This window comes from Panthera leo, chromosome B3 (assembly GCF_018350215.1).
Source record: "Panthera leo isolate Ple1 chromosome B3, P.leo_Ple1_pat1.1, whole genome shotgun sequence".
Taxonomy (NCBI): Eukaryota; Metazoa; Chordata; class Mammalia; order Carnivora; family Felidae; genus Panthera; species Panthera leo.
Window position 1 is genome coordinate 58505431 of NC_056684.1, and position 121896 is coordinate 58627326.

At 38.8% G+C, this 121896-nt stretch overlaps 4 protein-coding genes and 3 pseudogenes across 10 annotated transcripts; 2 read left to right on the top strand and 5 right to left on the bottom strand.

The window, feature by feature from the left end:
- Window positions 1–8738: 8738 nt before the first annotated feature.
- On the bottom strand, window positions 8739–33049 carry TERB2 (telomere repeat binding bouquet formation protein 2). The gene is made up of 7 exons (XM_042942161.1): window positions 32788–33049; window positions 32592–32673; window positions 31694–31833; window positions 29265–29326; window positions 25392–25477; window positions 17511–17599; window positions 8739–8896 (listed from the first exon to the last, which is right to left on the bottom strand). The coding sequence occupies exons 1-7, from the start codon at window positions 32849–32851 to the stop codon at window positions 8757–8759; spliced, it is 663 nt and encodes a 220-aa protein (XP_042798095.1). The 5' UTR covers window positions 32852–33049; the 3' UTR covers window positions 8739–8756.
- Window positions 33050–47010: 13961 nt separating this feature from the next.
- TRIM69 (tripartite motif containing 69) lies at window positions 47011–84658 on the bottom strand. 7 transcript variants are annotated; one of them, XM_042942154.1, is made up of 7 exons: window positions 84397–84658; window positions 59243–59719; window positions 58305–58466; window positions 55006–55182; window positions 54226–54248; window positions 54019–54143; window positions 47011–47607 (listed from the first exon to the last, which is right to left on the bottom strand). In XM_042942154.1, exons 1-7 carry the CDS (start codon window positions 84400–84402, stop codon window positions 47066–47068), a joined length of 1512 nt encoding a protein of 503 aa, XP_042798088.1. In that variant the 5' UTR covers window positions 84403–84658; the 3' UTR covers window positions 47011–47065. The 7 variants fall into 7 exon arrangements, with proteins under 7 accessions (XP_042798088.1, XP_042798087.1, XP_042798091.1 ...); XM_042942153.1 differs by having other exon boundaries at window positions 55006–55239; window positions 84397–84656; XM_042942157.1 differs by having other exon boundaries at window positions 55006–55247; window positions 58305–58400; window positions 59350–59719; window positions 84397–84653.
- LOC122222093 lies at window positions 69615–70186 on the bottom strand (annotated as a pseudogene).
- Window positions 76094–77147, top strand: LOC122221332 (annotated as a pseudogene).
- A 7497-nt stretch (window positions 84659–92155) lies between the features above and the next one.
- LOC122221201 (E3 ubiquitin-protein ligase RNF4-like) lies at window positions 92156–95825 on the bottom strand. The gene is made up of 2 exons (XM_042940515.1): window positions 95571–95825; window positions 92156–93167 (listed from the first exon to the last, which is right to left on the bottom strand). Exon 2 carries the CDS (start codon window positions 92907–92909, stop codon window positions 92340–92342), a length of 570 nt encoding a protein of 189 aa, XP_042796449.1. The 5' UTR covers window positions 92910–93167; window positions 95571–95825; the 3' UTR covers window positions 92156–92339.
- Window positions 95826–99992: 4167 nt separating this feature from the next.
- LOC122221202 lies at window positions 99993–100702 on the top strand (annotated as a pseudogene).
- A 7894-nt stretch (window positions 100703–108596) lies between these two features.
- Window positions 108597–113584, bottom strand: B2M (beta-2-microglobulin). The gene is made up of 4 exons (XM_042942162.1): window positions 113469–113584; window positions 110916–111191; window positions 110351–110378; window positions 108597–109116 (listed from the first exon to the last, which is right to left on the bottom strand). Exons 1-3 carry the CDS (start codon window positions 113533–113535, stop codon window positions 110365–110367), a joined length of 357 nt encoding a protein of 118 aa, XP_042798096.1. The 5' UTR covers window positions 113536–113584; the 3' UTR covers window positions 108597–109116; window positions 110351–110364.
- Between the last annotated feature and the right edge of the window lie 8312 nt (window positions 113585–121896).

Here is a 121896-nt window from a genome sequence, read left to right on the forward strand (position 1 = left end):
TTCTACAGTTGTTGGCTATAGTGTTCTATAAATGTCAACTGAGTTTTTAATCATGTTACACAAACCATCTCTATATATATATCCTTACTAATTTTAATCTGCATGCTCAATTTGATATGAGAATGGTTATGGAGACGTTAACATGATATGATCATGTACTTGTCTATTTTTTCTTTTGGTTCTAGAAAATTTTGCCTTATATATTTTGGGGCTATATAATTACATGAGTATAATTTTTATTTTCCTGCTGAACCTGAATCCTTTTATAATTATGAAGTGTTACTCTTTTTATCTAATAATACTTCTTGTGTTAAATTCTACTTTATCTGGTATTAGGTAAAGCTACACCAACTTTGATTAGTGTTTTGATGGTGTATTTTTTCCATACCTTTATTTTCAACCTTTCTGTGTCCTTATCTTATAATTGAAGTATTTAATCCATTTACATTTAATGTTATTACTGAGTTATTTGAATTTGAATTTAAATCTGCTATTTTAATATTTGTTTCCTGGGGCACCTGGGTGGCTCAGTGAGTTGAGCGTCTGACTTTTTTTTTTTTTAATTTACATCCAAGTTAGTTAACATATAGTGTAATAATGATTTCAAGAATAGAATATAGTGATTCATCACTTATATATAACACCCAGTGCTCGTCCCAAGTGTCCTCCTTAATGCCCCTCACTTGTTTAGCCCATCCCCCATCCAAAACCCTTCCAGCAACCCTTGGTCGTTCTCTGTGTTTAAGAGTCTGTTATAGTTTTTATATTATTTTTTTATATTTTATATTTCTCTGATTTTATATTATTATTGCTTCCCTTCCTTTATGTTCATCTGTTTTGTATCTTAAATTTAACATATGAGTGAAGTCATATGATATTTGTCTTTCTCTGACTTATTTTGCTTAGCATAATATACTCTAGTTCCATCCACATTGTTGCAAATTACAAGATTTCATTCTTTTTCATCATCAAGTAATATTCCAGTGTGTGTGTGTGTGTGTGTGTGTGTGTGTGTGTGTGTATTATAAATACACACACACATATTCCGTTGTGTATATTTTTATATACATATATATACATACCACATCTTCTTTATCCATTCATCAGTCAGTGGACATTTGGGTTCCTTTTGGCTATTGTTGCTAGCACTATTATAAACATGGGGGTGCATGTGCCCCTTTGAAGCAACACTCCTGTATCCTTTGCATAAATACCTAGTAGTGAAATTCTATTTTTAATTTTTTAGTTCTATTTTTAATTTTTTGAGGAACCTCCATACTGTTTTCTAGAGTGGCTGCACTAGTTTGCATTCCCACCAGCAGTGCAAAAGGGTTCCCCTTTCTCCGCATCTTTTCCAACATCTATTGTTGCCTGAGTTGTTAATTTTAGCCATTTTGACAGGTGTGAGGTGGTATCTCATTGTGGTTTTGAGTTGTATTTCCCTGATGATGAGTGATGTTGAGCATTTCTGTTAGCCATTTAGATGTCTTCTTTGGAAAAGTGTCTATTCCTGTCCTTTGCCCATTTCTTCACTAAATTATTTGTTTTTTAGGTGTTGAGTTTGATAAGTTCTTTATAGATTTTGGACACTAACCCTTTATCTGGCATTTGCAAATATCTTCTCCCATTCTGTTGGTTGACCTTTAGTTTTGCTGATTGTTTCCTTCACTGTGCAGACATTTTTTTATCTTGATGAGGTCCCAATCATTTATTTTTGCTTTTGTTTCCCTTGTCTCTGGAGACATGTCAAGTAAGAAGTTGCTGTGGCCGAGGTCAAAGAGGTTTTTGCCTGCTTTCTCCTTGAGGATTTTGATGGCTTCCTGTCTTACATTGAGGTCTTTCATCCATTTTGAGTTTTTGTGTATGGTGTAATAAAGTGGTCCAGGTTCATTCTTCTGCATGTTGTTGTCCAGTTTTCCCAGCACCCCTTGCTGAAGAGACTGTCTTTTTTTCCATTAGATATTCTTTCCTGCTTTGTCAAAGACTAGTTGGCTGTATGTTTCTGGGTTCTCTATTCTGTTCTATTGATCTATGCGTCTGTTTTTGTGCCAGTGCCATACTGTATTGATGATTACAGCTTTGTAATACATCTTGTAGTCTGGGATTGTGAGGCTTCTAGCTTTGGTTTTCTTTTTCAGGATTGCTTTGGCTACTCAGGGTCGTTTCTAGTTCCACACAAATTTTAGGCTTGTTTGTTCTAGCTCTGTGAAGAATGCTGGTGTTATTTTCATAGGGAGCCCTATATCTAATTTTAACTTGTCAAATAGTCATGTGACAAAAGTAAAAGGACATGGGTGAAACTTGTTTTTATAATGTGTTTTATTTAACCCATTATATCCCTAATTATTTGGTTTGCTTTCTATGAATTTCTGAGAGAGATATATTAACAATCTCTCGGGGCACCTGGGTGGCTCAGTCAGTTAAGCGTCTGACTCTTGATTTCAGCTCAGGTCATGATCCCAGAGCCATGGGATCAAGCCCCATGGTGGGTTCTGCACTGAGCATGGAGCCTGCTTGGGATTCTCTCTCTCTCTTTCCCACTTTGTCCCTCCCTCCCCCCCCCGCCCCCCGCTCACTCTCTCTCTCTCTAAAAAAAATTAAAAATTAAAAAAATAATCTCTTGCTATAATTTCTGTATTTGCCTATTTCTCCTCTTATTTGAGGCTAAGTTACTGGGTCGTTGTGTCTTACAGAGCTCCCTAAGTCTACTTAATTCCTCCATATCCACTAAGTTGAGTTTAGAAAGTACTAATTTGGTGGGGTGCCTGGGTGGCTCAGTTGGTTGAGCATCCAACTTCAGCTCAGGTCATGATCTCACAGCTCATGAGTTTGAGCCCAGTGTCAGACTCTGTGCTGATAGCTTGGAGCCTGGAGCCTGCTTCAGATTCTGTGTCTCTCTCTCTCTCAAAAATAAATAAAGACTTTTTTATAAAGTACTAATTTAGTGATCTTTCCTCATCTGTTTTATTACAGGAACTAGAATATGCTAGTAATAATAGTAATGCAATTATATAACTTTTTCACTGAGCACCTACTAAGTACCTGGTGTTGTACTAGGTACTTTACATGTATTACTTCCTTGATCCTCACAATTTCCCTATAATTTTGGCATTATGATCCCCATTTACCACAGACAGATTAAATAACTGGTCTAAGATCACTCAACTAGATATGCACTATATTGGAATTTAAACCAAGACGGTTTGACTCTGTGCTCTTAGCTACTCCTTTCTACTGCTACTGAGATGTGCCGCCCTTTCTAAGGCAGAAGATGTGAGTCCAGGTGTCATTTATGAGCATGTTTGCTTTGACATACTGCAGAATGCAAAGTGAATAGAAAAACACCAGATAAGGTACTCCAGGAAAGGTCTGTATATATTAATAAATTATTAATAGCTTCAAGTGGGTTCTTCTGGTATATAGTAGTAACAGGATGATAGATATGTCACTGGGTCACTAGGCCTTTTATTTGAGTATTTCAGGGAATCATTCATACTAAATAGGAATTTGTGCTAAATAGTATTTCTGGGAATAATTTGTACCTGGTAAAATATTATAGACTCATAGGTCTGGAAGGTCCCTCAGGGATCAATTATTCCAGAACACTTATTTACAGTACTAACAGCCATTATCTCTGAAGGTGGCATTTTAAGGGACTTTTACCTTTTATATTATTTATTTCTATGCTGTTTATTTTTTATAAGAACACACGACACATAATCAGAAAAATAAAATGGTTATTCCTGCTAAGACAATTTAATAGGGAAAAGAATAGTCTTTTCAACAAAAGGTGTTGGATCAACTGGATATCCACATGAAAAAGAATGAAATTGTACCCTTACCTCATACCATACACAAAAATTAACTCAAAATGAATCGCAGAACTAAATGTAGGAATTAAAACTATAAAAGTCTTAGAAGAAAACATAGCTTAAATGTTCATGATCTTGGGTTAGGCAAAGATTTCTTAGATACAAAACCAAAAGAAAAATATAAATATTGGACTTCATCAAAATTAAAAACTTCTGTGCTGTAAACAATGCCATCAAGACAGTGAAAGACAACCCATAGAATGGGAGAAAATACTTATAAATCATATATATGATAAGGAACTTATATCCAAAATATATTTTAAAAACTATTATAGCTCAATAATAAAAAGACAACCCAAATTAAAAACGGGCAAAGAACTTGAATAGATGTTGATTTGCGAACTCAGGAGCTTTGCAAGTGAAATCTTTAAATGGCCTCAATTACAGAGGGCAAGGAAAAGAGTAAGGAAAAGGCAAAGAAAGAGTAAGACCACTCCAGATTGGTAGGGGGCAGATTTAATAAGCAAGGGAACTTACATACAAGGCTTGTCTTAGGCAGCTGAAAGATGAGTAGATCCCTGCACCTGCCTGCCAGAATCTTAAACATTTATATAGAGGCTTTAACTGATTTCAGTATATATATTGACCAGGTGATCTTAACACCACATTACTCTCTCAAGTCTGCATCCTTGAAAATGGCTCTCACTGTGGGAACAGTGGGCAGAAAACACATTTCAGGGATGTGGGAAACGATGAGGAGGCTCCAATTGCCCGGGTGAGGTTGTGGGTCAATCAGTGGTCACATCCTTTCCATAACTTCCTCTGACAATTAGACATTCCTCCAAAGAAGATATAAAAATAGCCAATAAGTGTGTGAAAAAAATGTTCGTCATTAGCCACAGGGAAATGCAAATCAAAATCACAAGATACAATTTCACACCAAGATGGCCATATTAAAAAAAAAAAACAGATAATAACAAGTGTTGGTGAGGATGTGGAGAAATTGGAACCCACATACATTGCTGGTGAATATGTAAATGATGCAGTCACTTTGGAAAGCAGTCTGGCAGTCCTCAAAATGTTAAACATAGCTACCATGCGATCCAGCAATTCCACTCTTCTATACGAAAGAGAAACAGAAGCATACATTCACAGAAAAACTTGTACCTGAAATGTTCATAGCAGCATTATTCATAATAGCCAAAGAGTAGAAACAACCCAAGTGTCTATCAATTGATGAATAAAGTGCAGTATTTTCCATACAATGGAATACTACTTGGCAATAAGAAGGAATGATATAACATGGATGAACTCGGAATACATTATGCTAAGTGAAAGAAGCTTGTCACAAAAGGGCATTTTATATGATTTCATAGATACATTCATTCCATCCATACATTCCAGAATGGGCAAATCTATGGAGACAGAAAGATTAATGGCTACCTAAGGCTGGAAGTGGGGATGGGGAGGTGGGACATGGGCAATGACTACAATGGGTAAAGGATTTCTTTTTGGGGTGGTGACCATGTTCTAAATCAGAGTGTGGTGGTAGTTGCCCATCTCTGTCATGATACTGAAAGCCATTGACTTGTACCCATTAAATGTGTGAACTTTACAGCATGTGATTATATCTTAATAAAGCTGTTAGGAATGAAAAATGGCTATTCCATTAAATTGATGCAATATGATTTAAGGGGACATTCTATTCATTCATTATTAAGCAGTGAGATTATTTTCAGTTTTTCACATTGCTAACTAATGGTGTAACCAAATACTCCATTTGAAAGAAATATTTTTTACCAAAACTGCTATAAATCTAAACAATATGTGGGGCACCTGGGTGGCTCAGTCGGTTGAGCGTCCGACTTCAGCTCAGGTCATTATCTCACAGTTCATGAGTTCGAGCCCCGCGTCAGGCTCTGTGCTGACCCCTCAGAGCCTGGAGCCTGCTTGGGATTCTGGGTCTCCCTTTCTCTCTGCCCCTTCCCCGCTCATGCTCTGTCTCTCTCTGTCTCTCAAAGATGAATAGACGTTTAAAAAAAAATCTTTAAAAAAAAAAAAAATCTTTTTAAGTAAAAATTTTTAAAAACTGAAAGATATGTGATATGCCTAAGGTCACCCATATATTTTCAACATCACAAATCTGTCAAGAGTTTACAGGTGTAAAGAATTAGTATCTTCCACACAGTTCTCTCCCATAGGATGAGGTCAGTGGCCTGTCCTTAAGCCTAACTTATGAATAGCTTAGCAGTAAGAGACACAAAATATAGTGCCTTAAACAAAACAGAAGTTTATTTGTCTGTCACATAAAAGCCTAGAGATAGGCAACCCAGAGCTAAGATGGCAGATGTCTCCACAATGCCCTCAGGATCCCAGGATCCCGCTCTAGGCCCCAGGCTCAGTCTCTTGCTCTGTCAACAATGGGGTATAGTTCTTGCTATTATGGTTTAAATGATAGCTATCACATCCCCATTCCAAGCAACAAGATGAAAGAAACCAAATGAGTGGGGGAGGAAGGAAAGGGGACAAAGTGTATATGTCAGAGGACTTTAAGAAAAGCTCCCAGATGCCCTTTCTGCCGTGCATCCATCCATTGACCAAAACACTGTGACATAGCCATACTTTACTTCAAGTGAGACTGACAATATGGTCTTTATTCTAGGTAGCATGTGTCCAGATAGAAATTAGGGGTTCTATCATCATGAAAGAAAAGGACACATACATTCAGAAATAACAAGCAGACTCTGCCAATAACTCATAATTTATCTAATGTCATAAGACCCTACAAAAGCTAGAGAGAAAAATGGTCTGGTTACAAAGGATAAAAGAAATAAGATGAACTAAGAACTACACACTAAATTAAGCAGTATGAGGAAAGACTATGCCTAATAGTGAAAAGCATTAGAGGAGACATGTTTGCAAAAGCATAGAGAAATAACCAAAAGTACTAAAGTGGGGAGAGCATTCTTATAAGATGTGAGCCAAGGCAATATCCATCAGATACACTAGGCACATAAAAAGAAACAGCTTAAATGAGCAATAAGTAAAATCATACTGCCTTTCACTTCCCATTAAGACAGTAGACTTAACAAAACAGTTTATTGTTGCCTACTTTACTTGTTCATATGTTTCTAATTCCTGAAAGGCTTATGTTATCAACTGATTTTATTGCTTCTGGTAGTATGTCAAGCATATACATTGCATCTGGCCTTTTCCATATACTCCTAAAGATATAATTACTTTTGTTTGGAAATCATTTTGGTTGTAGTTTTTTCTCTACTATGTTAACACATGCATACTACATATATCAGAAAAAATACTTGAACACTCCCAAGAAATCCCAATGTACACAACTTAGTGTAAATTTACTTAATCCTTGTAATAAGTAATTTAAGATGCATAGACAGGCTTGGTTTCTATGCAAGAAATATTCAACTGAATGTGACTGAGATAAAATGTTCAAGAGCAATAATATTTAATATACTTCAGGAAAAGGTCATTAACATTTAGTTTAGATTTTTTTTTTTAATTTACAAGTTCAGAAGAGTTTAACCACAAATACAAATATAAATATAAATAAGGAGAAGTTACCATATGGGAAAAACAGAACTTTCAAATGCTAATGCTGAGATTAATGTTAAAATTTTGTATTATAAAATTTGAGTCATGAAGAAAGACCAGGGCCCACATATACCCAAATGATCCAAACACTTTAAAAAAGCGCATTTTCTTTAGTTAATTGTACGGTTGATATGCACTTCCTAGGTGAAAGTATAGTTTTATTTTATTTTATTTTTTTCAAGTTTGGACTGCTTTATAGAGAGAATCCCAAGCAGGATCTGTGCTGTCAGTACAGAGCCCAATGTGGGGCTCAATCTCATGAACTATGAGATCATGACCTGAGTTGAGATCAAGAGTCAGATACTCAACTGACTGAGCCACCCAGGTACCCTGGAGAAAGTACAGTTTTAAAAAGATGATAGCTTCACAAAAAATATATATCATTTACAAATCTTCAAAAAGTACTAAACCCAACAGATTCAACACAGTATGACCATATGAATAAAGATAAGAAGTTGCTATCTTGAAATCATTATATCTCATTACTATTTTAACTTTTTTAGAAAACGAGCCAAGCATGTTGGCTTGTTTCTGGGTTCTCTTTGCAGATCTACTGTCACTTATATCTGTCATAGACTACAGCATATACATTGTGAAACAGTGGGAAAGCCCTGGCTTGGAAAATCAAGACAGTTGTGTTCTAGTCCTGTTTTGGCAACCAACTAGTCACCCTAGACAAGACATCCTCTCAAGGCCTTCACTTCCTCATTGTTCTCCAAGGTCCTTTCCAGCACTGTGATTCTAAGGTGACTTGAGGATTCATTTCAGAGGATACAACACTCATTTACATTAAATTCCTACTGGTACATGTTATCAGGAACTGTTCACACATGAAGTCTGAATCATTAAAGTGCTTTACTCTGTATTTTTCAAGCCAGAAACAGTAATTCAGAACTAAACAGTAACATTCTAATTTTGTAATTAAAATAAGATGATCAGAATCATAAAACTTAACATTGAATCTAGAAAAACATATATAATTAATTGAATGTTAAAGCCAAAAGAGTATCTGGCAGAGAGGGAGAGAGAGAAAGACTGAGACTTCTTATAAAGTGTTTTTATGACATTTACTCTATAACAACTGTGTACTTAGGATTTGTGGACATAACATTACAAACTGGGGAGAAAATCCAGCCCAAATGTCAAAACACAGAGCCAAAATGATTCTGAATTTCCTTAAAAACACATTTTGAGAAAGAAAGAGAAAAATTCTTCCCCATTTCCCCAATCCCCTTGTCCCAAGGGGAGAGTGTAAAATCATGTACATCTTTGCTAATATTTTATAAAAAAACAAATAACTAGATATAAGTACAATTTAACTTATTATTTTCTCTTCAATTTGCTTTTTATAGCTGACATGTTAATTTCATTTTGAACATGGTATGCCAAATATCCTGAGCTTCCAGGAATAAAGTCACGTAGCTCCCCAAGGAATTTCTTCATGGAATCAATTGATATATAACCTACAAAATTAAAAATATATATACATTTGAAATCCTATCATACTATTACACTATTTGTTTTTCAATGTCTTTGATTTATTAGAATTAAGATTTTTAAATAATGTTTTTAGAAAGAAGTAAAAAGAAGAAATAATACCAGTGAGAAGATTCTCCATGAAACTTGATAATTATTAGGGAACACCTTTCTTCCCGACTCCCCACTCCGTCCAACCTTCTACCTCCTTTTATTTTATTTTAAATGTTTATGTATTATTGAGAGACAGAGAGACACAGAGCGTGAGCAGGGGAGGGATGGAGAGAGGGGGAGACACAGAATCTGAAGTAGGCTCCAGGCTCCGAGCTGTCAGCACAAGACACGGGGCTCAAACTCACAAACTGCGAGATCATGACCTGAGTCCAAGTCGGTCGCCCAAACAACTGAGCCACTCAGGCGCCTCTACCTCCTTTTAAAACACAAATATTTCGGGGTGCCTGGGTGGTTCAGTAGGTTAAATGTACAACTTTGACTCATGTCATGATCTTGCAGTTCGTGGGCTCAAGCCCTGCATTGGGCTCTGTGCCAACAGCTGAGAGCCTGGAGCCTGCTTTGGATTCTGCATCTCCCTCTCTCTCTGCCCCTCCCCTGCTCACACTCTGTCTCTCTCTGTCTCTCAAAAATGAATAAATGTAAAAATATTTTTTTTAATAATAAATAAAACACAAATTTTGATTACCCACTTTGACTACTGAGAGTGTAATGTCCAGGTTGGGGATAAAACATAAAGTACTTAGACTAAAATAACTGGGAAATGTGTCTGGCTTAGAGTGTAATCACTCAGAACTATCTATCCAACTAGCTACTAACAGCATCAACAGCTCATCTTCACCAGCAGAGCTGGGAACACTTTCCTGCATGGCTAACACTGGGATAACATTGTTTAATAAGAAATGAAGGAAAGCCAATATTACTGCTTAGTCAACAAGGGTTTTGGGTGTGAGTAATTTTGATGTCATTAATAATCTGAAATTGATAAGAGTATCAAAAAACACCCACCTAGAATGCAGAGAGCTTAAGGACTCAATAACATTAAGCAATATTACCTTGATAGCAACTGCTTATCTGAGTGATTATATTTTAAGTGTATTGTGTTTGTAGTTTATATTAAAACTGAAACCTAGTTTAAAAGTAAATACTGTATGAGAAAAACTCTGATAGAGCTCAAAGATGATTGAGTTTAAAACACCACCATCAACATGTGGTACATATGCATATAATTTGATTGCTTCTAATAATAGATAATAAACTCACAGCTAATAAATTAACTATGAATTAAATAATATAAAACTGAGTAGTGCCTTTAAAGATATTTTAATCATAATCATTTACTTCAGAAAATCTCTTGAAATACTATTACTACACTCTACGTGGTTCATGATTTTTGCCTAATGACTAGGTTCTGTATAAAATAAACTAGTGCAGAAAAATATTAACATTTAGTTAACTGCACATATACACAGTATGTGAAGTTTCTAAAGATATGTATGAGGATAGGAGTTTTAAAAATAATTATTATATTGATAAAAATATTCCTATAATTATAAGAAGGACATTTATGCATCAGAAATAGATTATTGTAGCAGTTTTGAAGTAATTATGACTTTTGGCTGAAGTCAACTGACGCCCAATTTATACTAGCTTAAACAAAAAGGGAGTGTACTAGAAAGACACTGCCATATCAACCAAGCTTGTGAAGAAGGCAGGCATGTTGCTGGGCCTCAGAAGTAACTAGCTCTCATTGTTGTCTCTTACTGGTATCCAGTTTTTCTCTACATGTTAATTTCATTTTCCTTTCTTGAGGCAAGTTGGCTTTAGTAGAAAACATGGGCCCCCAATGCTCCCAAGTTTTGTATCTTAGAGCTATGGTTACCTGAATGAGAATGATTTGACTGGCTGCATTCCATGTCAAAAAATCTAGAGAAAAGCTGTGACTGGCCCAACTTATATCAGGTAATCGTTCCCAAAGCAACTGTTAGAGGTGAAGAGCAAGCTCATGTTTTAGAAAATGACTGTTTCTGTGTAACCCAGATGAACTGGGGGGCGGGGCGGGGGGGCGAGAAAAAAGAGTTCCTAGGAAAGGTATTCTTGGTGGAGGATTCCATAAGTGTCTGTGGTAACCAGCCTCCCAAATGGCCCTAAATGATCCCTATCTCTTAGTGTTCACCAGTTTCTGTAGTCTCTGGAAGGAGATTCTGTATTTGGGTGTGTCTTTGTGACCAATAGCACATGGTCGAAGTGATGGTTTGTCACTTCTAAGAGTAGGATAAAAAAAGCATAGTGGCTTCTGTCTTGGGTAGGCTCTTTTCCCTCTTGCAGTTCTCTCTCTGAGGAAAGCAAGCTACCATGATGTGAACAGCCCTTATGGATAGGCCCACATGATGAGGAGTAGGGCCTTGAGCTGAAAATCAGCAAAGACCCAAGCCTGTCAACAACCACATGAGTGAGCTTTGAAATGTATTTCCCAGTTCTAGTTGTGCCTTGGAGTAACTGTAGCCTGGCTAACAACTTGACTGTAACCTTGTGAAAGACTCTAAGACGGAAATATCTAAGATGCTCCTGGATTCTTGGCCCTCAGAAACTATCAAGTAATAAATGTTCATTGTTTTAAACTGCTAACTTTTAGAGCAATTTGTTACACAGTAATAGATAACTAATAAAGTACCTATGATAAGTTCCCAAACTTTTAATTATCAGAACTTTTTGGTTTGAAAATTTTGCCTGCAAGATATTTACTCTTTTTTTTATTAATAATACATGTAGCTATCAATCAGAACTTCTTCTGATAACCAGTGATATCAGACTGAAAGAATTTAATTCCAGTCAAAAGCAAAAACCAAACAAAAAACAGACCAAAAAAAAAAAAATCCCTTGATATTTTATAGGACATTTGGCACTATCTGAAGACATTTTTCGTTGTCACAATTTGGGGCCACTGGGTTCTATGGCATAGCTCCAATTTGTATTTTCTGCAACCTAACATCTAATTAGTTCTATTTTAAGAGATTTAACATTCATTGAGCTAAATCTAACCCGTTTTGAGGAAGAGACAATTAAGTTATAGTCACAGAAATTACTACCACTGCCTAAATTAGAACTGTCATTCACTACATTCCAACAAGTTATTCCTTCCTGTACAAGCAGATGGGCATGATTTTAAAAAAGGAAGTACTTGTCATTTTATATCAAAATTAAAGACAAATGAATTATCTCTAAAAATTGAAACTTTCTTCCAAGAAAGTGCTATAAAATTTTAACGTAGGGGTGCCTAGATGGCTCTATTGGAAAAGCATGTGACTCTTGATCTTGGGGTCATGAATTTGAGCCCCACGATGGGTATAAAGATTACTCAAGATAAATAAATAAAATTTTTTGTAATTTTTATTTAATTTATTTTTTTAATTTACATCCAATTTAGTTAGCATATAGTGCAACAATGATTTCAGGAGTAGATTCCTTAATGCCCCTTACCCCTTTAGCCCATCCCCCTCCCACAACCCCTCCAGCAACCCTCTGTTTGTTCTCCATATTTATGAGTCTCTTATGTTTTCATTCCCTTCCTTGTTTTTATATTATTTTTGCTTCACTTCCCTTATGTTCATCTGTTTTGTATCTTAAAGTCCTCATATGAGTGAAGTCATATGATATTTGTCTTTTTCTGACTGACTACCCTCTAGTTCCATCCACATAGTTGCAAATGGCAACATTTCATTCTTTTTGATTGCCGAGTAATACTCCATTGTATATGTATATACCACATCTTCTTTATCCATTCATCCATCGATGGACATTTGGGCTCTTCCCATACTTTGGTTATTGTTGGTAGTGCTACTATAAACACTGGGGTGTATGAGCCCCTTTCGAAACAGCACACCTGTATCCCTTGGATAAATACGTAGTAGTGCAATTGCTGGGTCACAGGGTACTTCTATTTCTAATTTTTTGAGGAACCTCCATACTGTTTTCCAGAGTGGCTGCACCAGTTTGCATTCCCACCAGCAGTGCAAAAGAAATCCTCTTTCTCTGCATCCTCGCCAAAATCTGTTGTTGCCTGACTTGTTAGCCATTCTGACAGGTGTGAGGTGGTATCTCATTGTGGTTTTGAGTTGTATGTCCCTGATGATGAGTGATGTTGAGCATTTTTTCCTGTGTCGGTTGGCCATCTGGATGTGTTCTTTGGAGAAGTGTCTACTCATGTATTTTGCCCATTTCATAACTGGATTATTTGTTTTCTGGGTGTTGAGTTTGATAAGTTCTTTATAGATTTTGGATACTAACCCTTTATCTGATATGTCATTTGCAAATATCTTCTCCCATTCCACAGGTTACCTTTTAGTTTCGCTGATTGTTTCCTTTGCTGTTTAGAAGCCTTTTATTTTCATGAGGTCCCAATAGTTTATTTTGCTTTTGTGTCCCTTGCCTCCAGAGACGTGTTGAGTAAGAAGTTGGTATGGCCAAGGTCAAAGAGGTTTTTGTCTGCTTTCTCCTTGAGGATTTTGATGGCTTCCTGTCTTACATTGAGGTCTTTCATCCATTTTGAGTTTATTTTTGTGTATGGTGTAAGAAAGTGGTCCAGGTTCATTCTTCTGCATGTCACCATCCAGTTTTCCCAGCACCACTTGCTGAAGAGACTGTCTTTATTCCATTGGATATTCTTTCCTACTTTGTCAAAGATAGTTGGCCATACATTTGTGGGTCCATTTCTGGGTTCTCTATTCTGTTCCATTGATCTGAGTGTCTGTTCTTGTGCCAGTACCATACTGTCTTGATGATTACAGCTTTGTGATACAGCTTGAAGTCTGGGATTGTGAAACCAGCTTTGGTTTTCTTTTTCAAGATTGCTTTGACTATTCTGGGTCTTTTCTGATTCCATACAAATTTTAGAATTATTTGTTCTGGCTCTGTGAAGAATGCTGGTATTATTTTGATAGGGATTGCATTGAATATGTAGATTGCTTTGGGTAGTATTGACATTTTAACAATATTTGTTCTTCCTATCCAGGAGCATGGAATCTTTTTCCATTTTTTTGTGTGTGTCTTCTTCAATTTCTTTCATAAGCTTTCTATAGTTTTTGGTGTATAGATTTTTCACCTCTTTGGTTAGATTTATTCCTAGGTATTTTATGGGTTTTGGTGCAATTGTAAATGGGATCGATTCCTTGATTTCTCTTTCTGTTTCTTCATTGTTGGTGTATAGGAATGCAACCAATTTCTGTGCATTGATTTTATATTCTGCCTTTTGCTGAATTCATGGATCAGTTCTAGCAGTTTTTTGGTGGAATCTTTTGGGTTCTCCATATAGAGTACCATGTCATCTGTGAAGAGTGAAAGTTTCACGTCCTCCTGGCCGATTTGGATGCCTTTTATTTCTTTTTATTTCTCAATCATGTCTGATTGCTGAGGCTAAGACTTCCAATACTATGTTGAATAACAGTGGTGAAAGTGGACGTCCCTGTCTTGTCCTTGACCTTGGGGGGAAAGCTCTCAGTTTTTCCCCATTGGGGATGATATTAGGGGTGGGTCTTTCATATATGGCTGTTATGATCTTGAGGTATAATTCTTCTATCCCTACTTTCTTACAAGTTTTTATCAAGACGGGATGCTGTATTTGGTCAAATGCTTTCTCTGCATCTATTGAGAGGGTCATGTGGTTCTTGTCCTTTCTTTTATTAATCTGATGAACCACATTGATTGTTTTGTGGATATTGAACCAGCCCTGCATCCCAGGTATAAATCCCACTTGGTCGTGGTGAATAATTTTTTAAATATATTATTGGATCTGGTTGGCTAATATCTTGAGTATTTTTGCATCCATGTTCATCAAGGTAATTGGTCTATAGTTCTCCTTTTTACTGGGGGCTTTGGTTTTGGAATCAAGGTAATGCTGGCTTCATAGAAAGAGTTTGGAAGTTTTTCTTCCATTTCTATTTTTTGGAACAGCTTCAAGAGAATAGGTGTTAACTCCTCCTTAAATGTTTGGTAGAATGCCCCTGGACAGCCATCTGGCTCTGGACTCTTGTTTTTTGGGAGATTTTTGATTACTAATTTGATTTCTTTACTGGTTATGGGTCTGTTCAAATTTTCTATTTCTTCCTGTTTCAGTTTTGATAGTGTATATGTTTCTAGGAATTTGTCCATTTCTTCCAGATTGCCCATTTTATTGGCATATAATTGCTTATAATATTCTCTTATAATTGTTTTTATTTCTGCTGTGTTGGTTGTGATCTCTCCCTTTCATTCTTGATTTTATTTATTTGGGTTCTTTCCTTTTTCTTTTTGATCAAACTGGCTAGTGGTTTATCAATTTTGTTAATTCTGTCAAAGAACCAGCTTCTGGTTTCATTGATCTGTTCTCCTGGGTTTTTTTGTTTCGATAGCATTGATTTCTGCTGTAATCTTTATTTCCTGTCTTCTGCTGGTTTGGGTTTTTGTTTTTTTTTTTCTGTTCTTTTTCTAGCTCTTTAAGGTGCAAGGTTAGGTTGTGTATCTGTGACCTTTCTTCCTTCTTTAGGAAGGCCTGGATTGCTATATACTTCCCTCTTATGACCGCCGTTGCTGCGTCCCAGAGGTTTTGGGCTGTAGTGTTATCATTTTCATTGGCTCCCATGTACTTTTTAATTTCCTCTTTAACTTCTTGGTTAGCCAATTCGTTCTTTAGTAGGATGTTCTTTAGTCTCCAAGTATTTGCTATCTTTCCAAATGTTTAGTGTTTCATAGTGTTGTGGTCTGAAAATACGCATGGCATGATCTTGATCTTTTTGTACTTGTTGAGGGCAATAAATAAATAAATTTTTAAAAATAAAATTTTAATGTGGAAACTTAAAGAAAGAAAATAATTAGTAAGAAAATTTTTAAAAATCAGAAAATTTTACTATTGTTCTACCTATAAAATGAAAAAAAGACTATCACAAGTTAAAATTTTACTTTAAAAATTCTGGCTAATGATTATTTTTTATATTTTTTTATTATTTTATTTTTATTTTTTATTTTAGAGAGAGAGGTATGGGGTGGGGAGAGGGACAGAGGGAGGAGAGAGACAGAGAAAGAAAGAGAATCCCGAGCAGGCACTGCACTCAGTGCATAGTCTGACACAGGAGTCAATCCCATGACCCTGGGACCACAGCCTGAGCTGAAGTCAGGAGTCAGATGCTCAACTGACTGAGCCACCCAGGCACCCTGACTAATGATTATTTCTACAGTTCTTTTTCAGTTTGTTTTTAATATAACACTATCATGTCTTTTGAATAGTCAGACAGCAATGAAACATAGAGCAGCATTGTTACGTGTCCAAATCTAAGCATTTGTCTTTATTGTGCTGATTTTAACATTTATCATTGATTTTTTAAAAATGTTATCAAATGTTTGATATGTCCAAATGAACATGAGACATTTAGTAACTGGTGATAGAGTTGCCTGAAAAAAAAATCAATACCAGTAACATGCCACAACCATGGTTTAAGGGGTACTTGCATTTTATCTGAATGTTTAGGTCTAGGGATAAGTCAGGGTAGCAGTCACTATTCCCAATATTAGAACTTAAGTACTTCTACATAGTTCATTGTCCTTTGCAGTCCACATTTACTCCTCAAAGGCCCAGAACTGACTTCTCCGCTATCAAAGCTGGGTAGCAGTTTTCTTTGATGTCCCTAAGATTCAGTCTCAACCTACACATTAAAAGTTCTTTTTCAAAGTGCTTTTCTAAAGGCCAATTTATTACTCAGATGAACAGGAGGAAAAAAAAATGAAACAAATGGCTAGACTAAATGGTAAGAAGGAATAATACTATGAGAGAAGACATCTAGGAATCTGTGGACTACTTGCAAGAGGTAGTTTTGACACTCGTAAAGAAAGTGTGAGAAAAATACAAATGATTTTTAAAATGAAATTTCAAAAACCTGTATTTTTTAAGTTGCTGTATTTTAAAGACAATTTTTTTTTAATCTCTATTTTAAAAAAAAGATCAATGACATTACTGAATACCACCCAGATCAAAGTATCTAACTATCCACCTCATTTAGCACTAAGTCCCAGAGGCCACTTTTCAACTGGTTCCCTAAGTTCCATCCTCTCACATCAGCCTTAGTAAGCCATTTTTTCTTTACATCGGGCACTAGAAAAGCCAAATATGGAGTCCACGGACACCTGAGAACCTCTCTAAATTATATGTGAAGTTTGTGTATTATGTTTGTGTGTGTGTGTATGCTAGGGAAAGGGGTCTATGTTTCATCAGATTCTCAAAGGAAACTATGATTACAGTGGTCCATATAATTTATCTTCCAAATTGGTATGCCTGAGAGTAAAAAACTGATGCCAGGACAACAGGCATAAACTGGGACTGTCTTATGTAAAAACATGGATGTATATTCACACTACCAATAGACCAGTGTTTTAACAGAAAATATGGGGCCTATCTTTGGGTCAATTCTACAGATTTATTTAATGTAAATGATATCTCTTCTATTAGTATATGTAACAGAAGGGACTCTACTTGCCAGGCTAGTACAACAGCAGCTTTATTGTACAAAATATTCTTTTGTTTCTTCCCTACTTGGGTTTTCTCTAAATTTTATTTTAAATTACCTGTTACCATGTTGTTCACTGGATAATTCTGAAGAGGGAAGTACATCTGCTTTTCCGTAACTGGAGTCCTTATAAAATGCTTTTCTGTGCTACAAAACGAAACATACAGAAAGTCATATTTATATTTGGGTTTTTTTCCTGAAAAATTATTCCAGGCAATATGTAATCTATTTGCTCTTTTTTTTTTTTTAATTTTTTAAAGTTTATGCAAGGGAGGGGCAAGGGAGGGACAGAGAGAGAGGGAGAGAAAGAGAATCCTAAGCAGGCTCTGCAATGTCAGTGAGGAGCCTGATGCGGGGCTTGAACCCACAAACCATGAGATCATGACCTGAGCCGAAATCAAGAGTCAGCTGATCAACTGACTGAACTGCCCTGGCACCCCAATAATCTACTTGCTCTTGATCAGATTTCAGTTTTATTGGGTGAAATGTTAAATGTGAACTTTTGTGCTTCTAAGTAATACAAGGGCCCATTCAGTTTTCCTGGCCACTTGACAAAGCAAATTTTTAATGTAGAAATCTAAGTCTTTTTTTTCAATATTCTGAAAAGCATAATAATTCAATAATACTTTATAATTAGATAAAATACATATATACATATGTAATCTTAAATATGCTAAAAAAAGCAGAGTGGGTTCTATTTTAAGTAATCACAGCATTTTTGTTATTCAGTGTTTAAATAACTGAAACTCTGTCAACTAGTACTTCAATACTGTAATAAATAAAAAATGATATCTGGGAAAATCATGAGGTATACTGATTCTGAAGTAACTTCTGAGTTAAAAAGAAAAAAAGTTAAATTATTCCGAGTGTGGTTGTATAGTATAATTAATTACATTCTAACTTTTAAGAGCTAAGTAGTTTTCAACTAAAAGATCCTATTTTTTAACTATGCCAAATAACAATGTTTGCTATATTTAGCCTGTATATAATTAATAGCTAATATAATTATGAAAACAAAAACCTCAATAATTAAAAATTGGGGTCATCCTTTATTATTTTCCTTTAAAAATCTAAAATTAGGGGCGCCTGGGTGGCTCAGTCGGTTGAGTGGCCGACTTCAGCTCAGGTCATGATCTCGCGGTCCATGAGTTCAAGTCCCGCGTCAGGCTCTGTGCTGACAGCTCAGAGCCTGGAGCCTGTTTCAGATTTTGTGTCTCCCTCTCTCTGACCCTCCCCTGTTCATGCTCTGTCTCTCTCTGTCTCAAAAATAAATAAACGTTAAAAAAAATTTTCTAAAAAATAAAAAAATTTAAAAAAAAATAAAAATCTAAAATTACAGTTAGTATAGTAAAAACTTTATTTTCAATTTGTTTAAAAATTAGATTTCATCTGAAGTCTTCTTCTTCTTCTTCTTCCTTTTTTTTCATCTGAACTCTTCTAAAAGAAACTATGGCTCACTTAGGATAAGATCCTTCAAATAAAGCAAAATAATATTCCCAAAAGAATCAGAAACTGAAAGGGATAACCTTTATTATTATTATTTATCAAGGCTCTAAAATTTTTGGCTAAGCAATGAGATGGAGGAGGAGAGGGAAAGAAATGGAAGACATATCTAGTTAAAAGGAAGAAGCAATCTTTCATATTAACAAATTACCCTGAAAAGCCAAGAGAATCAACTGAAATATTTCTAGAATCTTAAAGATTCCAAGTGGGTAGTTATAAGACAAATACTGCCAAATCAATCACTTTACTTTATAATAGTAATAACTAATAAAAAATAAAATGAAAAAAAACCTGATCCAATCCACAGCAGCAGCAAAATTCATAAAAATCTATAATAACCAACACAAGAAATATATGATTCTATATGTAGGAAAGTAGGAAACTTTACTCAGATATAGAAAAGAAAAGTAGGGGTGCCTGGGTGGCTCAGTTGGTTAAGCGTCCCACTTCGGCTGAGGTCATGACCTCGCCGCTGGTGAGTTCGAGCCCTGTATTGGACTCTCTGCTGACAGCTGGCAGCATGGAGCCTGCTTCAGATTCTGTGTCTCCTGCTCTGTCTGCCCCTCCCCCGCTCATGCTCTGTTGCTTTCTGTCAAAAGTAAATAAACATTAAAAAAAATTTTCTTAAATAAAAGAAAAATAAAGAAAAACAGAAAACATTCTCCTGGATAGGAATACTGAAAATTATAAAGGCCTAGGGATTCTCAAATTTAAGTTTAACACAATTCTCAATAAAATCCCAAAGGGATTTTAGAGGTTAAGAAAAAATAATTCTAAAATTTACCTGAACAACAACATATTAGAAAATCAAATAGGAGGCAGACCGAATGTATAATAGAATGAAAAAAAAAAACCAAAAAAAACCTAGCAACAATCTTAAAAGACATACAAGATTTGTATGAAAAAAAATATGAAAATGTTCCTTAAGGGCCAAAAAGAAAATTTAAAAAAGTGGGGGGAAAAATACCATTTTCTTAGATAGGAAGATTTGGTATCAAAAATAGTCTCCTTAAGTTAATCTATAATTTTTTTTTGTAATGTCACTAAAAATAATAATTTTTGAAAATATTAACAAGGTGGTTCTAAAATTCAAATAGAAAAATAAACCAGAAAGAATAGCTAAGCATTAGGTAAAAACTAAGTAAGTACAAATAAACTATGGATTTAATTAATTGTAAAAAATAAAATAAAAATAAAAGTCTTCTGTAAAAACAAAAAGAATAGCTAAGAAAATCTGAAAAAGAGTAAAGAAGAGAAACTAGCACTAGATATTAAATCATATTATAACTAACTAAAACAGAGTGGTGCTGTTGTATGACAAATGAATGGAATATAAAAATATAAAATCCAGAAATAGACCCAAATACTTACAGGGAACTAACCTATAATAAAGGTGGCATTTTAAGACAGTGAGGGAAAAGATGAATTATTGAATCAATAGCCACAAGTAGGGTAGCTATCTGCAGGAAAAAAAGAAAAAGAAAGTACATCCCCACCTCATATCTTATGTCAAGATATACTCCAAATGTGTCACAGATTTAAATTGGAAGATAAAGTCATCATTAAGAAGAAACCATAGCAAAAAATATTGATGATAATAATCTTTTTTAAAATTTTTTTAATGATTATTTTTTTTTTTAATTTTTATTTTTAACGTTTATTTATTTTTGAGACAGAGAGAGATAGAGCATGAATGGGGGAGGGTCAGAGAGAGAGGGAGGCACAGAATCTGAAACAGGCTCCAGGCTCTGAGCTGTCAGCACAGAGCCCGACGCGGGGCTCGAACCCACGAACTGCGAGATCGTGACCTGAGCTGAAGTCGGACGCTTAGCCGACTGAGCCACCCAGGCGCCCCAATGATTATTTATTTTTGAGACAGAGACAGAGCGTGAGCAGGGGAGGGGCAGAGAGAGAAGGAGACGCAGATTCTGAAGCAGGCTCCAGGCTCTGAGCTGTCAGCACAGAACCCAATGCAGGGCTTGAACTCACAAGCTGTGAGATCATGACCTGAGCCGAAGTTGGACACTTAACGGACTGAGCCACCCAGGCACTCCACTGAGGAAGACTTTCCTAAGTACAATACAAAACCCAGAAAGCCATTAAAGAAAATGTTAATAAGTAGGAATGTATACAGTAAAACATTTCTGCATGATAAAACCTAACTTTTTTTTAATGTTTATATTTGAGAGAGAGAGAGGGAGCAGGGGAGAGGCAGAGAGATAGAGAGGAAGACAGAAGACAGGAAGTGGGCTCTGTGCTGACAGCAGAGATCCCAGTGCAGGGCCTGAACCCACAAACCATGAGACCATGTCCTGAGCCGAAGCTGGACGCTTAACCAATTGAGCCACCCAGGCACCCTCAAAACTTAACATTTTTGAAGTCGAAGACGGAGATGCCTGAGTGGCTCAGTCGTTTAAGTGTCCAGCTCTTGGTTTTAGCTCAGGTCATGATCTCACAGCTTTGTGTGTTGACCTCACAGCTTTGTGGATTCTAGCCCCAAGTTGGGCTCTGTGCTATGTGGAGCCTGCTTGGGATTCTTGCTCTCCCTCTCTCTCTGCCCCTCCCCAACTTGCACTGTCTCTGTCTCTCTCAAATAAATAAATACATAAAAAATAAAGTCAAAAGACAATAGGCTAGGAATTATTAATTGTAATTTATTTCACAAAGAAGTAATTCTCCTAAAAGGTAAAGAGTTCTTATCAAAAAATAAAAATAAAAATAAAAATAAAACTCAATCGATAGGAAAATGTGCAAAGGATATGAACAAACAGTTCACAGAAAAGGAGATACAAGTGATTCTCAAACATCTGAAGACACTCAGCCTCATTCATAATAATAGCAATTCAAACAAAACTAGAGTGAGATACCATTTTATACCTATTAGATTGGCAAAGACCAAAATATATGATAGCACACTGTATTGGAGAAGGTGCAGGTGAAAGAAGGGTGACTAACTATCCCAGTTTACCCTGGATTTAGGGGTTGCTCAGGAGACAGAGCTTTTCAGTGTTAAAACCAAGACAATCCTTAGCAAACCTGGATGTTTGTTGGTAAACAAACCTGAGAAAGGCACTTTTAAATATAACCAGTAGGAGCATAAATTGGTTTTACCTATATGGAAAGTAATTTGATAAGACCTATCAAGGATACAAATCTGCATACCTTTTGACCTAGCAATTCACCTCCTAAGAATTACCCTACAGATACTTGCACACATACAAAATGACATTACATGATCATCCACTGAAGCACCACTTTTAATAGCAAACTAGAAATGACCTAACAGTCCACTGAAATAAGGGACTAGGTAAATAAATTATGACAAATTCATACCGTGGAATACTATACAGTACAAAAATGAAAAAGCTCTTTATGTAATAATATGGAATGATCTCTAAGGTAAAATGATTGAGTGAAAGAAGGCAAGGGACTGAACAGGGCTTATAGTCTATCACTATTTGTGAGAAAAAGAAGAAATGAAAATATTTATATTAATTTGCTAGTATATGCACATATAAGAAACTAGTAATAATGGTTGCTTCTGAGAGAGCAATTGGCTTGTTAGGGACCAGTATTTTCACAGTGTCCCCTTTTGTATATATTAGATTTTGATAATTAAAATTTGAAAATAGAATAATATGTAGGCATGAAGAACTGAGGAAAAGATTTTTAAAAGGAAAATAATCAGTTTGGGACTTGCCTTGTCAGGTATTAAGATACATAAATAAAGTTATATAATTTAAAAGAATATTATATTGAGAGAGAAATAGATCCACAGATTAATGGAATAAAACCGTCTAAAAATAGATCTCCATATACGTAAAAACAACCTATGACAAAGGGAAATTACCCATCAATTAGATTTATTATTCAAAAAACCCCATGGAAATTTCTTATTTGTAAAACAAAATCAATTTTGATCTCCTACTACCATAAACCAAAATAAATATCTGCAGAATTTAAAACTGATTTTACATTTGAATGGGCAAGAACTTTTCCAAGTATAAAAGCAATAGAAGAAATTATAAAGGAAAAGTGATCAGTTTAATGGTACAAAAATTTAAACTTGTATCTCTAAAATAGTATAAGCCAGACAACAAACTGAGGATAAAATGTGACAAACTGGCAAAAGGATAATATAGCTATTATATAAAGTTGTCAGACAAGTTGATAAGAAAAACAATGTGACCCCACACACACACAAAAAGGGAGAAAGAATAAAAACTAACCACAGAAAAGGAAATATAAAATGCTAATAAACAAATTCAAAAAGGCTCAAAGCCATTAGTAATCAAAGAAAAATAAAAATTAAAACAAAATGTATTTGTATAAAATAGCAAGAAATGTACTAATGTTAGTGGTTATCTCCAAGTGGTGCGGTTGTTTATAATTTAAATTTTCTTTATTTTATTTTCTATTTTGACAAATCACACGCATTAAGTTTCCAAAAGAATAATTAAATTCATGCAATTTTCAGAAGATTTTGGGAACATATTGAGAAGTGAAAATAGCATAGTGATTAAGAGTTTGGATTCTGGATCAGCTAGACTTAGCTTCAAATTCAGTTTCACTATGTAAGTAATGTTGGGTGACAGCTCTCTGAACCTGTTTCCTCAATTGTAAAATGAGGCTAATAGTATTTATCTATCTTATAAGGTTATGAGAATCAAATGAATTGATTAGCTCACAGGTGTCTTGTATTCAGCAAGTGTTTAATAACAGGTTCATCACTTAGTATTCAGTATCACTAGTAGTATGCCAACAAAATATATGCTGAGTAGGTTCAAAGTATTTTATCTATGTTCACACTGCACCCTCTGGTGGTTCCACAAAGAAAAGGCTCTAGGTTAGATACCTACCTAAGGTATCTATTCATATCCTTTGTCTATTGTTATTGTTTTTAGATTGGACATATTTTCCCCAGATTTGTAAGCCTCCTTTGTATTTTTTAAAGAAACTAGTTTTTGTCAGATGTTTTTCCCCAGTGTATATTTTTCTTTTGACTTGATGTATGGTATTTTTATTGCCACATACAAGTTTAAAATATCTGTGGTAGTCAAACTTAATCTTTTCCTCTATGGCTTCTGCGTTTTGCAGGACAACCATTTCTTGAAGAATTTATGTATCTGATATCTTTTCTAGTCAAATGAATCACTGGGAGTTACCTTTTATTTTCGATTTCTCAGCCTTCTCTTACAAGGCCCTTAAGAATATCTTCATGGTCTTACCTCCTCTATTTTTATTTTTCTGCCTCTCTTTACCAGTTTCTTGTCTCAAAAAGCATAACAAGTAAATTCAAAGGAGTGCTATACATAGATATCCCAAGCCTTAAAATATTGATTCTCAGACTTAAGTGATAGAATATCTAGAAGTCGACCATGAAACAATGTTTTACTAAACTTAATTAAATACAAAACTTTGGGTAAATTAGATAACAACTAACTTTAAATTATAACAAATCAAATAGTAGGTACAAAAGGTATAAGAAAAAATTATGGAAGAAAAACTTAAAATTGAAAAAACTATATAAAGTAAACCCGTTTTTATATTGAAGAGAGACAGCTACTATTGGATCATTTTTATTTCAGCAATCAAATACCAGACCTTTGAAAAGCCAGTACTCTCTGTGAGTATTTGAAAGCCATGGAACTGGAAAATACAGAATTAGGACTAGATTACGAATAAGACTGAAACAAAAGGGGCCTCTCATAGATTGGCTCTAACACAATGGCAAGTCCATGATTGTCTTTTTAATTTCTTGAACCAAAGTGACTACATCACAAACAATTTAGAAAGGAAGGGGGAAAATCACTTAGAACTTCCAATCCTAATAAAATTACTGCTAATATATAGTATATTTCCCTATTTAGAAAATATTTAAAAAGTAATATAACAGCACTACTTATACATAAATTCTTGTTTCTTTTCTGCAAGAATAGTCTAGCATAGTGGTTGGCTCTGGAATTAGAATGACCCAGTTTAAATCCAACTTTTCCCCACTTAATAATAAAAGTTTATATGGCTTTGGGCAAATTAATCTATCTAACCATAGATTTATTTTTCTGTAAAATGGCAATGGTAATAATTATAGTATCAATCTTGTAAGAAGATGGTAAAAATTAGAGGCGCTTGGGTGGCTCAGTCAGTTAAGTGTTCCATTTTGTCTCAGGTCATGATCTCCCAGATCGTGGATTCAAGCCCTGAATCGGGCTCTGTGCTGACAGCTCTGAGCCTGGAGCCTGCTGCAGATTCTGTGTCTCCCTCTCTCTCTGCCCCTACCCGACCCATGCTCTGTCTCTCTGTCTTTCAAAAATAAACGTTAAAAAAAATTTTTTAAAAGAAAAGAAGACAGTGAAAATTAAATGAGATAAACACAGTTAGTGCTCCAAGATGCCTACATTGAATTGAATATCAATGAAGTAGATGAATTCAATACCTTTTGGATAGTTCTTTTTTGTGATATATTGCTAGTTCACTGCTTTCCTTAAGGTCCTCAGTTTCCTTTGGTGTTACTTCATCATGCTGTGGATAGCAAAAGAAATCACATTTTTAAAAATCACATCAATGATCCAATCAAATGTTTTTTCAGAAAGCAAAAAAGTAAATTAGCAATATATACCGAGAGTCTTAAAATTTTTATACACTTAGGTACATTCAATCTAGTTTGGTGTCAAAAACTTACAAAATTTTGTACACACACACAATTATACTATTTGTTTTTAGGTATATGTGATGAGGACCAGAATTGTTAAAATATCAGCTGTGGTTGTAGTAGATAGTAAAATTTGAACTAATTTTATTCTCCTATCAACTTTGGAAATTTTCCCTAATGTGGCCATATTACTTTTTAGTTTAGTGCCTGGGTGGCTCATTCAGTTAAGTGTCGGACTCTTGATTTCAGCTCAGATCATGATATGGTTCATGAGTTTAAGCCTTGCTTTTGCACTGTTAGTACAGAACATGCATGGGATTCTGTTTTCCTCTCTCTCTGCCCACCCACCCCCACACATGTTCTCTCTCTCTCTCAAAAATAAATAAATATTTAAAAGATAAGGAAAAAAAATTATTAATTTAAACTTAAAATTCTTGACTTGAAGATTCCTAGGCTTCCTATAAATTATAGATCAAAACTATGAAGTAAGCTGAACAAATTGTATTTCCCCTTCAAAATTAAAATGGAGTATTTAGCATGGAGTTATGAAAGAATCAAACATGCATTAAGCTTTTCAAAAAGATTATGTGAAAGTGACTCAGATACTGGTACCTATCACATAATATATTTACTTAATATGCCTTTGGGAAATATCTGTTTATGTCACAAATGTCCAAACAATAACATAACACTCCTCAAATTACTTACCAGATTTATGCATGTTGTTGCCATTCGATGAAATACCTTCTACTTATATATTCTATGGTTACATTATTATAATTGCCTAATATTCAATATCAATCAATATCTTGAAAGAACAAGTCACTTATCATAAAATCATATAATTTCCAGAGCCAGTCATCAATACAGGCATGTTCTACTAATTTTTTCATAGAAAAAATATTGGATTGGGTTGGAGCAGAGAAAATTTTGTTCCATTTTGCTAATATCTAGTATGTGAACTAAAACAGGTTTTTACCTTCTCTTTATCTCAGGTCTCTCATTTCTAAAACTGAATGATTAAATTAATGAGCTTTAAGGAGCTTTTAGCTCTAAAGTTCTGGCTTACTCAATAATAACTGTCAAACAACAATCATTCTATCACCACTCGTGTCCCTGAAAACAATATGACAAGCCAAGGATTGGATATTTTGATCCTTAGTACAACATAGCCAAAGACACTAAAATAACGGTTATTTTCAGATGATGACAACTTGGGGGAAAAAAAACAATTTAATAAAAGGAATACAAAACATATAAGTTAATTGCTTGGCTCCAGAAATATAAAGATTTCTGAAAAATTCCAAACACTGAAAAGTTAAATAATACAGTAAGTAGTATATACCTTTCACCTAGATTCACAAAGCATTAACATTTTTATCACTCTGCTGGTCCATTTGAAAATACTTGCAGATAATATGACATTTCACTCCTTAATCTTTAACTTGTGTTGTTGGTTTTTTTTAATGTTTATTTATTTTTGAGAGAGAGAGAGAGAGAGAGAGAGAGAGTGGAAGCGTGGGAGGGGCAGAGAGAAGGGGACAGGATCCGAAGTGGGCTCTGTGCTGACAGAAGTAAGCCCAATGCATGGCTTGAACTTATGAACTGTGAGATCATGACCTGAGCCAAAGTCTGACAACTGACCCAAAGTCTGACAACTGAACCACTAGGTGCCCCTAGCTTGCCTTGGCTTTAAAAAGCATTCTTTTATTTTTATAATGCCACCATCACAATTAAGACAATTAACATTAATTAAATATTACCTACTAGTCCATCTTTAAATTTTTCTGATTGTTCTCAAAATGTCTTTTTTACTTTTTATTTTAAAAATATCCAGAATCGGGGTGCCTGGGTGGCTCAGTTGGTTAAGCTTACAACTCTTGATTTCAACTCAGGTCATGATCCTGAGGTTCATCAGTTCGAGCCCTGCATCAGGGTCTGTGCTGATAGTGCAAAGCCTGCTTGGGATTCTCTCTCTCCATCTCTCTCTGCTCCTCCCCTGCTCGTGTTCACTCTCTCTCAAAATAAATAGATATTTATTTTTTAAAATATCCAGAATTCAATCAAGGTTTATACATCACACTTGGCTATATATCTCTTGATCTAGAACAGTGTCCCTGCTTTTTTACTTTTTATGGCATTGTTTTAAAGAGTCTAAGCCAGTTAGTTATTTTGTGATGTGTCTCACATTCTGGAATTCTCTGAGTGTTTACTCATAATTGGATTAAGGTTAATTAGGTTAAACATTTTGAATAAGAACACTTTATAGAAAATATTGTATACTTTTATTATATCACCTCAAGCTGAACATAATGAGAGGTTATTCCAATATTGGTGATGCTAAATTTGACCAGTTGTTTAAGGTGGTATCTGCCAGATCTCTCCATTGTGAAGGCGTATCGCTTACCTTTGTAACTACTAAGTAATCTGTGGGGTGATAATTTGAGATCATGATTTTAACATCCATTAATGACCCTGCCTAAATCAATTATTTTACTGGGGGTGGTAAAATGGGGATTTTATATTCTACCAATGTTTCTATATTTAAATTTTTTTAAGTTTTATTTGTTTTTTTGTTTTTTGGGGTTTTTGTTTTGTTTTGTTTTGTTTTGTTTTGTTTTGAGACAGACAGAGACAGTACAAGCAAGGGAAGGGCAAAGAGAGAGGGAGAGAGAGAATCCCAAACAGGCTCTGTGCTGCCAGCGAGGAGCCAGACATTAGGCTCAAAGCCATGAACCATGAGATCATGATCTGAACCAAAACCAATAGTCAGTCACTCAACCAACTGAGTCGCTCAGGCGTCCGTGTATCTATTAGTTGCTATTTTATAAAGAAGTTTCTCTTATTCCATGTTTTCTTTCCTTCCTTCCATCACTCCTTCCTTCCTTCCTTTATTCCTCTTCCCACCTCATTTCCTCTCTTCCTTCTGTTCTTATTTTCCTTTCTTTATTCCTTTGGAGCATCACTACTGAATCATGGATTCTTTTAAATTTAATTCATTCCTGTCATTCTTTTTGATGCTCAAATTACCCCAAATTTGGCTATTGCATAAAAATTTTGAAGTAAGTCAAAAGCATAGGCAAATTTGAAGCAGAATAGCAAAAGCTATAAAACAGTCAATTTTCAGTTTTGTACACATTTATTGACAGGTGTTATTGAAGATATTTAAGAAATGACACAACAGAGGGATTAGTAAATCAGAATCTATGCTGGCAGTAAGGGTGCCTAGATGGTTCAGTCAGTGGAGTGTACCACTCTTGATCTTGGGGTTGTGAGTTCAAGCCGTGTGTTGGGTGTAGAGATTACTTAATAAAATAAAATAAAATCTTAAAAAAAAATTAAAAGGAAGAATTATCTATTCTGGCCATAAAAAAACTGGGTAAATACTGTGTACCTATTACTCCCTTAATATTAGTGATAAAAGCAAATTTTCAAATTTTTTACGTGAATAATACAATAAAAATATCTCAATTTCATCAATGTGCTAGTGTAAAAACAATGTCAGACTAGATTATATTCAATAAAAGCATGTCCTTTAAATTCTATAATCTGGATCATTGGTTTTAATATGTCACAAGTAAACATTTTTAAGATTACATTGCTTTCAAAAATTTTTGAAACTGTAGATTCTAACCAAATACCTTTATTTACTCTTACCTTTTCTATCTGAAAATGTTGATCTTGTTCCCAAATAAAATTACCAAGTTTTCTTCTTATTTCTGTGGTAAGAAAAACAAATCCAATACTATTTTTTAAAGTAACTTTGTAGAGTTTTCTGAAATTTACCTGAAGTCTGAAATTTCTAAGCCAGCATTATTCCACTTGCATCAAACTCACCTAAGATAGTTGTTTAAAATGCAGATTCCTATTGAATCAGATGAATGAGGAGGAGCTCAGGAATTTGCATTTCTAACAAATTCCCCAGCTGGTTCCAAAGCACTATAAGAATCATTATTGTAAACTTTTTCTGCTGGAGTATAGGTCTTCATTAGATGTTTGTATCTTTAGGCCAACCATTAATAAAGAAGACAATCTACAGTCAAAATAAAAGGTATAAAATTCCCAAATTTGTAGAGTAGAGGTCCTCAAGAATTCAATAATTTGGTAAAAGAGGAGTGGAAGAGAAACATGTCTAGTGGGCATAGTAGTGTGTGTGTGTGTGTGTGTGTGTGTGTGTGTGTTTTAAAAGTTTATTTATTTTGAGGCGGGAGGGGCAGAGAGAGAGGAAGAGAGAGAGAAGCTCAAGCAGGCTCTGCACTGTCAATGCAGAGCCCAACACGGGGCTCAAACCCACAAACCATGAGATCATGACATGAGTCAAAGCCAAGAGTTGGATGCTTAACTGACTGAGCCACTCAAGTGCCCCTAGGTCACATTCTTAATGATCTCAAAAGTTTCCATAGTAGCCCACTTGCAGACAAAAAGGTAACATCCCTCTAGACCTATGTCATCCAATATAGTTGCCACTGTACTAGCTATTTATCGCTACCATATTGAAATGTATGGCTAGTCCAGATTGAGATGTACTAAAAGTGTAAAATAAAGTCTGGATTTCAAAGATTTAGCATCAAAAAAAGAATGTAAATATCCCAATGATTTTTTTATTTGTTATATATTGAAATCATATTTTAGATACATTAGGTTAAATAAATATATTAAAATTAATTTCACCTAGTAATTTCATCTATTTTTATTCACTGACTTCTTATTTATACTAGAGAATTTAAAATCAATATGTGGCTCACATTTGCATCTCACACTTCTACTAGACAATACTGGGCTAGGTAGATAATAATGTATACTTTTCAATCTTAAAAAGGAGCATGTTTTCACTGAAAACAGATTTCTTTAATTTAAATACATTTTAATGTAAGATGCTAAACTCAAAGACAGGAGTAATAATTTAAAATCAGGTCAGATAGTCATTCTATAATATAAGCCCCGTGAAGGTGGATATTCACTGATTTGCACAGTTTTTGAGTAAATTAGTTCGCCTATCCAGTCATTAATTTATTTGTATAACATTTTGGAACAATTTATTGTTATAACCAGCTCTCACAAGGACATCAACTGTGGAAGGAATCCAATCTTTGGGGTTTCTAAAGCTCTTCTATAGAAATCTTTTTCAAGTTGTTTTGTTTCGTTTTGTGCTTTGTTTTAAATAGTCTGCTTACTGGGACTTTGTTTTAGCTTCAGTCTGTCTTTCTAAGGACAGACACACATATATCAAGAATTGGGTAATATGCAAGACCTAAAATGGAGTATTTAAGGTTATCCCACAAAAGATAGGGAAATGATGTTCCAAGCAGGGAGTACTAAAAGAACCAATCTCAGAAGCAGTTTATTAACTTGCCCTTTATAGGATTGCTGAAATAATTAACATGAAAGTACTTTTATTTTTTTTATTTTTTTTTAAATGTTTATTTATTTTTGAGACAGAGAAAGACAGAGCATGAATGTGGGAGGGTCAGAGAGAGAGGGAGACACAGAATCTGAAACAGGCTCTGGACTCTGAGCTGTCAGCACAGAGCCCGACGTGGGGCTGGAACTCACGGACCGCGAGATCATGACCTGAGCCAAAGTTGGACGCTTAACCGACTGAGCCACCCAGGTGCTCCAGTACTTTTAAAAGTGTAAAGAACAAGCCACCCAGGTGCTCCAGTACTTTTAAAAGTGTAAAGAACGGGGGCACCTAGGTGGCTCAGTCGCTTAAGCATCCGATTCTTGGCTTTAGTGCAGGTCATGATCTCATGGTTCGTGAATTGGAACTTGCTGAAGTTCACAAAACTAGTAAGTATTGGATCCTAGCCAGTAGGCACTGTGAGGGCAAGATCTGCTTTTTGTCATATTCTGCACTGAATCCCCAGTATCTGGGTTGAAACCTGACACACGGTAGGAGTTTAGTGAATGTGTGAATGAACAATAAACAAAGCTAGAATATACACCCAAGGATATGTGATCCCAAGTCCCTTTCCACTTATATTCAATGATACAAAACACAAAAATCTCTGAGAACAAAGCTCAGTAAAGTTGGGTGACCTGGCTGGATTTGGCTAACAGAGATTGGATGACTCATCTTTGCTAACCTTTTTGCAGGCATGCAGGAGGAAGAATGAAGTGACCTAAAGCCACCGAATTTTTTACTTCAGCATTAGCCACTGCGGAGAGATAGTAGGCATGAAAAACTGTAGCGTTATCTTCTATGTAATCAAGGCTCTGATATATCCTAGGAGAAAGAAAGGGAGATATTTTAGGTTACAAAATAAAGAAGAATGTATTCAACCTTTCAAAAGAAAGAATAAACGAGTGAAAGTAGGGATAATTAGGTGTAGGCAATTAGGACACTGGGGAATAAGAGAGTGGGGTGGGCAGCCAGGGTGGTGACCAGACTTCTGCTTTGTAAACATAATGGAACAGCGATGTGAAGGGGGGTCGTAGGTGGGCGGATTGGAGGCAGAGCAACCTGTCTGAAAGCTACTGTTACATTCCGTGCCAGAGGTAATGCGGACGTGTGCGAAGGTGGTTGCAGTACCAAGAACTTTTACAGGGTACGTGACCACAGGGTACGTGTTTGGCCACTGACCGATTAACGGGGTGGCGTTGTTATTTCCAAAAAACTCCTATGGTTTTCAGTTTGAGAGCACAGGACTTGGTGCAGGTGTGAGGGGACCATCAGGAGATTTGGTTTAAACATATTGAATGTGATGGGCCTTCAAGGCACCACGTAAACTTGTGGGAGAGACAGCTGGAAACGTAACCCTGGAACTTGGGCGGACTCGTGAACCAAGTAGGAGGCCATGTCGCTGTGTCGGAAAGGAGAAGAGAAAGGTCATTTATATCCCTCCCCGCTTCCCATCTAGGGCTGAAAACTTGCTCATTTCCAGTCTATTCCTGTGATCGATACTTATTAGGGGCCTGCAACTTCCAACGCCAGCTGCTGACTCATCGTGACCCAACAGGCACTGCCAGGTGGCCTTCAGGTACCTCAGCGTGTCTGGGTGGGAGGCATCACAGCTGAACAGGAAGTCGGCGGCCCTTGGGTCACTGATGGAGCCCCCTTCGGCCACTGTGGAGGTAAGAGCACAAGGTGAGCCTAGCAACTACCCTGGGACCAAAGCACCAGAGCGAGAAGGGATGCTCAGTTCACCACCTCACCCACCCCTTCCGCCCAGCTGCCTACCCCAGAACTGCCTCAGTTCTCCGCCGACGCTGCGGCAGAACCAACCCCGCTGCCCTTGAAACATGGCGTCCGGCTGCTTTCGGGGATGTGGGGGCGGGGCCTACCGGGGATCGCTGATTGGTCCGAGGTGCAAAGCCACGCTCAATGATTGGTTCTCAGAGTAATGGGCGGGAAAAGCCTGCGGCAAGAAGGTGAGGAGTCTGGCTGGCACTGCTGGAGCGCTGACCGGCTCTGGGGCTGTGGAGAGACCGTTCAGCTTTCCCCTGACATTGCGGAGAGCGCCTAGTCACGTTGGTGAGTTTTAAACCCTCAGTATTCAAGTTATTGTGCTATTGTTACAGGCATGGGCACAGGTTCTGTGGCATCAAGCGTTATTTTGCAGCAAAACTCATTGTATCATTTCATTTATAAGTGTTTCAGTTACAATCTCTAAAGATAAGGAGTTTCAAAAAAGCAAAACCACAATACCATTATCACACTTAAAACTAGTAATACTTTAATATTGTCAAATTTCACCGGTGCCGAAATTTCCGGTTTTTTCAAAATTATGTTTTTCTTTTACAGTTTCCACCACCACCACACTTCGCTTCCTTGCATCACTTTTGATAAACTCTATTTTCCTGGTGTTGGGTCCATTAAATCTAAACTCTCAAAAATACTGATATAAAGCCTATAAAACATTTTACTATCTTTTTTAATGCCTGCAGGTTCTGTAACAATGGTTCCTTATTCATTTCTGTTATTAGCTATTTGTGCCTTTTTATTTCTTAGTCTCACCAGAAGTTTGTCAATATTATTAGCCTTTTCAAAGAACAAACTTGTGGCTCTTTGTTGATACTCTTTTATGTGTTTCTTCTCTATGCCATTAATTTCTGTTTTTATAATTTCTTTGGTTTTAAATTGCTGTTCTATTAATTTCTTGAAAGAGGAGTGATTTTCATTCTTTTATTTCCTAATATGTGCAGATAAGGCTATAAATTTCCTTAAAACTGTGTGCCATGCCACAGTTTTCAAGATGTCATTTTTATTGTTCAATTCAACATATTTTCAGCCTTCTAATATGTTATCTGATCCATGGGTTATTTAAAATACTTTAAATTTTCCAAACACGTGATTATTTATTTAGTTAGCTATTGTTAATGATTCCTGGTTTAAATGCATTAAGATAAAAGAACATGGCCTATATGCTTATAATCCTTTGAAATTTGTTGAAATTTCCCTTATGATTGAAGTGTATGGTCAGTGTTATGTTTGTGTTTGCAAAGAATATTCTATCTGAGTGTTGGGTACAGCATTCTGCATATGTTCATTGGGTCAAGTTTATTCATCATATTGTCACATTTTTCTGCCAATGACTAAATGGAGCATATTAAAATCTCCTTTGTGGATTTATGGATTTCTTGTTAATTTTTTCTTTATATATATTGAAATCATTGTGTTAGGCGCATGGTAATGTTTATTTCGTACTTTCTAGTTGACTGAACTATTAAGCATTTAAATAGGAAAGGCAAAACTTTTTAAAACATATGAATAAAACGGGAGAATACCTCTTGGTCCTCTGAGTAGAGAATAATTTTTTTTTTTTTTTTTTTGAGAATAATTTTTTAACAGACACAAGTATTAACCATTAGAAGATATTTGCAGTATAATTGGGGTGGCTGGGTGGCCTAGTCGGTTAAGCATCTGGCTTCAGCTCAGGTCACGATCTCGTGGTTTGTGAGTTCGGGCCCCGCGTCAGGCTCTGCTGACAGCTCAGAGCCTGGAGCCTGCTTCGGATTCTGTGTCTCCCTCTCTCTCTGCCCCTCCTCCACTCGTGCTCTCTCTCTCTCAAATAAACATTTCAAAAATTACAACAAATAAAAAGAAGATATTTGCAGTATGAATAACCAACAAAGGATGGGTATCTAGAACACAAACGTAACCCTATGAATCAATAAGAGACAAACAGCACAATGGAAAATATGGGCAAACACCTGAATAGACATTTCATAGAAGAAAATTAAGTGGCCAGTAAACTTAGAAAAATATTCTCAACCACGGGGATAATTAGGGAAATGCAAACTAAAACTACAAGATACCATTATGTACCCACTTTACTGATAAAAATTGAGTTAGCAAAGACATATAGTAATGGGAACTCCCACTTGGAGTGGGAATGTAAATTGGCAGTCACTTTGACCAACAATTTAGCACTCCTTACTTGAAGATGTGCATACCCTATGTTAGCATTTATTAGATATATACCTTGAGAAACTCTTGTTGCTGTTTACCCTTATACTTTGTATAATAATGTTTATGGCGACATTGTTACTAAAGTAACAGCAACAACCAAAAACAAAACTAGAAACAACCACTTATTTATCAACAGTAGCTAGGGTATTTAAACTGTTGTATTTTCATAAAATGGAATACAACATAATTTTGGATTTTGAAAAAGATAAGGAATACATACAACATGATTCCATTCATTTAAAGTACAAAAAACAGGCATAATGAAACTTCCTTTTTAGGGATACATATATATGTAGTATATAGAAAGAACTAAATAGAACATTTGTTGAAAATATACCTATGAATTATTTTCAAAAAGTAAAAAACCAGATACAAAATGTAGGATAATGATTACCCCAGAGCCAAGAGAGGCACACAGGGGGCCTTAAAAGGTTTTCATGTTATTCTGTTTCCAAAACTAGATGGTCAATTAGTGGGAGTTTTTTTTTTTATTATTATTCTCTAAATTACGCATATGTTATATATGCTCTCTTGTGTGTATTTTATAATTTAATTTTTAAAAATAATCAAGAAAGTCAACTTAGGAGGATTTTATCTAAAGTAGTTAAACAGATACTTGGCCTTAAGTAAATCACATTTATTCATCTGAAAAATAAGTTTGTCCAGAGCATCTTTTCCTTGGAAATACTTGGTAATCCAGTATTACTAACTTTTTCTTCTCCTGTATCATAGCTACATTATATAACTGTGCAATGATATCGCCACTGCTATTTTAAAAGTCAATTAGTCACAGAAAAGTGCAAGGTGTTCTCCTTTTAAGGTTCTCACCTCAGTGAATCCTAACATACTGACTTTACCTTCTACTTATTTTTGTTACTAGCAGTCTCATTTGTAGCCTGGGATAAAACAATATAGCCCTAATCACACTTCTCAGTGAATAACATTCAGAATCTCTTTCTAGCAGGGAAGTCTCATATTGGTGTTTTATGATTCATACTCATAGAAGGTTTTAATTATAATCTGAGTTCTACATAGAAGGATTGTTCAAACTATTCAGTACAGAATAACCAATTATCTGGGGAAACTGGGAAAATAAATTTGTGTCATCTATGTTAAGATAAATGCTAGAGAGGTGACGTAGTATGTTAGAAAAAGTATTAAAGTGAATACTTATAGATAGTGGAAAATATGTATACACCTGTGGTCTATCCTTTGAAAAAAAATATTCATTTTTTTCTTTCTCTTTTTTAAAAAACAGCTTTACATTATTGTGGTATAATATACATCCCATAAAATCTGCCCATTATTAGTGTACTGTTCACTAATTTCTAGTATATTTATATAACTATGCCACCATCACCACAAAAAAAACATTTTTAAGAAATATATTTTCCAAATTCAGATTAGAATTTTAATTCATTCCTAGTCATCTTTTATTATCTCCAACATAAGTGTAACTTTTCTTTAGAATTTTCTCCTTCTATTTTGGTAAATATTGACCTTCCCTTTCTCCGAATTCTATAGTACTTGTCTATCCCCAAGGACAGACTTCAGATACCAGTGATCTAGAACTCTATATATGACTTAATGGATAGGAGCTAGGCCCCATTTTATCCCTCAAACTCTTTGTCATACTAATTGAAATTCTCTACCACTGTGTCTAAAACCCTATCATTAGAAAACTTTGCTTCTTGGGCACCTGGGTGGCCCAGTCAGTTAAGCATCAGACTCTTGATTTCAGCTCATGTCATGATCTCATGGTTTGTGAGTTGGAACCCTAAGTCAGGCTCTGTTCCGACAGCATGGAGCCTGTTTGGGATTCTCCCTCCCTCCCTTCCTCTCTAAATAAATAAATAAATAAATAAATAAATAAATAAATAAATTTATAAAAAGAATTACTTTTTTATTTTTTTTTATTTTTTTTTTATTTTTTAATATATGAAATTTACTGTCAAATTGGTTTCCATACAACACCCAGTGCTCATCCCAAAAGGTGCCCTCCTCAATACCCATCACCCACCCTGCCCTCCCTCCCACCCCCCATCAACCCTCAGTTTGTTCTCAGTTTTTAACAGTCTCTTATGCTTTGGCTCTCTCCCACTCTAACCTCTTTTTTTTTTTTTTTTTTTTTTTTCCTTCCCCTCCCCCATGGGTTTCTGTTACGTTTCTCAGGATCCACATAAGAGTGAAACCATATGGTATCTGTCTTTCTCTGTATGGCTTATTTCACTTAGCATCACACTCTCCAGTTCCATCCATGTTGCTACAAAAGGCCATATTTCATTTTTTCTCATTGCCACGTAGTATTCCATTGTGTATATAAACCACAATTTCTTTATCCATTCATCAGTTGATGGACATTTAGGCTCTTTCCATAATTTGGCTATTGTTGAGAGTGCCGCTATAAACATTGGGGTACAGGTGCCCCTATGCATCAGTACTCCTGTATCCCTTGGATAAATTCCTAGCTGTGCTATTGCTGGGTCATAGGGTAGGTCTATTTTTAATTTTCTGAGGAACCTCCACACTGCTTTCCAGAGCGGCTGCACCAATTTGCATTCCCACCAACAGTGCAAGAGGGTTCCTGTTTCTCCACATCCTCTCCAGCATCTATGGTCTCCTGATTTCTTCATTTTGGCCACTCTGACTGGCGTGAGGTGGTATCTGAGTGTGGTTTTGATTTGTATTTCCCTGATAAGGAGCGACGTTGAACATCTTTTCATGTGCCTGTTGGCCATCCGGATGTCTTCTTTAGAGAAGTGTCTATTCATGTTTTCTGCCCATTTCTTCACTGGGTTATTTGTTTTTCGGGTGTGGAGTTTGATGAGCTCTTTATAGATTTTGGATACTAGCCCTTTGTCCGATGTGTCATTTGCAAATATCTTTTCCCATTCCGTTGGTTGCCTTTTAGTTTTGTTGGTTGTTTCCTTTGCTGTGCAGAAGCTTTTTATCTTCATAAGGTCCCAGTAATTCACTTTTGCTTTTAATTCCCTTGCCTTTGGGGATGTGTCGAGTAAGAGATTGCTACGGCTGAGGTCAGAGAGGTCTTTTCCTGCTTTCTCCTCTAAGGTTTTGATGGTTTCCTGTCTCACATTCAGGTCCTTTATCCATTTTGAGTTTATTTTTGTGAATGGTGTGAGAAAGTGGTCTAGTTTCAACCTTCTGCATGTTGCTGTCCAGTTCTCCCAGCACCATTTGTTAAAGAGACTGTCTTTTTTCCATTGGATGTTCTTTCCTGCTTTGTCAAAGATGAGTTGGCCATATGTTTGTGGGTCTAGTTCTGGGGTTTCTATTCTATTCCATTGGTCTATGTGTCTGTTTTTATGCCAATACCATGCTGTCTTGATGATGACAGCTTTGTAGTAGAGGCTAAAGTCTGGGATTGTGATGCCTCCTGCTTTGGTCTTCTTCAAAATTACTTTGGCTATTCGGGGCCTTTTGTGGTTCCATATGAATTTTAGGATTGCTTGTTCTAGTTTCGAGAAGAATGCTGGTGCAATTTTGATTGGGATTGCATTGAATGTGTAGATAGCTTTGGGTAGTATTGACATTTTGACAATATTTATTCTTCCAATCCATGAGCACGGAATGTCTTTCCATTTCTTTATATCTTCTTCAATTACCTGCATAAGCTTTCTATAGTTTTCAGCATACAGATCTTTTACATCTTTGGTTAGATTTATTCCTAGGTATTTTATGCTTCTTGGTGCAATTGTGAATGGGATCAGTTTCTTCATTTGTCTTTCTGTTGCTTCATTGTTAGTGTATAAGAATGCAACTGATTTCTGCACATTGATTTTGTATCCTGCAACTTTGCTGAATTCATGTATCAGTTCTAGCAGACTTTTGGTGGAGTCTATCGGATTTTCCATGTATAATATCATGTCATCTGCAAAAAGCGAAAGCTTGACTTCATCTTTGCCAATTTTGATGCCTTTGATTTCCTTTTGTTGTCTGATTGCTGATGCTAGAACTTCCAGCACTATATTAAACAACAGCGGTGACAGTGGGCATCCCTGTCGTGTTCCTGATCTCAGGGAAAAAGCTCTCAGTTTTTCCCCGTTGAGGATGATGTTAGCTGTGGGCTTTTCATAAATGGCCTTTATGATCTTTAAGTATGTTCCTTCTATCCCGACTTTCTCAAGGGTTTTTATTAAGAAAGGGTGCTGGATTTTGTCAAAGGCCTTTTCTGCATCGATTGACAGGATCATATGGTTCTTCTCTTTTTTTTTGTTAATGTGATGTATCACGTTGATCGATTTGCGAATGTTGAACCAGCCCTGCATCCCAGGAATGAATCCCACTTGATCATGGTGAATAATTCTTTTTATATGCTGTTGAATTCGATTTGCTAGTATCTTATTAAGAATTTTTGCATCCATATTCATCAGGGATATTGGCCTGTAGTTCTCTTTTTTTACTGGGTCTCTGTCTGGTTTAGGAATCAAAGTAATACTGGCTTCATAGAATGAGTCTGGAAGTTTTCCTTCCCTTTCTATTTCTTGGAATAGCTTGAGAAGGATAGGTATTATCTCTGCTTTAAATGTCTGGTAGAACTCCCCTGGGAAGCCATCTGGTCCTGGACTCTTACTTGTTGGGAGATTTTTGATAACCGATTCAATTTCTTCGCTGGTTATGGGTCTGTTCAAGCTTTCTATTTCCTCCTGATTGAGTTTTGGAAGAGTGTGGGTGTTTAGAAATTTGTCCATTTCTTCCAGGTTGTCCAATTTGCTGGCATATAATTTTTCATAGTATTCCCTGATAATTGTTTGTATCTCTGAGGGATTGGTTGTAATCATTCCATTTTCATTCATGATTTTATCTATTTGGGTCATCTCCCTTTTCTTTTTGAGAAGCCTGGCTAGAGGTTTGTCAATTTTGTTTATTTTTTCAAAAAACCAACTCTTGGTTTCGTTGATCTGCTCTACAGTTTTTTTAGATTCTATATTGTTTATTTCTGCTCTGATCTTTATTATTTCTCTTCTTCTGCTGGGTTTAGGCTGCCTTTGCTGTTCTGCTTCTATTTCCTTTAGGTGTGCTGTTAGATTTTGTATTTGGGATTTTTCTTGTTTCTTGAGATAGGCCTGGATTGCAATGTATTTTCCTCTCAGGACTGCCTTCGCTGTATCCCAAAGCGTTTGGATTGTTGTATTTTCATTTTCATTTGTTTCCATATATATTTTAATTTCTCTAATTGCCTGGTTGACCCACTCATTCGTTAGTAGGGTGTTCTTTAACCTCCATGCTTTTGGAGGTTTTCCAGACTTTTTCCTGTGGTTGATTTCAAGCTTCATAGCATTGTGGTCTGAAAGTATGCATGGTATAATTTCAATTCTTGTAAACGTATGAAGGGCTGTTTTGTGACCCAGTATATGATCTATCTTGGAGAATGTTCCATGTGCACTCGAGAAGAAAGTATATTCTGTTGCTTTGGGATGCAGAGTTCTAAATATATCTGTCAAGTCCATCTGATCCAATGTATCATTCAGGGCCCTTGTTTCTTTATTGACTGTGTGTCTAGATGATCTATCCATTTCTGTAAGTGGGGTGTTAAAGTCCCCTGCAATGACCACATTCTTATCAATAAGGTTGCTTATGTTTATGAGTAATTGTTTTATATATCTGGGGGCTCGGGTATTTGGCGCATAGACATTTATAATAGTTAGCTCTTCCTGGTGGATAGACCCTGTGAGTATTATATAATGCCCTTCTTCATCTCTTGTTACAGCCTTTAATTTAAAGTCTAGTTTGTCTGATATAAGTATGGCTACTCCAGCTTTCTTTTGGCTTCCAGGAGCATGATAAATAGTTCTCCATCCCCTCACTCTCAATCTAAAGGTGTCCTCAGATCTAAAATGAGTCTCTTGTAGACAGCAAATAGATGGGTCTTGTTTTTTTATCCATTCTGATACCCTATGTCTTTTAGTTGGCGCATTTAATCCATTTACATTCAGTGTTATTATAGAAAGATATGGGTTTAGAGTCATTGTGATGTCTGTATGTTTTATGCTTGTAGTGATGTCTCTGGTACTTTGTCTCACAGGATCCCCCTTAGGATCTCTTGTAGGGCTGGTTTCGTGGTGACAAATTCCTTCAGTTTTTGTTTGTTTGGGAAGACCTTTATCTCTCCTTCTATTCTAAATGACAGACTTGCTGGATAAAGGATTCTCGGCTGCATATTTTTTCTGTTTAGCACACTGTAGATATCGTGCCAAGCCTTTCTGGCCTGCCAAGTTTCAAAGGAGAGATCAGTCACGAGTCTTATAGGTCTCCCTTTATATGTGAGGGCACGTTTATCCCTTGCTGCTTTCAGAATTTTCTCTTTATCCTTGTATTTTGCCAGTTTCACTATGATATGTCGTGCAGAAGATCGATTCAAGTTACGTCTGAAGGGAGTTCTCTGTGCCTCTTGGATTTCAATGCCTTTTTCCTTCCCCAGTTCAGGGAAGTTCTCAGCTATAATTTGTTCAAGTACCCCTTCAGCACCTTTCCCTCTCTCTTCCTCCTCTGGGATACCAATTATGCGTATATTATTTTTTTTTAGTGTATCACTTAGTTCTCTAATTTTCCCCTCATACTCCTGGATTTTTTTATCTCTTTCTTTCAGCTTCCTCTTTCTCCATAACTTTATCTTCTAGTTCACCTATTCTCTCCTCTGCCTCTTCAAGCCGAGCCATCGTGGTTTCCATTTTGTTTTGCATTTCGTTTAAAGCGTTTTTCAGCTCCTCGTGACTGTTCCTTAGTCCCTCGATCTTTGTGGCAAGAGATTCTCTGCTGTCCTGTATACTGTTTTCAAGCCCAGCGATTAATTTTATGACTATTATTCTAAATTCACTTTCTGTTATATTATTTAAATCCTTTTTGATCAGTTCATTAGCTGTTGTTATTTCCTGGAGATTCTTCTGAGGGGAATTCTTCCGTTTGGTCATTTTGGAGAGTCCCTGGCGTGGTGAGGACCTGCAGGGCACTTCCCCTGTGCTGTGGTGTATAACTGGAGTTAGTGGGCGGGGCCGCAGTCCGACCCGATGTCTGCCCCCAGCCCACCGCTGGGGTCACAGTCAGACTGGTGTGTGCCTTCTCTTCCCCTCTCCTAGGGGCGGGATTCACTGTGGGGTGGCGTGTCCCGTCTGGGCTACTTGCACACTGCCAGGCTTGTGTTGCTGGGGATCTGGCGTATTAGCTGGGGTGGGTAGGCAAGGTGCACGGGGGCTGGAGGGGCAGGCTTAGCTCGCTTCTCCTTAGGTGATCCACTTCAGGAGGGGCCCTGTGGCAGCGGGAGGGAGTCAGATCCGCTGCCGGAGGTTTGGCTCCGCAGAAGCACAGAGTTGGGTGTTTGCGCGGAGCGAGCAAGTTCCCTGGCAGGAACTGGTTCCCTTTGGGATTTTGGCTGGGGGATGGGCGGGGGAGATGGCGCTGGCGCCTTTGTTCCCCGCCAAGCTGAGCTCTGCCGTCCGGGGGCTCAGCAGCTCTCCCTCCCTTTGTCCTCCAGCCTTCCCGCTTTCCGAGCAGAGCTGTTAACTTATGACCTCCCAGACGCTAAGTCGCGCTTGCTTTTGGAACACAGTCCGTCCGGCCCCTCGGCTTTTGCCAGCCAGACTCGGGGGCTCTGCTTGGCCGGCGAGCCGCCCCTCCGCCCCGGCTCCCTCCCGCCAGTCCGTGGAGCGCGCACCGCCTCGCCGCCCTTCCTACCCTCTTCCGTGGGCCTCTAGTCTGCGCTTGACTCCGGAGACTCCCTTCTGCTAATCCTCTGGCGGTTTTCTGGGTTCTTTAGGCAGGTGTAGGTGGAATCTAAGTGATCGGCAGGACGCGCTGTGAGTTCCGCGTCCTCCTACGCCGCCATCTTCCGGAACCTCCTAAAACGAACTGAGCTTTGGAACATTTCAGGCCTGGCATGGAATGCCGTTTTTACACAAGCAATATTAGGTGGGCCGAATGCGCTGTAGCTTGAGCTTGAGCAGGCTGTGTTGGTCCCGACTGATGGCCCATCGCGTGACTACGTCCTTCCGGATGGAGGAGGGGTCCGCTGGCCGAGCGTGGGTGTGATGGACCCAGGTCGCGATGCCGTCTACCTTGAGAGTGGTGGGGGTTGTCAACACCACGATGTAGGGTCCCTTCCAGCGCGGCTCGAGAGTCTCTTGGTGGTGCCTCTTGACGTAGACCCAGTCTCCCGGCCTATACTGATGAGGTGTCCGGATCGGGCCAGCCTCTTGGATGGCCAAAGAATTACTTTTTAAAAAAGGAAATATTGGGGCGCCTGGGTGGCTCAGTCGGTTAAGCATCCGACTTCGGCTCAGGTCACGATCTCGCGGTCCGCGGGTTCGAGCCCCGCGTCGGGCTCTGGGCTGATGGCTCAGAGCCTGGAGCCTGCTTCCGATTCTGTGTTTCCCTTTCTCTCTGCCCCTCCCCCGTTCATGCTGTGTCTCTCTCTCTGTCTGGAAAATAAATAAACGTTAAAAAAATTTTTTTTTTTAAATAAAAAAGGAAATATTTACTTCTTGAATATGGACTATATATTAGCTAGTAAGTAGTACCAAGTCAATGTTAAATTTTCTGAATATGATAATTTAGTACTGTGTTTATGTAAAAGAGTACCTTGGGGGCACCTGGCTGTCTTAGTTAGAGTATGTGACTCTTGGTCTCGGGATTGTGAGTTCAAGCCCCACATTGGGCAAAGAGCTTACTTTTAAAAAAAAAAGAGAGTGTCTTGGTTTGTAGGAGATACTTACTGAAATATTTAGGAATAAGAGTCCTAAATGGACTGTTAATGTTAATTAACAGTTAATTAAGTTAATGCCTGTAACTTAATCTGAAGTTGCTCAGCAATAATAACATTAGCCATACTATACACTATACACCCAAAATCATATGGGATGGATGTGAGGGAGAGTGAATAAGAAAATGTGGCAAAATACTAATAATTGATAAATCTGGGTGGAGAATATAGGAGAGTTTATCATACAAATGTGCAGTTTTTCTATAAGTTTGAATTTTTCTTTTTTTAAATTTTTTTAATGTTTATTTTTGAGAGAGAGAGAGAGAGAGAGAGAGTGTGTGTGTGTGTGTGTGTGTGTGTGTGTGCAAGTGGGGGGGGGGGCAGAAAGAGAGGGGGAAAGAGGATCCAGGATCCAAAGTAGATTCCATACTGACAGCAGGAGCCTAATGTGGGGCTCGAACTCACAAACTGTGAGATCATGATCTGAGCCAAAGTCAGACATTCAACCAACTGAACCACCCAGGTGCCCCCCATGAATTTTTCTTTTAAAATTTTTTTTTAATGTTTATTTATTTTTGACAGACAGAGAGATTGAGAGACAGAGCATGAACGGGGGAAGGGCAGAGAGAGAGGGAGACACAGAATCCAAAGCAGGCCTCCAGGCTCTGAGCTGTCAGCACGGAGCCTGACGCGGGGCTGGAACCCACAGACCACAAGATCATGACCTGAGCCGAAGTCGGACGCTCAACCGACTGAGCCACCCAGGCACCCCCCACCACTTGCCATGAATTTTTCTAAATAAAGATGAAAAAAAGTTTTGGTAGTTCAACAGTTCTCTGTCCTAGCTGACATTAAAATCACCTGAGAGCTTTTATTTTTATTTACTTTTTTTTAAACTTTTTTTTTTAACATTTATTTATTTTTGAGACAGAGAGAGACAGAGCATGAGCAGGGGAGGGTCAGAGAGAGAGGGAGACACAGAATCCGAAACGGGCTCCAGGCTCTGAGCTGTCAGCCCAGAGCCCAATGTGGGGCCTGAACTCACCGACCGCGAGATCATGACCTGACCCGAAGTCAGACGCCCAACCGACTGAGCCATCCAGGCGCCCCTTTATTTACATTTTTAAAAGATTTTATCTTTAAGTAATCTCTACAGCCAATGTGGGTCTTGAACTTACAACCCTGAAATCAAGAGTCATACACTCCATCAACTGAGCCAGCCAGGTGCTCTTTATCTGAGATCTTTTAGACCTATAAATGCCCAGACTCCACCTGCTAGAGATTTTTATTTAATTGGTCTTGGGTGGGGTCCAAGCTTATGAATTTAAGTCTCCTTAAATGAACCTTTTTTTTTTAATGCTTCCTTTTTTTTTTTAAATTTAAATTCAAGTTAGTTAACATACAGTATAGTTTTAGCTTCAGGGATAGAACCCAGCGATGTATCTCTTACATATGACACCCAGTGCTCATCCCCAAAAGTGCCCTCCTTAATGCCCATCACACATTCAACCCATCCCTCCATCCACCTCCCCTCTATCAACCCTCAGTTTGTTCTCTGTATTTGAGAGTCTCTTATGGTTTGCCTCCCTGTTTTTATCTTATTTTTCCTTCCCTTCCCCTATGTTCATCTGTTGATTTTTCAAATTCCACATATGAGTGAAATATATGATATCTGTCTTTCTCTGACTATTTTGCTTAGCATAATACCCTCTGGTCCCATCCATGTTGTTGCAAATGGCAAGATTTCATTCTTTTTCATCACTGAGTACTATTCCATTGTGTGTGTCTGTGTGTGTATTTATCACATCTGCTTTATCCATTCATCAGTTAAGGGACATTTGGGCTCTTTCCATACTTTGGCTATTGTTGATAGCACTGCTATAAACATTGGGGTTCATGCTTCAAAAAATCTAGTGAGGTTTCAGGCACAAAACAAGTCCTTATTACATTCTGATTGAAATGGACTTATTTTTTTAAGTAATTTCTTAAAAATAACCATCATAATGTCATGACTGTTTACCCAAATCAGCAGCTATAATATGATTATATTGTATATGTATTGCCAACACTGCAGGAATATTACCTATGGCATGTGTGTGTCCTTCCCAATGTGATTGATAAGACAGGGGGCTTTTACCCTGCCAAAGAGTTGTGCTAATTGTAATTTTAAAGGGCCAGTACTGCAGGTCCTAAATAACCTCCCCCCCCCCCAAAAAAAAAGCCTTTTAGATATAGAGGATGAAGCCCATTTAGATGGGACTTCAAAGGAAAAGAAGGGATGGTTCATCAAGAGTACTGCTGAGATAAGTGATGCTAAGAGCTTTAGACTTAGAAGGAACACACTGGAGGATGAATATACTAGAGAGAATAAGATAAAAAGTATTAATATTTAAATTATAGGCAGGAATGATGAGGGGAGTCTGGCGGGCTCAGTCATTTGAGCGTCCAACTCTTGATTTTGGCTCTGGTCATGATCTCATGGTTTGTGGGATCAGACCCCGCATCGGGATCCATGCTGTTAATGCAGAGCCTGATTAGGATTCATCCTTAGATGAACCTCTTTTTTTTCTCTCTCCTCTCTTTCTGCTCCTTCTCCCACTTGCTCGCTCTCTCTCAAAATAAGTAAATAAACATTAAAAAATAATAATAAATAAATAAACTATAGGCAGGAATGATGAAAAGGACATAGTCAAAAGTACTCTGAAATACTTAAATGTATTTGAGTATGGAACAAGTACTCCCGAAGATAGATTAAAGCAAGAAAAAGAGACCAAGAGAGTCAGGCTCATTGGACCAAAAACTATCTTGAGAGAATTCGAGACAAGATTATAAACTAGCCCAGACCGTTTCCTATTTTTTCTATAAATTTCTGGAGCAGTTTTTTAAAAACTACGGTAACAAGTTCTAGAAAAGAACTGTATTGCAAATTGTATATTAAAAGATAATTAAATAGGAAGAAGAGGACATTTCTGAAAATTTATCTACTAAGAGTCTTGTGCTGAGAGTAATGACAGCATAATAGAATTTCTGGGCATGTTTGAAAAGGGTTCCCAAGCATCAAAACTCAAGTTGCAATTTGCCCCAGTAACAATAGTGTGATGATCATTCTCGTGAAGAGTGGCTCCTGTCATAGAAGACCCCAGAGAATTAGAATAACGTCTTGAAAAGCTCCAGTGAAATCCACTTAAGACACTGAGAATGGAATTTAGTTTGTGAATCTTTCCTTCATTATTCCAGAGTTCCCCATAAATTGGGAAGAGAAACCAGTGAGACTGGTAAACTATTTCAATACCTCTTTAATAACGCTCTGAATTTACACAATAGTATGAGTAATTACTGTGGATGTAAGATATGCAATGGTTCTTTATTCTCTCCACCATCATTAAGGCAAGGACAGAAGTAGGGATAAAGTTTCTCCATGAAAGTGCTACTGAAGGTGTAAATGTGGGTCATGGTTTTAGCATTGTAGAAGGACACCTGTCCTCCTTCATAATCCAGGTATATTCCCACCTTATTGAGGTTGTTAGTCAGTTTTAGACTGCATGACGGCAAATCTAGAGCCTTTAGATCAGTTTGGTTCCTTAGTCTTAAAAGCCAGAATCCTTGCTCAGGAGTTAGAGGACAGCTGCCCTTCCGAATGATGGATTCTCTGACGACTCCAACTGTCCATTTTGTCTTCTTTGACACATCCACTTCCCAGTACCACTTCCCAGATGTGAAGCCTTTTGAGCCCAGCACAGCCACACTTGAGTCAAACCTCTCTGGATCATCAGGCATTACCTGCTTAATGTCACCATGCCACACACTGGTTCGGTTTTTGGAGAGCATCAGATTTGGGTGAGCTGTTTTAGGGTCCAGAGTTAATGGAGATAGGCCTAGTAAGAAAATAAAGCAGGGATAGGGAGAAAATGGATGACTATAAATTCCCCAAGTAAAAGACAGTATTTACACAGACACCAGTAATTTATCTTCCCATGTACATATACTCGTAGGCAGGTAATCACTTAAATACTTTTTATTGTTTTATACCCATGTGGCTGTATTCTAGATATCTTTTAATTTGTGGTAAAAATCTGACTTTACTCTGAACCAATTTATGCTGTAACAAAGAAAACAATACAAATAATATTAATATGTTCTACCAAATGTAAGAAAATACAAATGCTGATGGGATAAAAATTAGGTAAGTTTGTCCTGGGAGAACTTTCTAAGGACAAAAAGCATTTCAGTTATGATATAACATCTGTGAGATGTATTCTGGATGTATTGAGTAAACAAAGGCAAGAAAGGAATAACAACAGTAGCTTATGTGGGAGGGAAGGTAAGGGCTTGCCTGTTACAGGCAGGTAAGTCTGAGCTAACTGGTAAGGGTTTAGAGGACAGTGGTGAGAAGTTTACATTTGGCTTAATAGATAGTGGGACTTTTGAGATGTAGAGTGGTTTATGCCACTGCTATTCAGAGTGTTTGGTTACCAGTCTGGGACAAAATAGTACAGAAATTAAGAGTTAAGCTCTTAGAAATTTTCATAGCAATCTGACAGTAATTTTACGTCAGTTGAATCTAATAATTAAACAACCAGTCTTGTACTTCGTAATTTTCTTAAATTCCACTTTTTCAGGTAATTAATTTATACTCGGTTCCACAAACACATCAGTCTATGACAGGTTGAGATTTTAAAACCTGGTCCTTGGGGCACCTGGGGCACCTGGCTCAATCGATTGGGTTTCCAACTTCGGCTAAGGTTGTGATCTGGCATTTTATGATTTTGAGCCCTGGACTCGTTGCTGTCAGTGCTGAAGCTGTCAGCGCAGAGCCCACTTCAGATCCTCTGTTCCCCATCCTCGTGGTCCCTCCTCCACTTGCTCTCTCTCTCTCTCTCTCTCTCTCAAAAATAAATAAACATTAAAAAAACTGGTCCTCATCACAGGCCATTTGATAAGCATTGGTTTAGACAAGTAAGTGGACAGCAGTATAAAAAGGAATTTCTAAATGAAAAGATGTTGGAAGCATGTCAGCAAGAAAACATAAATTTTAGTTGTAAGATAATCAAACCTTGGCGCAAAATTTGATAAAGGAAACATAAAGACAATATGTTCACATAAGGGACACAGATACATACATGCATACATTTGTTGTTAATGGATTTATTTATCCTTGGAAGTGAGATCAATCCAGTCCAGCTCTCTCTTCCCAGAAAAGCCAGAGTCTTATTTTTTATCATCCCAAGGATTTCTCTTCCAACAAGAGACTTTGTAGAATCCTGACTTTTTTCATATAGGCTGAATCTTCCCTCCCTCCCATATCCCCATTTACCTTAAGTTGTTGCTCTTTCCAATGCAAGGACTGGATTTCTTTGGAAGTACCATCCAGACTTCTTACCAACCTTTTTAGAACCTAGTCTGCTTTTGTCATCAAGCCTCTGACACCTCCAGCTAACTCAACCTGCCATAGCTCTGAAGATTCCTAGGAGTCAGCTTTGCCTTCACTCTTTTCTTCTCATACCATATTCAACCCAACAGTAAATTCTGTGTCAGCTCCACCTTTAAAATGTAATCTGAGCCTACTCAGAATATAGAGACAGATGATTTCTTAAATACTGCTGGCCTGGAACTATTTGCAATAGCTTTTTAACTGTCCTGTCTCCACTCTTGCCCATCCGCAACCTATTCTGCCAAAATATGAATGAGATCATCCAGTTCTCCTACTCAACTCTTACACTTTCCATCACTCCCAAGATAAAATCCAGAGTCCTTACAGAGCAAACAGGACCTACGTGATTTACCTACCTCTGTGACCTCATCTCCTAATACACATCTCCCTTATTTACTTTGATCCAATCACTTTTGCTTTTGGCTGTTCCTTGAATGTATCAAACTCATTCAGATTTTAGGGCCTTTACACTTTCTTTCCTTGTCCGAAAACACTCTTTCCCCATGTGGTTCACTCCTTCACCTTATTCCAGCCTTTGTTAATGCAAGTTCAGTAAGATGTTAGTGATAGAATCTAGGTAGGTATAGTGATGTTCACTATAAAATTCTTTAAGCTTTTCTGTATGTTTGGAAATATCCACAGTGAAACATAGGGAGGGGGAGTTACCTCTTCAAAGAGGTTTTTTTCTGGCCCTTCTGTCTAAAATAGCATGTTCATCTATTCATCACTGTCTGTACCCTATCCTACTTTTTGCTCATAAATACTTACTGAATGTACCTTACTTGACTTTCTTGACAATGGTTATCACTGTGTGACATTACTTACTGTTATCATTGTCCATTTCCTCCATTAGACTGTAATCTCTGACAGGGTGGGACTTCATCTGTTTTATTTCCTTACATACCTTCAAAATTGGGAACTGTTCCTGGGTATTCAAGTAACTATTTGTTAAATAAATAAACTTCAGAGTTCCATTTGAATCCTTGACATTAACTAATTCCACCATGTTTCATATTCCTGTTATCCTTGGCCAAAACCCATAATGTAGACTCATCCAATGATTTACCCTCCATGTACTCTTATCCCCATTATTCTGTTCTTTGCTTCCTGTACCTTCACCCATCTTCCCATTGCTCCAACCAAACCCTTTCCACTCTGCCCTTCAGAACTCCCTCCCTAAGTAACTCTCCAGTATCCCCACTCTACAGAATTCTCTTATCACCTCCTTACTTTAACAGAAACCTGACTATTTCTTCTCCAAAAAATACAACTTGAAAAGTCCATGAAACTATTAGTTTTCTAAATTCAGAGCCAGAGATCCAGGAGCCACCACCCCCACTTCTAGATCCTTACTCTAATCCTTATCCTCATGTAAAAATCACTCTTCTTTTGAGGCTCTTGTCATTACATCTCATGTTACTCTCTATCTCTATTTGATGTTGTTATGTACAGACTTCCTGATTATATTCTCTGCGCTTTGGATTAACTGTACACCACTATCCCAACTCCAGCTCATCATCTCAAGGGATTTCACTATCCTTTGGATATAGCCATTTTTCCATTCTTGTACATCCGTGGCTTTACTGCTAGTGATTTTTGACTCCATTCTCTAAAATCTTAAACTCAGATATCCCATTCTCTTATATTTTATTTTCTCACTCTCATCTCCCCCTACAACCATTACTTGACTTCATTAACAACTCTAGTGCCTCATTTCTCCTTACTATCCTGATCTGTCTGCCTTCTGGCTTAAAATCCTTCCCTAAACTGCTTAGTATTGGCAGCTTTATTGCCAATAACCTTATCATTTTTAACCTTGTATCTGCAGCATTTGTCATGTAACTCTCCAACTCTGGATCTATCCAGCTGTCAAAATTCAAATGCCAATTCCTGACCACTGCTGGAGGAAAATCACAAAATTGTACATGTGTAGATATTATTACAGATTCATTATTTCCACTTTGTGCTCAACCATCACCATTACTGTATTTCCTAAATCAAACTCTCTCCAGTTTCTCACAGCAATTTCAGACTTTTGGCTCTCTCCTCAAACATCTGTTCCTTCCTCACTGCCAGCAGATGACTTCTTCTCCTGCTTCATAGAGAAATTGTAGTACATCTTATAGGAATCCCTCATTTCGTCCCATGTCTACTGCAAGTTCCATCTGATGAAAATTGTTTGCCTTTACTATTTTATCTCCTCTCCATTTTCAGAGGAAACTGAGGAAAGTCAGTACTTCTCTTTCTAGATCTCACTCACTCTTCCCTACTACCACCAGTTATCCACTGTCTTATACCATTTGTTTCTGCCTTTCTTTAGGCTGTTTTCCCTCAGTCTGTTTTAGAAAGCCCTCTTTTGGGGCACCTGGGTGGCTCAGTCGGTTAAGCGTCCAGCTTTGGCTCAGGTCATGATCTCACAGTTGGTGGGTTCAAGCCCCATGTTGGGCTCTGTGCTGATAGCCCAGTGCCTGGAGCCTGCTTTGGATTCTGTGTCTCCCTCTCTCTCTGCCCCTCCCCTGCTCTCACTCTGTTACTGTGTCTCTCAAAAATAAATAAACATTAAAAAATTTTTTTTATAAATGTCCTCTTTTGGGGTGCCTGGCTGATTCAGTCAGAAGAGCATGCAACTCTTGATCTCAGGGTCATGGGTTCAAGCCTCACGTTGGGTGTAGAGATTACTTAAAATAAATAATTTTTTTAAGTCCTCTTTTAACTCTGCTGCCATGTTCACATCCTCCCTTCTTAGTGAACCTTCGCAAGTGAGTGATCTATTCCCTTCACTACTGCCTCATTCCAAATCCCTCCTGAACCCTTCACAGTATGACTTCTACCCATTCCACCCTTTTATTTACTTATTTTTTTAAGTTTCAGGTTATTTCTTTTTCTTTCTTCCCTTTTTTTTTGTTTTGTTTTGTTTATTTATTTTTGAGAGAGAGAGAGAGCACGTGCATAAGTTGGGGAGGGGCAGAGAAAGAGGAGACAGAGAATCCCAAGCAGGCTCCCCGCTGTCAGTGCAGAGCCCAATGCAGGGCTCGAATTCATGAACCATGAGATCATGACCTAAGCCAAAGTCAAGAGTCAGAGGCTTAACTGACTGAGCCACCCAGGCACCCCCGCTCCAAATTCCACTCATTTAAAATTGCCCTTATTGGAAGATAACAACACACACCAGTAAACTTACAGTCCCAGCAGCCAAACCTTGTAACTGGCAGTGCAGAGAATGCCCTGTCAATCAGTGTGTCTATAGCCCCAGAAGACATCTAGCCTGACTGCAGGTCCCACCCACCAACAAAAGCCTCTCAGAGGACAAGGCAGGGAGAGCACCCTAAAATTCAGTGCAACCACAGCCTTGGCAAACAGGCTGAAGGCAGGCATCTGATCTGACTGCTGACACTGCCCAACTACAAGCCCATGATGGCCCCAGACTGGCCTCTTAACATCACAGGGGCCAAACCCAGCCCACAATGGGCAAAGTAGGCCTATGAAGACAACTGAACTGAAAGCAAATGAGGCTCAGCCACAATAATGGGGTGCACCCCCATAGAGACACCCCTAAAGCTCCTGCTTCTGGTAAACAGGGGATATTGTGCTACAGGCCACCACAGGACTTCTAAGAAAAAGACCTCTACTTTCAAGATCAGGAGACATAACTAACTTTACTAATACATAGAAACAAATACAGAAAGTTAGACAAAATGAGGAGACAGAGGAATGTGTCCCAAATGAAAGAATAGGACAGGGGTGCCTGGCTGGCTCATTCAGAAGAATGTACAATTCTTCATCTTGGAGTCATGAGCTCAAGCTCTGTGTTGGGTGTGGAGATTACTTAAATAAATAAAACTTAAAAAGAAAAAAAGAAGAAGAAAGAACAGGACAAAATCACCACAAAGGAGCTAAATTAAATGGAGGTAAACAATATGCCTGGCAAAGAATTCAAAGTAATGGTCATAAGATACTCATTGGACTTAAGAGTGGAGAATCTCAGTGAGACTTTCAACAAAGACATAGAAAATATAAAAAATCAGAGATGAAGAACTCAATAACTGAAATTTAAAAATACACCAGTGGGGAGACGCCTGGGTGGCTCAGTCAGTTAAGCATCTGACTTCAGCTCAGGTCATCATCTCATGGTTTGTGGGTTGGGGCCCCACATTGGGCTCTGTGCTGACAGGGAGGAGCCTGCTTGGAATTTTCTCTCTCTCTCTCCCTTTGGGCTCTGTTTTGCAGTGCAGAGCCTGCTTGGGATTCTTTCTCCCCCCTCTCTCTATCCCTCCCCCACTCACACTGTCTCTGTCTCTCTGAAAAATAAATAAACTTAAAAAATACAAAACATAAAGACAAATAAACAAATTAACCCGCATTTACCTTTGAAAACCTTCATGGCTGGTGTGAGGGAAACAAGGGGAGGGTTATTGTGTAGGACGACTTTCACTATCACTAACAGAATCACTGCTATCTATTGGCTCAATGGAGTCTTTCTTTTTGTGCAACTTTAACAAGGAACCTATCCAATAACACTTGCTTTTGCCTCCTTTTGAGGATTTCATGGAAATGTGGCATTGCACTGACAATTGCTCACAATCCCACAGAGAGAGAGACACAGGAGAGAGAGAGAAACCATTGGTTTAGTTATGATCATGTGACATTTGGTGTCACGTACTACTCATATTGCAAGACATCACTTGTTTATCAAGTTAAAATTTATTAGAAATGTTTGCTTGTCTTGAAGAATACTCACTGAACAAGTTACTTGCAATCCAAGGTTTTACTGTACTAATTAGGGCCACAGAAGAGTTCCCACAGAAGAAACAGAGATTAGGAGACCCAGGAACCAATAGCTACGACCCTCTGATACCTGGAGAGAGAGAGGATTGCATTTCCCTCCACATCATGTACTGGATGGGACCTTTGTACAGGCCCGGGTTCAACTTTCTGGAGATAAGCTCTCTGGGCATCAGCACCTTTGTTCCTTGTTCCAAGCTGCAGGGGACATAAATCACTTATTCTTAGACACCCTCCAGGAACTGAAGGAAGGATATTAATACCATATAGAAACACTTACCTATCCAAGAGAGATGTGATATCCTAGAAGAGAAAAGGAGTAATAAAGAAATTAGATGCCTGCTCATCAACTCCAGAAATTTCTTTGGTGATACTGGCCACCACCAGAATTTTATCATCAATACTGAGATTCTGTGTGGATGTTGCCATTCCAATTCATCCCAACCTCCATATATCTTTTCTGATCGGTATCCTTCATCTAACCCAGGATAAACTGGCCTTATCTTATTCTGATTTTCTAGTGTTGCCTTTTACATGAAACAAGGGGAGAAATTAATAGCTAGGCTATTTCTACCTATACTGCCAAATGGTCTCAGGAGAAAAATAGTGTAGGTTTTCCAGACCCAAAGCCACTTTCTCTTACTCTGGCAAAGTAAACTTCTGAGTGCTAAGGTGATAATCAATGACACTTCGGAGGTGAAGCTTCAGATAGTAAATATTGGCAAACACCTTTCAAACAGGTCAATTGAAAGCCAATCTAAGTTTCAACATTCTTATTTTTGAGAAACAAATCTTCAAAATTCTTTATGAAGAAACATTAAAATATTAATAGATACCATTACTAATGGCATTTATTATCTTTTTTTTAGGAGGGTGAAGGCAAAGCTTTCTACTATGTGTAAGGCAAAAGTAGCCTTCTGCATTTCTCCCAGAAAATCTTAAAGGCACTACAGCAGTTCTTTTTTTTCCCCTCCTGGTGGGGAAAAGCTGCTTCTATGTCTTTTCCAACCCTCTTTCCCCTAACTGGTGTACCCATAATTATGTTAATATGGAGTCTTACTTTGAGAAAGTCGAAGGGATCCTGCTGTTCCATCCGTGCCTGGATGCTCACCAACATCTCCTTGGCTAGGAGACACTGTTCCTGAAGCTGGTTCAGATTCAGCTCCATATCCTCGTTCAAGGCTTTCCCCTCTTCTCGGAGCTCATTTAAAATGTTCTTTTCTTTGCTGTGCAGGAACTGATGTAGCTTTAGAAACTCCAAGGAGATGTGTTGCTGCAGATGTAGCTTGTTTTCCTGGAAACCTCCATGATCATCACCATGGTAATTACCGAGACTAGCTCTTGGGGATGGGGGCCCACACCATCAATACTCACACAATGCGGGAAATACCATAACAGGAAAATGCATAAAAATGACTCTTGAGTATCATCACTTAACCATACTAATAGGAATCCTTTGGGAGATTTACTTTGTTTTTCTGTCAGTTTAATAGTTTAGGAAGGAAATCATCAAAAGTGGTCTTTAGGTTCCTATTACAGTACTGAGGTGGTAACCAATGCCATATAAGGCTGTGGGATTAATTAATTAGTTAAACATCCTGCAATGAATGATAGTACTTTCCTACCCAGAAGTACAAACCAGTGTCTACCAAGTGATGCTGTCAGACTGGGGCCATAACGAGACTGAAAGAACTATTCTTATCTAGAAATCAGAGCTGGGGGGAGGGTGGATGCCACTTCTGCTACCAAGACAACATAGAAGAAGCAGGAGATGGACAATGTCTGAAGCCCTGAAATTGATAACTGCTACACTTAACACCCTTTTTCTCAGGTAACTGCAACATCTTGAGCGGTGAACCATCTGACATCCAGGCTTCTCAGATCCTTATCCTCATCATTTCTAGTGATCTCCCCTGTATCTACTCATTCTTTTAATCACACAGAACTTTATCATCCCCAGCCATTTCACTACCTCCAAAATTAACTTCTTTTAAAAAAATTTTTTTTTAAGTTTATTTATTTATTTTGAGAGAGAAAGCGTGTGCACGATCACGAGCAGGGGAAGGGACAGAGAGAGAGGAGAGAGAGAATTCCAAGCAGGCTCCACATGTTGGCAGCACAAAGCCTAATGTGGGGCTTCAGCTGACAGACCATGAGGTCATGGCCTGAGCCAAAATCAAGAGTCGACGCTTAACCAACTGAAATACCCAGGAACCCCAAAATTAACTTATTATGCTCACTTAGTCAGATACCTCTATAGAAACAATTATTGGGTAGCATTGAAACCTCTTATTCATTGACCCCCTCCATTTCTGTTCATCATCTTCTCTGTCTCCATGTCCCCTTTTGTCCAGGTTGGATTCTATGGTCCATCATTATAATGGCACACTTAAAATTCACTCTATCCTCTAGCTCACACATCTCCAGTCTTCCTTTTGCCTATTTCACTACAATTCTCAGTCTTATTTGTTGGTTTTGTATCCTCTAACCAAGCTCTGAATATTAGAGTTATTTGATTTTTTTTTCCTGGGCTCTTTCCCCTTCTCATTCTACATTCTCTTTCTAGGTAATCTCCTCTTCTCACACAGATTTAAATCAGTCTGTATGCTGACTTCTTATTTCCATCCTAGACCAACTTCCAAGGTCTAGATTCCTGTATCCAACTACCTATTTGACATTTCCACTCACCCCTCACATCTAATCAGTCACCACATCCAGGTTTTTGTTTTTTTTTCAATCTCCAAAGTATATGCCAAAGCTGTTTATTTCTATCTCCACTGCTTCTCTTGTCCAAGCCACTCTCACTATTCTCTGGGATTACTGCAGTAGCCTTCTAACCATTATCCTGTCATTGTCTCTCTTCTCACAGCCACTGGACTGATATTTTCAAAATAAGATGAAATCATGTCCTATCTAAACCCTTTAATGCCTTCTCATAGGATGAAGTTCAAAATTCCTAATTTATCTCCAAGGGCCCACATAATTGGGCCCATATCCACCTCTTCAATCTCATTTTGCTTACCATGATCTAATTTTATTAGCTTCTCTCTATTTAACATAGCAACTAGTTTCCTATCAGGACTTTTCCATATGTTCTTTGCTCTTCATAGAACATTCTTCTCCAGGTCACTTCCTTCATATTCCTCTCAATCAGTTCCCTTGGCTAAGTTACTTATCCTTCAGTTCTCAATTAAAAAAATTTTTTTAATGTTTATTTATTATTGAGAGACAGAGAAAGACAGAGCATGAGCATGGGAGGGGCAGAGAGAGGGGGAGACACAGAATCTGAAGGAGGCTCCAGGCTCTGAACTGTCAGCACAGAGCCCAATGTGGGGCTCAAACTCACAAATAGTGAGCTCATGACCTGAGCTGAAGTCGGACACTTAACTGACTGAGCCACCCAGGTGCCCCTGGTTCTCAGTTTTTAATAGGTGATTTCTTCAGAGAATACCCTTTCCCTAGCCTAAATTAGTTCTTCATGTATATGCTCTTGTAGCACGCTTTACCTTCATTCATAGTAATTATCACAGTTGTCATTTTATTGCTATTGATGGGATCACTCAATCCCATTAATCTGTTTCCCACCCTAGTGTAATATAGTATCTAGTATAATGCCTTACCCACTCAATAATTTTTTTTTTTAATGAATGAATGTTGACTGTAATAGCTGAACTAGAAACTCTTACAACAGAAACAACATTCTCTGGAGACATTATTTCCATCTATCCTTCTTCTTTCTCTCATTGTGCATATTTCTGTACAATGCCAAATGCCAGAGAATACCCTCCTCCATAGAATAATTAATGAAGAAACAGAACTCCCAGTTTAGCCCCATAACCCAGGGACTGCTTTGCCAAGTTTCTAACTATTAATTGTCCTAGATCCCCTGTATATATAAAACAGCAATAGTTTATTTATTTAGTTTGAGGGGAGCTAGGAAAGATCAAATCAGATGATAAAAACCAGCAATCCAAGAGACCTTCAATCAGAGGTAGCCTGATTGTAAACTCAAAAGAAAGGTATTTCTTTGGACATAGCAATCCTTAGTGCATTTTTCTGATAAATTCCTTATTTTGCCATATATAAAGGGAAAGACCAGACACATCACAAACCCAGAACAGTCACCTAGCGATGGGGACATAAGAAGGATCAGCATATAATGGGAAAGTTCAGTGTGCTCTCTCTGTTGAAGAACCATTGAGAACTTACTTCACTGCTGTATTTCCTTCCATCCTACAGTGTCCATTTTCTAATGCTATAGCCCAGGTGCCATTTAGTGTATCCTTTACACTCACATGGCTGAAGTTACAAGGAAAGTGTTCCAGGTCTATCTCATAGCCCCTCTGCCCTGCTTCTCACCTTGTAAGCAGCAATAGCATCTTTCTGCATATTCTTCAGAGACTGAAGTTCCTTCAGTGTTGTCTCCAGTTGACCCTGGTGGATGGTGAGCTCCTCCTGGGAATACCACACAGACTTAATCCACACTAACTTGGGAGATGAAGGACCATAGGGACATCTCTCCTAAAGCCCCGGAGTGTGAGAAGAAAAAAAAAAAAAAAAAAAAAAAAGCAAGCTCTTGCTGCAAAAATCTTTCCTTTACCCTGAACTACAATTCCTGTCTCTTCTAAGAATTGTGAAGAATATAACAAGCAGCAGAAAAATTTAGTTTTATGCTCTTATTAGCTTACTGTAGGGGGTTGAAGAAGGTAATAGAACTCCACATTTTCTACTCTAGTTATACTGTTCTCACTGTCTCTACTTTTACTTACATTATTATCACTTAGAGCACTCATTTCCCATTTCTGCCCATTAAAATGCAAATGATTTCCCAATTCAAGCTTTCCTTCACCACACATCCCCTATTTCAGTTTTCTCTAATCTTCTCTGAAATTCTAAATATTTATGAATATTACAAATGTGATGAAATTTAGCTCTCAATAGTAGAATATCTTGCTTCTGTTGTTTTATTCATTTTGAACTTGCCTAAATTTCAAGAGTTTTATAACAAGAGCAATATCTTGTACATCCACATTCTACCCAGTGTCTAGTAGAGTGCTGTCATTGCAGAGTGTAAGTAAATATTTGATTGGGGGAGGGGGGAGTAGGCTTAGAGCTATTCCACTGTTGTTTCCTATCATCAGCAACTCTAGAGAAAGAACGTTGCAAGATATGTTGTATTTTCTAAGCTTACTAATAATCATCTGAATAGAGGGGTGGGGCTGAAAGAAAGAAGAAACCCTACAAAAGATTTTTCCCAGCTTTCCTAAGGCATTATTCAAGGCCCAGGGCTCACCCACCATGAAGAAAGTGACAGCATCAGAGATCTGCAGGAAATCTTTAGACTGCCCCACAGACAACCGAGCATCTTTGCATTGAAAGCAGATCAGTTTCCCATCTGGCTTACTGAATAGTTTCAGGTTCTCTCCATGCTCTGGGCACTGTGGATGGCCCTTGAGTAAGGGTAGCTTCTTAATCTTCTCTACCAGCTTCTCTAGCACAAGGTTGAATGTACAGTTGCTATATTGACATAGCATCTTACACTCAGGACAGAATGTTTCCTTTGCTTGCTGCTTCCAAAAGTTTTGGATACAAGCCTGGCAGAAGTTGTGGCCACAGCTTAGCATCAATGGATCACGGAACCAATCATTACACAGTGGGCAGTGTAGCTCCTTAGTAATATCTTGTATCTGCACTTGAGAGGGTATCTGGGTGATCAGATCATGCACTTCACCATAGTTGCCTGGGTCGATGTTGGAGGAGGGGCTGGAAGATACCTTTGGAAAAAAAAAAAACAGCTAAAATGAATTTATCTTTCTTGCTGCCCATTTCAGCACTCCAGGACAGTGGGCTCCATTCCTTTTTTTTTTTTTTTTTTTTTTAATATTTATTTTTGAGAGATAGAGTGTGAGTGGGGGAGGGGCAGAGAGAGAGAGGGAGACACAGAATCTGAAACAGGCTCCAGGCTTTGAGCTGTCTGCAGAGCGCAATGCAGGGATGGAACCCACTTGCTGAGCTGTGAGATCATGACCTGAGCCTAAGTCAAACGCTTAACGAACTGAGCCACCCACGTACCCCTAGTGGGCTGTATTCCTAAAGGAGCTGAGAATTGGTGCAGCCAGAATAAAAGCACCAGCCTCCTCTTTGAAAGTGATCTGATAAATTCATTGTTTTCAAACATTATCATTTATTCCTACTCCCAGCTCTATTTAAAATATAATAGAGAACTAAGACAGAAAAATCAAGAGTATTCAACCAAAGAATGTTTCTACTTGTATACCCCTCCACCCACTTTCCCCATGTGTTGTTTAAAAGTTTTACTTTCAATTTCCATTCTACTAGTTACTTCCTTTTTGTTTTGTTTTGTTTTGTTTTGTTTTTTACAAGTCATGTACAAAGAATTGGAAGGTCAATCAGATTCCTCAGTGACATAATATCATCAACCATAATATCATCCAGGCCTTTCCCCTCCTTTTTAAAGAACACATTATAGAAATAACATATATAAAGAAAAATGCAGAACCATGCATAAAACTCAGTGACTTCTCACAAAATGAGCACATCTGTGTAATCATGGCCCTGATCAGGAAACAGAAAACTACCACCATTTCAGAAGTCCCCAAGAGGCCTGCTTCAAGTACTATCCCTCATCAAGGTTGACCCCTGTCTTGACTTCCAACACTATTCATTAGTTTTTCCTGTTTTTGAATTTTATACAAATTCAACCATGTACTATGTACTCTTTTGTTGTTGACTTCTTTTGTCAACCTTACATTTGTGAGATTTATACGTATTGTTCTATGTAATTGTAGTCCATCCATCCTCATGGCTGTATAGTACTACATTGCATGAATATACCATAATTTATTCCTCCATTCTACTATTGATAGACCTTTGGGTAGTTACCAGTTTGAGGCTATTATAAACAGTGTTGCTGAGAACATTCCTGCTCATATGTAAATACACATACATATATATATATATATATATATATATATATATATATATGTATATTTTTTCTTGTTATATACCTAAGAGTGGGAGTGGGTCATAGGATTGGCATACATTCACCTTAGTAGATACTGCCACACTGTTTTCTAAGTGGCAGTATCGATTTACACGGCCACCAGTGCTGTGAAGACTTAGCATATTCACTTTAGCCATTCTGGTGGGTATGTACCTGTATTACACTGTGGCTTTAATCTATATTTGCCTTATGACTATGGATATTGGGCCCATTTTCAAATGTTAATTGTCCATTTTCATCTCCCCTTTTGGTGAAGTGTGTATTTAGTGTCTTTTTTATTTATTCATAAGAGTTCTTCACATATTATAAATATGAGTTCCTCATTAGATACATATATCACACATATCTGTTTCCACTCTGTGGCTTGCCTTTTCACTTTCTTTCTTTCTTCTTAAAGGATTTTTTTTATTGTTTATTTATTTTGAGAGAGAGAGTACAAGTTAGGGAGGGGCAGAGAGAGAGAGAGAGGGAGACAGAGAATCCCATGCAGGCTCCACACTGTCAGTGCAGTGCAAAGCCCAATGTGTGGCTTGATCCCACAAACCATGAGATCATGACCTGAGCCAAAACCAAGAGTTGGATGTTTAATCTACTGAGCCACCCAAGCACCCCACCTTTTCACTTTCTTAATGATATCTTTTAATGAGCAAAATTTCTTAATTTTTTAAAACTTAAGAAGTTTTTAAGCATAACATACAGAAAGCAGCATGAAATAAATGTATAGCATATTGATTTAATAGATGAAGAGCCATGAAAGGAGAACCTTGCCAGCTACCCCAGAAATCATCTATATACATAGACTCTACCACCTATATGCCCCTCCCGATATTCCTGAGATGATTACTATCCTGAATTTTGTGTTAATCATTTCCTTTGTGGCCTATTTTGATGTTTATATGAACAAAATTATATTTTGTGTATTTATGACTTGCTTTCTTTGGTCAGCATAATTTTTGAGATTCATCTGTGTTGATACACAGAACTAAAGATCATTTGTTTTAACTTCTGTATAATATTCTATTGATGAAAATTTATTTACCCATTTTACTATTGATAGCCAATTGGACTGTTTTGGTGTTTTGCCATACAACCAATGCTACTATGAACATTCTTTCACATGTTTCCTAGTACACACGTGCAAGGATTTTTCTAGGTTATTTAATGTTAAACCAACCTTCTTTTCCTGCAACTAATCCATCTTGATCATGATATATTAATTATGTACTGCTAGATTTGGTTTGGTAATATTTTATTTAGGATTCAACCTCTATGTTCATGACTGAGATTGCTTTTCTTTTTTTTTTTCCCTTAAGCTATCCTTGTCTGGTTTTCTTATTTAAGTAATACTAACTGCATAAAATTAATTGGGGAGTGTGCCTTCTTTATCTCTTCTCTGAGACTGTGAAAAAATAATAGAATTATCTGTTCCTTGAGTAATTTGGTCAAACTCACCAGTATACCTTCTAGAATTGATGCTTTATTTTCTGATTTTGTATTATCTGGAAGTACTGATTTACTTCTTGAATAGTTATATGATCATTTAGATTTCCTAAAAGAAATGAGAATCAAACTGGCATTGGATTTCTCTTCTGCAACATTAAATGCAAATAATAGAAAATGTCCATAAAGTACTGAGAGGAAAATGTTTGGAACCTAAAATTTGAAGTCTACACAAACTTTTATTCAAATGTCAGGACAAAATAGGGCCATTATTCCTGGAAGTGAAATTATTCCAATGGAATATACTCCCTATTCAGCCTTTCTTTTAAAAAAAAATGCTTAAAGATATACTCTTAAGTTCCATTTCTGGCAATACTGTGAACCATTTATTCTGGAAAACCCACCACTATAAAACACACAGAAATGCCAATTAAGATGTAACAGACATCCTTTGAAATGCATACCTGAGTGTACAAGAAAGTAAAGAGAAATTCCTAAGTCAAAAAAAAAGAATATAGAACAGAAAAGCATTGAGGTAGGTTAGAGTTACTAAGACTCAGGAAAACTCAGATTTAACAATCCTTAGACCTGCACCAACATAAGGAGTTGGACCTGAGACTTTTCAATAAAGTTTGGGGTATTTGAAGAACTACAGTTTTGGTGAAGGAGTGGCAAAGAAAGACAATAAAGAATGCTAACTACCTTGATCTGGGGTCTGAGTGAAAAATAAGCCTGAATTGGTCCATCTTTGCCAATCTCTCAATTGATACTCAACTGACCTTTCTTTAGCCTCATTCTTCTGTGAGTATAAGTGACTTTAAATTTAGAGTCATTACAGAATTTTGTCAAGACTGAACACTTCAGCAATCTTCTGTTTTTCTACTGTTGCACTATAGATTTTTCAGCTGTTTGGTTTCTATACCACTAAATCCCATTTTCTTTATTATCATGCAAAAGTCCCTAATGTTTTTGGTCCACTGCTAGCTATTCCCTATGTTATAGCACAGTTATGGATTTATTCTTTGGTATATATACTTTATGAAAATTGTTTTAATGTTTATATATTTCTGAGAGAGAGAAACAGAGAGTGCGAGTGGGGGAGGGGCAGAGAGAGAGGAGGACAGAGGATCCTGAGCCAAGGTCAGACACTTAACTGACTGAGCCACCCAGGCACCCCATTTTATAAAATTAGGATTTTGACAAGGTGGACAAGTAGGTGCAGCCTGCCATTTTGAGCTGGTAGCCCAAAGTAATACATTAAAACATGTTTTTTAATTGGAATATAGTTGACATACATATTAGATTAGGTTCAGGTATACAACATAGTGATTGAATATTTGTATACATTGTAAAGTGATCACGGTAAATCTGGCTACCATCTGTCACCATACAAAGTTGTTATATACTATTAACTGTATTTCCTGTGCTGTACATTGCATCCCCATATCTTATTTATTTTATAACTGGAAGTTTGTACCTTTTAATCCCTTTCCTCTATTTTACCCATCCCTTCATCTTTCTCCCCTCTGGCAACCACCAGATGATTTTCTGTATCTGTAAGTCTGTTTCTATTTTGTTTTGTTTGTTCGGGGTTTTTTTTTTTTTTTTTTTTTTTTTCTCTTTTAAATTTTTTAGAGAGAAAGAGTGCACACAAATAGGGGAGAGCAGGGTAGAAGGAGACAGAGAGAACCTTAAGCAGGCTCCACACTTAGTGTGGCCGGAGACAGGGCTCAGTCCCAGAACCCTGGGATCATGACCTGAGGTGAAATCAAGAGTTGGACTTTCAACCAACTGAGCCACCCAGGCACCCCTGTTTGTTCATTTAATTTTTTAGATTCCACATATAAGTGAAATCATACAGTATTTGTCTTTCTCTGTCTGATTTTTTCATTTAGCATAATATCCTCTAAGTTCATTCATGTTGTCACAATATCTATAGATATAGATATAGATATAGATATAGATATAGATATAGATATAGATATAGATAGATATCACATCTTCTTTATCCATTAATCTATTAATGGACTCTTAAGTTGCTTCAATATCTTGGCTTTTGTAAGTAATGCTCCAATGAACATAAGAGTGAACATATCTTTTTAATAAAATTAATGTTTTTATGGGGTGGTCAGTTAAGCATCTGACTCTTGGTTTCAGCTCAGGTCATGATATCTGAGTTCATGGGTTTGGCCCCGCAGCAGGCTCCATGCTAACAGCACAAGGCCTGCTTAAGATTCTCTCTCTCCCTCTCTCTTTGCCCCTCCCCTGCTTGTGCATGCTCTCTCTCTCTCAAAAACAATAATAAATGTTTAATGTTTTTGTTTTGTTTGGGTAAATGCTCAAAAGTGGAATTGCTGGATCATGTGGTGTTTCTGTTTTCAATATTTTGAAGAATCTCCATACTGGTGTTGCTGCACCAATTCACATTATCACCAGTAGCACATGAGGGTTTCCTTTTATCCACTTCTTCACCAACACTTGTTATTTCTTGTCTTTTTTGTACTAGTCATTCTGACAGGTGTGGAGTGATATCTCACTGAGGTTTTGATTTGGATTCCTCTGGTGATTAATGATATTGAGCATCTTTTTTTAAAATTTAATGTTTATTTATTTTTAAAGAGAGAGAGACAGAGCATGAGCAGGGAAGGGGCAGAGAGAGAGGGAGACACAGAATCCTAAGCAGGCTCCAGGCTCCAAGCTGTCAGCACAGAGCCTGATGCAGGGCTTAAACTCATGAACCGTGAGATCATGACCTGAGCCGAAGTCAGATGCCCAACCGACTGAGCCACCCAGGTGCCCCAGTGATATTGAGCATCTCTTCATGTGTCTGTAGTCCACCTGTATGTCTTCTTTGGAAGAACGTCTATTCACCTTCTATGCCCATTTTTTAATTCGATTACTTGTTTTTTCTTTTTTTTCTTTTTGGTGTTGAGTTATATGAGTTCTTCATATATTTTGGATAGTAACCTCGTATCATTTGCAAATATCTTCTCCCATTTAACAGGTTTTTGTTTCATTTTGGTGATGGTTTCCTTCACTGTGAAGCTTTTTAGTTGGATATAGTCCCAATTGTTTATTTTTGCTTTTATTGCCCTTGCCTGAGAAGACAGATAAAAAAAATATATTGCTAAGACTGATGTTCAAGAGTTTACTGCCTATGTTTTGTTTGAGGAGTTTTATGGTTTCAGGTATTACATTTAGGTCTTTAATACATTTTGACTTTATATGGTATAGCCCAGTTTCAGTCTTTTGCATGTTAGCTGTCTAGTTTTCCCAGCACCATTTATTGAAGAGACTATCTTTTCTCCATTGTATATGCTTGCCTTCAATTAATCATCATAGATTAATTGACCATATATGCCAGGATTTATCTCTGGACTCTCTATTCTGTTCCATTGATCTATATGTCTATTTTCTGTGCCAGTATCATACTGTTTTGATTAATGTAGCTTTGTAGTATAGTTTGAAAACTGGGATTGTGATACCTCCAGCTTTGTTCTTTCTCAAGATTTCTTTGGCTATTCAGGATCTTTTGTAGTTCCATACAAATTTTAGGATTATTTGTTCTAGTTCTATAAAAAATGCTATTGGTATTTTGATAGATATTGCATTGAATCTATAGATTGCTTTGGGTAGTATGGATCTTCTAACAATATTAATTCTTTGAATTATGAGCACAATATATCTTTCCATTTGTGTCATCTTCAATTTCTTTCATCAGTGTCTTATAATTTTCAGAGGATAGGTATTTCACCTCCTTGGTTAAACTTATTCCTAGGTATTTTATATTTTATTCTTTTTGGTGCAGTTGTAAATGGGATTGTTTTCTAAATTTATCTTTCTGCTACTTCATTATTAGTATATAGAAACACAATAGATTTCTGTATATAATTTTGTATCCTGTAACTTTACTGAATTCATTTATTAGTTCTCATAGTTTTTGGAGGGGTCTTTCGGGTTTTCTATGCATAGTATTATGTCATCTGCAAATAGACAGTTTTAGTTCTTCCTTATCAATTTGGATGCTTTTTCTTTCTTTTTCTTCTCTGATTGCTCTGGCTAGGACTTCTAGTACTATGTTGAATAAAAGTGGTCAGAGTGGGCATCCTTGTCTTTTTCCTGATCTTAGAGGAAAGCTTTCAGCTTTTCACCATTAAGTATGATGTTACCAGTGGGGTTGTCATATATGGCTTTATTATGTTGAGTTATGTTCCCTCAATACTTGTTTTGTTGAGAGTTTTTATGGGGAATGGATGTTGAATTTTGTCAAATGCTTTTTCTGCACTTGTTGAGATGATCAACAACTATCAGACAATAAAAGGAAATCAAAGGCATCAAAATTGGCAAAGAGAAGTCAAGCTTTCACTTTTTGTAGATGACATGATATTATACATGGAAAACCCGATAGACTCCACCAAAAGTCTGCTAGAACAGATACATGAATTCAGCAAAGTCGCAGGATACAAAATCAATGTACAGAAATCAGTTGCATTCTTATACACTAATAATGAAGCAACAGAAAGGAAGCAACAGAAAGACAAATATAGAAACTGATCCCATTCACAATTGCACCGAGAATCATAAAATACCTAGGAATAAACCTAACCAAAGATGTAAAAGATCTGTATGCTGAAAACTATAGAAAGCTTATGAAGGAAATTGAAGAAGATACAAAGAAATGGAAAAACATTCCGTGTTCATGGATTGGTAGAATAAATACTGTTAAAATGTCGATACTACCCAAAGCAATCTACACATTCAATGCAATCCCAGCCAAAACTGCACCAGCATTCTTCTCGAAGCTAGAACAAGCAATCCTAAAATTTGTATGGAACCACAAAAGACCCCAAATGGCCAAAGTAATATTGAAGAAGAAGACCAAAGTGGGAGGCATCACAATCCCAGACTTTAGCCTCTACTACAAAGCTGTAATCATCAAGACAGCATGGTATTGGCACAAAAACAGACACATAGACCAATGGAATAGAATAGAGACTCCAGAATTGGTCCCACAAAAGTATGGCCAACTAATCTTTGACAAAGCAGGAAAGAATATCCAATGGAAAAGAGACAGTCTCTTTAACAAATGGTGCTGGGAGAACTGAACAGCAACATGTAGAAGAATGAAACTAGACCACTTTCTTACACAAAATAGACCACTTTCTTACACCACTTTTATATACAAAAATAAACTCAAAATGGATGAAGGACCTGAATGTGAGACAGGAAACCATCAAAACCCTAGAGGAGAAGCAGGAAAAAACCTCTCTGACCTCAGCCGCAGCAATTTCTTACTTGACACATCTCCAAAGGCAAGGGAATTAAAAGCAAGAATGAACTATTGGGACATCATCAAGATAAAAAGCTTCTGCACTGCAAAGGAAACAATCAACAAAACTAAAAGGCAACCGACGGAATGGGAAAAGATATTTGCAAATGACATATGGGACAAAGGGCTAGTATCCAAAATCTATAAAGAACTCACCAAACTCCACACCCGAAAAACAAAGAATCCAGTGAAGAAATGGGCAGAAGATATGAATAGACACTTCTCTAAAGAAGACATCCATATGGCCAACAGGCACATGAAAAGATGCTCAATGTCACTCCTCATCAGGGAAATACAAATCAAAACCACACTGAGCTATCACCTCACACCAGTCAGAGTGGCCAAAATGAACAAATCAGGAGACTATAGATGCTGGAGAGGATGTGGAGAAACGGGAACCCTCTTTCACTATTGGTAGGAATGCAAACTGGTGCAGCCTCTCTGGAAAATAGTGTGGAGGTTCCTCAAAAAATTAAAAATAGATCTACCCTATGACCCAGCAATAGCACTGCTAGGAATTTACCCAAGGGATACAGGAGTGCTGATGCATAGGGGCACTTGTACCCCAATGTTTATACCAGCACTTTCAACAATAGCCAAATTATGGAAAGAGCCTAAATGTCCATCAACTGATGAATGGATAAAGAAATTGTGGTTTATATACACAATGGAATACTACTTGGCAATGAGAAAGAGTGAAATATGGCCTTTTGTAGCAACGTGGATGGAACTGGAGAGTGTTATACTAAGTGAAATAAGTCATACAGAGAAAGACAGATACCATGTATTTTCACTCTTGTGTGGATCCTGAGAAACTTAACATAAGACCATGGGGGAGGGGAAGGGAAAAAAAAAAAAAGTTAGAGAAGGAGAGAGCCAAACCATAAGAGACTCTTAAAAACTGAGAATAAACTGAGGGTTGATGGGGGGTGGGAGAGAGGGGAGGGTGGGTGATGGGTATTGAGGAGGGCACCTGTTGGGATGAGCACAGGGTGTTGTATCGAAACCAATTTGACAATAAATTTCATATTAAAAAAAAGAAGATAAGGGAAAAGAGTAATGAAAAATGTTATAACAAATTCAAGTACTGATAAACAGTATTATAGTCTCCACTTCAATGTTACTAACACATCACAAATTATACTGATACATAGAATAAGAATTTCATCATAAGTTAGTGTCAAATAAGAATCAATGTACAAGTATGTGTCCATATAACATTTAATAAACTAGCTTACCTGCCCTTAAAAAAAAAAAAGGGTATAGAGAAAAGGCAACTTTCAAAAAGGAGTATGTTATTAAATGAGTTATTTACTATACTCCTTCCTAAGAGCACCAGGTGGGGGACAAGTGTTCTAAACTAGATCTAGGAAGTGGAATGTGGAGTTATTCTGTCCTCTTCCCCTTAAGGGCTGTAAAATGGTTACTGAATTTAAAAAACATGACTAAATGAAAACAAACGCCACACATACCCCCCCAAAACAAAAACAAAAAAACCCTAAATGTTCCAGATTATTCTGCAGAGTGAATGGAGCCCTGGAAGCAGCTCCCAACAACCAAATTAGTCTTTTACAGAGTCATCACAAGCATGCCTTGCTTTTAAACAAAAAAAAAAAAAAAATTTTTTTTGAAACAACAAAACAAAAACTAGTACTAACCACTTTTCTAACAATACACAATTACTCAAATTAACTAGTACTGAGAGGGGGGAAGGGCCATACCTATGGGCCTTGTCTCACATGAGTGCATGTGGGTAGGTGCAGGGCATTTGTCATTATTGCAAAAATAAATTTTAATTTTTAATCTTTAGTTTGATTTAACATGGCTTTTAGTACGATGCTTGACACCAGCTGCATGGAAAGGGCTCTGGAGATGTTCATAGCAGCACACACGTGTGGGTCTTCTTCGGTTCCGGAGGGTCCAGTGTAGCCAATATTGCTTCATCAAATACATTCTTTAGGCCTTTCTGTGTGAGTGCAGAACACTGCACATACTTGACTGCCTTCAGGTCACGGGCCAGCTTTTCAGCAGTCTCTGGAGTGGTAGGCTTCTGTTTGCTTTTGACAAGTTTCTCAATCGAAGAGGGGTCATCTCGGAGATCGATTTGGGTCCCAACAAGCAAGAAAGGAGCCTTCGGACAGTGGTAAGTTATCTTAGGCACCCAATTCTCCTTCACATTTTCAAATGAGGATGGAGAGACCCCTGAAAAACTGACTAGAAATACATCTGTTTGTGGATAACTCAGCGGTCGTAATCTGTCATAATCCTCTTGCCCTATAGTATCAAAAAGTCCGAGAGTATATGGCTCTCCACCAGTCATAACTGTGATTGCATAGTTGTCAAAAACAGTCGGTACATACTCTGATGGTAATTTGCTGTGTAGGATATCAGGAGACATGTTTTAGCAAAGGCACCATTGCCCACAACAACACAGTTAATTGTCTGCATTGCTGAAACAGTTTTGTATCCACTTTAAATATTTCAAATTCAATTTTGTATCCACTTTAAATATTTCAAATTCAGTAATGACCTCTGCTTCTCCTCCAGGGTGTTGGCAACACTCTCATTTATTGTATTCTTTAGCTCTGATTGGTTCTATCTATCTTTTATTTTCCATCTCTTTGTTGAAGTTCTTACAGAGTTCTTCCATTCTTCTTCTAAGTTCATTGAACATCTTTATGACCATTACTTTGAACTCTTTATCACGTAGATTGCTTATCTCCTTTTTGTTTAGTTCTCTTTCTGAGGTTTTATCTTGTTCTTTCATTGGAACATATTTCTTTGTCTTCTCATTTTGTCTGTCTGTTATCAGCTATACTTCCTATTCTTGAAGGTAGTAGTCTTATATAGAAGTCATCTTGTGGGGCCCAGAAATGCAGTCCCTCCTGGTCATCAGAATCAGGCACTGTAGGGGTATTTCCTGTGTAGGCTGCATGTGCCCTCCTGTTGCTTGGGCTGCAACTGCTTTGAGCATGCTGGTGAGTGTGGCTGGTCCTGGGTGTAGCTGGCTGCAAGGCCTGGCTGTGACCATTGCAGGTGTGTTGGTGGGCAGGTCTGGCCCCCCTGCCTCCCAGGACAGGAGTCACTTTTCAAGGCACCAGTCCCAGCTGAGGCTGCCTGCTTGGTGTGATGATTGAGGGTGCAGCCACTTGGGGGGAACACCTGGTGAGGCAGATTGGGCATTGTGGGTCTGCGGGGGAACACAGGGACAGGCAATTTGTACTAGCAAGGTAGATGGAGAGTGTCAGAACTGGCACCTGCCAGCATCAAGTCAACTAGGCTGAAGGAGGGCAAGAAAAATGGTGCCTTCTGTGCTTCTTTTCCTGGACAAGGTTCCTACAGATCCTTGCCCTGTGAGCACACACCTAAAATTAATCAATAAATATCCTTCACTTATACGCTACATGATTTTCAAACAGCTATCTCTGTGCTGGGTCTTGGAGCAAGAGAGATTGTTTGTGGGCCCTTTAAGAGTGGAGTTTCAGTTTCCTATAACCCTCCAATTCTCCCAGAGTTAAGCCCCACTTACTTTCAAAACCAGATGTTATGGGGACTTCTCTCCCCAGTGCAGATTCACAGGGTGCCCGATATGGGACTTGAACCCCTCACTTCTCTGGAAGGACTTCAGTGCCCGTGTTATCCTTCTTCCTTGCAGGTCACCACACCAACGTTTGGTTTCCAACCAGACTGCATAACTTTCCCTCCTGCCCTTCTCAGTGTGGCTCTTTAATTATATCTTTGGCTGCTAGGCTCCAGGTCATTCTCTGAGAGAGTTGCTCTATATGTGCTTGCAGCCTTGATATGTCCATGGAAGTTGGTGGGCTCAGGATTTTCCTACTCTGTGATCTTCCCCTCCAATCCCAAAGTAATACATTAAATTTTTTTTAACATTCATTCATTTTTGAGAGACAGGGAGAGACAGAGTACAAGCTGAGGAGGGGCAGAGAGAAAGGGAGACACAGAATCCAAAGCAGGCTCCAGGCTCTGAGCTGTCAGCACAGAGCCTGATGCAGGGCTCAAACCCACAAACCACAAGGTCATGACCTGAGCCAAAGTTGGATGCCTAACCAACTGAGCCACCCAGGCAGCCCCAAAGTAATACATCTTAAATCACAGAATTTCAGACTTGTGTATGCAAAATTTCTTTTACATGTTGCTTTCCTGGCTCTGCTCTAATCATATCACCTACGTGACCACCTCTGTCTATGTATGACTATGTACCCAAAAGGAAGTTGTAAAAAACAAACAGAAAAAAAAAAAAAGAAGTGAGAAGGTTAGGAAAGATTATTTTCCAAAAGAGAAGCAATTGTAGAGAAGCAACACATCATTTCTGAATGATTTCCATAATCCATTCTTTTTATAATCAAGCAGACATCTCAAGCCAGCAAATCTACTCTTATTTATTCTAGATAGACTTGGATGTCCAAGTTGGAACTCAATGAACTGAGCAGGTGCTATAATTACCTAGTATTTCCCACCTTTCATTTTGAGAAGAGTACTCAGGAAAAAAATTCTTTTTTTCTCTGTAGTTCTAAACACTTTTGGGATTTTGGTTTTGGGACTCAGTAGAGGCTCTAGATAAGACTTTAAGAACATCAATCAGTATGGGGTACCTGAGTGGCTCAATTGGTTAAGTGTCCAGCTTTAGCTGGGTCATGATCTCACAGTTCATGAGTTCAAGCCCTGCATCGGGCTCTCTGAGGTCAGCGTGGAGCCTGCTTTGGATCCTCTGTCTCCCTCTCTCTCTGCCCCTCCCCTGCACGCTCTCTCTCTCTCTCTCAAAAAATAAGTAAACATTTAAAAAAAATCAGTGAAACAGGAGTAGTCAGGGAAAGGATTAAACTGGAAAAGGAGCCCAACCCTTTCTATTGATTGAAATGGTAACCATCACACACTTTTCTACAGAGTAACGTTGCAATGAGCCCTTAGCAGCTGCTAGATTCATTTTATTTTCTCACCTACACCAAATACGCTTAATCCCCAAATTTTAATTTTAAGTACTAAACTGAGTTTAGTACTTAAAATTGAAAAAATTGAATTCAGGACTGACGTCACTAAGTTCTCCAGGGAGAACTCCACAAACAACTATTGAACTTGCAAAACTGTTCAAGCCCCACATCCGGCTCTGTGCTGACAGCTTGCTCAGAGCCTGGAGCCTGTTTCAGATTCTGTGTCTCCTTCTTTCTCTGCCCCTCCCACACTCATGCTCTGTCTCTGTGTCTCAAAAATAAATAAATGTTAAAAACAATTTTTAAAAATATTTTGGAACTAGATGGAGGCAATAGTTACAGAATATTGTGAATATGCTAAATGTCACTCACTGAATTGTACACTTTCAAATGGTTAATTTTGTCATGTAAATTTTTCCTCAATTTAAAAAAATTGAAGCCATAACTGATTCCAGAGCCAAAATTTTTATACTGAACAGTATCCTATCTTGTTGAATGCTATATTATAACTACTATTTCATGTGTAACCACCAGAAATGCCTTCGATCTCAATTCCTAAGAGTCTGATGAGGTAAGTATTCAATAATGCTAGCTCTGTCCTGATGCCCATACTTGCTAGGGCATTAAAATGCGTAAACTAGAGAGAGGCTCTGCCCATAAGCTGCTCACGTCTGGGTCTCCACTAACATTTATAGGTGAGGATAAAGTACAACTAGAAGCCCCTGGCCCATTCTTCTTTTCACTTCTCAGGGAACCCTTTACCCTGTCCCGTATACCTCATAATCACATGTGTGGAAAGCCCAGTCCACACAACCAAGCTTCATACACACACACACACACACACACACACACACACACCAACACACAGGTGCCCTTTGGGCACACAGCTGCCTTTGGGAGCTATGGAGGCCCTAGAGGTGGGCTCAGAATCTTTTGGGCAGAGAATTTTGGAGTCCTGGATACACAGTATGTGATTCAAAGTAGGAGAGGGCATAAGCTCCTTAGTCTCATGGGCTCCTTGTCTTGTGAAGAGGAACATTACTGGAGAAGGCTCAGACTAGGAGCCTCAAAGTAAGGCCCAGGAAAGGACCAGTATTGCCCAGGTCTAGGTGGGTACTGTTTTTCTGTTCCATTCCACTCATCTGTATCCTATCTCACCAGCCATGGGTTGGGCCTGTCTGTGCAAGGAGGGGCTATAGTTTCATCTCACAGGCCACATCTTTACCAGAATTGAATTCCTGGGGTCTCAGGTGCCCAGTGGGGCTTGTCTGACTAACTGTGGGAGGACATAGTTATAACTATTGACCGCTCAGATTTCAGAATTCTGGGCTCTGCTTCCTATGAAGTTTTCTACCAGAAGTCCTAAAATGACCTTGCCGACCCCAGACTTTCAAATACAAGCACCCATTGCTCCCAGCATGTACCATGGCCAGCTCTGTGTATTCTTACTCTTTCCTAAGTAAATGCTAAAGCTGAAATTCTATGATTCAGGACAATTAAAATGGGGACTGAGATGAGACCTCCTCAACGTAGGATGATAATGTGCATGATGAAGATAAGAATGTTTTAGGGGAACATAATGGATGGGTCCCTGGCACTTGACTAGGGGGTTGGTCAAGGGAAACATCTAGGATCTCTAAGATGGGACTTGAAAGATTATACCTTAGACAGACAAAAGTGAGGAAGATTATTATGGGAGAAAAAAATGTTAAATGTGTATAAACTATTTTTCAACTTGTATATTATGTCCTCTGAAGGATAAAAAACTTAAATATAGACAGAAGATTTTATCTGAGGCAGAATCCCTGAGGATTGGCCCATGGGTTACATCTCATGCTCTTGAAAGGGAAACTAGAATTCAGAACTTGCTGTGATACTCAAGTTAGTGGTAGAATCAAGGGAATCCAAAGAATTCTAGAACCAGAGTTCTCTCCATCTGCTGTACACCCCCTCGAAAATATGAGTATCCAGAACTGCTTTCTCATTTTTAGCCCCCCCCCCCCATTTCCCAGTTAGAAGTTTGTATTTACTTTTATCTGTGGATTTAGTTTCACTCATATTCATATCTATTCTTGTCAGGGGAACATGGGTAAAAATTATTTAACTCATCATCAAATTCCATTCATTGATGACTCTTTCTGTTGCTCTCTTCCCATACCTATATTTTCACCTCTTTCGGTCTAAGTGCTTTGGCTTATGTTCCTAGGCCTTTGTTCCCTAGTTTCACACTCCACCTGTGTTCCCTATCCCTGACACTTGATCTCTCCAAACTTGGATCTTGCCTGCTTGGATCTAATATAACCATTTTCTCTTTGAATATTAGCTCTCCACCATTCTCTCCAGTCTCTTTTTCTGAAACTTCTATCAGACAAACATTGGAGCTTCTTACTCAGCCTCCATTCCTCTTAATTTCCTTTTCTTACTTTCCAACGACATTTTCTAGCTCTCTGTGCTTTGCTCTGGACATTTTCTCCCATTCTTTTTTATAGGCGCTGTTTATTTTTTGTTTCTTTAAACATCTTTGAATAAGGTGAGTTTTTCCAAAATCAGCTATTATATGAAATTTGCAAGAGGATGGGGACAGGACCATATTTGAGGCTATTTTCTTTATGAAACAATGTGTGTATGAGTTTGTATAGCCCTCACTTTCCCCCACGATCAGCACTGCAGAGTTGCTTACAATGCAGTCTGTCCCCTCCACTCTTCCTCACCAACAGACTGCTTTCCATAAATATGGCTTATTTGTCCTTGTTCAATTTCACCTTCCTATATTTCCAGTTTTGGTGACAAAAGGGTATTTAAAAGCTCCTGCTTTAGCCTGCTTGCCTGTTCTCATTGTTCCCTACAAGAGCTTGTGGATCTTGGCACTTCCTTTGGAGAGCTGTATCACTCTTGTTTTGTACAAAATCTACATTCCTAAGCATCCATTATCACATGCTTGGTAACAAAGTCAGTGAACAGCCACAAGCCAAATTGCCTCTGAAAAAGGAAGCAAAAACTTTGGCTCCTGGAAAAGTTATTGCTAAAAAAATACCAAAACTTCAAAGCACCTGAGGCTGTGTCTGTACCTGTGCCACAACCAGAGCCAGAACATGAGCCTGTTAAAGAAGAAAAACAGGGGCGCCTGGGTGGCTCAGTCGGTTTAGCGTCCGACTTCAGCTCAGGTCACGATCTCGCGGTCCGCGGGTTCGAGCCCCGCGTCGGGCTCTGGGCTGATGGCTCGGAGCCTGGAGCTTGCTTCCGATTCTGTGTCTCCCTCTCTCTCTGCCCCTCCCCTGTTCATACTGTGTCTCTCTCTGTCTCAAAAATAAATAAACGTTAAAATAAAATTTAAAAAAAAAAAAAAGAAGAAGAAGAAAAACTTTCTCCGGAGCCTATTTTGGCTGCTACTCCATCTCCAAGCCCAATGGAAACGTCTGGATGTGCTCCTGCAGAAGAATATCTGTGTCAGGCTCTCACTGATGTAATTCTTACAGTGAATGATGTGGATGCAGAAGATGGAGCTGATCCAAACCTTTGTAGTGAATATGTGAAAGATATTTATGCTTATCTGAGACAACTTGAGGAAGAGCAAGCAGTAAGACCAAAATACCTACTGGGTCGTGAAGTCACTGGAAACATGAGAACCATCCTAATTGACTGGCTAGTGCAGGTTCAAATAAATTCAGGTTACTGCAGGAGACCATGTACATGACTGTTTCCCTTGTTGATCGGCTCATGCAGAATAATTGTGTACCCAAGAAGATGATGTAGCTGGTTGCTGTCACTGCCAGGTTTATTGCAAGTAAATAGGAAGAAATGTATTCTCCAGAAATTGGTAACTTTGCTTTTGTGACTGACAACTCTTACACCAAGCACCAAATCAGACAGATGGAAATGAAGATTCTAACATCTTTACATTTTGGTCTGGGCTGCCCTCTACCCCTGCATTTCCTTCAGAGAGCATCTAAGATTGGAGAGGTTGGTATTGAGCAACATACTTTGGCCAAATACCTGATGGAACTAACTATGCTGGATTACGATATGGTGCACTTTCCTCCTTCTCAGATTGCAGCAGGAACTTTTTGCCTGGCACTAAAAATTCTCGACAATGGTGAATGGACACCAACTTGACAGCATTACCTGTCATACACTGAAGAATCCCTTCTAAATATTATGCAACACCTGGCTAAGAATATAGTCATGGTGAATCGTGGGCTTACAAAGCACATGACTATCAAGAACAAGTATGCCACATCTAAGCATGCTAAGATCAGCACTCTAGCACAACTAAATTCTGCACTAGTTCAAGATTTAGCCAAGGCTGTGACAAAGGTTTAACTTGTAAACATGAGTTGGAGTACTATAATAACTACAAATAAAATTGGCACCATGTGCCATCTGTACATATTGTATGTTACGTTTATTTACTTTTAATAAAGTTTGTGGTCCTTTTTATTTCTTATACCTTAACTCATTTGAATGTGGCTACTTCCTTCTCAAAGGTAACCAAAAAAGGTGTGTTAAAGATATGATGGGGAATATAAAAAGTGCTTTCAGTTTATTGGGACCCAGCACATATATATAATTGTTACTTGTGTGGTTCTTGTTTTATGTACCTGGCTTTGCATTCTTGTATTTACTGTGGTCATAAAGGCATTTAAAGCTGTTCTCTAAGCATACTGCATGTAAGCCCAATTATTTTGGAGAATATGCTGCCTTATTCTGTCAAAGGTCTGCCACCTTACCCCTAGTCCTCCTGCTTTCTGTTTCTTCTGGAAAAAAAAAAAGGAAGCATCCTTCCTCAAAGGGTTGTGGTCTAGGCTTACAGATGTCTCTAGTTGTATTGCAAATAGAGTTGGTCTAGTTTTCATTCTCCTTGTAGTTTTGAGTTAAAGAAGGATGAGTTTCTGAGCAAAAAAGAAATAAAATCACTATTTTTATTCTACCATTTGAAAACCTAAGCTTAAATTGTTTTTGGCACTTTAACCAACATTTCTATGTATTTGGTTGGGGGAGGGGGGATAGAGATATTTCAGTATGTCCTTCATACACCACCTTGACCAGTGGTAATCAGTGCACATGTCTGTCCCCAAAGATTACAAGTTGAATTTCTCTCCAGCCCACAGGAATGGAGACTCAAAGTCAATATTAAGCAGTGTTATGGAAAGGGTTATGCACTATTCTTTGCATACTTGGATTTTTAAACCAAGATGCATCCCCAATACCTACTAGATGTGTTAATTGTAGTTGCTGACATTCCTATAGTCCATGCTAAAGGTCAAGACTACATTCATCATGTGGCCTTTACTCTCTCTCCCAAGCCACAGATAAATAAAATACAGGTAGGATTCTGACCCATTTCATAGACTGTTCAACAACCCAAGGTGTGACCTAATGGAAAAGATGATCTGGGCAAAATAGAACCTCTTGCGAATTTAACTTTGAAAATAAAATCAGGAAATTGGCAGTTGAAGCAAATCCTAAAAATTTGAAACATGAAAGGTCATGGCATGAATACTCATAAAGAAAACAGAATCTAGGAGCTAAATTTTATTTATTTATTTTAAGTTTACTTATTTTGAGAGAGACAGCGTGAGCAGGGGAGGGGCAGAGAGAAAGAATCCAAGTAGCTGTTGTCAGCATGGGGCCTGACATGGGGCTCAATCTCCCAAACTGTGAGATCATGACCTGAGCCAAAATCAAGAGCCAGACCCTCAACCATCTGAGCCACCCAGGTGCCCCAGGAGCTAAATTTTAAACAGAAGACATGGAGAAATGTAGGGTGGAGTCAGTAAGCTGTTAGAGACAAGAATTATAGAGAGAAACAAATGTGGAGAGTAGCTGTATTACATTAACCACAGCACTGTTATAGGACTCTTCTTGGATTCGTATGCCTACACAATGCCTTGCCATAGTAGGGGCTCAGCAAAAGAGTTGGAGTCATGGATGTTTATCCTCATGGTCAGTGTGGTTACCTCTTGGTTACCTCTTACTTAAAATAATTTGTCTGAATCTCTGCTCTTGTAACAAACTCTCTACCCCAGCATGCTATAAAAACTGTTTTCTGAAAGCTTGCCATGGAGTTTGCTAAATACTCATTTGATGACCTACTCTCAATCTTCATCCTTCTTAACTTACTGGGTCTTCCCTTTGGCTCTTGTGACATGATTCTGTTCTAATTCTCCTTTCTCTGACCACTCCTCTGCCTTGGTTGGTTTCTCTTCCTCTTTCCACTTTCTTAAGTGTAAACAATCACTATGGTCTATCTTCAGCTCTCTTCTAGCTCTGTACTCTCTTATTCCCAAGGAAGCCATTCATTCCAAACTTTGTGTACAACTGCTATAAAGGTGAGCTCCCCAAATCTGTATCTCTGAGCCCATATCTTTGAGCTCGCAACAGGGTCCCTGAAACTCAATAAGCCTGAAACATAACTCCTCTTTCTCCCTAATCAGTTCCTGCTCTTGGCTTCCCTATTTCTGTTGCACCACCAATATCCCAGTTTTGAAATATGAGTCATCTTTGGGTGTTCTCTTTTTTCCCCCATCATCTAATCAATTATAAAGTCTAGTTAATAATAATAGAACTAATAATAATTGCTAACCCTTCCCTGCCTCAAATATCTTCTTTTGCTTTCCATAGCATACCAAAATAAGTTATGTGGTGTTTTTAGTTTTATTAAAAAGGCAGATTTCAGAATTCTCTACATGTTGCAAACTCATATTTCTAGTCTTATCTCCCATGGTCTTATTGTACAGTAAAATTTTTTAATTTACCATCCTTTCATATATTAATGATTCATTTAAGTTCCATTAACCATTAGATAACAAAAAAAGTTTTTATGTTTATTCCCTTTTTTCGTTCTAGGCTGAGTGGGCAATTCTATGGAAATAAAGAGGAAAAAATCTGTTATTCTCCACCCTCTCAGTATGTGCTTAGAAGACAAAACTCATAAAAATATGCCCCTCAGGGAATATGCAAGCAAAAACAACATTGCGTTTTAAGCTAATCAGTCTGTCTGGAAAACTTAAAATTAGATGCATTCTGAATATGATAGAACTTGTGGGAGAACCTGGCCAGTTGGCAATTTAAGAGAAAGATTGTCTCTACCAGAGCTAGTTTTTAATCCTAGTGAATGCAGTATGTTTTGGAAATGGATGCCATTTAGGAATTTTTATTCCATGTGTTTTAAAAATACATTTAAAGTAGACTAGTGGTTTCCAGGGCTAGGACAAGGCAGGGGATGAGGAGTGATTGGTAATGGGTATGGAATTTCTTTATGTGGTGACAAAAATATTCTAGAATTAGATAGTGGTGATGGTTGTACAACTTTGTGACTGTGAGAAAACACTGAATCGTAAACTTTAGAAGGGTGAATTTTATGATATGAAAATATATATTTAATGTTATTGTTGACATTATATGATTTTTTGTTATTTTATTATTATTATTTTAATTATTTTAATGTCTTATTTTACTTTTGAGAGACAGAGCATGAGCAGGGGAGGGGTAGAGAGAGAGGGAGACACAGAATCCAAAGCAGGCTCCAGGCTCTGAGCTGTCAACACAGAGCCCTACGTGGGGCTCAGACTCACAGACCATGAGATCATGACCTGAACCGAAATTAGATGCTCAACCAACTGAGCTATCTACACGACCCTGTTATTTTATTATTAGTATCTTTCCAATTGATGTTTTGCCAATTACTCTGACTTTCAAGAATATAGCCTCTGCTATAAAATAAGGTTATTTTAATCATATTAACTAATATTTACTGACCGTTTGCTGTGCGAAATGCTTTATGCACATTATTTCATTTAATCCTCATAACAACCATATGAGATCAGTATTATTCTTCCATTTTTAAGGAAATTGAAACTTAGAGAGGTTAAATAACTTGCCAGGATCACACAGTAATTAAGTGGTGGAGCCTGGATTTGAACTGATTATCTGACCCCAAAGCCCATTTTCCTAATCATTGAGTCAGCAGAGGGCAAATCAATGTTTTGTGCAATTTAATTCATAAGTGGATCAAACTTGTGAGGCAAAACAGCTGGAACAATTTCCCACTGCTCTAGAGGGAAAAATAGAATTGAAAAACAAAGGAGATTCTGAAATTTCTCTACCTGGAAACCTTAGGAAATCACACCTACTGCCAGCTCCTTAGAGAAAGCCTAACCTTAAGGCAGAAGAAAAGAAATTCAAGTCCAGGATAAGAATTCATCCTTAGAAAGCTCCTGGATGGCAGCAATCACTTTTAAGAAAGCATATCCACCTCCTTCTACTCACCTTGCATATTCTTATAAGGAGAGAAAAGGCAAGGACGAAGTAGAGCAGTGAAATTACTGGAAACTTGCAGAAAAAAATGCTTAATTTTTCCCAGGGTTTTTTTTTTTTTTCTTCCTGAAAAGTTTTGGATTGTGAACTTTTGAAATCAGGATCAGCAAAATATTTAAAGGGATTTGTTGCCTTTTTTAAAGGGCATTAGTTGCTTTTCAGCTTTCATTTCTTCAAAGTAATTTTTAAAAACTCTGATGGGGGCGCCTGGGTGGCTCAGTCGGTTAAGTGTCCGACTTCAGCTCAGGTCATGATCTCATGGTTTGTGAGTTCGAGCCCCGCGTCAGGCTCTGTGCTGACAGCTCAGAGCCTGTAGCCTGCTTCAGATTCTGTGTCTCCCTCTCTCTCTGACCCTCCCCTGTTCATGCTCTGTCTCTCTCTGTCTCAAAAATAAATAAACATTTTTAAAAAATAAAAAAAATAAAATAAAATAAAATAAAATAAAATAAAAAAAAATAAAAACTCTGATGGGAAGATTGCTGAAAAATTAGCAGAGCAGAGAATTAAGAGCAGAGAAATATAATTCATCTAAAACAAACTATGTGGCACAAACAGCTCAAGCACCAGAGCAAAATATATGCATGCTTCGTGTGCCCTGTCACTTTCACATAAGAAAGAAAGATTATGAACTTGTTCATTTAACCAGAGTTTGTCAGGGTTGAAAGAGATCATAAGTCATTTAATTAACTCCTTTCTAGCTACTCCCTGAACATTTGAAATCATGGGAAGCTCACTATTACACAAATTTTTAACTGTTATGAAAAAGTGTCTACTTTTACTAACTTCCCCTTAATAAGAATGTTGTGGGAAGAGACAATAGTAATAAGAGTATAGTAGGAGTAGACAGTATTGTTTACTTTTCCCTCTAGAAATTATAAACAAAATAGGTATAACTCTGTTTCAACAGCTAAGAACAGATAAGACTAAGAGCAAACCTAAAGGTTCCATAACTGAGGAATCTTATCTTAATGCTTAATATATGTTTAATTAAACTTTATAAGAAGTAGAAGCTGATAGATATGATATATCAGAACATGATTCAGGTGTCAAAATTTCTTGTTGATGAATTTTAGTGAGTTTTTTTCAGCTTTCTTTCTGTAAATACACATTTTCTTTTGTCTGTCAGGAAAACATGGTTCAAATGAATATAACGTCCTTAATTTTAGCTCTGAAGAGATCTTAAAGGAATTCAATTAAAAATGTTTAACTCAACAAAATTAAAACACAACCTACTGAATAGGAGAGGATATTTGCAAATGATATATCCAATAAAGGGTTAATATCCAAAAAATATAAAGAACTTACACAACTCCACACCAAAACACCAAATAATCCAATTTAAAGTGAGAAGTCATGAATAGACATTTCCCCAAAGAAGATACGCAGATGGCCAATAGACACATGAAAGATGCTCAACATCATTCATCAATAGGGAAATACAAATCAAAACTACAATGAGATATCACCTCACACCTGTCAGAATGACTAAAATAAAAAACACAAGTGTTGGCGAGGATATAGAGAAAAAGGAACCCTGTGCACTGTTGGTGGGAATGCAAACTGGTGCAGCCACTGTGGAAAACAGTATGGAGGCTCCTCAAAAAATTAAAAATAGAACTACCATATATGATCCAGTAATTCTACTGGATATTTACTTAAAGAAAATAAAAACACTGATTGGAAAAGATACATGCACCGTTATGTTTATTGCAGTGTTATTTACAATAGCCAAATTATGGAAACAGCCCAAGTGTTCATCGACAGATGAATGGATAAAGAAGATGTAGTATGTATAATATATGCAGTGGGTTATTACTTAGCCATAAAACAGAATGAAATCTTGCCATTTGCAACAACATGGATGGGATCTAGAGGGTACAATGCTGAACGAAATAAGTCAGTCAGAGAAAGACAAATACCATATGATTTCACTCATATGTGGAATTTAAGAAACTAAATAAATTAACAAAGAAAAAGGAGACAAACTAAAAACCAGACTGTTAACTACAGAGAATAAACTGGTGGTTACCAGAGAGGAGGTGGATTGGGGAATGGGGGGGAAAAAGACAAAGGGGGTTGAGAGTACACTTTTTAAAAAAAATTTTTTTTAACGTTTATTTATTTTTGAGATAGAGAGAGACAGAGCATGAATGGGGGAGGGTCAGAGAGAGAAGGAGACACAGAATCTGAAACAGGCTCCAGGCTCTGAGCTGTCAGCACAGAGCCTGATGCAGGGCTCGAACTCACGGACCGCGAGATCATAACCTGAGCCGAAGGCTGACGCTCAACCGACTGAGCCACCTAGGTGCCCTAGAGAGAGTACACTTATTGTGACGAGCACCAAGTAATGTACAGAATTGGCATATCACCATATTGTACACCTGAAACCAATATAACACTGTATGTTAACTATACTGGAATTAAAATTTTTAAAAATGATATTGTAGCTAATGCTAATTCCGTTTATAACTTTTCAGAATTCTAATAGGCATCAATAACTCCAGACCTCGCTGTAGTGAAAAAAAAAAAAAGATTTAATTCATCAATTTTGGAAGATGCAGCTAGAGCTAAAATGAAATAACTGGAAGACAAAAAAGAAAATGTTTAACCCCTGTGAGAATCAGTTTGGTTCTAAATATAAAATACCACATGTAATAGTATAACTAGCAAACCAAGTTATACATAATAAATTTTTTCAATCTAAAATAAAGTGATTAGGGGTGCCTGAGTGGCTCAGTTGGTTAAGCGTCTGACTGTTGATTTCGGCTCGGTTCATTTCAGCTCAGGTCGTGATATCATGGTTTGTGAGTTCGAGACCCACATTGTAGTACAGAGCCTGATTGGGATTCTTGCTCCCCTATCTCTCTGCCCCCCCTCAATAAATAAATAAACATAAAATAAAACAAAATAAAATAAAAGTGATTAGTATGAGTGAAATAGGTAAAGGGAATTAACAGTACACATATCTTGATAAGCACTGAGTAACATAGAATTATTGAATCACTATTTTGCACACCTGAAGCTAATATAACACTGTATGTTGACTATACCAGAATTAAAACTTAAAAGGAAAAGGATGGAACAGATCCATGCATACTGAAATAAAACAATCTTTAGACTATAAAAAAATTAATGAATTAAATTAAGGGATTAGTTAATAGAGAAAGTAAATTTTTGTATAGCATTTATTTTAATTTCTCAAAAGTTTATGTAGGTATCATTACTTGCCTACCAAGTAGAGTAAACCTGAAGAGAGTATAGCAGCTATAAGCTGTCATAAATTAAATAGTTCCCTGAATTTCCTTTCATGCTGTAAGATCCATACCCCCTTCTGTGATCTTGTTTTCCACACTATGCCTAGAAAATTAAATGAGTTAAGGTAGGGTCACTCACCTCCATTAAGCTCTATCATTGGGCCACCAGGGAACAGAGGCAGGCACTTGAATCAAACCACAACAGGACGAGGGTAGCTGCAGACCAGGAATCAGGTGCCTGGTAGTTTGCTAAGAATGGGCTCAGAGCATGACAGAAGGAAGAAAAGTTCAGCAGCTGGGGATAGGGCAAGGCCAGAGTGAGTTCTAGCAGATTCCGTGGCAGTTTGTCAGTTGCTTTGATCATTAGCTTAAGAGAGAGAGAAAGCCTGATTGGAATGGCTTACCCACTCACCCCCATTTTTTTGTGGGGGGGGGGGGGAGAGGGAAGGCAACCCAATTAGATTCAAGGTGGCAGTCTAATCTTAAGGTTCACATATTCCCATTTCTGGACTGGGATTCTCTATGAAAGAGGAAATAAATAAACATCATCATCTGCCTATAAGCATAATGCATGAGAAATAACCACATCATCTCTTCTCGTGATCCCAGTATTGAGACCCCACCTGAGTGGCTTTAATAGAGACCTATCCCACCTCTCAGAGTTCACATTCCATTGAAACAGCCCCAACTCTATTTCTGAGAAAGTAACAAATGCCTGGAAAACCCTAGGACCTAAGGAACAAGATGAGAAAAGCCTTATTTCAAACAGCTTTCTTGGGCAGTTTTAGTTCACAGAGATCTGTACCTAGATTGTGCTCTTGAGTGACCAACATATAAAGAGCCATCACGGAACCAGATTTTCTCTAACTCAATAGATTTCATTGAATGTCTAGCTCCTATGGAATGCCTGCTGTCCAGTCCTAATGCCCACAACAATTCCTCTGGTGTTTGGGATTGCCCAAATATGCCAATATGTGGCTTTGCACATGTCCCTTCTGCTGGGGATCCTCTCTCCCAACCCCAATCATTATCTCTTTAGTAAACTCTTCCATAACCAACCCCCTAAGCTTTACTCTCCTCCCCCATCCCTTGTAGAATATATTTTGCTGGCTCTATACTGGAGTTTCTCAACGTAAGGCCTGTGGACATTTTGAGCTGGCTAAGTTTTTCTTATGGGAGGCTGTTCTGTGAATTTTAGGACAGTGAGCAGCATTTCTGGCCTCAGCTCACCAAATGCTGGTAGCACCCTCTCCCCTAGTTGTGACAGTCAAAATTGTCTCCAGACATTGCCAAATGTCTGCTAGGTGTATGGGGGTGGAACTAACTCCCAGTTGAGAATCAGTGCTTTACAACTTTCTATAACTCTCTAGATCTTTGTACATACCTGTTCATAGTTATTTTGTTTGATTTCATGTCTGCCCCTTGTTTACTAAATTGTAAACAACTACTGGGTAGTGCTATCTTGTTCACCATGACAGTACATGGCATTTGTTGGATAAAGCACCTTATCAACGAATCAGCTATGAAATTCTGATGTTGAGCTAGGAACTGTGTTCCTAACTTTAAAAAATTAATTTTGTTTCATCTTGAATATTTTTTTAACATTTTTTATTTGTTTTTGAGAGACAGAGAGAGACAGAGCACGAGCAGGGAAGGGGCAGAGAGAGAGAGAGGGAGACACAGAATCTGAAGCAGGCTCCAGGCTCTGAGCTGTCAGCACGGAGCCCTATACAGGGCTCAAATTCACAAGCTGTGAGATCATGTCCTGAGCTGATGTCAGATGCTTAACCGACTGAGCCACCCAGGTGCCTCCATCTTGAATATTTTTGTTGTTGGCTGAAATGTTTAACAGCATTTAGTAAAGATGATTGTACTAAATCCTAGAGTTTGCACATCCTTGAGCCTGTAGCTTTGGGGCAGTAATACTTACTGGCCTAGAAGACAAAAGCCTTTTCTCCCAGTAGAGAACCCAGAGAACTGAATAACGGCTGAAATGTTGAACTCCTCTGGGTATCAGTTCCTCCTATAAAATGTGACTTCCTAAGACTCCCCTTCTGCCTCTAAAGTTTGTGATGCCAAAACCTATATTGCATGAGGTCCCAAATCTCACAAAGGGGCACTTCAAAGAAACTACACATACCAGATTTTACCATGTAGGGGAAAGAGTAAAACAAAAACAAAGTTATAAAGCAAAGTTACTTGTCTTTTTCCAAGCCTCAAATCTTAACATATATAAAAGAGACGATAATACTTACCTCATAGGATTGTTGTGAGGATTAAATGAGATGACGTATGTAATGGGCTTAACAGCACCTGGCACATGGGAAGCACCCAATAAATGGCACTAGCTATTATTATTGTCATTGTACTGACACTGGTATAGTAAATTGTTTACAAATGCTCTCCCTCAAATTAACTTTCTGTCTTGAAATGTAACAAGAGATATAAGTAGATATTAATCTTGAGGGACTCCAACAGAGCTGAATACAAATCAAAAATTCAATTTTCTATCTTCTAGAATCCAAGGAAGTTACTGATAAGTCAGAGTTATATCTGTTTTTATGCTTCAGCTAGGACCTGGCAGATATTTCTATCATAGCTTTTATTACACTGTATTATTTCTTTCATTGTATTATAAATATTTTTCATATCTATTCTCCACTAGCTGTGAGCTACTTGGAGGAAAGGACTCTTAAAAAGATGAATATCTTTTTAACCACATAGGCCTACCACGCTATCAAAATTTAATAAATACCAGGTAAATGAGCAGATGAATGAATGAATTAATGAATGGCCCATGCCCAGCAATGCAGTGAACCTTCTCTCTTCTGGTTGGACAATAGAACAACTGTCATCTCTGTAGGTTGGGCTTGTTCAGCGGAAAGGCAGGGAAAAGTTCAATATCTCTGAAGGCACTTTCATCAACAGGGGAGCCAAGTGGTATGAGTAACTACCACCTCTATCCTGTCACACCACACTAGCAGCCCCTCTGTCCTCCCTTTAGAGTGTGGGTGCTCCTGGCGGAGCCACATCTGAGACCATATGCCTTTTCATGCCACACCACAGGAAAAGGGAATATGCCCTGTAGGATCTTTTTGCCTGCTGACCGCTAAGGGGGTAAGGGAACGGCCCATATCAAATGTTACCCTCATTAATGTCTCCCATACAGTGAGAGTGATCATGCTAGAACTGTCAGTGAATAGTCACTGGATAGTGAAACAGAAAAAGATTTTCTCAAAGTCAGAAACCTACCTGCATAATACCGTGAAATTGAACTATGGAATTGGAGATAGAAGAAAACCGTGTGTTTTACTTCTAATACTATGTATTAAAAATGTCCAAAACTATTTTTAAAATATTTTTAAATATATTTTCTTAGTGTTTATTTATTTTTGAGAGAGAGAGCGAGAGAGAGAGAGAGAGCACGCTCAGGGTAAGGGCAGAGAGAGAGGTAGACAAAGGATCTGAAGCAGGCTCTGTGCGGTCAGCACAGAGCCCAGTGTGGGGCTCGAACTCACGAACTGTGAAATCATGACCTGAGCTGAAGTCAGACGCTCAACGAACTGAGCCACCCAGGTGCCCCTAAAACTATTTATATATAAGGCTGGCAGAATAGCCTGCTGTCCCTAACCATGAATTACCCAGTAGGGCCCAACTTTTTCTGTTAGCCTCAGATCTCAACACAGCCAGGGAATACTGGATAGGGCACTAGGATAGCAGGGCCCGCAGACAAAGGCCCGTACCTCCCTGAGACTTTTGTCAGTTCTAAGTACCCATGAGGCTGTCAGGAAAGCCCAAGGAGGCCAGTAGGTAAGAAACCTTAGGAGTTTGTGTGCATTTGTTCAAGTGTTGGCTGTTGTTGCTCCCTGGCTCTTGCTACAGGGAGACTACTATTTTAGAGATAGACACTGAGCTAATGATGTCATTGAAACCTATTTTACTTTATTAATACTCCCTGGGATAGTCATCCCAGTACACAGATTTTAATAGCTTATCAGTGGGATCTAGTTGATGTAACTAAGGAAAGAACCTAAAAGTTTATCCTTTGTAACAATTTTAGGTTCTTGGAGAGTAACTTGTTTCTCTTGGCAGGTGTATTTAATATTTACAATAGGGATGAATTCAGTGTGGACTAGAGAATTGGAAAACACCGGACCTTGCTGAAACTTGAGTCTGACTTCTCTCCTCTGTCTCTCTTAACCCCTTTCTTGAATAAGTTCAATTTCAATCTGTGGTTGATGAAATCCAGCTGTATTACAGCTCAAGAAATGTGGTTTTCATTCTCTGCTATAACTTCAGTGAACATCGGGAAATGATAGATGTACATTGCCAGATTATCTCACTGTGGGGCTAACTTGGTCTAAAGCTAGATCAAGCTTCAAGTGAGTAAATTTGAATGTCCATCTCTCCTAATTCCATTTCCACTCTGGCCAAATGAGCTTCTACTTTTCCAAAAAGGTACCTGAAAACTAAATCCAAACTTCCACACCTACCCCCCTGGAGTCCTATCATTGCCACCTTTGAACAAACACCATCTCCTAGGAGTTGCCACAGCTCAAAAGGTTTGCATAGCTCTGCTGGCTGTTCTAAAATAGAACTGCTCGACATCCGAGGGCAGGAGAGTACAGTGGACTACCAAATTCCTCAGACCGAGATTACTTCATCCTTTTCTTATACACTTCATGAAATTCACTTCTATTTTGAGAGGAAAGTCAACAGCAGGATCTTCCCTTCTTAATTCCACTACCATATTTTCCCCTCAACTTTTTTTTTTTTTAAATTTTTTTTAACGTTTATTTATTTTTGAGACAGAGACAAAGCATGAATGGGGGAGGGTCAGAGAGAGAGGGAGACACAGAATCCGAAACAGGCTCCAGGCTTTGAGCAGTCAGCACAGAGCCCGACGTGGGGCTCGAACTCACGGACCGCGAGATCATGACCTGAACCGAAGTCGGAGGCTTAACCGACTGAGCCACCCAGGCGCCCCTCCCCTCAACTTTCAAACAGCATCTTCGGCCTTCACTGAAGATCATGCTGAATCCTTAAGAATCTTTCTCTGGAGGCTTTTTTCCAGGCCTTTTAAGGGCTCCTTAGCACCTGTAAAATAAACTCTAAACTCCATAATACAGCAAACAATGCTCTATGCATAATGTGGCCTTAATTCTTCTTTTATTTCTCACTTCTTTCCACAGCTATGTACAATAGTCAGCCAAATTATTCAAGTTAGTATGCCCTGTGGCAGCTCCATTCAGCTTCTGCTCTTACATCCTATTGGGTTCCTGCTCTTGCCTAGGTTTATGCATTGACTGCCTGTGATGTGTGAAGTGCCTAGTACTATGCCTGGAACACAGCTATTACTTAATGAATGGCAGGTGTCATTATCAATGACACTTTCTTCCTTCTATTTTTTGCATTCAATTAATGCTTATTAATAGTTACTGTACCCTTAACTGTCCACACAAAAGGCTTTTCTTCTTTTTTGTTTTGTTTTGAACTAACATTTTATTTTACTTTATTCAAGTTCTTATTTAAATTCCAGTTAGTCAACATACAGTGTAATATAATTTCAGGCATAGAGTTTAGTGATTCATCACTTACATACAACACCCAGTGTGCATCCCTACAAGTGCCCTCCTTAACCCAGCACCCATCTAGCTCATCCCCAGCCTACCTCCATCCACTAACCCTCAGTTTGTTCTTTATCATTAACAGTCTGTTTCCTGGTTTGCCTCTCTATTTTTGAATAAATATGTTCATCTGTTTTGTTCCTTAAATTCCACATGAGTAAAATCATATGGTATTTGTCTTTCTCTGACTTATTTCTTGCTTCAATTCTTAAAAGAGGTAATATTAGTCATGCTCCCACTAAAACAAATATTTGATCCCTGCCTATTGCTTATACTCCAAATCCCTATCATATTTTCCTTGATGATGAGGTAAGCTAGACAATGAAGTAATAAAAGTCGGAAAAAAAAAAAAAAAAAAAGTAATAAAAGTCGGTTTTCCCAAGCATGTATTTGGTGACAGTAATCAGAACAGTGGTTGTTGGTGGGGGGGTGGGGGAGTGGGGGTTGGAGGGAGGGGTGGGGGGGATTGACTAGAAGGAGATATAAGGGAACTTTCTGGAATGACAGAATTGTTCTGTATTTTAATTGGGATGTTGGTCATTATGAATGTATATATTTGCCCAAACTCATCTAATTATGCACTTAAGATCAATGCATTTTGTTGTCTATAAAATTTATCTTGATTTTTTTTTTGAAAAATTCAGAATCTCCTCCATTTTTTCCTCTGAAAGCAGAGCCAAAAACTCAAATGTCTACATAAGCTTGGCAGGTAAAGGAAATGTGTAGTGGGCTAGGCAGGATACGATAGGGAGGGTTGAGGGCTGCTGACAAGCTGGAGAGACTCTGCTCTTTATCCTGATCACATGGACAAGATGTATAAAAGCAGAATCTGCATTTAATAGGCACCTCAGATGTTTCAGTCATTAGCCAGTTTTCTGATACACTGTGTGCTAGGTCACAGAGCAATTAATAGTTTCCAAAGTGGGGTACATAAAATGATCTATTGAAATGTAGGAAGATAATATGTAGAACTTTTTTCAATTTTTTTTCATTTTCCTGTTCTTTTTCTTCCTCTTTTCACTTTAGAACATACAAAGGAACACACAGAAGGGAATATACCACATTTATCTTGCATATCCTGTGCCACGTCAAGCAACTGAAGCCTGGGGTATGGAACATTTCAGAGAATGCACTGTGTAGACAGACATGACACAGGCATGGGCACTGTTCCATCAGCACGACCGAGCCTCCATGGAGGAGAGCAGCACTGCTACAGCCATAGTAAGTAAGGAACAAACTTTACTGCCCATTTCATTCTGAGGAAAAAGGAGGGAGCACTGTAGAAATCTCATTCTCTCCAGTTCTAAAGTGCAGTCTGAACTGTGAGTGCTATATGATCCTCTGCAAAAGAAAAAAGAACTAGTCTGTGTTTGGCTGGGAGGTAGAGGGTGGGCAGTGGCCCTGGAGCAGCTGGGATGGTGGTACAGTGATGTGTTTGTTAACAGAGAAGCGTGCCAACTTGTTGATTAGCTGACCAGTGTGGTGGACACAGCCACACCTGTAAAGCCAGGGTGACGGCATCTCCTCTGTGTTCTGGCAGGTCAGAAAGCACAGAACCACAACTCTAGATTCCCATGTGCCTAGGCAACTCCTCCAACTGGCCTCAAAGGCCAGCAGGAGTCTCAGAGGACATGGTGCCTGCCCATGTGCCCACCTCTGCCCTGCTGGGTGGAGAAGTGGTCAGAAAGGACTGACTTCCTTCCACTCCAATGGAATCAGGAAATCCAGAGAAACCCAGAGACAGCACCCTACCTGGTCCATTAATTAAAATAAAGTTTCCATTGCTCTAAATAAGACCTAGTATATGGTTGCTTAAATAAGAATAAGGTTTATTTGTCTCTCAAGTACAAGTCCAAATTTGTATGGTGGCTCTGACCTGCAAAGTTGTCAGTCTCCCAGTCTCTTTCCATCTACTTGCTCCACCATCTCTAGGATGTTGCCCTTGTTTACATGATCCAAAATGCCCATATGTGGTCAATTAAAAAGTGATTACTATGAGAAAAAAAAGAAAAATTGCTTTGAGGACAACCACTAGTCTTCTGGCATATTATGACAACCAAAGTCCAGCCTTAAAGCATGAAACGGAAGGAATCAAAAAGTAGTCTCATACATAGTGTGTGAGAAATTAAAAAGTTTTTTATATACTCCAGAAAATAATTTTTTACATTTTTATTTATTTATTTTGAGAGAGGCAGAGAGAGAGAGAATTCCAAGCAGGCTGTGCACTGTCAGCACAGAGCCCAATGCAGGGCTTGAACTCACAAACTGTGAGATCATGACCTGAACCAAAACCAAGAGCCAGACGCTTAACTGAGCCACCCAGGCATCCCAGAAGACAATTTTTAAAGCAGCCTTTTTAGGTCCAGTGTATAGGATGTCAACAACCTGCAGTTTCTGCATGAGGACATGGAAAAATCCACCCAAGTTTTGTCTGTCCTGAATGATACGGTATACCTCATATGTAAATACGGTGGTACTGATGACAGCTGATTTTTTTCAAACAAACTGGGCAATTTTTACTATATTTAAGGGAAGTGGAGAGGCAGCAACTACAGAAGATGTGGCCACATTCTGTAGAGTAAACATGTCGCCTACTCAGTTCAATATCCGAGTACCCGTCCATACAAATTCGACACCGGATATAACCAGGTAGTGTGCAACTTAAAGCTTCTTCTTCCAGGGCATTATGGGAGGTCCTGTTGGTCACATACACATCTCTGTTTCTCCTCAGCTCCTCCTTATCACTGCTCACCACACAGTTGCCAGTTTGCCTTTGGAGTGACCTTTTGTTTCCCCTTGGCCTCCTCCTTTCTTCAGTAATCACAACAGAGTCGTGGCAAGTTAGGTCAATCACTGCAGGTTCTAGGGATTCACAGGTGAGGTCAACTATTTCATCACTTTCCCTGAGATCTATCAGTTCTGTTTCTAAGACCATCTCAGGAGTAGGGCCTCCTTCCTCAGCTGTACAGAATTCTTGGGTTTGTCTGGAATTCACCATGCTACTGCTGCACATTCTTGTATTCATTGTGCTTGTTGGATCCACTCTTCAGAGAAATAAGTGATCTGTGCCAAAGTTTACAGTGAATGGTAAAGTCCCCAGTTGTTGGTCAGTCACTCTCCGACTTACATAAGAATTTAGAGCCCAGATTTTCTGGTGTATTTGAACTCTGATTCTGGTTCCAGTCCTGTCTCCACCTCCACAAGTGCTGTGTTCCCACGTGGGTGGGTGGGTTTGTGAGGCTTCTGGGAGCCACTTTTAAGACAACTCAATCTTAATTTTTAACTAAAAAAAAAAAAGAGAAATTAAGTTTTGGTAATATCTAAATAAGATTGATAGTAGTGTAAAATGGATAGATATCTAAAGAAAAAAATGTGTTTTCAAAATACTTTAGTAGTTATGCATTTAAACAAGGTTTCAACTTTGTATCTTTCCTTATTCCATGTCCTAATGGGAAGCAGGAGAAGCCCAAGGGGCACTTACATGAAGAGAAGCACAAAAGTGCTGCATACCAAGAAAGGGTCACTATTTCATCCAAGATGCAGTGTCAGAATCTCAAGGAAACACTTATTTTTTACAAAGTAAAAATGGAGACCAATAAGTTCTTTGCACATTTAGGTCTTTCTTTCTTTCTTTCTTTTATTTATTTTTTTTTAATGTTCACTTATTTTTGAGAGAGACAGAATGTGAGCAGGGGAGGGGCAGAAAAAGAGGGAGACACAGAATCCGAAGCAGGCTCCAGGCCCTGAGCTGTCAGCACAGAGACTGACATGGGGCTCAAATCCACAAACTGTAAGATCATGACCTGAGCTGAAGTCAGACGCTCAACCGACTGAGCCACCCAGGCGCCCCCTTTCTTTCGGTTTTTAATGTTCATTTATTTTGAGAGTGAGAGAGAAAGAGCATGGAGGAGGGGCAGAGAGAGAGGGAGAGAGGGAATCCCAAGCAGGCGCTGCCCCGTCAGCACAGAGCCTGATGTGGGGTTCCATCTCATGAACTCTGAGATCATGACCTGAGCCCAATCCAAGAGTTGGATGCTTAACTGACTGAGCCACCCAGGTACCCTGCACATTTGGGTTTCTAACAGCAAATAAGAAATGAACCAGTTAGTCCATGCAGAGGTTCATCATGCCCAGTGTTCCCTTTCTAACAGAGACAGCGAGAGGAGTTTTCTTGAAGCATTTCATCCCAGATTCTGTTTTAGGGAAGAAGGGATAGAGTTCAAGCATTTGCATAGGGAGACTTGGTTTGAGTCTAGGCTCTGTGACACTGGGCACACAACGTAGACCGTTAAAGTTCTCAAAACCTCAGCATGTAAATCCTTTCTAAAAATTATTTTGTAATTTAAAAGTAATGCATCCTCAGCCATCATTAGGAAAATGCAAATTAAAGCCATAATGAGATACCATTTCACACTCACAAGGATGACTAAGATTTAAAAATAAATAATAAAAAGTGTTGGTGAGGATGTAGAAAAATTGGGATTCTCATATAGTGCTGGTGGGAATGTAAAATGGTGCAGCAGCTTTAGAAAACAGTCTGTCACTTCCTCAAAAGATTAAAAATAGAGTTGCCATATGGCTCAGCAACTCCACTGCTAGGTATATACTCAAGAGAATTGAAAACTTATGTCCAAATAAAAAATTTATACATGAATGTTGATAATATTATTCATAATAGCCCCAAAGTGGAAACAAGCCAAATGCCCATTAACTGATGAATGGATAAACAAAATGTGGTATATCCATACAATGGAGTATTTATTATTAAGCAATAAAAAAGAATAAGGTACAGATACTTGCTATAATATGGATAATCTTTGAAAACATATTAAGCAGTAGAAGCCAATCACAAAAGACCACAAACTGTATGATTCCATTTATATGAAATGTCAAGAATAGGCAAATCTAAAAAGACAAAGATGAGTGGATCGTTAGGCCTGGGGTGTTGAGGAGAAATAGGAAGTGGCTGCTAATGGGTGCAGGGTGTCTTTTGAGCATAATGTTCTAAAATTGAGGTGATGTTTGCACAACTCTGTGAATATACTAAAACCCACCGAATTGTATACTTTAAATTGATGAATTGTCTGGTTTGTGAATAATTTCTCAATAAAGCTTTTACCAAAACAAACACCTAAGCTGCCATAGGAATGTTACACAAAACAACGTGATACAATCCGGATTTAGACACAAGCCCTAGAACCTGGTGGGAAAGTGTGGAACCCGAAAGGAAAATGGAAAGAGGGCACCTTGAGGAAGGCACAGTGCTCAGGTCTCCACCGGAAGCGCCGACCTGCTTACCCAGGCAGTTGTTCTCTTAGACCCCACAGACACCTGCTTTCTGCCAGAATACCACCCTCAAGTGTTTGCCTTTCACAACGGGCCTGCCCACCACCACTGACCCCACCCACGTATCCCATCAATGATTTAGCTATTTTGTCCTGTCCAGCCCAGTCCTGCTGAGTCAGCTCTCCTGGGAGAATAGAACAGGAAGCGTGAGTTCCAGCCGCGCGCCACTTTCCAGCCTCTCGGCTGCTTCCCGGTGGCGTCTGGACTGAGTCTGGGCGAGCCGAACCCGGGTGCCTGGCTACACTGGGCTGGGAAGAAGCACCCAGAGGCCGCAGGGCCAGGGAGAGCCAGTGGATAAGGAGAAGCAGAGGGAGGGGACATCACAGGACGGGGTGCTCACCGTGAACTTGCACCAGCGGGTGGTGGCATTCGGCGGCGAACACACCCAAGGTCACAAGCAAGGGGTCTCTCTGCGCGAGTCATCCACAGGACGGCGGCGGAAAGCACTGGGGTTTTCCCTCCTTTTAAGCTGCTGTTTTAGTTTCTCAACTGCCCAATCAAAACCCGAGCCCATGGTAGCTTGTCACCAGTCTCTAGGTGGAAAGCTGGTGTTCCAGGTTAGAAAAGGGGACTTTCCTGACCTTATCATCTTTCTCCAGGCTCCTGTTTACTGATAAAAAGGAGGCACCGGATTGTTGTTTCCCTTTTATCTCCTCTTATTGTTAGATCAGCAACTTCCCACCCTCTAGAAAAGTGGTTCTCAGTAGAGGCAGTACGCCTCTCTAAAAGTTTTGGAAATTTACAAGGCTGTTTTTAGTGGTCGCTACAGGCATATAGGGGCAGAGGGCAAGGGGCCCCTGGCACCACCACCCCCCTCCCACACGCACACATTGTCTCTATCTATCTCTCAATATATGAAAAATCTGTTTTATAATCTGGGCTTTACAAGCGCATGTAAAAATGTGTTTTATTTTTCAATTATTTCTTGGTATATATTGACTATTTACTATGCCAGAACAGTTACTGAACCAAAGTGGGCCCAGTTCTTGCTGAGTTACAGACAGCAACTACACCAAATGGAGTTGCCTCACAAGGTAAACTTTATTTGTACAAACAAGGAGATCATGGGGAATCATTTCCAAAGCTGTGTCTCTCTGAACCAGGGAAAGCAGGCTCCTTTAATTTAAGTGTGGGATAAATATCCAGAAGGGGATTTTAACATTGTAGTGAGGCTGAGGTAACAGCTAGGCCCTTTCTGAATCATCTGGGTAGGCATCTTCCTCAAATGTTTCTTTTTCAGTACTAGCAGTTTGTTAGTTTGTTTCTAAAAGGTAAGATTGACAGCTAGACAGAAGCTTCTAGGAGTTTAGTTCCTATAAGGTAAAATTGACAACTGAACAGAAGTTTCTACGAGAGATTTTCTGAGTTCAGGGGATTAGGCCAAGACTATATACACTGAATTTTCCAGGAATGCAAACTACCAGACAACTAGAAGGAAGATGTGTTTCAGGTTTTTTGTTTTGTTTTGTTCTTATACTTGGAATTTTACCTAGATATTCTAACCATTTTAGAGGATCACACCACAGCCAGCAATACCATTGTTGCATCCACACGACTCCTGAAACAGAATGCTATGGGCTCCAGTGACAGTCACAACAAAGTTTATTACAATCAGAGGCAAGGCTGACGGATCGGGACCAACACTCTCCATAAGAGTGCGGCCCTGAACAGCCGGGGCACAGAGTTTTTAAAGGCGATCACATCGTTTTATCATTACCTGGGAACAGAACAGAGAAACAGTTCCCAGATGAGTTAGAAACAGTTCCCAGATGAGTTAGAAACAGTTGCCAGGAGTTAGAAACAGTTGCCAAATGAGGTGATTATTTTAGACTTTCTGCCCCTAAGTTGCAACCAGTGGATCTCCTAGACCTTGCCTCTGATGCTCTTTGAGCTTTTGTTTCCTTCATTGGTAAAGCCTGATTTACAAGAGTATGAAGCGTAATTTACAAGAGTAAAGCAAGGCTGTTATCTCTTGACCTTCAGTGTCAGAACAAAGCTGTTATTTTTCAAGCTACTCCTTAGCCCTACACTACAATTTAACCCTTACACCATATCTGAATCTGAGCCATCAGATTCAGTTATAGTGTAACTCTCAGTCTTCCATGTCACAGTTTACAGAGACCCTAGGCCAAGTTACAAGCATCCGGCACCTCCTACAGCAGACAGCACAGCCAGGATAGAGTATTCAATTACTAAATTGCTTAACCTTCATAATCAAATTACTAAAGGGTAACAGTAAAGAGTTATAAAAAGGAGGTGTTGGATCTGATTGAAGTTAAAACTTCTCGTCTGCAGTGGAGTCCTGGGCCTGTACTCACCTCAGTCTACCAAGCCTTAGCTTGAGTACTGACTCCCCACCATAGAAATATAGCAAATAAGGTTCCAGTATATTCAAGTGACCTGCTTACTGTGCTAACACGTTAGTGGCAGAACCCTTCATTTTACAGGTAAGAAAATTGAGGCCAGGAAAAATTAAGAGATTTGAAAGAGGGTGAACTGTGACAGAGGCAGGGCTAGAAGCTCCTGAGAATTCAGTTTGTAAATTCTCCAAGCAAGATCATTCCCAGAAATCCTGAGAGTGCCAGAAGAGAGCAAGTTTCCCTTTGTGGGGCACTGTCCAGAATGAGTGAAGACGTTTACCTAAAACCCTTCGTGGAAAGGAGTAGAGGCATACTTTCTTTTTTTCACCAGCTCAGAGCCAAAAAGTTTTCCCTTTTATCTCTTTGCTATGGTTTTAGGTAATTTTACTTGCTCTTGTAAGCTATGAAAATAACCACTGCAAGTAAAAGCAATCGCCTGAAGCTTTACATTTTACAGAGTTCTTACCACTATTTCCTGAGAACAACCCTTGAACAGTGTCTGGTATGGGGTAAATACTCCATATTTATTGAATGAATGATCGATCTAATAAGTGAATAAACTTTATGATATAAGAATAATTATCTCATTTGTATGGATTTGGTGACAAAGAGTCAAGCTGGGGGGCGGGGGGGGGGGGCACCTGGGTGACTCACTCGGTTAAGATTCCAAGCCTTGATTTCAGCTCAGGTCATGATCTTATGGTTCCTGAGATCAAATTCCACATTTGACTGACTCCAGGCAGACAGCCAGAGCCTGCTTGGGAATCTCTCTCTCTCCCTCTCTCTTTGTCACTCCCTACTCACATGTGTGCTCACTTTCTCTCTCCCTCTCTCTCAAACAAACAAACAAACAAACAACTTAAAAAAAGAGTCAAGCCAGTAATAATGATTTCTCCAATTTCTTTTGTGGAATTAGGATTCAAACTCAGGTCTGATTTCAATGGCATTCACACTTTTTTTTTTTTTTTTTTTTTTTTTAGAGAGAGAGCATGAGCCAGGGAGAGGGAGAGAGGGAGGGAGGGAGGGAGAGAGAAAATCTTAAGCAGACTCCTTGCTCACCCTGGAGCCTGATAAAAAGGCTGATCCCAAGACCCCGGGATCATGACCTGAGCTGAAATCAAGAATTGGACGCTCAACCAACTGAGCCACCTAGGCACCCCGAAACTTTGAACTTTGCAAAAAATATTTATTTTCGGGAAAGCACATGGTGGGGAGGGGCAGAGCGATGGGGGCAGAGGATCTGAAGTGGGCTCTGCTGTGACAGGCTGACAGCAGTGAGCCCAAAGGGGGCTCAATGTCATGAACCATGAGATCATGACCTGAGCGAAAGTTGGACACTCAACCAAGCCACCCAGGTGCCCCAAAGCTTTGAACTTTTAATGAAAGTTTCGGACTGCATGCCTTATAGGCCCTGTAGAGAAACCTAACAGGAAACACGCAGTAGCAGACTGATGCCTCACCCAGACTCAATGAGTCCATACCCAGCTTTTTCATATTTTGCTGCTGACAGCTAGCACCTGCACGTTATCCCAGCCCTGCAGATTACCCTCAGGCACTGGAGTGAGCTGGAAGTACCTGGGAGTTTAATGTTTCATCCAACTACACACTCTATAGCTTATAGCCAGAGACAGGCTCCTGTGAGGTACCAAAGCCCAGCTCCTTTGCTTCAAGACAGAACGAACTTTGAGGGGTATTCTTTTGTTCTAGAGCTCCCATGGGACCAGGCTGAGTGTGGGATTTCTGAAATCACCCCTTCACTTGGCTTCTTCCCGTTCCCTATTCTTCATCCTCCCTTCCCCCCTGCCCCACTCCTTTTTTGCTTATTGGTTTCTCCTGGAAGCCCTTTCTTTATAAGTCATACCATCCAAATTCTGGATTCAGGGCATACTTCTGCAAGAACTCAACCCAACATGCTCACTGACTCTGCAGATGATGAAAATGGCATGCACACTTTCAGACAGTAAGGATACCTAGAAAACCCTTTCAGATAGCACTATAGCATTGTGTAGCAGCAAGAGTCCTCTGTTTTTTTCTACGTGAAAACAATAAAAAGAGGAAGTGGCCCATGGGGGTGGGGAAATCTCACATTACTGCAGCCTTCAGTCAGGCCTGTGCTATAAAGATAGAAATATCTCCTTCCTTTCATAGACTTTTAAATCATCTGTGTTTTAGAGGACCAAAGAGAACAAATAATTCTGAATCCAACTAATGAGAGAAAATGTATGAAATTTAGTGCATAGTAAGTGCTTGATACATGATTAAACATTTTTTTAATTCTATTTACCAGGGTTGTTTTTTTATTTTTTTTATCAGTCCTTCTTATAGCTTTCCAAAGCATCAAGATTGTTTTTAATGCATGAAACTTCCAATCAAAATATTCACAGATACTTTATTTCTCTTAAAATATCTAGGATCCAAATTGGTTACCCTTTGATTTTTTTCCAAAAGCCTAGAGTCCAAGGAGACAATTTTGTGCCAAGCTTGACAAAGGGTGGGGAATCCCAGGATGGTGAGCCAGCTCAGAGGTGTTTACAGTGCTGTCATGGTTCTTCCCCTAAACTGCATTGTCGCGGTGTCCCAGAACATGGGCATCTGCAAGAACGGGGGCGTGCTGTAGCCCCCGCTCAGGAATGAATTCAAGTACACTATTTCCAAAGAATGACCACATCTTCCTCATAGAACGTAAGCAAAATTTAGTGATTATGGGTAGGAAGACATGGTTCTCTATTCCCAAGAAGAATCAGCCTTTAAAGGAAAAGAATTAATTTAGTTCTCAGTTGAGACCTTAAAGAACCTCCCCAAGAAGCTCATTTTTCTTGCCAAAAGTCTGGATGATGCCTTAAAAGTTATTGAGTAATTGGAATTAGCAAATAAAGTGGACATGGTTTGGATAGTGGGAGGCAGTTCTGTTTATAAGGAAACCACGAAGAAACCAGGCCACCTTAGACTATTTGTGACAAGGATTATGCAGGAATTTGAAAGTGACATACTTTTTCCAGACTTTGATTTGGAGAGATATAAACTTCCCCCAGTATACCCAGGTATTCTTTCTGATGTCCAGGAGGAGAAAGGCATTGAGTACAAATTTGAAGTATATGCAAAGAATGATTAATGTGGAGGTGTTTTCTAATGTATTTCAAGTTGTTCCCCCTCCCCTCCAAACAATTACATGTTTTCATATTAGAAAAAAAAGACTTTTGTTGACTTTAGGTCAATGGATAATTATTTCTAAGCAATGAATTTTTATTAATTAATCTTAATTAGACTATAGTTAAGATCAGTCTTAACTAGACCATATCAGATACGATTTGTGAAGCATTTCTTGCTATAACTGTAGGATGCCCATCAAGGTCCAGCACCCTGCCTAAGGTAGCATATCTACCAAGAGCCAAACTGAGAAAGTCTCCTAACAGCATGAGTTTAAAGCAGGACCTAAAGAGAGGACTGGAGAGATTTGTCCAAAGGTCAGAAATGAATTATAAACAGAAGAGCAAGAACTCAGATATTAAAAGACAATTAGATCAAAATAGGGACTATGAATTCTCGATGCATATCACAATTCTGAAAAAAGTTCTGTTCACTCAGAAAGGGAACCAGCAAGTTGAGAACTCCAGTATATTCTATAGGGATAGTAAAGAGGCCAGTAGGACACTACCTTTTTGAAGGTTAAAAGAGAAGGTCTGAGACCTCTAAAATCTGTTTCTGATCTACAGTGAGATTCCATGGGATATTATGATGCTAGAAGACTAGACTGTTCTTTATCAAAAAGTAAACCTAATAACAAGCATTTAGCTAAAATTAGAAAAAAGGTAATGAATTGAAAGTGGATAATGCTAGAAACCAAAATTATGAAGTTGGAAACTAAACTTCAATGAATTAGAAAATGAAAATTAAAAAACAAAAACAAAAAACAAAAAACCTAGAAGCCAAGAGTCCAAGGAGAGATAACGCAAATTTTTGCCCCTAAAACCTTAATGGCTATATCACAGACAAAATATTTATTTTATTAAGGAAAGACCTTGAATTTTTCCTCAAGAGCTTAGGGTATAAGAAATAAAGTAAAAAGCAATAGCCCAAAGATATTGGGAGAGTGACAGAAGACAAAAACTAGCAAAGACAACATTTACCAGTTCCTATATTGTTTCCATTTATGCCATGTTTTCATTAGGGATAGTGAGAAAAAAATGAGATATAACATATAAATAAAAATGAGATATAACATATAAATTTCTTAAAATAAACATCATAATAATAACAATGACCATTTCCTAATGTTTTATTTCTTTTAACGTTGTCAAAATATAATTTGAAAAACCTGGATATTAAATTAAATAATATTTTTCCAAAGCGATGTTCTTGGGAAGATGTACACCCAGTGCAATGCTGCTTCTCTTTGTCTGTTTGTTTGTTTTTAAATTCCAGTGTAATTAACACACAATGTTATATTAGTTTCAGGTGTACAGTATAGTGATTTGACAATTCTATACATTACTCAGTGCTCATCACAATACATGTAGTCTTAATTCCCTTCACCTATTTTACCCACCTCCCCACCCACCAGTTTGTTCTCTCTAGTTAAGTGTCTTTTTTGTTTGTCTTATTTTTCTTTGTTCATTTGTTTTGTTTCTTAAATTCTACATGAGTGAAATCATATGGTATTCATCTTTCTCTGACTTCTTTTACTTAGCTTTATACCCTTTAGATCCATCTATGTTGTTGCAGATGGCAAGATTTCATTCTATTTTATGGCTAAGTAATATTATATTATATATATACCACATCTTCTTTATCCATTCATATTATGAATATGTGGTCTGCTTCCATAATTTGGCTATTGTAAATCAACATAGGGACACATGTATCTCTCCAAATTAGTGTTTTTATATTCTTTCAGAAAATACCCAGTACTGGAATTACTGGATTATACAATAATTCTGTTTTTAACTTTTTGAAGAACTTCCATACTGTTTTCCATAGTGGCTGCACCAGCTTGTATTCCCACCAACAGTACACAAATGTCCCTTTTTCTCCACATCCTGGCCAACAACATTTGTTCTTGCATTTTTGATGTTAGCCATTCTGATAGGTGTGAAGTGATATCTCATTGTGGTTTTGATTTGCATTTCCCTGATGATGAGTGATGTTGAGCATCTTTTCATGTCTTTTGGCCATTGTATATCTTCTTTGAAGAAATGTTTGTTCGTGTCTCCTGCCCATTTTTTTTTTTTTTCAATGTTTTTTATTTATTTTTGGGACAGAGAGAGACAGAGCATGAAAGGGGGAGGGGCAGAGAGAGAGGGAGACACAGAATCGGAAACAGGCTCCAGGCTCTGAGCCATCAGCCCAGAGCCCGACGCGGGGCTCGAACTCACGGACCGCAAGATCGTGACCTGGCTGAAGTCGGAGGCTTAACCGACTGCGCCACCCAGGCGCCCCTCCTGCCCATTTTTAATTGGATTATTTGTTTTTTTGTGTGTGATGAGTTGTATAAATTCTTTATATATTTTGGATATTAACTCTTTATCGGATATGTCATTTGCAAATATCTTCTCCCATTCAGTAGGCTATCTTTTAGTTTTGTTGGTTGTTTCCATTGCTGTGCAGAAGCTTTTTGTTTTGATGTAGTCCCAAAAGTTTATTTTTGTTTTTGTTTCCCTTGCCTCAGGAGACATATGAAGAAAGATATTATGGCTGATGTCAGACAAATTACTGCTTATGCTCTCTTTTAGGATTTTTATAGTTTCACATTTAGGTCCTTAATCTGTTTTGAGTTTATTTTTGTGTATGGTGTAAGAAAATGATCCAGTCATTTTCTTTTCATGGGGCTGTCCGGTTTTCCCAACACCATTTGTTGAAGACACTGTCTTTTTCCCATTGCATATTCTTGCTTTCCTTGCCATAGATTAATTGACCATGTAAATGTGGGTTTATTTCTGGGTTCTGTATTCAGTTCCATTGAAATATATGCCTATTTTTGTGCCAGTACCATACAATTTTGATTACTACAGCTTTGCAGTATACCTTGAAATCTGGGATTGTGATACCTCCAATTTTGTTCTTCTTTCTCAAGATTTCTCTGGCTATTTGGGGTCTTTCGTTGCTCCATACAAATTTTAGGACAATGTGTTCTAGTTCTATGGAAAATGCTTTTGGCATTTTGATAGGAATTATAGTAAATCTGTAGATTGCTTTTGATGGTATGGACATTTCAACAATATTGTTTCTCCCAATCCACCATGAACATGGACTATCTTTCTATTTATTTGTGTCATCTTCAGTTTCAACAATGACTTTTTTTCTTTTAATAAAAATCTCCTGAAAAGCTAACCATGCCACATTGAACAGTCATAAGTGATCATCTCTGAGTGGTGAGACTAACAAGATTTTTTTTTCTTTTCTGCCTGTATAAACATTACTTTTTAAAAACAATGAACTATGCTCAAATAATAAAAGCTGTAAAAATTCGAATCATACAGAAGTATGCAGAATGATATATTTTTTAAAAAGTCTACTTTCAATTGTTCTGGACTTTTGGGAAAGATGGCTAAGTAGGAGAACCCTAAATTCACCTTGTCCCATGGACACAACTATTGATAACACTCACATCAGTGTAAATAACCAAGAAAAATACCTGAAGAGTGGCAAAACAAACACTACAATGAAATGTACAGAAGCCACAATGAAGAGGGTAGGAAGGGCAGAGATGAGCTGGGGAGCTAAACCCCCAATGTCTGGTTGCTGGAGGGAGAGAGTTGTGGGTGTGTAAGGGGAGAAAAATAGACTATCACACTGAGGAGCCTGCATGAGGAAGAGGAATCCTCATAACATTTGGCTTTGAAAAACAGAGGCGCTAAATTTTGTGAGTTCTTACAACCAGCAGGACTTAAAGCCTAGAACTTTAAAAATCAGCAGCCCTTAGGAGAGCAATAGGAAACTGAGTCTGTGTCCTTAAAGAGATAGCACAACAAATAGCCCATAGAGATAAGGCATAGAAGCAGCCTTATCTGAAGAAAGGCTGAAAACCTTTCAGAAAAACCTCCTGGGGCATATGCGAGGGAGAATTATTTACTAAATCTCTAAGTTTGGTGAAGGACTTCTCCAGGAAGTCCCTCCCCCACCCCCCAGCATAAACACAGGGCCACCTGCGGAAACCAGCACAGCTGTTGGTTTTCGCTACCTAACTGCTTATGCCACACCCTGTGCCCTCCAGCTGGGCCTGCCTCAGTCTTAGAGTTGTAGGTCCCCTCCCCTGGAAGACTGGTGCAAACCTTGCCAACACTGTGTATCCAGACTGTGCACTCTGTGGGACCTTATTCCTGGCAGTGACCGTGGCAGGTCACCTCCCACGGAAGACGCGCGCACCTTATTAAAACTGCTTGTCTCAGCTGGCCCCAGTCTTGGTAGCAGCTGTGCATCTCCTGTGGAAAAGGACGAGTGCGAACAATTTGTGGGCACTGTGGCCCCCACCTACTTGTGCTTTGTGGAGCAGCCCCAACCAGCCCTGGTCTCTGTGGCAGCTGCTTATCCCCTGTGGAAGAGGATTGGCATCACCTTGTTGAAAGTAGTGGGCAGGGCACACAGAAACAGACACAGAGAGTTAGACAAAATGAGACAGATGAATATGTCACAAATGAAAGAACAGGACAAAATTACAGCAAAAGACCTAAACGAAATGGAGATAGGTAATATGCTTGATAGAGAATTTAAAATAATGATCATAAAGATACTCACTAGACTTGAAAAAAGACTGGAGGACAGCATGAGACCCTTAACAAACAGATAAAAAAGAACCAATCAGAGATAAATAACACAATAATTGAAATAAAAAATATACTAGGGTCACCTGGGTGGCTCGGTCGATTAAGTATCTGACTCTTGATTTCAGCTCAAGTCATGATCTCAGGGTTTGTGAGTTTGAGCCCCACATGGAGTTCTGTGCTGACATCACAGAGCCTGCTTGGGATTCTGTTTCCCTCTCTCTCTGCCTCTCCCCCACTAACTCTCTGTCTCTCAAAATAAAGAAATAAATGAACATTAAAAAAATTTAAATACACTAGATGGAATAAATAACAGGTTAGAAGAAGCAGAAGAATGAATCACCAATCTGGAGGACAGAGTATTGGGAAGTAATTAAGCTGAGCAAGTGAGAGAAGAAAAATTATGCAAAATTAGAATAGACTCGGGGAACTCAGTGACTCCATCAACTGTAATAACATTCACATTAGGGATCCCAGAGAAGAATAAGAGAGAGAAAAGGGAGAAGAAAATTTATTTGAAGAAATAAGGGCTAAAAACTTTGCAAATTTGCGGCAGGAAACAAATGTAGATCCAGTAGGCACAGAGCTCTCCCAACAAAATCAACCAAGGAGGTCCACAGAAGACACATAGTAATTGAAATGTCACAAAGCAGTGATAAAGAAAGAATCTTAAAAGCAGCAAGAGGAAAGAAAACACATACAATGGAAATGCCAGAAGTCTATCAGCAGATTATTCAACAGAAACTTAGCAGGTCAGAAGTAAGTGGGCATAATATATTTAAAGTGCTGAATGGGAAAAACCCACAGTTCAAGTGTCCACTGATAGATGAATGGATAAAGAGGGGTATATGTACATATACAATGGAATATTATTCAGCCAAAAAAAAAAAAAGGATAAAATCTTACCATTTGTAACAACATGGATGGCTCTAGAAGAGTACAATGCTAAGGTAAATAAGCCAACCAGACAAAGACAAATACCATATGATTTCACTCATATGTTGAACTTAGAAACAAAACAAATAAAGAAAAAAGAGACAAACCAAAAACAGACTCTTAACTACAGAGAGCAAACTCTGGTTACCAGAGGGAAGAAGAGGATGGGTGAGATAGGTGAAGGTTATTAAAAGTACAGTTATCAGGGCACCTGGGTGACTCAGTTGGTTGAGCATCTGACTTCAGCTCAGGTCATGATCTCATGGTTCGTGAGTTTGAGCCCCACGTCAGGCTCTGTGCGGTCAGCTCAGAGCCTGGAGCCTGCTTCAGATTCTGTGTCTCCCTCTCTCTCTCTGCTCTTCCCTGCTTGTGCTCTGTCTCTGTCTCTCTCAAAACTAAACATTAAAAAAAATTTTTTTAATAAATAAAAGTAGTTATCTTGTTGAGCCCTGACTTAATATATGGAATTGTTGAATCTCTAAATTGTATACCTGAAATGAATATAACACTGTATGTTAACCACACTGAAATTAAAATTTTTAAAAAATAAAAGTAAAAAGTCTACTTTTATCTTACTCCTGACATTTTAGGGCCTGCCTGTTGTTAAGAGGTTATTGAATACATTTCTGGACCTTTTCCTGTGGGTGTGTCTGCTTAAAGAGGTTGAGAAAAAAATTTTAAGGCCATTTAAAAATATATAAAATGGGAGCATCTGGGTCTGATAAGCATCTGCCTTTGGCTCAGGTTATGATCTCACGGTTCATGAGTTCGAGCCCTACATCGGGCTCTCTACTTTCCACACAGAGCCTGCTTCAGATCCTCTGTCTCCCCACCTTCTCTGTCCCTTCCCCGCTCACATGTGTGTGCTTGCTCGCTCTCTGGCTCTCTCTCTCAGAAATACATAAATAACTTAAAAAATATATATATATATACATATATATATATATATATATATATAGAGAGAGAGAGAGAGAGAGAGAGAGAGAGATCAGAAGTACCACCTCAGCTTGGAACACCTGAGATAGGCAAATGCTGGTGCTCTGAACAAGGGGTGAGCAGGATTTCTGCCATAGCTGCCAAGCTCTGATCACCATTCTTAAGGAATATTACACACAAACCACTAAGCTACAGTCACAGCCTTGTCTCGATGTTCCTTGTAGGTCTTTGGGTCAACAGAGTTGTTCCAGGTTAAAATTGCTGAATTCTGATTCAAATTTCTGTATTCCTTTGGATTCTCTCTTCCAGATGTTTTTCCCTACATGACCTTGATGAATTGCCTTAGTCCATGGCTCCCACCTGAGAGCTTTTTCTCACTGTCACTTGCTTTAGTCATTTAAGGTATGGGATCCTCTTGGGCCTGCAGGTCTAGACCCTGCAGGTCTAGAACCTGCATCATATCATATACTGTCTTTTTCTGGTTTCTTGGGCCCTTCTAAATTTTTCTTAAAGGGAGAATTATAAGAAAATGCAAGAGAACTATTTAATAAAAATTAAAAATTTTAAAAAGTCATTACATGAATTGGAGAGTGATGGTTACACACTGAAAGAATCCAGTGGGGTCCAAAATGTAGTAATCTCTGTCATAAGAGATTGCAGCGGGGAGCCTGGGTGGTTGTCGGTTGAGCGTCTGACTTCAGCTCAGGTCATGATCTCACAGTTTGTGGGTTCGAGCCCTGCGTCGGGCTCTGTGCTGACAGCTCAGATCCTGGAGCCTTCTTCAGATTCTGTGTCTCCCTCTCTCTCTGCCCCTCCCCCACTCACACTCTGTCTCTGTCTCTCAAAAATGAATTAACGTTAAAAAAAAATTAAAAAAAAAAAAGGAACAGAACACTGGCTAAAAGACAGAGGCATGTTTTTTATGCCAGCAGAGCACTGTGTCACCCTAAGTCATTTAATTTGCCTGGGATCCCATTCCTCATCTGTACAATGCAGATCACTGAGGCCCTGTCCACTGTGAGTTAAGCCCTATATAACAGTGGTTTACACTCTTCTCCGAGTGACTCTTGAAGACTGTTTTCCTGTTTTATAATTTTTTTTAATGTTTATTTATTTTTGAGAGAGAGAGCAAGAGACAGAGCATGAGCAGTGGAGGGGCAGAGAGAAAGAGAGGGAGACACAGAATCAGAAGCAGGCTCCAGGCTCTGAGCTGTCAGCACAGAGCCCAACGCGGGGCTCAAACTCACAAACTGAGATCGTGACCCGAGCTGAAGTCGAACACTCAACCAACTGAGCCACCCAAGCGCCCCCTGTTTTCCTGTTTTAAAACAAAGGGGTAACAGAGGGAGTAAAATATAAGAAACTGAACACATCAAGTTTTTACCATTGTTTTAATTAGTAAAACAAAATCAACAGAAGTCAAATTATATGCAACAATGGCTCTAACATGCAAGAAGTCAATAGGAATTTTATATAGGAAATGCCTTATGCACTATAACAGATTACCAATAATTTGACAGTTATCTTTCAAAACATTTCACAATTCCCAGCAGAGTATGCAAATTGGAAGTTAATTCTAAACATGCATAGCTATATTCTTATTGAGTTTTGTGTGAAGAGACTGGAGAGTTCAGATCTGGCAAAGAAACTAATGGTGAACATGAGGATTCTTTCCTCCCCACCCCACCTCTAAGCTTCCAGCCCTGAAACGTACATCTATATGCCTAGACAGGTCAAATATGCCAGACAGTGCCCATTAGAGAATTATCAAGTAGATTATACTTGTATTATCATCAATATAACTTTATGATTTGTATCATGGAACATAAAAGGCTAACAGCATTAAAAAGAATGCAGGATTTGGGAACAGTCCAATTTAAATGCACCATCTTCAAACCTGAAAAAAAAAGAAAAAAGGCTTGTTAGCAAATGCATTTATTTTATTTTATTTGGATTACAGATCACATCAACACACTTGTCTAACTTCTGCTGTGTAAATCACTGTTTGTAAAAGAAATAGCTGCAGACAATTATCCAAACCCATTACCAAGAGCATATCCCATGAATTTATCCCATTGGTTTTCCTATAACCTTAGAGGAAAGAATGCTGGTATTAGAGGTAGGGTCCTGGCTCTCCCATTTAGTAACTGTGTGACTCTGGGCAGGTCACCCAAACTCTCTGATGCTCTCTCAAATCGATTTCCCTGTGCTAGAACATAATGGGAAATTTGAATAGGTTTTCGCTATGATGGTACCCTATGAAGTAGAATTTCACTGAAAAGCTGTATTTTCTATCTCTGTATTCCAACCAACAATGCAGAGAAGTCCAATTCCTCCCTCTCTCACGCTGCTAGAAGTTTCTGTAGATATATTATAGTATCTTTAAATTGCATCATAACAATGTTTCCATTTCTTGTATTTAAAAAAAATTTTTTTTTGAGAGAGAGAGAGCAAGAGACAGAGAGTGAGCAGAGAGGGGCAGAGAGAAAGACAGGGAGACAAAGAATCTGAAGCAGGCTCCAGCCTCTGAGCTGTCAGCACAGAGCCTGATGCAGGGCTCAAACCCATGAACTGTGAGGTCATGACCTGAGCCAAAGTCGGACACTTAACCAACCGAGCCACCCAGGCGCCCCTCCATTTCTCTCCTCTATTGGACTGGAGCCTCTAGAAGGCAAACACAGCGCCCACACACTAAGGCTGAACAAGAGACTGAAGGAACAGGATGTCTGCAGAATCATGTCACTCCTCTCTTCGGGCTGAATAACAAAGCAACTGCTATGCAAAGGAAGAGAACAGTTCATTTCTGAAGGCCCAGAGATACACACTGTAGAAGTGGAAGAAGAAAGATCAGACCTTCGCAGGAAATGTAGGTAAACTGGCTGCCCCTATCCTGTTACACCACTCCAACAGCTCCTCTGACTTTGTTTAGAGGGCTAGGGACGCCAGCAGCATTAGACTAGGGCTACATACCTTTCTCATGCCACTCCACAGGAAAAGAAAATGTATTCCGTGTAGGATTATTTGCCTGCTGAAATGCTATCCTGATTAATATATTCCCTATAATGAGGGTTATCCTATTAGAGTTGTCTTTAGTCCCCAGGACAGTGAAACAAGAAAGTATTTTCACCTACCTCCATGATGCTGGTTACTTATCTCGCTCTACAAAAAAGAAAATGGAGAAAGACAGTAAGTTTTACTTTTAAAATACCATATGCTAACAAATGTCTAAAACTGTTACAAATGAGGCTGTTAGAATAGCCTGCTGTCCCTAACCATGAATACTCAGTAGGGCCAACCTTGCCTACTAGGCTCAGATCCCAACCCATCAAGGGAGTACTGGATAAGGAACTAGGATAGCAGGTCTCACAAAGGCCTGTGCCTCCCTGAGACTTTTGATGGTTCTACATATCCATGAGGCTGTCAGGAAAGCTCAAAGAAGCTAGCAGGTAAGAAACATTAGGAGTTTGTGTGCATTTGTGCAATTGCTGGTTACTGCTGCTCCCTGTTTTTGCTACAGGGAAACTAATGTTTTAGGGATCATGCTGTGCAGAGGTCTCTCAAGGTGCCACTAATCAGAGCTTTACAATGTTCCCTGTCAATTGCAGTATGCAGATTTTTTTATATCAAAGCGTCTTTAAGCTGTGCCTATTCTCAGATACAACTGTCAGTAGCTAAGGAAAGAACTTAAAAACTTACCCCACATAACGACCGTGGGCTCACTGAGAGTAGTATGATTCACCTGGCAGCTATACTCATCTTCAACAGTGGGAGTAAATTCGGTGTGGACCAGAAGATAGAAAGTCCAGTCCCTGTTGAAGGACAGATCTGTCTGTTCCGCTTCCATCTTCTTTCCATTCTTCATCAAGGTGATATCAATTTGTGGTGGGTGGAACCCCGAAACGTAGCAGTTCAGAAAATTTGGCTTTCCATTCTCTGCTGGGTGACGGGAGTAAACCTGAACCTTTGGAGGATCTGAGGGACATCAAGGAAAGACAAATGAAAGTTGCACGGTATTTCACTTGGGGCCACCTTGGTCTAAAGCTAGATTGGGCAACAATGTTTAAATCTGATCACTGATTTCTCCCAATTCCATTTCCACTCTGTCTACTTTTCCAAAAAGCTACCCATTTTGAGGGATAAACCATGATTTAGTATCTTTTTCACATACTTTCTCTACTCGTGGCTTTTTGGTTTTTTTCTACAGATTTCTAGTAGTATTGTCTTCTGTCACTGGAGTTTGTGCCAAACTCCAGTAGTACTCTAGTATTACTGCTACTAAGCACACAGACTGACACTAATTCATGTGTATAATTCACTTTTAAATACACACACATGCAGGGTACAAGATCACTAAAAGGCAACTCCTCCATGTCCAGGATGTGATAGGGAGGAGTGCCAGGATATTCTGACCAAATATGTCTGTCTACAAACACCCCATCATCAAAGGAAAGATCACCAGCCCCAATAGGAGCTACACTGGGGATCCCAATGAAGCTTTGATTTTTTTTCATTAAGTTAAAGTGAGGACAAATCAGAAAGCATTTTATATTGGAGCTTCTAATAATTAGAACATAATAAGTACCACAAGAATCAGAGCACAAGTTCATCAGGCCTAGAATTCTCTCTATGAGGGAGCCAGGCAGGGTTCTGCAAGAACATCACAATAATCTCTTCTGAGAGGAAGATGAGTATCAGATAAGCCTTGGTTTGTTTCTGGGCTCAGCCACTTACTGGCTCTGTGACTTTTGGACAGTTCTTCTGAAGCTTAATTGAAAAATCAACTTATGTGCACACTGAAACAAAACCCACACGGGGACAGAGCAAAAAATAGACCTCCCCCACAACAGCAATCATCATTACCCATTTCTTATGTATCTTCTAGAAGTGATCTATTCATGGCATGTATTACCCTAGAAATTTTCAAAGTAAGATTTTTCTTTTAATGTGAGCTTATTTTTTTAAAGATTTCTATAGTTGCCAGCAAATATCAATAATAGTAACTGTGCTTTACTTTGTAAACAGATTATAAATACCTTTATCTCATGATCAAAAGATCCAGCTTCACAGAGGCTTTTGTGAGGGGAAAATGTGAGAGGGTCTGGTATATTGAAAGGTATATAGACCGTGCTCAGGATCTAGAGTGTCCATGACAGACAACCTGGCCAACCAGGTTGATTATCCTTATCACTGGTTTTACAATCTCCCTGACTTGTAAACCTTCGCTTTTTCAAAACAGAAAGTAGAGGCTTAGTTCTTATTGGAAAGAACCAGGCAAAGAGCCGAGGAGGAAGCCCTCTGTGAAGAAAAGGAAACAAGGCCCGAATGCTCTCCATCTTGCTAGCAAGAATCTCACACCCGAAGGTGACAAGGAGGTACTGGAAAACCACAGGCAGTAGAGCCAAAGTTGAGCCATTTTCCCCCCAAAAATGTTCTAGTCCCCCCCGACTGTCTGCCATTTCTCCCACGTTGTGTGTTTAAGTTAAACGCTCGGTATCTCCCTTTATCTGTGAGATGCTGATGATAACCATTATATTTACATTCGTAAGCTCATCTCAAAATCAAGTGACATAAAGCACAAAAGGTCCCCGGCACGCTCCTTACCAATAACTAGTAGCTCTTATGATTATTAAAAGCGACATGTAATGGCAACAAGTGAATTAAATGATGTGAAAGCGCTTTGTAACACCTCAAAGCAGTCTACAAATGCCACGTGCGGATCCCTCCCCTGTTTGTTGGGCGGGTGAACCCGCCGGGCGTGCCGGAGAAATCCGCGATCCGAGGGGAGTAGAGTTGCAGGGGACCGAAGTACCTGCGCGGTGCCTCCCGCAAGCCCAGTCGGACGTCTCCACCCATTTACAGCCTGGGATCCCGCGTCCTTAGGACCCGCCTTCCAGCCCTCCCAGGCAGCTGCGCTCGGGAAACTAGAGGTTACGCGGAAGAGAAACCCTCCCCCACCTCGGTCGTTCCGAAGTCTGTCATCACCCCGAAACTTTGTCCTGACCCACCTGGCACGGGCACGCCGAAGGCGTCCCCCGTCCCTCTCTCCCGAAGAAGTAAAAGGATACTTGTGTCCTGGGCTCACACCCCTCCCCACTGCCCGGCCACCCCACCGCTACCCGGCCCGGAGACCAAGCCCGCGGCTAGTCCCCAGGGAGGAGAAGGAGTGGGTGACTTACAGAGTTAAAGCTGAGACAGCCAAACAGATCGGGGTACAGAAGAGGAAGGGCTAGAACAAGAGGGGACACTCACGCTGGACGGCATCCAGGTGGGACAGATAGAGCAGTCCGAGCAGGACCAAGACCACAAAACGCGCCATTGCTAGCAGAGCAGCGCCAGAAGTAGGACTGGCCAGCCCGCCCAGCGCCTCTACTTATATGCCACGCGCGCACAGCCAATCAGAACGCTTACGGCAGGGGCCGTCACTTGTCTCCTAGCGCGCGGTGCCGGGCCAGGTTAGAGAGGGGGACTTCCCCGTTTTCAGTTTCATTTTCCTATAACGTCCCTTGATGCTTAGAAAGGCTTGGGCTGGGCCGAGTAGTTTCGCTGTCTATAAACCCGCGCCCTTCGATTTGGGGTGCACGCCAGAGCTTGTGCGGAGGGCCTCCTATCCTAGAACTTCGGGCTGGAAGTACTCTGGTCCAGCCCCTCTCTGAGAACCAGCCAGCCTCAGAGTGACTTGCTTACCATGTCCCTAGCAGGACCTGAGGACATGTGGTTTTCATTCAAGAAAACTGAAGCCCAGAAAGATTAAGAGCGCGGACAAAGGATGAATGGTGTGGGGCAGAATAAGAACTTCGATTAAGAACTATGGCCCCGGAAATATAATGTAGGGTTACGGGTTCTCTGAGTAAGAAAAACAGTCCCCAAGCCTCGAGGTCTCTTGAGGACAGCTCAGAGAACTGTCCAGAATGGACAAGGACCTTATTGCTTCCTCAATTCCTTCAGGCCAAAGTTTGCTTTTGTAAAGCCCTGTGCCAAGAAAATTTTCCCTGTATCTTCCTGCTGTTGTTTAGGTAATTTTCTTAGTTTTGTTGATTTGTGAGAAAAACAACCACTGCCAAAGCAGTAACTGCCTAGAGCTTTAGAGTTTACAGACCCCTTTAGGTACGTCATTCCTTTGGAATTACCACACTGGAATGGCGCCTGATACATAGCAGGTATTCCGTAAATGGAATGAATGAATGAATGAACGAACGAACGGACGAATGATTGAATGAACAAACCGGTAAATATGTGAATAAACGGTAGGAAATAGGAATCACCCCATTAATTTTTATGAATAAGGGATAACAAAAGCTGAGACTAGGATTCAAACTTGCCTGATGCTATTGCCATTCATGCGTTAGACTCTTGGAAAATAAGGGCTCTGAAATTTTAGTGAGAATTTGGATTGCATGGGCCATAGGTCCAGCCAAAGAAGTCAAACCTACTGACTGTAAGAGCTTAACAATGTTGGACAGACCCACTAAGAAAACTTACTCTCCAGACATACCATAAAAAAGATGCTGACATCACATGACAACTCAGTCCAGCAGTCTTTTCTCAACCATGGGGGCGGGAGAGACGGAGATCTTGGAAATCACCATGGTTTTCAGTTAAAGGGAGTTGGGTTGTGATTCCCCAAAAAGCCAACAAATATGTTATGTTATAGATTTCTTTTATGTATTTTTAGACCTCGTAATAACCCCTAATGTGGAAGCCACGTCTGAACTAGAAAAAGAATACTCTCCACAGATCTAATGAAATGAGATAATGCACAGAGAGCCTCACACAGTTCCTAGCGGAGTGTTTTATAATGTTTAACAAATGTACTATGATTATTGTTGTTACATACCTAGTTTTCCTACCAGCTCAATCTATAACTCTCTTGTGGTACAAGAATAATTGTCATGCATAAAGTTACAAGTAAACCAATTCTTGCTTCTCCCATTTGTGTGTGTGTGTGTGTGTGTGTGTGTGTGTGTGTGTGTGTGTGTGTTTAACTCATTTAAGGCTCTTAAGGCCTGAAATGTTAGTGTTGAAGTGTTTTCTAGTGCCCTGAGAGTATAGGAAGACTCATGGCTATATTTTACCTCTAAATTCCCTGTTTACTACATCATAGAGAAATACTATACTTAAAATTCATTATAGATAGATTCTGACGTATTCACTTAGAAAACCAATTTAAAAAGCAATTTTAAAATGCAGCAAAGACAAAAAGATAACAAAAAAAAATAAAATGCAGTAAAGACAGAAAAGTATATCTTCCAGTTTTCTGTGTTTGGGGAACTCCTGTATTTTCCTTGAATTTCCATTTATGACATGCTTTGAGTAGTGAGAATGAAAATGAGATATAAAGTTTGTTTGCTTTATTGAGACCGTTTGTCTAGGAGGGTAAGCTTGTAGAAATCACAAACATGGCAATTTAATAGTGTTATTTCCCAGTCGTGGGTATAGCAGCTGTACTTTTTTTTTTTTTTTTTTTTTTTTTTTTTTTTGCCTATAGGACTCTCCTAAAAATTTTTTTACAATGAATATTAATTCAAAATAGTAAATATTTTGGGGCACCTGGGTAGCTCACTTCATTAAGTGTCCAACCTTGGTTCAGGTCATGATCTCATGGTTTGTGAGTTCAAGCCTCGCATTAGACTGTATGCTGTCAGCACTGAGCCTGCTTCGGATCTTCTGTCACCTCCTCTTTTTCTCTCTGCCCCTCCCCCACTCACACTTTCTCTCAAAAATAAACAACATTAAAAAAAATTCAAAATAGTAAATATTTTCAAGAATGTGCAAGAACTGGAACTCTCATGTCCTCATGGTGGGAATGTTAAATGATATAATTATTTTGGAAAACAATTTGGGTGCCTGGGTGGGCTCAGTCAGTTTAGAGTCAGACTTCGGCATGGGTCATGATCTCATGGTTCGTGAGTTCAAGCCCCACATCGGGCTCTGTGCTGACAGCTCAGAGCCTGGAGCCTGCTTCAGATTCTGTGTCTCCTTCTATCTCTGCCTTTCCCCCATTCGTGCTCTGTCCTGTTCTCTCAAAAATAAATAAACATTAAAATATTTTTTAAAAAAAGAAAAACAATTTGACAATTTTTTTAAAAAGTTAAACATGTACTGTCCAGGCACTCTAAGTATCTACCCAAGAGAAAACAAAAGCATTTGTCTATACAAAGACCTGTACACAAACATTCATAGCAGCTTTATTTGTAATAGCCAAAAGCTAAAAGCAATTCGAATGTCAACAGGTGATTGGATAAACAAATTGTGGAATATATCCATAGAGTGGAATACCATCAGCATTAAGCAAGGAATGAAGGACCGGTGCACACAACAACATAGATGAAATAATTATGCTGAGTGAAAGAAGCCAGACAAGAAAAAGTATATACTGTACAATTCTGTTTATATAAAACTCTAGAAAGGGCAAACTAATCTATGCAACAGAAAGTAGATGAGTGGTTTGGGGTGGGGGGGTTGGTTTGAGAGGGGAGAGTCAGGAACATAAGGAAACTTTGGGGTTGATGGATATGAGTTTATTTTGAATTTGACAATGATTTCATGGATATATACATATATTACAATTTATTAAATTGTACACTTTAAATGTAATTTATTGTATGTCAATTATACCTCAATAAAGCTGTTAGGAAAAAAAAAAAAAACACCTGTATTTTTGTTAGACAAAAGAAGAATGGAGTGCTTGAACAGAAAGAAAAAGAATGATAACTGAAGTGGGGAGAAAATAGGAATAGCTTAAAATGCAAATAGGTTGGGTTGCACGTGAGTGGATCTCAGTCAGCAGTTTTCTGAGATGGGCCCATCCAAACAGCTAGAAAAGCCAGGCCCACTCAAGCAGAGAGGAATAAGCATAGGACCTTTGTGCCTGGGCTTTTTCAAATGTTCTGTCATTAATCCCTCCATTGTAATTGAAAGTGTGGTCTATACATCACTGGCATCAGCAACACCTAGGAATTCTTAGAAATGCAGACTTTGGGGGACACCTGGGTGGCTCAGTCGGTTAAGCTCAGGTCATGATCTCATGGTCTGTGAGTTCGAGCCCCTTGTTCAGCTCTGTGCTGACAGCTCAGAACCTGGAGCCTGCTTCGGATTCAGTGCCTCCCTCTCCCTCTGCCCCTCCCCCATTTATGCTCTGGCTCTCTGTGTCTCAAAAATAAATAAACATTAAAAAAAAAGAAAGAAAGAAATGCAGATTCTTGGGCCCAACCCAGACCTACTAAACCAGAGTCTGCGTTTTAACAACACCCCAGGTGATCCATATACAAATTAAAGTTTATGAAGCTGTTGACCCAAACTACACAACAATCTAGAACGGAGGTGTTACTTTCATTTACAGATAAGGAGATAGAGAGGTAAGATACTTGCCCACATTCATACTGAGCTGAAATTCAGACAGTGGACCATCTGATTCCAAAGGCCCCATAATTTCCACTAGAAAATCACTTTCTGAGAGAGGGTTCATGGGAACAATTCATTGCCTGGCTTAGAGATCAGGGCAAGGATTAAAAGCATATGAGAAGATAAGGGGAAGTAGATAAACAGGAACCAGCACCAACATGTGTAGGATTATTTTTTTAACTGACACTTTTTTTCTGCCCGCAAAAGTGATATATGCACATGACAGAAAATTGGAACATACTAAAAACTATAAAGAATATTAAAACAGACAATCCTCTAACCCAAAGATGCGTATTGTTAAATGGTTTAATTTGAGGAGGCTGAAGATTGTTGCCTGCTCAAAAGTACAGCCTGGTTAGTCTGTCTGGGAACTGGAAATCCTCAATCTTTTGTGTTAAATTCCACTAAATTGAGCAAATGTCAGTTGACTGCAGGCTTTGTGGAAAATGTAAGTACTGTAACAATAAAGCAGAAGGGGATAACAGACTCTGCCAACCAGGAGATTCCAATCTGGAGTTAAAATCAGTACAATGATTAATTTATTAGCACCCTCCTAAGGTGTCTGGGCTGATTGAATCCTCAGATTTGAAAGCTATTACACAATGGGCAACAGGCCCAAAGCAAATGGAGCACAGAGTGAGGTCTTTTTCTTATTGATAGTTACCAAGTCAGACACCATTCATGGGAGGAGGGAAAAACCTGACAAAATCCATACATCGTAAGTACTATGATATCTGTTTGAGGGAGACTACATGAGAAAATTCAAGATGAGAGAGTGGAGATATCTGGTTGGTGGGGAATCGGCCTCAGGTTTGTGTGTAACCACCATGCTCTCTCAATTGCCAATTTGTTTTTACTGGGAAAGCCATACAAATTTGGTATTGAAAACATCAAGCAGGGGCACCTGGGTGGCTTAGTCTGTTAAGTGTCGCACTTTGGCTCAGGCCATGATCCCGTGGTTTGTGAGTTCTAGCTCTGCATCGGGCTTTGTGCTAACAGCTCAGAGCCTGGAGCCTGCTTCGGATTCTCTGTTTCCCACTCTCTCTGCCACTCCCCTGACCAGACTCTGTCTTTCTATCCCTCTCAAAGATAAACATTAAAAATTAAAAAAAAAAAACCCATAGTACAGACCTATGAAATTCCAATTTCTCTCAAATCCTCTTCCCAGTAGTAAGCACGGTATTTAAGGGACTTTTTATTTTAAATTACAAGCCCAACACATGAATGTATGCACAATGGAAAAATACAAACAATTAGAGTGAAAGTGAAAGTTCCCTTGTCTGCCTCTCATCTCATTTTCCTCCCCTAAGAAACCATGGTTAAAGTTTAGCATTTCTCCTTTCATGGCTATATACTGTACGCAGTTTGGAAAGTGAGGAATTTTAAAATAATGACTACAAAGTCTATTATTATAGTTTGGAACACAGCACCCACTATAAAAGGGATTAGAGGCATCATTAGTTGTCAACTTGGATGGAGAGAAGGGTTAAGTAAATGCAGAAGTCAAAACCCCCTAACTGTGGGGGCAACAGGACAACCTCAGGAGCCAAGAATTGGGCACCATCCCTAGGGATATTATACCCAGAAACTAACTTACGGGCATAGTCTCTTTTCATCAGTGATTTCCCCTCATAGATCCTTGGGTCTGCATCTCAGTTTCTGGTTTAAAACTATAGAATTCTAACTTGGATTTTCCATCCTGCCTTAGATTCCATGCAGCACTATTAAAAATCAAGACTCTCGGGGCACATGGGTGGCTCAGTTCATTAAATGTCCAACTCTTGATCTCAGCTTGGGTTTTGATCTCAGGGTCATGAGTTCAGGCTCCGCACTGGGCGTGAAGCCCCCTTAAAAAAGTCAGGACTCTCCTTCAAATGCCCTTTTTCCCTTTTGGCAAGTTTTTCTAAACCCCAGCTTCCCACTTTCCAGCTTGCTTAGCTGATACTTGCCTCTGGCCAGTTGGTGTATGTGGTCCCTTCTGGCTGTCCCCTGCTATGTGGGACCTGCATTTGACTATATGCTCTCTACACTCTGGTTCCTTAGACTTTTCTAAACTCTTCTCCTAAAAGAGAACTGCAAAGAAACCAGGAAGAAATTTTTAGTAAAGAATCAGTAATTCAAAACAAAAAGAATATAAAAAGGTGAAGGAGCCACCATACGCATACACACCATAGAAGCAGTCAAGGTACAAAGGAGGAAGTCAGAAAATTAAAGATTTGTATTTGTGATATTTTTCTTTATTTCATTACTTTCGTTATCCTTGTTACTATTATTGTTTTAACTGTAGATCACCTTGCCACAAATGGTTTGCCAAAAGACAGTTTACCATTTGTAAAGCTAGCCAAAAATCTATTTATTCAATGACTGATGACATCAAAACCTGAGGTGGGACTAGCCTATCTGGCCACTCGATGCCCTGAGGGTGTGAGTGGATGAGATGGGCTCCACCATCTACCCCAAAAAACCAGGCCATGACAGGTGGAAGGAGGTTCATTGAGCTTACACCCAGAGTTTAGTGAGAGGAAGTAGGGGAGGTTCCACAAAATTTGGATCATTCTATACATATTAACTGGGCTTGATTATTTTCATTTAATAATATAGCTATTTTCTATGTCATTATATACAGAACTGGTTTCTTATTACTAACAATTTTATACTTTTCTCCATATCACACCTTGTGGTAGGGAGAATAACCCCCTACTCTTCCATCCACTCAGATGTTCACATCCTAATCAATGTGAATGGTATAAGGGACTTTGCAGGTGTGGTAATGATTAAGAACCTTTCCATGGGGAGATTATCAGGGAACACAGATTCTCCTCTAGAGCCTCTAGAAAGGAAAGTAGCCTTGCCTTAATGTTAACCCCCTGAAACTCGGGTTAGATTTCTGACTTACAGAACTGTTAGATGATAAACTGTATTGTTTTAAGCCACCAAGTGAGTGGTAATTTGTCACAGCAGCAAGAAAAAAACAATCTATGCCCCTTTTTCAGAATCATGGATATTTGGGTCTTGGTTGCCAGGAGCCTAGTTCAGTAAAAATATTTGCCTTTCAAAGTCAAGTTTACTTGTTAGTTAACCAGATTCTGGTCAAATAGAGCATTTTTGGTATACTCATGTTTGAGGGAGGGCTATTGTCAGTTCAACAGCTGATGGGGTAGAAGTTGTACTGAAACTTGCATTGGTCAGGAGCTTTGGCTCTTCTTCCCCTTCCCATCATCACCCTCACCGACTTGGCTCAGCCCCAGCTGTCACTTTTCTGGACTATTTCGCAGACACCACACACCAAATGGGCCAAACCACTTCTGCCCTACCTGCTGTTGCCGGTGTTAAACAGAAAATGAGAGGAACAGGAAGAGCCTTCTAGTCCCCAGGACAAAGGTCTCCCAAAGCTTTGCCTTCTTTTTTCTCAGCCTGGCCCCAATCTATCCATCAGGTCTCAGTGTGCATCGCCATCCTTCAGTCATTCAACTAACCTTTACTGAGCACCTTGCTAGGTGCTAGGCACTGGATTGGCACTGGGGAAACATCTTTCCTCAAAGGCTCAGAGACTCTGGTTTATAGGTGTATGAATAAATTATAATCCAAGAAAGCAGTTTAACTCCACCTGGAGGGGTTAAAGAGCCTGCAGAGGACTTTGGTGCCAAGGAAAGAATGTGGACTTTATCCCTTAGATCATGACACAGGTGCTGTGAAGCTGTTTTTTGTTTTTGTTTTTTTAACTTGTCTGTGAGGCTTTTTTTTTCTTTGATATTTTAAAAAGCTTTTCCACATAGCTTCATGTTTTTTCTACTTATAAAATTCATATTCATTATGAAACGTTCAGCCATGGGGTGCCTGGGTAGCCCAGTCAACTGAGGTTCCGACTTCGGCTCAGGTCACAATCTTGCCGTTCAGTTTGTGAGTTGGAACCTCGTGCAGGGCTCGCTGCTGTCAGCCTATTAGCATAGAGCCTGGTTCAGATCCTCTGTCCCCCTCTGTCTGCCCCTCCCCCACTTGTGCTTTCCCGAAAATAAATAAATGTTTAAAAAAAAATAAAAAGAAAAGTTCAGACAATATAGGTAAGAATAAAGAAAAACATTTAAATTCTCTGTTACCCTACCACCCAAAGATAACTATTGCTAATGAATTGATGTTTGTTCCCAGATTTTGTCTATTCATATACAGATATACATATGGATATACATGTTTACAAAGATGTAATTATTCTGCATATATTTCTTTGCAAATAGCTTTTTTTAATTTAACTATATATCATGGATAATATATCCATTTC

Bases quoted from the DNA above. Each gene is read 5' to 3' on its own strand.
- TERB2 (XM_042942161.1), bottom strand. From the start codon at position 32,851: ATGTTTCAAGGGCAGCGGGGTTGGTTCTGCCGCAGCGTCGGCGGAGAA. The intron at 32,674-32,787 runs GTAGGCAGCTGG...TTACCTCCACAG, and splicing joins AGAACTGAGGCAGTTCTGGG to TGGCCGAAGGGGGCTCCATC. The intron at 31,834-32,591 runs GTACCTGAAGGC...TCTTTCTCCTAG, and splicing joins TCCCACCCAGACACGCTGAG to GATATATCAGAGCCTTGATT.
- TRIM69 (XM_042942153.1), bottom strand. The intron at 54,144-54,225 runs GTAAGTGTTTCT...TGTCCCCTGCAG, and splicing joins ATCACATCTCTCTTGGATAG to CTTGGAACAAGGAACAAAGG. The intron at 47,608-54,018 runs GTATCAGAGGGT...TTTTCTTACTAG, and splicing joins GCAATCCTCTCTCTCTCCAG to GCCTATCTCCATTAACTCTG.
- LOC122221201 (XM_042940515.1), bottom strand. From the start codon at position 92,909: ATGAATACAAGAATGTGCAGCAGTAGCATGGTGAATTCCAGACAAACC.
- B2M (XM_042942162.1), bottom strand. From the start codon at position 113,535: ATGGCGCGTTTTGTGGTCTTGGTCCTGCTCGGACTGCTCTATCTGTCC. The intron at 111,192-113,468 runs GTGAGTGTCCCC...GATGTCCCTCAG, and splicing joins CCACCTGGATGCCGTCCAGC to ATCCTCCAAAGGTTCAGGTT.